This window comes from Scyliorhinus torazame, chromosome 13 (assembly GCF_047496885.1).
Source record: "Scyliorhinus torazame isolate Kashiwa2021f chromosome 13, sScyTor2.1, whole genome shotgun sequence".
NCBI classification, from domain to species: domain Eukaryota; kingdom Metazoa; phylum Chordata; class Chondrichthyes; order Carcharhiniformes; family Scyliorhinidae; genus Scyliorhinus; species Scyliorhinus torazame.
This window is the reverse complement of record NC_092719.1, coordinates 214,767,969-214,912,147: the sequence shown is the minus strand read 5'-3', so window position 1 is coordinate 214,912,147 and position 144,179 is coordinate 214,767,969. Positions and strand designations below refer to the sequence as shown.

Below are 144,179 nucleotides of genomic sequence, written 5' to 3'. Positions count from 1 at the left end.
TCTGACGGATAGAGCGCTGGTCACAGCAGATACCTGACTGGGAGAGCGCTGGTCACTGCAGATATATGACTGACAGAACGCTGGTGACAGCAGATATCTGACTGATAGAGCGCTGGTCACAGCAGATATCTGACTGATAGAGCGCTGGTCACAGAGATATTTGACTGGGAGAGCGCTGGTCACAGCAGATATCTGACTTAGAGAGCGTTGGACACAGCAGATATCTGACTGATCGAGCGCTGGTCACAGCAGATATCTGACTGATAGAGCACTGGTCACAGCAGATATCTGACTGACAGAGCGCTGCTCACAGCAGATATCTGACTGATAGAGCACTGGTCACTGCAGATATCTGACTGACAGAACGCTGGTGACAGCAGATATCTGACGGATAGAGTGCTGGTCACAGCAGATATCTGACTGACAGAGCGCTGGTCAGAGCAGATATCTGACTGATAGAGCGCTGCTCACAGCAGATCTCTGACTGATAGAGCGCTGGTCACAGCAGATATCTGACTGATAGAGCACTGGTCACTGCAGATATCTGACTGACAGAACGCTGGTGACAGCAGATATCTGACTGATAGAGCGCTGGTCACAGCAGATATCTGACTGATAGAGCGCTGGTCACAGAGATATTTGACTGGGAGAGCGCTGGTCACAGCAGATATCTGACTTAGAGAGCGTTGGACACAGCAGATATCTGACTGATCGAGCGCTGGTCACAGCAGATATCTGACTGATAGAGCACTGGTCACAGCAGATATCTGACTGACAGAGCGCTGCTCACAGCAGATATCTGACTGATAGAGCGTTGGACACAGCAGATATCTGACTGATCGAGCGCTGGTCACAGCAGATATCTGACTGATAGAGCACTGGTCACAGCAGATATCTGACTGACAGAGCGCTGCTCACAGCAGATATCTGACTGACAGAGCGCTGGTCGCAGTAGATATCTGACTTACAGAGCGCTGGTCACAGCAGATATCTGACTGGTAGAGCATTGGTCACAGCAGATATCTGACTGATAGAGTGCTGGTCACAGCAGATATCTGACTGACAGAGCGCTGTTCACAGCAGATATCTGACTGATAGAGCGCTGGTCGCAGCAGATATCTGACTGGGAGAGCACTGGTCACAGCAGATATCTGACTGATAGAGCGCTAGTCACAGCAGATATCTGACTGATCGAGCGCTGGTCACAGCAGATATCTGACTGATAGAGCACTGGTCACAGCAGATATCTGACTGACAGAGCGCTGCTCACAGCAGATATCTGACTGATAGAGCGCTGGTCACAGCATATATCTGACTGATAGAGCACTGGTCACTGCAGATATCTGACTGACAGAACGCTGGTGACAGCAGATATCTGACGGATAGAGCGCTGGTCACAGAAGATAGCTGACTGATCTGGTGCTGGTCACAGCAGATATCTGACTGACAGAGCGCTGGTCGCAGTAGATATCTGACTTACAGAGCGCTGGTCACAGCAGATATCTGACTGGTAGAGCATTGGTCACAGCAGATATCTGACTGATAGAGTGCTGGTCACAGCAGATATCTGACTGACAGAGCGCTGTTCACAGCAGATATCTGACTGATAGAGCGCTGGTCACAGCAGATATCTGACTGGGAGAGCACTGGTCACAGCAGATATCTGACTGATAGAGCGCTGGTCACGGCAGATATCTGACTGATAGAGCGCTGGTCACAGCAGATATCTGACTGATAGAGCGCTGGTCAAGGCAGATATCTGACTGATAGAGCCCTGGTCACAACAGATATCTGACTGATGGAGCTCTGGTCCCAGCAGATATCTGTCTGAGAGAACGCTGGTCACAGCAGATATCTAACTAAGAGAGCGCTGGTCACAGCAGATAAATGACTGATACAGCACTGGTCACAGCAGATCTCTGGCTGATAGAGCGCTGGTCACAGCAGATATCTGACTGACAGAGCGCTGGTCACAGCAGATATCTGACTCAGAGAGCGCTGGTCAAAGCAGATATCTGACTGACAGCGCACTGGTCACAGCAGATATCTGACTGACAGAGCGCTGGTCACAGCAGCTATCTGACTGACAGAGCGCTGGTCACAGCAGATATCTGACTCAGAGAGCGCTGGTAACAGCAGATATCTGACTGACAGAGCGCTGCTCACAACAGATATCTGACTGATAGAGCGCTGGTCACTGCTGATATCTGACTGACAGAACGCTGGTGACAGCAGATATCTGACTGATAGAGCGCTGGTCACAGCAGATAGCTGATTGATCTGGTGCTGGTCACAGCATATATCTGACTGATAGAGCGCTGGTCACAGCAGATATCTGACTGACAGAGCGCTGGTCACGGCAGATATCTGACTGATAGAGCGCTGGTCACAGTAGATATCTGACTGACAGAGCGCTGGTCACAGCATTATCTGACTGGTAGAGCATTGGTCACAGCAGATATCGGACTGATAGAGTGCTGGTCACAGCAGATATCTGACTGATAGAGCGCTGGTCACAGCAGATATCTGACTGATAGAGCGCTGGTCACAGCAGATATCTGACTGATAGAGCGCTGGTCACAGCAGATATCTGACTGATAGAGCGCTGGTCACAACAGATATCTGACTGATAGAGCGGTGGTCTCAGCAGACATCAGACTGATAGAGCGCTGGTCACAGCAGATATCTGACTGAGAGAGCGCTGGTCACAGCAGATATCTGACTGACGGAGCGCTGGTCACAGCAGATATCTGACTGATAGAGCGCTGGTCACAGCAGATATCTGACTGATAGAGCGCTGGTCACAGCAGATATCTGACTGATAGAGCGCTGGTCACAGCAGATATCTGACTGATAGAGCGCTGGTCACAACAGATATCTGACTGATAGAGCGTTGGTCTCAGCAGACATCAGACTGATAGAGCGCTGGTCACAGCAGATATCTGACTGAGAGAGCGCTGGTCACAGCAGATATCTGACTGACGGAGCGCTGGTCACAGCAGATATCTGACTGGTAGAGCATTGGTCACAGCAGATATCTGACTGATAGAGTGCTGGTCACAGCAGATATCTGACTGACAGAGCGCTGTTCACAGCAGATATCTGACTGATAGAGCGCTGGTCACAGCAGATATCTGACTGGGAGAGCACTGGTCACAGCAGATATCTGACTGATAGAGCGCTGGTCACGGCAGATATCTGACTGATAGAGCGCTGGTCACAGCAGATATCTGACTGATAGAGCGCTGGTCAAGGCAGATATCTGACTGATAGAGCCCTGGTCACAACAGATATCTGACTGATGGAGCTCTGGTCCCAGCAGATATCTGTCTGAGAGAACGCTGGTCACAGCAGATATCTAACTAAGAGAGCGCTGGTCACAGCAGATAAATGACTGATACAGCACTGGTCACAGCAGATCTCTGGCTGATAGAGCGCTGGTCACAGCAGATATCTGACTGACAGAGCGCTGGTCACAGCAGATATCTGACTCAGAGAGCGCTGGTCAAAGCAGATATCTGACTGACAGCGCACTGGTCACAGCAGATATCTGACTGACAGAGCGCTGGTCACAGCAGCTATCTGACTGACAGACCGCTGGTCACAGCAGATATCTGACTCAGAGAGCGCTGGTAACAGCAGATATCTGACTGACAGAGCGCTGCTCACAACAGATATCTGACTGACAGAGCACTGGTCACATCAGATATCTGACTGATAGAGCGCTGGTCACAGCAGTTATCTGACTGATAGAACGCTGGTCACAGCAGATATCTGACTGACAGAGCGCTGGTCACTGCAGATATCTGACTGACAAAACGCTGGTGACAGCAGATATCTGACAGATAGAGCGCTGGTCACAGCAGATAGCTGACTGATCTGGTGCTGGTCACTGCAGATATCTGACTGATAGAGCGCTGGTCACGGCAGATATCTGACTGATAGTGCGCTGGTGACGGCAGATATCTGACTGATAGAGCGCTGATCACAGCAGATATCTGACTGATAGAGCGCAGTTCACAGGAGATATCTGACTGATAGAGCGCTGGTCACAGGAGATATCTGAATGACAGAGTGCAGGTCACAGCAGATATCTGACTGACAGAACGCTGGTCACAGCAGATATCTGACTGACAGAGCGCTGGTCACAGCAGATATCTGATGATAGAGCGCTGGTCACAGCAGATGTCTGACTGGCAGAGCGGTGGTCATGGCAGATATCTGACTGATAGAGCGCTGGCCACAGCAGATATCTGACTGATAGAGCACTGGTCACAGCAGATATCTGACTGACAGATAGCTGGTCATAGCAGATATCTGACTGACAGAGCGCTGGTCACAGCAGATATCTGACTGAGAGAGCGCTGGTCAGAGCAGATATCTGACTGACCGAGCGCTGCTCACAGCAGCTATCTGACTGACAGAGCGCTGGTCACAGCAGATATCTGTCTGATAGAACGCTGGTCACAGCCGATATCTGACTGAAAGAGCGCTGGTCACAGCAGATATCTGACAGACAGAGCGCTGGTCACAGCAGATATCTGACTGATAGAGCGCTGGTCACAGCAGATATCTGACTGACAGAGCGCTGGTCACAGCAGATATCTGATGATAGAGCGCTGGTCACAGCAGATATCTGACTGACAGATAGCTGGTCACAGCAGATATCTGACTGATAGAGCACTGGTCACAGCAGATATCTGACTGACAGATAGCTGGTCACAGCAGATATCTGACTGACAGAGCGCTGGTCACAGCAGATATCTGACTGATAGAGCGCTGGTCAGAGCAGATATCTGACTGACCGAGCGCTGGTCACAGCAGCTATCTGACTGACAGAGCGCGGGTCACAGCAGATATCTGTCTGATAGAGCGCTGGTCACAGCAGATATCTGACTGACAGAGCGCTGGTCACAGCAGATATCTGACTGACAGAGCGCTCGTCACAGCAGATATCTGACTGATAGAGCGCTGGTCACAGCAGAGATCTGACTGACAGAGCGCTGGTCACAGCAGATATCTGATGATAGAGCGCTGGTCACAGCAGATATCTGACTGATAGGTCGGTGGTCACAGCAGACATCTGACTGATAGAGCGCTGGTCACAGCAGATATCTGACTGATAGAGCGCTGGTCACAGCAGATATCTGACTGATAGAGCGCTGGTCACAGCAGATATCTGACTGATAGAGCGCTGGTCACAACAGATATCTGACTGATAGAGCGGTGGTCTCAGCAGACATCAGACTGATAGAGCGCTGGTCACAGCAGATATCTGACTGAGAGAGCGCTGGTCACAGCAGATATCTGACTGACGGAGCGCTGGTCACAGCAGATATCTGACTGATAGAGCGCTGGTCACAGCAGATATCTGACTGATAGAGCGCTGGTCACAGCAGATATCTGACTGATAGAGCGCTGGTCACAGCAGATATCTGACTGATAGAGCGCTGGTCACAACAGATATCTGACTGATAGAGCGGTGGTCTCAGCAGACATCAGACTGATAGAGCGCTGGTCACAGCAGATATCTGACTGAGAGAGCGCTGGTCACAGCAGATATCTGACTGACGGAGCGCTGGTCACAGCAGATATCTGACTGATAGAGCGCTGGTCACAGCAGACATCTGACTGATAGAGCGCTGGTTAAAGCAGTTATCTGACTGATAGAGCGCTGGTCACAGCAGATATCTGACTGATAGTGCGCTGGTTAAAGCAGTTATCTGACTGATAGAGCGCTGGTCACAGCAGTTATCTGACTGATAGAGCGCTGGTCACAGCAGATATCTGACTGACAGAGCACTGGTCACATCAGATATCTGACTGATAGAGCGCTGGTCACAGCAGTTATCTGACTGATAGAACGCTGGTCACAGCAGATATCTGACTGACAGAGCGCTGGTCACTGCAGATATCTGACTGACAAAACGCTGGTGACAGCAGATATCTGACGGATAGAGCGCTGGTCACAGCAGATAGCTGACTGATCTGGTGCTGGTCACTGCAGATATCTGACTGATAGAGCGCTGGTCACGGCAGATATCTGACTGATAGTGCGCTGGTGACGGCAGATATCTGACTGATAGAGCGCTGGTCACAGCAGATATCTGACTGATAGAGCGCAGTTCACAGGAGATATCTGACTGATAGAGCGCTGGTCACAGGAGATATCTGACTGACAGAGTGCAGGTCACAGCAGATATCTGACTGACAGAACGCTGGTCACAGCAGATATCTGACTGACAGAGCGCTGGTCACAGCAGATATCTGACTGACAGAGCGCTGGTCACAGCAGATATCTGATGATAGAGCGCTGGTCACAGCAGATGTCTGACTGGCAGAGCGGTGGTCATGGCAGATATCTGACTGATAGAGCGCTGGCCACAGCAGATATCTGACTGATAGAGCACTGGTCACAGCAGATATCTGACTGACAGATAGCTGGTCATAGCAGATATCTGACTGACAGAGCGCTGGTCACAGCAGATATCTGACTGAGAGAGCGCTGGTCAGAGCAGATATCTGACTGACCGAGCGCTGCTCACAGCAGCTATCTGACTGACAGAGCGCTGGTCACAGCAGATATCTGACTGATAGAGCGCTGGTCACAGCCGATATCTGACTGAAAGAGCGCTGGTCACAGCAGATATCTGACAGACAGAGCGCTGGTCACAGCAGATATCTGACTGATAGAGCGCTGGTCACAGCAGATATCTGACTGACAGAGCGCTGGTCACAGCAGATATCTGATGATAGAGCGCTGGTCACAGCAGATGTCTGACTGGCAGAGCGCTGGTCACAGCAGATATCTGACTGATAGAGCACTGGTCACAGCAGATATCTGACTGACAGATAGCTGGTCACAGCAGATATCTGACTGATAGAGCGCTGGTCAGAGCAGATATCTGACTGACCGAGCGCTGGTCACAGTAGCTATCTGACTGACAGAGCGCGGGTCACAGCAGATATCTGTCTGATAGAGCGCTGGTCACAGCAGATATCTGACTGACAGAGCGCTGGTCACAGCAGATATCTGACTGACAGAGCGCTGGTCACAGCAGAGATCTGACTGACAGAGCGCTGGTCACAGCAGATATCTGATGATAGAGCGCTGGTCACAGCAGATATCTGACTGATAGGTCGGTGGTCACAGCAGACATCTGACTGATAGAGCGCTGGTCACATCAGATATCTGACTGATAGAGCGCTGGTCACAGCAGATATCTGACTGAAAGAGCGATGGTCACAGCAGATATTTGACTGATAGAGCGCTGGTCACGGCAGATACCTGACTAATAGAGCGCTGGTCACAGCAGATATCTGACTGGTAGAGCGCAGGTCACAGCAGATATCAGTCTGTTTGAGCGCTGGTCAAAGCAGATATCTGACTGACAGAGCGATGGTCACAGCAGATATCTGACTGACAGAGCGCTGGTCACTGCAGATATCTGACTGATAGAGCGCTGGTCACTGCAGATATCTGACTGATAGAGCACTGGTCAAGGCAGATATCTGACTGATAGAGCGCTGGTGACGGCAGATATCTGACTGATAGAGCGCTGGTCACAGCAGATATCTGACTGATAGAGCGCTGGTCAAGGCAGATATCTGACTGATAGAGCGCTGGTCACAGCAGATATCTGACTGATAGAGTGCTGGTCACAGCAGATATCTGACTGACAGAACGCTGGTCACAGCAGATATCTGACTGATAGAGCGCTGGTCACTGCAGATATCTGACAGATAGAGCTCTGGTCACAGCAGATATATGACTGACAGAGCGCTGGTCACAGCAAATATCTGACAGATAGAGCCCTGGTCACTGCAGATAACTGACAGATAGAGCACTGGTCACAGCAGATATTTGACTGACTGAGCGCTGGTCACAGCAGATAGCTGACTGATAGAGCGCTGGTCACGGCAGATATCTGACCGATAGAGCACTGTTTGCAGCAGATATCTGACTGATAGAGCACTGGTCACAGCAGATATCAGACTGATAGAGCGCTGATCACGGCAGATATCTGACTGATAGAGCGCTGGTCACAGCAGATATCTGACTGATAGAGCGCTGGTCACAGCAGATATCAGACTGATAGAGCGCTGGTCACTGCAGATATCTGACTGATTGAACTCTGGTCACAGCAGATATCTGACTGACAGAGCGCTGGTCACAGCAGATCACTGACTGACAGAGCGCTGGTCACTGCAGATATCTGACTGATAGAACACTGGTCAAGGCAGATATCTGACTGATAGAGCGCTGGTGACGGCAGATATCTGACTGATAGAGCGCTGGTCACAGCAGATATCTGACTGATAGAGCGCTGGTCACGGCAGATATCTGACTGATAGAGCGCTGGTCACAGCAGATATCTGACTGATAGAGTGCTGGTCACAGCAGATATCTGACTGACAGAACGCTGGTCACAGCAGATACCTGACTGATAGAGCGCTGGTCACTGCAGATATCTGACAGATAGAGCACTGGTCACAGCAATTATCTGACTGACAGAGCGCTGGTCACAGCAGATATCTGACAGATAGAGCGCTGGTCACTGCAGATATCTGACAGATAGACCACTGGTCACAGCAGATATTTGACTTTCAGAGCGCTGGTCACAGCAGATATCTGACTGACAGAACGCTGGTCACAGCAGATATCTGACTGACAGAGCGCTGGTCACAGCAGATATCTGACTGACAGAGCGCTGGTCACAGCAGATATCTGACTGACAGAGCGCTGGTCACAGCAGATATCTGATGATAGAGCGGTGGTCATGGCAGATATCTGACTGACAGAGCGCTGGTCACAGCAGATATCTGACTGACAGAGCGCTGGTCACAGCAGATATCTGATGATAGAGCGGTGGTCATGGCAGATATCTGACTGATAGAGCGCTGGCCACAGCAGATATCTGACTGATAGAGCACTGGTCACAGCAGATATCTGACTGACAGATAGCTGGTCATAGCAGATATCTGACTGACAGAGCGCTGGTCACAGCAGATATCTGACTGAGAGAGCGCTGGTCAGAGCAGATATCTGACTGACCGAGCGCTGCTCACAGCAGCTATCTGACTGACAGAGCGCTGGTCACAGCAGATATCTGACTGATAGAGCGCTGGTCACAGCCGATATCTGACTGAAAGAGCGCTGGTCACAGCAGATATCTGACAGACAGAGCGCTGGTCACAGCAGATATCTGACTGATAGAGCGCTGGTCACAGCAGATATCTGACTGACAGAGCGCTGGTCACAGCAGATATCTGATGATAGAGCGCTGGTCACAGCAGATGTCTGACTGGCAGAGCGCTGGTCACAGCAGATATCTGACTGATAGAGCACTGGTCACAGCAGATATCTGACTGACAGATAGCTGGTCACAGCAGATATCTGACTGATAGAGCGCGGGTCACAGCAGATATCTGTCTGATAGAGCGCTGGTCACAGCAGATATCTGACTGACAGAGCGCTGGTCACAGCAGATATCTGACTGACAGAGCGCTGGTCAGAGCAGATATCTGACTGACCGAGCGCTGGTCACAGTAGCTATCTGACTGACAGAGCGCGGGTCACAGCAGATATCTGTCTGATAGAGCGCTGGTCACAGCAGATATCTGACTGACAGAGCGCTGGTCACAGCAGATATCTGACTGACAGAGCGCTGGTCACAGCAGAGATCTGACTGACAGAGCGCTGGTCACAGCAGATATCTGATGATAGAGCGCTGGTCACAGCAGATATCTGACTGATAGGTCGGTGGTCACAGCAGACATCTGACTGATAGAGCGCTGGTCACATCAGATATCTGACTGATAGAGCGCTGGTCACAGCAGATATCTGACTGAAAGAGCGATGGTCACAGCAGATATTTGACTGATAGAGCGCTGGTCACGGCAGATACCTGACTAATAGAGCGCTGGTCACAGCAGATATCTGACTGGTAGAGCGCAGGTCACAGCAGATATCAGTCTGTTTGAGCGCTGGTCAAAGCAGATATCTGACTGACAGAGCGATGGTCACAGCAGATATCTGACTGACAGAGCGCTGGTCACTGCAGATATCTGACTGATAGAGCGCTGGTCACTGCAGATATCTGACTGATAGAGCACTGGTCAAGGCAGATATCTGACTGATAGAGCGCTGGTGACGGCAGATATCTGACTGATAGAGCGCTGGTCACAGCAGATATCTGACTGATAGAGCACTGGTCAAGGCAGATATCTGACTGATAGAGCGCTGGTCACAGCAGATATCTGACTGATAGAGTGCTGGTCACAGCAGATATCTGACTGACAGAACGCTGGTCACAGCAGATATCTGACTGATAGAGCGCTGGTCACTGCAGATATCTGACAGATAGAGCACTGGTCACAGCGGATATATGACTGACAGAGCGCTGGTCACAGCAAATATCTGACAGATAGAGCGCTGGTCACTGCAGATAACTGACAGATAGAGCACTGGTCACAGCAGATATTTGACTGACTGAGCGCTGGTCACAGCAGATAGCTGACTGATAGAGCGCTGGTCACGGCAGATATCTGACCGATAGAGCACTGTTCGCAGCAGATATCTGACTGATAGAGCACTGGTCACAGCAGATATCAGACTGATAGAGCGCTGATCACGGCAGATATCTGACTGATAGAGCGCTGGTCACAGCAGATATCTGACTGATAGAGCGCTGGTCACAGCAGATATCAGACTGATAGAGCGCTGGTCACTGCAGATATCTGACTGATTGAACTCTGGTCACAGCAGATATCTGACTGACAGAGCGCTGGTCACAGCAGATCACTGACTGACAGAGCGCTGGTCACTGCAGATATCTGACTGATAGAACACTGGTCAAGGCAGATATCTGACTGATAGAGCGCTGGTGACGGCAGATATCTGACTGATAGAGCGCTGGTCACAGCAGATATCTGACTGATAGAGCGCTGGTCACGGCAGATATCTGACTGATAGAGCGCTGGTCACAGCAGATATCTGACTGATAGAGTGCTGGTCACAGCAGATATCTGACTGACAGAACGCTGGTCACAGCAGATACCTGACTGATAGAGCGCTGGTCACTGCAGATATCTGACAGATAGAGCACTGGTCACAGCAATTATCTGACTGACAGAGCGCTGGTCACAGCAGATATCTGACTGATAGAGCGCTGGTCACTGCAGATATCTGACAGATAGACCACTGGTCACAGCAGATATTTGACTTTCAGAGCGCTGGTCACAGCAGATAGCTGACTGATAGAGCACTGGTCACGGCAGATATCTGACTGATAGAGCACTGTTCGCAGCAGATATCTGACTGATAGAGCACTGGTCACAGCAGATATCATACTGATAGAGCGCTGGTCACGGCAGATATCTGACTGATAGAGCGCTGGTCACAGCAGATATCTGACTGATGGAGCACTGGTCACAGCAGATACCTGACTAAGAGATCGCTGGTCACAGCAGATATCTGACTGATAGAGCGCTGGTCACAGCAGATATCAGACTGATTGAACTCTGGTCACAGCAGATATCTGACTGACAGAGCGCTGGTCACAGCAGATATCTGACAGATAGAGCGCTGGTCACTGCAGATATCTGAGAGAAAGAGCACTGGTCACAGCAGATATCTGACTGACAGAGCGCTGGTCACAGCAGATATCTGACAGATAGAGCACTGGTCACAGCAGATATCTGACTGACAGAGCGCTGGTCACAGCAGATATCTGACAGATAGAGCGCTGGTCACTGCAGATATCTGACTGATAGAGCACTGGTCACAGCAGATATCAGACTGATATAGCGCTGGTCATGGCAGATACCTGACTGATAGAGCGCTGGTCACAGCAGATATCTGACTGATGGAGCACTGGTCACAGCAGATACCTGACTAAGAGATCGCTGGTCACAGCAGATATCTGACTGATAGAGCGCTGGTCACAGCAGATATCAGACTGATTGAACTCTGGTCACAGCAGATATCTGACTGACAGAGCGCTGGTCACAGCAGATATCTGACAGAAAGAGCACTGGTCACAGCAGATATCTGACTGACAGAGCGCTGGTCACAGCAGATATCTGACAGATAGAGCACTGGTCACAGCAGATATCTGACTGACAGAGCGCTGGTCACAGCAGATATCTGACAGATAGAGCGCTGGTCACTGCAGATATCTGACAGATAGGGCACTGGTCACTGCAGATATCTGACTGACAGAGCGCTGGTCACAGCAGATATCTGACAGATAGAGTGCTGGTCACTGCAGATATCTGACAGATAGAGCACTGGTCACAGCAGATATTTGACTGGCATAGCGCTGGTCACAGCAGATAGCTGACTGATAGAGCACTGTTCGCAGCAGATATCTGACTGATAGAGCACTGGTCACAGCAGATATCTGACTGATAGAGCGCTTGTCACAGCAGATATCTGACTGATAGAGCGCTTGTCACAGCAGATATCTGACTGATAGAGCGCTTGTCACAGCAGATATCTGACTGATAGAGCGCTGGTCACGGCAGTTATCTGACTGATAGAGCACTGTTCGCAGCAGATATCTGACTGATAGAGCACTGGTCACAGCAGATATCTGACTGATAGAGCGCTTGTCACAGCAGATATCTGACTGATAGAGTGCTGGTCACGGCAGATATCTGACTGATAGAGCGCTGGTCACAGCAGATAACTGACTGATGGAGCACTGGTCACAGCAGCCATCTGACTGCCAGAGCGTTGGTCACGGCAGATATCTGACTGATGGAGCACTGGTCACAGCAGATACCTGACTGAGAGAGCGCTGGTCACAGCAGATATCTGACTGACAGATCGCGGGTCACAGCAGATATCTGACTGACCGATCGCGGGTCACAACAGATATCTGACTGATAGAGCGCTGGTCACAGCAGATATCTGACTGATAGAGCGCTGGTCACAGCAGATATCTGACTGATAGAGCGCTGGTCACAGCAGATATCTGATTGACAGAGCGCTGGTCACAGCAGATATCTGACTGATAGAGCGCTGGTCACAGCAGATATCTGACTGAGAGAACGCTGGTCACAGCAGATCTCTGACTGACAGAGCGTTGGTCACAGCAGATATCTGACTGAGAGAGCGCTGGGCACAGCAGATATCTGACGGACAGAACACTGGTCACAGCAGATATCTGACTGACAGATCGCTGCTCACAGCAGATATCTGACTGACAGATCGCTGGTCACAGCATATATCTGATGATAGAGCGCTGGTCACAGCAGATGTCTGACTGAAAGAGCGATGGTCACAGCAGGTATCTGACTGATAGAGCGCGTGTCACAACAGATATCTGACTGATGGAGCACTGGTCACAGCAGATATCTGACTGATAGAGCGCTGGTCACGGCAGATATCTGACTGATAGTGCTCAGGTCAGAGCAGATATCTGACTGAGAGAGCGCTGGTCACAGCAGATATCTGACTGATAGAGCGCAGGTCACAGCAGATATCTGACTGATAGTGCTCTGGTCAGAGCAGATATCTGACTGACAGAGCGCTGGTCACAGCAGATATCTGACTGAGAGAGCGCTGGTCACTGCAGATATCTGACTGACAGAGCGCTGGTCACAGCAGATCACTGACTGACAGAGCGTTGGTCACAGCAGGTATCTGACTGATAGAGCGCTGGTCACGGCAGATATCTGAATGATCGAGCGCTGGTCGCAGCAGATATCTGACTGGTCGAGCGCTGGTCACAGCAGATATCTGACTGATAGGGTGCTGGTCACGGCAGATATCTGACTGATGGAGCACTGGTCACAGCAGATATCTGTCTGAGAGAGCGCTGGTCACAGCAGATATCTGACCAAGAGAGCGCTGATCACAGCAGATAAATGACTGATAGAGCGCTGGTCACAGCAGATATCTGACTGAAAGAGCGCTGGTCACAGCAGATATCAGACTGAGAGTTCGCTGGTCACAGCAGATATCTGAGTGATAGAGCGCTGGTCACAGCAGATATCTGACTGACAGAGCGCTGGTCACAGCAGATATCTGACTGATAGAGCGCTGGTCACAGCAGATATCTGACTGATAGAGCGCTGGTCACAGCAGATATCTGACTGACAGAGCGCTGGGCACAGCAGATATCTGACTGACAGAACGCTGGTCACAGCAGATATCTGACTGACAGAGCGCTACTCACAGCAGATATCTGACTGATAGAGCGCTGGTCACAGCAGATATCTGACTGACAGATCGCTGGTCACAGCAGATATCTGATGATAGAGCGCTGGTCACAGCAGATATCTGACTGACAGATCGGTTATCACAGCAGCGGTCTGACTGACAGATCGGTGGTCACAGCAGATATCTGACTGATAGAGCGCTGGTCACAGCAGATGTCTGACTGACAGATCGGTGGTCACAGCAGATATCTGAATGACAGAGCGCTGGTCACAGCAGATGTCTGACTGACAGATCGGTGGTCACAGCAGATATCTGACTGAGAGAGCGCTGGTCACAGTAGATATCTGACTGATAGAGCGCTGGTCACGGCAGATATCTGACTGATAGAGCGCTGCTCGCAGCAGATATCTGACTGATAGAGCGCTGGTCACAGCAGATATCTGACTGATAGAGCGCTGGTCAAGGCAGATATCTGACTGATAGAGAGCTGGTCACAGCAGATATCTGACTGATGGAGCTCTGGTCCCAGCAGATATCTGTCTGAGAGAACGCTGGTCACAGCAGATATCTAACTAAGAGAGTGCTGGTCACAGCAGATAAATGACTGATACAGCGCTGGTCACAGCAGATCTCTGGCTGATAGAGCGCTGGTCACAGCAGATATCTGACTGACAGAGCGCTGGTCACAGCAGATATTTGACAGATAGAGCGCTGGTCACAGCATATATCTGACTGATAGAGCACTGTTCGCAGCAGATATCTGACTGACAGATCGGTTATCACAGCAGCGGTCTGACTGACAGATCGGTGGTCACAGCAGATATCTGACTGATAGAGCGCTGGTCACAGCAGATATCTGACAGTCAGAACGCTGTACACAGCAGATGTCTGACTGACAGAGCGCTGGTCACAGCAGATATCTGACTGACAGATCGCTGGTCACAGCAGATATCTGATGATAGAGCGCTGGTCACAGCAGATATCTGACTGACAGATCGGTTATCACAGCAGCGGTCTGACTGACAGATCGGTGGTCACAGCAGATATCTGACTGATAGAGCGCTGGTCACAGCAGATGTCTGACTGACAGATCGGTGGTCACAGCAGATATCTGAATGACAGAGCGCTGGTCACAGCAGATATTTGACAGATAGAGCGCTGGACACTGCATATATCTGACAGATAGAGCACTGGTCACAGCAGATATTTGACTGACAGAGCGCTGGTCACAGCAGATAGCTGACTGATAGAGCGCTGGTCACGGCAGATATCTGACTGATAGAGCACTGTTCGCAGCAGATATCTGACTGATAGAGCACTGGTCACAGCAGATATCTGACTGATAGAGCGCTGGTCACGGCAGATATCTGACTGATAGAGCGCTGGTCACAGCAGATATCTGACTGATGGAGCACTGGTCACAGCAGATACCTGACTAAGAGATCGCTGGTCACAGCAGATATCTGACTGACAGAGCGCTGGTCACAGCAGATATCTGACAGATAGAGCGCTGGTCACTGCAGATATCTGACAGATAGAGCGCTGGTCACAGCAGATATCTGACAGATAGAGCGCTGGTCACAGCAGATATCTGACTGACAGAGCGCTGGTCACAGCAGATATCTGACAGATAGAGCACTGGTCACAGCAGATATCTGACTGACAGAGCGCTGGTCACAGCAGATATCTGACAGATAGAGCACTGGTCACTGCAGATATCTGACAGATAGAGCGCTGGTCACTGCAGATATCTGACAGATAGGGCACTGGTCACTGCAGATATCTGACTGACAGAGCGCTGGTCACAGCAGATATCTGACAGATAGAGTGCTGGTCACTGCAGATATCTGACAGATAGAGCACTGGTCACAGCAGATATTTGACTGGCATAGCGCTGGTCACAGCAGATAGCTGACTGATAGAGCGCTGGTCACAGCAGATATCTGACTGATAGAGCACTGGTCACAGCAGATATTTGACTGGCATAGCGCTGGTCACAGCAGATAGCTGACTGATAGAGCGCTGGTCACGGCAGTTATCTGACTGATAGAGCACTGTTCGCAGCAGATATCTGACTGATAGAGCACTGGTCACAGCAGATATCTGACTGATAGAGCGCTTGTCACAGCAGATATCTGACTGATAGAGTGCTGGTCACGGCAGATATCTGACTGATAGAGCGCTGGTCACAGCAGATAACTGACTGATGGAGCACTGGTCACAGCAGCCATCTGACTGCCAGAGCGTTGGTCACGGCAGATATCTGACTGATGGAGCACTGGTCACAGCAGATACCTGACTGAGAGAGCGCTGGTCACAGCAGATATCTGACTGATAGAGCGCTGGTCACAGCAGATATCTGATTGATAGAGCGCTTGTCACAGCAGATATCGGACTGATAGAGTGCTGGTCACGGCAGATATCTGACTGATAGAGCGCTGGTCACAGCAGATATCTGACTGCTAGAGCACTGGTCACTGCAGATATCTGACTGATAGAGTGCTGGTCACAGCAGATATCTGACTGACAGATCGCGGGTCACAGCAGATATCTGACTGACCGATCGCAGGTCACAACAGATATCTGACTGATAGAGCGCTGGTCACAGCAGATATCTGACTGATAGAGCGCTGGTCACAGCAGATATCTGACTGATAGAGCGCTGGTCACAGCAGATATCTGATTGACAGAGCGCTGGTCACAGCAGATATCTGACTGATAGAGCGCTGGTCACAGCAGATATCTGACTGAGAGAACGCTGGTCACAGCAGATCTCTGACTGACAGAGCGTTGGTCACAGCAGATATCTGACTGAGAGAGCGCTGGGCACAGCAGATATCTGACGGACAGAACACTGGTCACAGCAGATATCTGACTGACAGATCGCTGCTCACAGCAGATATCTGACTGACAGATCGCTGGTCACAGCAGATATCTGATGATAGAGCGCTGGTCACAGCAGATGTCTGACTGAAAGAGCGATGGTCACAGCAGGTATCTGACTGATAGAGCGCGTGTCACAACAGATATCTGACTGATGGAGCACTGGTCACAGCATATATCTGACTGATAGAGCGCTGGTCACGGCAGATATCTGACTGATAGTGCTCTGGTCAGAGCAGATATCTGACTGAGAGAGCGCTGGTCACAGCAGATATCTGACTGATAGAGCGCAGGTCACGGCAGATATCTGACTGATAGTGCTCTGGTCAGAGCAGATATCTGACTGAGAGAGCGCTGGTCACAGCAGATATCTGACTGATAGAGCGCTGGTCACAGCAGATATCTGACTGATAGTGCTCTGGTCAGAGCAGATATCTGACTGAGAGAGCGCTGGTCACAGCAGATATCTGACTGATAGAGCGCAGGTCACAGCAGATATCTGACTGATAGTGCTCTGGTCAGAGCAGATATCTGACTGACAGAGCGCTGGTCACAGCAGATATCTGACTGAGAGAGCGCTGGTCACAGCAGATATCTGACTGACAGAGCGTTGGTCACAGCAGGTATCTGACTGATAGAGCGCTGGTCACGGCAGATATCTGAATGATCGAGCGCTGGTCGCAGCAGATATCTGACTGGTCGAGCGCTGGTCACAGCAGATATCTGACTGATAGGGTGCTGGTCACGGCAGATATCTGACTGATGGAGCACTGGTCACAGCAGATATCTGTCTGAGAGAGCGCTGGTCACAGCAGATATCTGACCAAGAGAGCGCTGATCACAGCAGATAAATGACTGATAGAGCGCTGGTCACAGCAGATATCTGACTGAAAGAGCGCTGGTCACAGCAGATATCAGACTGAGAGTTCGCTGGTCACAGCAGATATCTGAGTGATAGAGCGCTGGTCACAGCAGATATCTGACTGACAGAGCGCTGGTCACAGCAGATATCTGACTGATAGAGCGCTGGTCACAGCAGATATCTGACTGATAGAGCGCTGGTCACAGCAGATATCTGACTGACAGAGCGCTGGACACAGCAGATATCTGACTGACAGAACGCTGGTCACAGCAGATATCTGACTGACAGAGCGCTGCTCACAGCAGATATCTGACTGATAGAGCGCTGGTCACAGCAGATATCTGACTGACAGATCGGTGGTCACAGCAGATATCTGATGATAGAGCGCTGGTCACAGCAGATGTCTGACTGACAGATCGGTGGTCACAGCAGATATCTGACTGACAGATCGGTTATCACAGCAGCGGTCTGACTGACAGATCGGTGGTCACAGCAGATATCTGACTGATAGAGCGCTGGTCACAGCAGATGTCTGACTGACAGATCGGTGGTCACAGCAGATATCTGAATGACAGAGCGCTGGTCACAGCAGATGTCTGACTGAGAGAGCGCTGGTCACAGTAGATATCTGACTGATAGAGCGCTGGTCACGGCAGATATCTGACTGATAGAGCGCTGCTCGCAGCAGATATCTGACTGATAGAGCGCTGGTCACAGCAGATATCTGACTGATAGAGCGCTGGTCAAGGCAGATATCTGACTGATAGAGAGCTGGTCACAGCAGATATCTGACTGATGGAGATCTGGTCCCAGCAGATATCTGTCTGAGAGAACGCTGGTCACAGCAGATATCTAACTAAGAGAGTGCTGGTCACAGCAGATAAATGACTGATACAGCGCTGGTCACAGCAGATCTCTGGCTGATAGAGCGCTGGTCACAGCAGATATCTGACTGACAGAGCGCTGGTCACAGCAGATATTGGACAGATAGAGCGCTGGTCACAGCATATATCTGACTGATAGAGCACTGTTCGCAGCAGATATCTGACTGACAGATCGGTTATCACAGCAGCGGTCTGACTGACAGATCGGTGGTCACAGCAGATATCTGACTGATAGAGCGCTGGTCACAGCAGATATCTGACAGTCAGAACGCTGTACACAGCAGATGTCTGACTGACAGAGCGCTGGTCACAGCAGATATCTGACTGACAGATCGCTGGTCACAGCAGATATCTGATGATAGAGCGCTGGTCACAGCAGATATCTGACTGACAGATCGGTTATCACAGCAGCGGTCTGACTGACAGATCGGTGGTCACAGCAGATATCTGACTGATAGAGCGCTGGTCACAGCAGATGTCTGACTGACAGATCGGTGGTCACAGCAGATATCTGAATGACAGAGCGCTGGTCACAGCAGATATTTGACAGATAGAGCGCTGGACACTGCATATATCTGACAGATAGAGCACTGGTCACAGCAGATATCTGACTGACAGAGCGCTGGTCACAGCAGATATTTGACTGACAGAGCGCTGGTCACAGCAGATATCTGACTGATAGAGCACTGTTCGCAGCAGATATCTGACTGATAGAGCACTGGTCACAGCAGATATCTGACTGATAGAGCGCTGGTCACGGCAGATATCTGACTGATAGAGCGCTGGTCACAGCAGATATCTGACTGATGGAGCACCGGTCACAGCAGATACCTGACTAAGAGATCGCTGGTCACAGCAGATATCTGACTGACAGAGCGCTGGTCACAGCAGATATCTGACAGATAGAGCGCTGGTCACTGCAGATATCTGACAGATAGAGCGCTGGTCACAGCAGATATCTGACAGATAGAGCGCGGGTCACTGCAGATATCTGACAGATAGAGCGCTGGTCACAGCAGATATCTGACTGACAGAGCGCTGGTCACAGCAGATATCTGACAGATAGATCGCTGGTCACAGCAGATATCTGACTGACAGAGCGCTGGTCACAGCAGATATCTGACAGATAGAGCGCTGGTCACTGCAGATATCTGACAGATAGAGCGCTGGTCACAGCAGATATCTGACAGATAGAGCGCGGGTCACTGCAGATATCTGACAGATAGAGCGCTGGTCACAGCAGATATCTGACTGACAGAGCGCTGGTCACAGCAGATATCTGACAGATAGAGCACTGGTCACAGCAGATACCTGACTGACAGAGCGCTGGTCACAGCAGATATCTGACAGATAGAGCGCTGGTCACTGCAGATATCTGACAGATAGAGTACTGGTCACAGCAGATATCAGACTGACAGAGCGCTGGTCACAGCAGATATCTGACAGATAGAGCGCTGGTCACTGCAGATATCTGACAGATAGAGCACTGGTCACAGCAGATATTTGACTGACAGAGCGCTGGTCACAGCAGATATCTGACTGATTGAGCGCTGGTCACAGCATATATCTGACTGATAGAGCGCTGGTCACGGCAGATATCTGACTGATGGAGCACTGGTCACAGCAGATATCTGGCTGATGGAGCACTGGCCACAGCAGATACCTGACTGAGAGATCGCTGGTCACAGCAGATATCTGACTGATAGAGCGCTGGTCACAGCAAATATCTGACTGATGGAGCACTGGCCACAGCAGATACCTGACTGAGAGAGCGCTGGTCACAGCAGATATCTGACTAAGAGATCGCTGGTCACAGCAGATATCTGACTGATAGAGCACTGGTCACAGCAGATATCTGACTGATAGAGCGCTGGTCACGGCAGATATCTGACTGATAGAGCGCTGGTCACAGCAGATATCTGACTGATGGAGCACTGGCCACAGCAGATACCTGACTGAGAGAGCGCTGGTCACAGCAGGTATCTGACTAAGAGATCGCTGTTCACAGCAGATATCTGACTGATAGAGCACTGGTCACAGCAGATATCTGACTGATAGAGCGCTGGTCACGGCAGATATCTGACTGATAGAGCGCTGGTCACAGCAGATATCTGACTGATGGAGCACTGGTCACAGCAGATATCTGACTGACAGAGCCCTGGTCACAGCAGATCTCTGACTAAGAGATCGCTGGTCACAGCAGATATCTGACTGATAGAGCGCTGGTCACAGCAGATATCTGACTGATAGAGCGCTTGTCACAGCAGATATCTGACTGATAGAGTGCTGGTCACGGCAGATATCTGACTGATAGAGCGCTGGTCACAGCAGATATCTGACTGATGGAGCACTGGTCACAGCAGCCATCTGACTGTCAGAGCGCTGGTCACAGCAGATATCTGACTGCTAGAGCGCTGGTCACTGCAGATATCTGACTGATAGAGTGCTGGTCACAGCAGATATCTGACTGACAGATCGCGGGTCACAGCAGAGATCTGACTGACAGATCGCGGGTCAGAGCAGATATCTGACTGAGAGAGCGCTGGTCACAGCAGATATCTGACTGATAGAGCGCAGGTCACAGCAGATATCTGACTGATAGTGCTCTGGTCAGAGCAGATATCTGACTGACAGAGCGCTGGTCACAGCAGATATCTGACTGAGAGAGCGCTGGTCACAGCAGATATCTGACTGACAGAGCGCTGGTAACAGCAGATATCTGACTGATAGAGCGCTGGTCACAGCAGATATCTGACAGATGGAGCGCTGGTCACTGCAGATATCTGACTGGGAGAGCACTGGCCACAGCAGATATCTGACTGACAGAGCGCTGGTCACAGCAGATATCTGACTGACAGAGCGCTGGTCACAGCAGATATCTGACTGACAGCGCACTGGTCACAGCAGATCTCTGACTGATAGAGCGCTGGTCACAGCAGATATCTGACTAAGAGAGCACTGGTCACAGCAGATCTCTGACTGATAGAGCGCTGGTCACAGCAGATATCTGACTGGGAGAGCACTGGCCACAGCAGATATCTGACTGATAGAGCGCTGGTGACAGCAGATATCTGACGGATAGAGCGCTGGTCACAGCAGATAGCTGACTGATCTGGTGCTGGTCACAGCAGATATCTGACTGACAGAGCGCTGGTCACAGTAGATATCTGACTTACAGAGCGCTGGTCACAGCAGATATCTGACTGGTAGAGCATTGTTCACAGCAGATATCTGACTGATAGAGTGCTGGTCACAGCAGATATCTGACTGGGATAGCACTGGTCACAGCAGATATCTGACTGATAGAGCGCTGGTCACAGCAGATATTTGACTGGGAGAGCGCTGGTCACAGCAGATATCTGACTTAGAGAGCGTTGGTCACAGCAGATATCTGACTGATCGAGCACTGGTCACAGCAGATATCTGACTGACAGAGCGCTGCTCACAGCAGATATCTGACTGATAGAGCGCTGGTCACAACAGATATCTGACTGATAGAGCACTGGTCACTGCAGATATCTGACTGACAGAACGCTGGTCACAGCAGATATCTGACTGATAGAGCGCTGGTCACAGCAGATATCTGACTGACAGAGCGCTGGTCACAGCAGATATCTGACTGATAGAGCGCTGGTCACAGCAGATATCTGACTGATAGAGCGCTGGTCACAGCAGATATCTGACTGATAGAGCGCTGGTCACAGCAGATATCTGAAAGTCCTGTCAGTTGGATCTTTGGTGAAAACACTGGGCAGAATTCTCCGGCCTTTGGATTCCTTGGGTTGGATTCTGCATTTTAGCAGCTGAGTGCTGGCTCGAATGGAGAATGCTTTGACAATGAAAGAATTGACGCCGACCCCTCACCGATTCCGCGCCGGGAACGGCTGGTGAATGGCCGGGTCCGTGGCCGTGCATGCGCTCAGCGTCGACCTGCAGCGGTTGCACCGTACAACATGGCGCCGGACGTACGCGGACCCGACCTGCCATCCGCGACCACACAGGCCAACCCCTGGCCGACCTCGCACCACTCCCCCCAGCCTACGTGGAAGTCCCCCTGGCCAGCGGCACGGATCCCGGCCGAGTGTGGCGCCGCTGGACACAGTCCGCAGCCACCATACCGGGTTCGCGACCGCTGAGGCCACATTAAAAATGAAAATCGTTTATTATCGCGAGTAGGCCTCAATGAAGTTACTCTGAAAAGCCCCTAGTCGCCACATTCCGGCGCCTGTTCGGGGAGGCTGGTGCGGGAATTGAACCGTGCTGCTGGCCTGCCTTGGTCTGCTTTAAAAGCCAGCGATTTAGCCCAGTGAGCTAAACCAGCCCCTACATGTGGGCCGCGCCGTTGGGAACTCGGCCCATTGGGGGTGAAGCATCACGGGAGGGCCAGCCGATGACGCGCCAACACCGTTGCAACGGCGCGCACCACATGACGCGATGACGGAGGGGGTGGAGCTTGGCTGACTGGCGTCAAACCGGCGGCGGCCCCGATTTGGACGTCGGAGCCAATTCTCCGCCCAATCGCCGATTATGATATCGGCGTCGGGCAACAGTGTGTTTCCAAGGCCCAACACACGCAGAGTTCAAAACTAAATTGCCCAACGAGAACCATTCCTGACTCCCAACTGCACAGCCAGCCCACAGCACAAGTCGGGTAAAATATGTGGGATAGAAACAAGGGGTGAAATTCTCCGTTATCGGCGGAAAGTCCGCCGATCGGCGCAAAAAACGGCGCAAATCCGACTTGCGTCACGTCGGAAAAATGGGCCGATAGTCTCCGGCCCGAAATGGGCTAGCAGCGACGTAACGGGATTCGTGCTTGCGCAGTGGTTCACGCCGTGCAGCGTCATACGCGCCGCACGGCGTGACGGCTCATAAGGCCGCGCTGCTCCCCCCCACCCGACCGGAACACCTGACTGGATGGCTGGCCGTCGCTCAGCCCCGAGGTTCGAGTCACGCGATGTGGAGGCGCTCCTGGACGCGGTGGAGCAGAGGAGGGACGCCCTGTATCCCGGGCAAGGCCGCAGAGTTGCCCCACGCCACAGCCGGCGTCTGTGGAGGGAAGTGGCAGAGGCCGTCACCGCTGTGGCCCTGACACCACGGACAGGCACCCAGTGCCACAAGAAGGTGAACGACCTCGTCAGAGCAGGCAGGGTGAGCCTCCCCCATATCCCCCCTCCCCCATATCCCCCCCTCCCCCACATCCCCCCCTCCCCCACATCCCCCATATCCCCCCTCCCCCATATCCCCCCTCCCCCATATCCCCCCTCCCCATATCCCCATATCCCCCCTCCCCCATATCCCCCTCCCCCATATCCCCCATATCCCCCCCATATCCCCCCTCCCCCATATCCCCCCTCCCCCATATCCCCCTCCCCCATATCCCCTCCCCCATATCCCCCCTCCCCCATATCCCCCCTCCCCCATATCCCCCATATACCCCCTCCCCCATACCCCCCCTCCCCCATATCCCCCATATCCCCCTCCCCCATATCCCCCCTCCCCCATATCCCCCCTCCCCCATATCCCCCCTCCCCCATATCCCCCATATCCCCCCTCCCTAATATCCCCCCTCCCCCATATCCCCCCTCCCCCATATCCCCCATATCCCCCCTCCCACATATCCCCCTCCCCCATATCCCCCCTCCCCCATATCCCCCCTCCCCATACCCCCCATATCCCCCCTCCCCCATATCCCCCCTCCCCCTTATCCCCCCTCCCCATTTCCCCCATATCCCCCCTCCCCCATATCCCCCATATCCCCCCTCCCCATATCCTCCCTCCCCATATCCCTCATATCCCCCTCCCCATATCCCCCATATCCCCTCCCCATATCCCCCCTCCCCCATATCCCCCATATCCCCCCTCCCCATATCCCCCCTCCCCCATATCCCCCCTCCCCCATATCCCCCCTCCCCCATATCCCCCTCCCCCATATCCCCCCTCCCCCATATCCCCCCTCCCCATATCCCCCCTCCCCCATATCCCCTCTCCCCATATCCCCCCTCCCCAATATCCTCCATATCCCCAAGTGAATCCAGCCCTAACCTTAACCTCTGCAATGCACGCGCAACCGATGGCGTGCATTCATATACCTGCCTAACACTGTTGCCTTTTACCCCTGCCCCCCCCCCCAGGAGAAGCGCGCACACAACAATAGGGAGCATGTGAGGACTGGAGGAGGGCCCGCTGATGAGAGGCCACTGACCGTACACGAGGAAAGGGCCCTGGAACTGGCTGGCGGACCTGAGGACCGGGAGGTTGCTGATGCAGAGGTCGGGGGCGTACTAGCGAGTGAGCCACCGACAGCCCGTCCCCATATCCCCCCTCCCCTATATCCCCCTCCCCCGTATCACCTGATCACTGCCTGATGTCTAACCATGCATGCTTCATTGTGTATCGCAGGACCAAACGTCCAGGCACCCATCCCCGCAGATGCAGACCGCCCGCAGGATGCCCCTCACACACCACGGGAGACGGAGAGACCCGCACCCTCCAGCATGCGACGCCCGCAGGATGCCCCTCACACACCACGGGAGACGGAGAGACCCGCACCCTCCAGCATGCGACGCCCGCAGGATGCCCCTCGCACACCACGGGAGACGGAGAGACCCGGACCCTCCAGCATGCGACGCCCGCAGGATGCCCCTCGGAGACCACGGGAGACGGAGAGACCCGCACCCTCCAGCATGCGACGCCCGCAGGATGCCCCTCGCACACCACGGGAGACGGAGAGACCCGCACCCTCCAGCATGCGACGCCCGCAGTATGCCCCTCGGAGACCATGGTAGACGGAGAGACCCGCACCCTCCAGCATGCGACGCCCGCAGGATGCCCCTCGGAGACCACGGGAGACGGAGAGACCTGGAGCAACAGGGAGACGACACCCCCGTCACGTGCGGGAGCGACCACCCAGCGACGAGGGGGACAGCCACAGGCCCCCGTCACATCCGAGCCAGGACACCACTACCCAGGACACCACTACCCAGGACACCACTACCCAGGACACCCCTACCCAGGACACCCCTACCCGGGACACCCCTACCCGGGACAGCACTACCCAGGACACCCCTACCCGGGACAGCACTACCCAGGAAGACGAAATACCGGACAGTGACTCAGAGTGGATGGGTGGAGACGAACCCCCACCCCAAAGTGCCATGGACTCAGAGTGGGACGAAGAGCACGACACAACGCCACTGCTGTCACCAACACCCTCCACCATCGCAGAAACACTCACCTCGGTTGGGCACTTTAGTGATGAGGCATCTGGTACACTCACTGGTGCGCACAACACAGCCGTCCCGGTACAGCAGGTGGAGGTAGGAGCAGCAGAGGGACCGGGCGGTCGGAGGGCAGCCCAGCCCAAGCGAACATCTGCCGCCCAAAAGGATCCCGGGTTCCTGCAGTTACCACACCCACACATAGATCCGATGCAACCACCGACCCGGAGACGAGCGAAGAGGGTGACGGGCGGCTTGCGGCGGCTGCGGTCGCAGGTGGAGGAGTCCACCCACGTCCAGGAGCTGGGAGTGGTGCCGATCATGCGTGCCACCCAGGCTGACACCGCACGGGTGGTGTCCGCGGTGGAGGCAATGGGTGCGACGGTGTCAGACATGGGGAACGGTTTGCGAGGCCTGGGGCCTTCCGTGCAGGCGGCGTCTGTGGCCCAGGACATGGCTGCCCTCTCACAGGAGGCCATGAGCCAGTGCCAGCGCCAGATGGCAGAGGCGCTCAACGCCATAGCCCAGTCTCAGCAGGCCATGGCCCAGTCTCTGCAGGCCATCGCTGAGGGCATCGGCGCCAGTGGCCATGTGCGAGCCGGCGTCGCACTGTCACAGACAGGGTTTGCCAACCCCCTGGGCTCCATGGCTGCAAACCTGCAGACCCCTGTCGATACCAGCACAGGCCTCCAGGACTGGCAGCGCCAGATGTCGGGGGGGCGTCGGTTGGCCAGTCCGTTCGCATCCCCCACCCATGTAGAGGCCTGGGGGCCATCGGGCACCCCGAGGGAGGAGGAGGTGGTGTGGTCCGTCCCGGCTCCCTCTGTAGGGGAGGTCCCGGTACACCGCGACACCTCGGACTCCCCCCCTTCCGTCCCAGGTGCATCGAGTGGGCAACGGGCAGGACAGGCTGGCAGCTCGCCATCCCAGTCGCCCGGGCCGCAGCCTGGCCCATCTAGGCCAGGACGCCCCAGGAAACGGCCGCCAAAGGGATCCAGTGTCAGAGGGCAGGAATCACAGGAGTCCACCTCCAGTTCTGCTGTACCGTCTGGGGAACCACGTAGACGTACTCAAAGGGCCCATAAGGCCAAACAATTAGACACTGAGTAAGTTGGCACGGGTGCAGGGCACAGATGAGTTTTAGGGGCTAGGGCACGTGCATGAACTCCTTTGGTTATTAAAGTCAATGTTACACCTACCAAAGCTGCCTTTGTGCTCTGTCCAAAGTGTGCGGGGGTGTCATGTACGTTGAGCGCAAGTGTGTGTGTGAGGGGTGGTCTTACCTCAGCCCCAGGTGAGTCTGCCCCCTTCCCCCTGGGCCGCCATCAACATCCCCCGGGCAGAGGACGGGACCGTGCGCTGCAGTGTCACAGCCGCATGCAGGGATGGTCCGGGTGGATGGTGGTACTGTGGCCATGGGTCAGACATAGTCCAACGATGTAGAGCCAGGAGCTCATCGCAGGGCGGGTTGTCATCATCCTCCATGGCCTGCGATAGACACGCGTCCACCCGCAACTGTGTGAGCCCGGACCGTTGTGCCGCAGGTGGATCGGCAATGGGGGGGGGGGTGTTGTGCATGCGGGTGGGGTGGGTGGGGTTGGGGAGGGGGGTGGGGGTGTGGGTGGTCGGCTGTTGCCATGGTGTGCGGTCTGTTGCCATACTACCCGATTCCCACGCCCATCGAGTCAGTGAAGCGGGCGTCTATCAGTCTGTCCCGTGCCCGCTGGGCCAGCCGGTAACGGTGGACAGCCACCCGCCTGTGTCTACCCCGTCTGCCCTGACCATTGCCCCCATCCCCCTCATCTGGGGAGGACTGCGCCTCTTCCTGCTGCTCCTCCACTCCGCCCTCCTCTGCCTGCGGCACATCGCCCCTCTGCTGGGCTATGTTGTGCAGGACGCAGCACACCACTATGATGCGGCCGACCCTATCTGACCGATACTGGAGGGCGCCCCCAGAGAGGTCCAGGCACCTGAAACGCATCTTCAGCACGCCAAAGCACCTCTCGATCACTCCCCTTGTCGCTACATGGGCATCATTGTAGCGGTTCTCCGCCTCATTGCGTGGCCTCCGTATAGGCGTCATCAGCCACGATCGCAATGGGTAGCCCCTGTCGCCCAGCAACCAGCCCCTCAGCCGGGGATGGCGTCCCTCGTACATGCTGGGGATGGATGACCGCGACAACACGAATGAGTCGTGTACACTGCCTGGGTGACGGGCGCAGACGTGCAGGATCATCATGCGGTGGTCGCAGACCACCTGTACGTTCATCGAATAGGTCCCCTTCCTATTAGTGAACATGGCCCTGTTATCTGCAGGTGGCCGCACGGCGACGTGCATCCCATCGATTGCGCCCTGGACCATGGGGAACCCGGCCACGGCAGAGAAGCCCACGGCCCAGGCATCTTGGCTGGCCCGGTCCACAGGGAAGCGGATGTAGCGGTGCGCCATGGCATATAGGGCATCTGTCACTGCCCGGATGCACCGATGCACCGATGTCTGCGATATGCCGGACAGGTCCCCACTCGGTGCCTGGAATGACCCCGTTGCATAAAGGTTCAGGGCCACCGTAACGTTGACGGACACGGGGAGAGGGTGTCCCCCGCCAGTGCCACGCGGTGACAGGTGTGCCAGCAGGTGGCAGATGTGTGCCACGGTTTCCCGGCTCATCCGGAGTCTCCTCCTGCATTCCCGGTCCGTGAGGTCCTGGTATGACTGCCGGGGCCGGTACACACGGGGCGCCCTCGGGTGCCTCCGTTGCCGTGGGGCCGCGACGTTCTCCTCCCCCTCCTCGTCCTGTCGGTCAGGTGTCCCTCCAGCCTGGGCAGCTGCCGCCTGTCCCTCAGTGGCAGCCTGCGCAGAGCTCCTGGCACGCTCCTCCTCCTCCTCCTCCTCCTCCTCATCCAGGGCAACATGGACATTAGCGGCTGCCGCCACGGCGGCCAACATCGCTGGCTGATCTGAAAACATGACGGACTGGTGGGGGGGAGGGGAACGACGACATGTCATCATTGCCCATATCCCCTCCTCCCCCCAGCCAGGTGGCATGGACCGCATGGGTCCAACTGTTGGACGCTGGCACCTGGCCAGGTGGACCAACTCACTTGCCCTCCCATCCCCCTCCTCGGCACAGACCCCCCCCCCTAACCCCCAACCTCCACCCCGCACGGACCCCCCCCCAACCTCCACCCCAGCACGTACCCCCCCCCCCAACCTCCACCCCAGCACGGACCCCCCCCCCCCCCAACCTCCACCCCGGCACGGCACGGACCCCCCCCAACCTCCACCCCGGCACGGACCCTCCCCCAACCTCCACCCCGGCACGGACCACCCCCCCAACCTCCACCCCGGCACGGACCCCCCCCCCAACCTCCACCTCGGCACGGACCCCCCCCCCAACCTCCACCCCAGCACGGACCCCCCCAACCTCCACCCCGGCACGGCACGGACCCCCCCCCCCAACCTCCACCCCGGCACGGACACCCCCCCCAACCTCCACCCCGGCACGGAACCCCCCCCCCCAACCTCCACCCCGGCACGGACCCCCCTCCCAACCTCCACCCCAGCACGGACCCCCCCCCAACCTCCAACCCGGCACGGCACGGACCCCCCCAACCTCCACCCCGGCACGGACCCCCCCCCAACCTCCACCCCAGCACGGACCCCCCCCCCCAACCTCCACCCCAGCACGGAACCCCCCACAACCTCCACCCCGGCATGGACCCCCCCCCCCAACCTCCACCCCAGCACGGACCCCCCCCCCAACCTCCACCCCGGCACGGACCCCCCCCCAACCTCCACCCCGGCACGGACCCCCCCCAACCTCCACCCCGGCACGGACCCCCCCCCCAACCTCCACCCCAGCACGGACCCGCTCCCGGCACTCCCCCGGAGCCCAGCCTACTCTAACCACCCCCACCCGCTGCACACACACACACACAACCCGAGACACACCTCTCCTCACGCACTCAGACTGCGGCCACGCCATCGCCTGCCCAGAGCCAACCCCCCAGGCAGTCACTCACCTCCTCGCTGATCGGCGTGAACCTGGAGCACCGGGTCACTCCGATGAAAAGGAGGTTTGATTCACGTCGACGTGAACGGTCATCACGTCGACGGGACTTCAGCCCATCCGGAAGGGAGAATATCGGCAGGCCGAAAATCGGCTGCCTTGCGCAGACCCGTGACATTCTCCGCGGCAGCGGCGCCATTAACGTCCCGCCGACTTTTCTCCCTTCAGAGACTTCGGCAACCGACGGGGGCGGGATTCACGGCGGCCAGCGGCCATTCTCCGACCCTCTGGGGGGTCGGAGAATGACGCCCAAGATATTAACTTAAAAATTACTTTTTAGTAAAACTTACAGCAAGCTGTATTTTTCTCAGGGCAAAACTGACCAAGCACAACATCATCAACGCCCCTCACATCAATGGGACACTGCTGATAAAGATTACCCACGCCCAAAAACCACCTTGTAGTGTCAACTGGCATTAAAGTGCAACGTTCGTTCAAATAAGTAAAACACAATCTGATAAAGGAACACCAGGCCCCAAGTCTTATTATCTTACTGCACGCGATACATTTACCAAACAGGTTGACAAACATGACCTAATCTTAGTTTACCAAGAATAAATTTTTAAACCTTTTCTTGCAAAGTGAATGGACAACCTAATTACAATCAGTGGGTCATCTCACCTAATATGGGATAATGAATAGGGGTGGTCTATTATTGAGTGAATTACCGTCTTCTGCGCTACCTATTAATCATACAACACCGAATAATTCATTATAAATATCTGAACATAACTGTAATTGTTGGATTTGTTACGGAGAGTGCTTGGTAGCGGCCACATCCACTTCAGCTCCATTGTATTAATGTGTCTGGCACGCCCATACCCAAGGTCCCTTTTTAAAGCCTTGTATTTGTGATAAGTAAAGATCGAAGTTCGGATTCTCTCATAGAAATCAGCATTATTTAACTTTTCTGTTCGGGATGTTACGAAGTGTTGTCTTTGTATAACACCAAGTTGCTTTCTTATCGTTTTAAATTTGTGTTTACGTAAGACATGAATTGTCCCATCCCATCTTCTGTATCAAACTCTCCGAGAATCCAACTCCTTTTTCCTTTGGTGCGGGAATATTTTCCGAAGAGTTTCACTCTTACATTATCTGGGAAATTTGCAAACTAGCTAAAGAGTGATTGGTTTTGGACGATGGGGAAGAAGGTGACATTCCGGACTGACTTTCGTCCTTTGACAGATGTGGGCCGGGATTTTGGCCGAAATCCCGGCCAAATGTTGACGCCGGCGTCAAAAGCGGTGCGAACGCCGGCGTCGACGGGCCCCCAGGCCCGGGCATTCTCCCCTTCCAAGAGGGCTAGTACGGCGCTGGAGTGCTGTGCGCTCGAAAGCTGGCGCAACACGGCCGACGCGGGTCTGCGCATGTGTGCCACGGCCGGCGCGGGTCTGCGCATGTGTGCCACGGCCGGCGCGGGTCTGCGCATGTGTGCCACGGCCAGCGCGGGACCGTGCATGCTCATGGGTTGCCATCTCCGCGCCGGCCCCCGGGTAATATGGCGGTGCCCTACAGGGGCCTGGTGCAGAGGAACATAAACCCCCCCCCCCGGAATTAGCCCGCCCGCCGATCGGTAGGCCCCGATCGCGGCCTGTCCACCGTGGAGGGCCCCCCCCCCCCCCCCCGGAGTCGGATCCCCCCCCGCCCCCCTAACCAGGATGGTCCCGTAGCCAGATCCCCGAGGTCCCGCCGGCTAGGTCCATACGTAACCCATGCCAGCGGGACTCGGCGGGCACTTGGCCCGTCGAGCACGGAGAATCGCAGTGGGGGCCGCTTTCAACGGCCCCCGACCGGCGCGGCGGTGACCCCACGGGCGCGATTGCCGCCGATTCTCTGGTCGCCGGAGAGTTGGCGGCCCGGCTTCGGAGCGGCGTGGCACGCTTCTCGCGATCCTCTGACCCGGCGCGGGATCGGAGAATCCCGGCTGTGATCGCTGATCGCTTGCCCCAGCTAACCATGCACATATGTTTTGGTCCTCCCCAAACGTGCCAGTGTTTTTTTAGCTCTATCTTGGAGATAATCCAGGCGGATTTAACATCATGTCCACTGGCGGACATATTTGGGATCGCAGATTCACCGGCGTTTCACTCTGGGGTGGGGGTGAATGTTGTCGAATTTGCCTCACTGATGGCCCAGAGGGGAATATTGCTTAGTTGGAGCTGTCCCATTCCGCCCAGTGCCCCTGCCTGGTTGGCCGATTTAGAATCATTGCTACACTAGGAGAAAATGAAATTCACCATCAGGGGGTCAGTGGAGAGTTCTACCTGAGATGGAAACCATTTATTTCCTTTTTTAAGGATCTAGACACTGCCAACTGTTTAGGGATTTAGTTATGTTGAAGCTTAATTATGTGCTGTTGTTTTATCATAGAATTTACAGTGCAGAATTCCATTCGGCCCATCGAGTCTACACCGGCCACCAAAAGAACATCCTACCTAAGCCCACACCGCCACCTATCCCCGTAACCCACCAACCCCATTTAATTTATGAACACTATGGGACAATTTAGCGTGCCCAATCCACCTAATCCGCATATTTTTGGACTATGGGAGGAGACCCACGCAGACACGGGGAGAACGTGCAAGCTCCGCACAGACAGTGACCCAAGCCGGGAAACAAACTCGGGTCCCTGGTATTGTGAAGCAACAGTGCTAACCACTGTGTTACCTTACCACTTGTCATTTTTAAATTTGCCTGTAATTTATTTTTGCACTCTTGCCTTCTCATCGGTTGTTTGTTTGATATTGTGTTATTAACTTCAATAAACATACTTAAAACAAAATCCTTTGTCCTTTGAGTGGGGGACCAGTTGGTCAGCAGGCCCAAATGATGTGCCCTAGAGTCTAGCTCCCTCTGGCTGAAGTTGAGGGGAATGAGTTGAGGATAATCTTGATCCTGTTCCCTCCCGGTGAGGGGGATACATTTATAAAAACATCTTTGGGATCCGTGCAGGTTAGGTGGATTGGCCATGATAAATTGTCCTTAGTGTCCAAAATTGCCCTTAGTGTTGGGTGGGGTTACTGGGTTATGGGGATAGGGTGGAAGTGTTGACCTTGGGTAGGGTGCTCTTTCCAAGAGCCGGCGCAGACTCGATGGGCCGAATGGCCTCCTTCTGCACTGTAAATTCTATGATTAAAAAAAAATCCATCTATGATAATAAGAAGATAAGAACTAGGAGCAGGAGTAGGCCATCTGGCCCCTCGAGCCTGCTCCGCCATTCAATGAGATCATGGCTGATCTTTTGTGGACTCAGCTCCGGCTCGAACACCATAACCCTTAATCCCTTTATTCTTCAAAAACTATCTATCTTTATCTTAAAAACATTTAATGAAGGAGCCTCTACTGCTTCACTGGGCAAGGAATTCCATAGATGCACAACCCTTTGGGTGAAGATGTTCCTCCTAAACTCAGTCCTAAATCTACTTCCCCTTATTTTGAGGCTATGCCCCCTAGTTCTGCTTTCACCCGCCAGTGGAAACAACCTGCCCGCATCTATCCTATCTATTCCCTTCATAATTTTATATGTTTCTATAAGATCCCCCCTCATCCTTCTAAATTCCAACGAGTACAGTCCCAGTCTACTCAACCTCTCCTCGTAAGCCAACCCCTTCAGCTTTGGGATTAATCTAGTGAATCTTCTCTGCACACTCTCCAGTGCCAGTACGTCCTTTCTCAAGTAAGGAGACCAAAACTGAACACAATACTCCAGGTGTGGCCTCACTAACACCTTATACAATTGGAGCATAACCTCCCTAGTCTTAAACTCCATCCCTCTAGCAATGAGGGACAAAATTCCATTTGCCTTCTTAATCACCTGTTGCACCTGTAAACCAACTTTTTGCGACTCATGCACTAGCACACCCAGGTCTCTCTGCACAGCAGCATGTTTTAATATTTCATCATTTAAATAATAATCCCTTTTGCTGTTATGCCTACCAAAATGGATAACCTCACATTTGTCAACATTGTATTCCATCTGCCAGACCCTAGCCCATTCACTTAGCCTATCCAAATCCCTCTGCAGACTTCCAGTATCCTCTGCGCTTTTTGCTTTACCACTCATCTTAGTGTCATCTGCAAACTTGGACACATTGCCCTTGGTCCCCAACTCCAAATCATCTATGTAAATTGTGAACAATTGTGGGCCCAACACTGATCCCTGAGGGACACCACTAGCTACTGATTGCCAACCAGAGAAACACCCATTAATCCCCACTCTTTGCTTTCTATTAATTAACCAATCCTCTATCCATGCTACTACTTTCCCCTATTGCCATGCATCTTTATCTTATGCAGCAACCTTTTGTGGGGCACCTTGTCAAAGGCTTTCTGGAAATCCAGATATACCACATCCATTGGCTCCCCGTTAACTACCGCACTGGTAATGTCCTCAAAAAATTCCACTAAATTAGTTAGGCACGACCTGCCCTTTATGAACCCATGCTGCGTCTGCCCAATGGGACAATTTCCATCCAGATGCCTCGCTATTTCTTCCTTGATGATAGATTCCAGCATCTTCCCTAATACTGAAGTTAAGCTCACTGGCCTATAATTACCCACTTTCTGCCTACCTCCTTTTTTAAACAGTGGTGTCACGTTTGCTAATTTCCAATCCGCCATCTCTCTGAGCCATACAGGAGGATAGGTAGCATTGCTGCTCTGTAGACTATGAGCTTGATGTCGAGTCTGAGGTCCTGGTCTTCAAACACTCTCTTCCTTAGACAACCGATGGCTGTGCTGACACACTGAAGACGGTGTTGAACCTCGTTGTAGATTTCTTGCCTTGTTTTTAACGTGGCGGTGGGGAGTTTTAGATATTTAGGGATTCAAGTGGCTAAAGAGTGGGAGCAGCTCCACAAGTTAAATCTGGGCAAAGCGGTCGACCAAATGAAAAAGGATTTCCACAGATGGGACATGCGCCAGCTGGCGTTAGCGGGAAGGGTCCAGGCGGTGAAGATGACAGTCCTCCCAAGACTGCTTTTCTTTTTCAATGCCTTCCGATTTTTGTCCCAAAGGCTTTTTTTGCGAAAAATAAACGTGGCGATTACAGGTTGTGTGTGGGCGGGTAAACCCCGAGTGTAAAGAGTGCACTCCTGGAGTGGGGTCGCGGAGAGGGGGGCCTGGCCCTCCCGAGCTTTATTAATTATTACTGGGCGGCCAACATATCGATGTTCAGGAAGTGGGTAGTGGGGGGGGTGGGGGGGGGGGGGGGGGGGTCGGCCTGGGAGCGAGTGGAAGCGGCATCCTGCAAGGGTACGAGTTTGGAGGCTTTACTAATGGCGCCCTTGCCGTTTTCGCCGGCTCGGTACTCTACAAGCCCTGTGGTGGTGGCAGCCCTAAGGGTGTGGGGGCAATGGGGGCAGAACATGGAATTGGAGGGGCGTCAGTGTGGTCTACGATTTGTAACAATCACCAGTTTGTCCTGGGGAGGCTGGATGGGGGCTTCAGGAGGTGGCAGCAGACAGGGATCGAGAGATTTGGGGGTTTATTTATCCAGGAGGGCTTTCCGACCTTGAAGGCACTAGAGGAGGAGTTTGAGCTACCGGGCGGGAATGGGTTTCGATATCTTCAGGTCCGGGACTTCGTACGAAGACAGGCTCCTAGTTTTCCTCGCCTCCCCCTGAGGGGACTACAGGATAAGGTGATGTCAAAAACAGGGGTTGGAGAGGGGAGGATTCTGGAGATATACAAGGAGTTGATGGAGTGGGAGGGGGACCCTGATCAGGGAGGTGAAGCGGAAGTGGGAAGAGGAACTGGGAAGAGAGCTGGAAATGGAAAAGTGGGAAAAAGCTTTGAAGAGAGTCGATTCATCCTCGTCCTGTGCCAAACCTAGCCTGATCCAGCTCAAAGTGGTCCACAGGGCCTGTCGTGTTGAGCAGTTGAGATAACACGGGCTCAACTGGATGCAGCTATAACTCAAGTAGACTCCAGACCTTGAGTTTAATTCAACTTGATTTATTGAACCTGTCACACAGTTAGCACAGTTCTATGTGAGTTCGACATTCTGCTATCCTAGCTGTGATTTCTCTATCTAGACTGAACCAGACTAGCTCTTCTCCACGTGTCGTATGCGATACGTGACATGTACACTGGACTCACTCTGTAGATGTCCCTAGTGGAAAGAGGCGGAGTGTGAGTCCCTCGTGCCTTTTATAGTGGGAAACCACCTCCCAAGTGTTCTGCCTGCTGATTGGTTATCTCCTGTTCCCTGTGCTCATTAGCTGTCTCTCTGTATCTCAGTAAGTGCCTGTCAGCATATCATGACAGGGCCCACATGATGGTAGCCCGGATGAACAGATTCTTTGAGGAGGTGGAGGATAGATGTGGGCGGTGTGGGGGTAGCCCGGCTAACCATGTTTTGGGCATGTCGGAAGTTGAGGGGACTCTGGCAGGGATTTGCGGACGTTATGTCAGAAGTCCTGGAAGGGAGGATAACTCCGAGTCCAGAACGGGCAATATTTGGGGTTCCGGATGATCCGGGGGCCAAGCGGGGAAGGGAGGTCGATGTCCTGGCCTTCCCCTCCCTGGTGGCCCGGAAACAGATTTTGCTGGTATGAGAAATGAGCATTTTATGTTGTTTTTACATGTATAACTCTGGTTCACAATTAAAATGTCAACAATAGGGCCTGATGGGAAAATAAGATGTCAAGTGGAGTTCTGTGTAAGCTACAGTGAGCAAGTTGTTGTAACTATGTACAGGACTGACCTTCGGGAAGGAACGGGATGTACAATAACAGGACGCAGGTGCAAGCAGGGGGCCTCATTCTTATCTTTTAATTGACGGTCCAAGGATATACCAGGAGCTAACAGAAACCACTAAGCAAGGGGGAAGACAAAATGAACATAACAAGTCCAAATAAGGAATCACTGATAAGGAAACTGCCCTTTCGGCAGTTTGTGGGATGTGTTTCTCACAGATTGTATATAACAAGTGATGCTGTATGAATTCTTTGTGTCTGCCAATGTTGATGGGCTGCACCCGCTCTTGCAAGATCGATTGAATAAAATACTTCTTCAGAGTTTGGCTAAGTGTAAATTATTATTAAGTGAGCGGTGTTTCTCACAATTGGGGGCTCGTCCGGGATCATCTTCATTAATCAAGGGGGGCGGCTCAAGAGGAACCGAGAAGACGCGTCCCGTCATTTAAACGGTCTCGTACTTCCTCTTGAGTAGTTACCCACGGTCAACTGAACACGTTCCTAGGGTAGTCATTCTGAAGAAGGAAATAACGGATTATAGTGGCAGGCACGACGTGAAAGTCAGGCAACTCTGTGCACGGAGCAAGGTAAGAAAACGACTTTTAAGTATTACCTTGTTGACTTGAGTTCGTATCTAGACATCCGTAAGGGCGGATTGATGATATAAGGACTCTGGAGTTTATATCTAGACATCCGTATAAGTGAATGAGCGGATTGATGATATAAGTACTTTCAAGATTGTGATTGTTTTGACGGACCAGTCATAACTCGACACTTTACTTAGAAATAAGTGAAAGTTGATTACATTACAATGGGAAGTAAAAACTCGAAACAAGGAGACGGCGCCGATAAGAAAATCCCTAAGGATATCCCACCAGAAAGTCCAGTGGGTCGGATGTTAGTGAATTGGGATTTTGAGAGTTGTACAAAAAAATAAGGACAGGAAAACAATGATAAAATGTTGTTGCTTCAAATGGATAAAAGAAGCAATCCGTAAACCCTCAGTCTTTTGGCCAAAATACGGTTCGGACGAAGATTGGGTGTGCCAAATTTTGAATATATATGTCAAGGTTAAAAGACCCTGTTCCGATAAAGAAGTTACGCGAGCTGTTAGCTTCCCAGCAGGAACGCCACCCGAATATATCCATTAATCCCACAGGTCGAAGACGTTCCCACAGTCCCTCTTAAACAATGGGACGTCCTAGATAATTTGCCACCCCCTTATAAGAATAAGTCAAACGACGATAACTCGCCAAATGACCAACAAGTGAATAAAGGCAAATCAGAGGAAGTCCCTGAAAAAGAAGGAGAGAATAAAATGCAATTAAGATCCGCGAAAGGGCAGGGAGAGGAACCAGAAATAACAAAAATGAACCCCCTTCGGAAAGTCCCGATTGGAGAGGGAGAAGTAGGATTTGTAAATTCTCCTTTAAATTCAGGAGAAGTCAGAGCATTCAAAAAAAAAATTTTTTTTAAAAGAGATGACGACGTTAATGGAAGACCCCTTAGGACTGGCGGAACAATTCGATCAGTTCTTAGGTCCTAATATATACACATGGACCGAATTAATGTCCATTATGAGTATCCTATTCACGGGGGAAGAAAGGGGTATGATTAGAAGAGCAGGCATGCGAAAGTGGGAGAATAGTCACCCGCCAGGGGTAAACGGACCACCAGCAGAAGAAAAGTACCCCAATCAAGACCCACAATGGAACCATCAGGAAGAGAGCCATAGAGATCATATGAAAGATCTGAGAAATATTATCGTTGAAGGTATAAGAGAAGCGGTGCCCAAGGCACATAATCTAAATAAAGCATTCGAAATTAGACAGGAAGGGACGGAAACCCCCTCAGCGTTCTTGGAGCGACTTTGGGAATCAGTAAGGAAGAATTCTGGACTAGACCCTAACGACCCAGTCGGACAGGGACCACTGAAGGTCCACTTTGTGACCAAATCCTGGCCTGACATACATAAAAAGTTACAGAAAATAGAGGAATGGAATGAGAAATCTCTAGATGACTTACTGAGGGAAGCACAGAAGGTATTTGTAAGACGGGAGGATGTGAAGGAAAAACAGAAACCGAAAATGATGGTTGCAACTGTAAATGAGGTAGTGAGCAAACAGGGACAGGCGGGTACAGGAGAACCAAGAAGAGGGTATCAGGATGTAGGATTCGGAGGAAGAGAAAGAGGACGTGGCAGAGGGAGTCAGAGAAGTCGAGGAGGATATAAAAATAGTCAACAGGCGGTCTTTTAACTGCAGGAGAATGGGTCACTTCAAACGGGACTGCCCAGATAGAGAGAGAGAGAGAGAGAAAGAGACAGAGAGAGACAGAGAGAGAGATACAGAGAGAGAGACAGGCAGAGAGAGAGAGATACAGAGAGAGACAGAGACTGAGAGAGATACAGACAGAGAGAGACAGAGAGAGAGAGACAGAGAGATACAGAGAGAGAGAGACAGGCAGAGAGAGAGAGAGACAGAGACTGAGAGAGATACAGACAGAGAGAGACAGCGAGAGAGAGACAGAGAGAGACAGAGAGAGAGAGAGACAGACAGAGAGAGAGACAGAGAGAGAGAGACAGAGACTGAGAGAGATACAGACAGAGAGATACAGACAGAGAGAGAGAGACAGAGAGAGACAGAGAGAGAGATACAGACAGAGAGAGATACAGAGAGAGACAGAGACTGAGAGAGATACAGACAGAGAGAGACAGAGAGATACAGAGAGAGAGACAGAGAGGGATAGAGAGAGAGAGACAGGCAGAGAGAGAGAGATACAGAGAGAGAGACAGAGACTGAGAGAGATACAGACAGAGAGAGACAGAGAGAGAGAGAGATACAGAGACAGAGAGACAGGCAGAGAGAGAGAGATACAGAGAGAGAGAGAGAGACAGAGACTGAGAGAGATACAGACAGAGAGAGACACAGAGAGAGAGACAGAGAGAGAGATACCGACAGAGAGAGATACAGAGAGAGACAGAGACTGAGAGAGATACAGACAGAGAGAGACAGAGAGATACAGAGAGAGAGACAGAGAGGGACAGAGAGAGAGATACAGACAGAGAGAGAGACATGAGAGAGAGACAGAGAGAGAAAGAGACAGAGAGAGACAGAGAAAGAGATACAGAGAGAGAGTGAGACAGAGACTGAGAGAGATACAGACAGAGAAAGACAGAGAGAGAGACAGAGAGATACAGACAGAGAGAGATACAGAGAGAGACAGAGACTGAGAGAGATACAGACAGAGAGAGACAGAAAGAGAGAGACAGAGAGAGACAGAGAGAGAGATACAGACAGAGAGACAGAGACTGAGAGAGATACAGACAGAGAGAGACAGAGAGAGAGAGACAGAGAGATACAGAGAGAGAGAGACAGAGAGAGACAGACAGAGAGATACAGAGAGAGAGAGACAGAGAGAGACAGAGAGAGAGATACAGACAGAGAGAGAGACAGAGAGACAGAGAACAGAGACAGAGAGAGACAGAGAGATACAGACAGAGAGAGATACAGAGAGAGACAGAGACAGAGTGAGAGAGAGAAAGAGACAGAGAGAGACAGAGAGAGAGATACAGAGAGAGAGAGAGACAGGCAGAGAGCGAGAGATAGAGAGAGAGAGAGACAGAGACTGAGAGAGATACAAACAGAGAGAGACAGAAAGAGAGAGACAGAGAGAGAGATACAGACAGAGAGAGAGACAGAGAGAGACAGAGACTGAGAGAGATACAGACAGAGAGAGACAGAGAGAGAGAGACAGAGAGATACACAGAGAGAGAGACAGAGAGAGACAGAGAGAGAGATACAGGCAGAGAGAGAGACAGAGAGAGACAGAGAACAGAGAGAGATACAGACAGAGAGAAAGAGACAGAGAGAGTGATACAGAGAGAGAGAGACAGGCAGAGAGAGATACAGAGAGAGAGAGAGACAGAGACTGAGAGAGATACAGACAGAGAGAGACAGAAAGAGAGAGACAGAGAGAGAGATACAGACAGAGAGAGATACAGAGAGAGACAGAGACAGAGAGAGAGAGACAGAGAGAGAGAGAGAAAGAGACAGAGAGAGACAGAGAGAGAGATACAGAGAGAGAGAGAGACAGGCAGAGAAAGAGAGGTACAGAGAGAGAGAGACAGAGACTGAGAGAGATACAGACAGAGACAGAAAGAGAGAGATACAGACAGAGAGAGACAGAGAGAGAGAGACAGAGAGATACACAGAGAGAGAGACAGAGAGAGACAGAGAGAGAGATACAGACAGAGAGAGAGACAGAGAGAGACAGAGACTGAGAGAGATACAGACAGAGAGAGACAGAATGAGAGAGACAGAGAGAGAGATACAGACAGAGAGAGACAGCGAGAGAGAGACAGAGAGAGACAGAGAGAGAGAGAGACAGACAGAGAGAGAGACAGAGAGAGAGAGACAGAGACTGAGAGAGATACAGACAGAGAGATACAGACAGAGAGAGAGAGACAGAGAGAGACAGAGAGAGAGATACAGACAGAGAGAGATACAGAGAGAGACAGAGACTGAGAGAGATACAGACAGAGAGAGACAGAGAGATACAGAGAGAGAGACAGAGAGGGATAGAGAGAGAGAGACAGGCAGAGAGAGAGAGATACAGAGAGAGAGACAGAGACTGAGAGAGATACAGACAGAGAGAGACAGAGAGAGAGAGAGATACAGAGACAGAGAGACAGGCAGAGAGAGAGAGATACAGAGAGAGAGAGAGAGACAGAGACTGAGAGAGATACAGACAGAGAGAGACACAGAGAGAGAGACAGAGAGAGAGATACCGACAGAGAGAGATACAGAGAGAGACAGAGACTGAGAGAGATACAGACAGAGAGAGACAGAGAGATACAGAGAGAGAGACAGAGAGGGACAGAGAGAGAGATACAGACAGAGAGAGAGACATGAGAGAGAGACAGAGAGAGAGAGAGAAAGAGACAGAGAGAGACAGAGAAAGAGATACAGAGAGAGAGTGAGACAGAGACTGAGAGAGATACAGACAGAGAAAGACAGAGAGAGAGACAGAGAGATACAGAGACTGAGAGAGATACAGACAGAGAGAGACAGAAAGAGAGAGACAGAGAGAGACAGAGAGAGAGATACAGACAGAGAGACAGAGACTGAGAGAGATACAGACAGAGAGAGACAGAGAGAGAGAGACAGAGAGATACAGAGAGAGAGAGACAGAGAGAGACAGACAGAGAGATACAGAGAGAGAGAGACAGAGAGAGACAGAGAGAGAGATACAGACAGAGAGAGAGACAGAGAGACAGAGAACAGAGACAGAGAGAGACAGAGAGATACAGACAGAGAGAGATACAGAGAGAGACAGAGACAGAGTGAGAGAGAGAAAGAGACAGAGAGAGACAGAGAGAGAGATACAGAGAGAGAGAGAGACAGGCAGAGAGCGAGAGATAGAGAGAGAGAGAGACAGAGACTGAGAGAGATACAAACAGAGAGAGACAGAAAGAGAGAGACAGAGAGAGAGATACAGACAGAGAGAGAGACAGAGAGAGACAGAGACTGAGAGAGATACAGACAGAGAGAGACAGAGAGAGAGAGACAGAGAGATACACAGAGAGAGAGACAGAGAGAGACAGAGAGAGAGATACAGGCAGAGAGAGAGACAGAGAGAGACAGAGAACAGAGAGAGATACAGACAGAGAGAAAGAGACAGAGAGAGTGATACAGAGAGAGAGAGACAGGCAGAGAGAGATACAGAGAGAGAGAGAGACAGAGACTGAGAGAGATACAGACAGAGAGAGACAGAAAGAGAGAGACAGAGAGAGATACAGACAGAGAGAGATACAGAGAGAGACAGAGACAGAGAGAGAGAGACAGAGAGAGAGAGAGAAAGAGACAGAGAGAGACAGAGAGAGAGATACAGAGAGAGAGAGAGACAGGCAGAGAAAGAGAGGTACAGAGAGAGAGAGACAGAGACTGAGAGAGATACAGACAGAGACAGAAAGAGAGAGATACAGACAGAGAGAGACAGAGAGAGAGAGACAGAGAGATACACAGAGAGAGAGACAGAGAGAGACAGAGAGAGAGATACAGACAGAGAGAGAGACAGAGAGAGACAGAGACTGAGAGAGATACAGACAGAGAGAGACAGAATGAGAGAGACAGAGAGAGAGATACAGACAGAGAGAGAGACAGAGAGAGACAGAGACTGAGAGAGATACAGACAGAGAGAGATACAGAGAGAGAGACAGAGAGAGAGAGACAGTTTGTTACAGAGAAGGCTGCAACATGCCTGGAGTCAGTGTTTCAATACAGAGAGAGAGAGAGAGAGACAGTTTGTTACAGAGAAGGCTGCAACATGCCTGGAGTCAGTGTTTCAATGCAGAGAGAGAGAGAGAGAGAGAGAGACAGTTTGTTACAGAGAAGACTGCAAATACTGAACTATCACCCGTGGGAAGGCTGAAATAAGCTACAGCCCTACAACCACCGCCACCGCAGGCGGAGTCTCTAAAATCATTCGGGAGCAAATAGTTCCCCGATACGGGTTGGTAGAAAATATAGACTCGGACAGGGGAAGTCACTTTACCTCTAAGGTCTTATCAACCGCAGTGTCAGTTCCCCGTCTGGCAAGTTCCCAATATAGCATACAACCCTGCCAACCGCAGGGGCCCAACAACCAGGCATTTCAAAATAATTATTATCATTAATAAATTAATCAAATTCGATACTACTGATTCAGTATTAATAAATTATACAATATAATACAGTCAAACAGTTGATTGATCAGTAACATTTCAATAATAGTATTTCAGCTCAAATTCATAGATTGTAAAAGTTGGAATGCTGCCAAATTCCCGTTATCAAATGTCCTTGAACGATCTGTTCTTTTTAATCAAAGTTATTTTGGGTTTTTTTTTAAGACCAGCTTCCACATGGTTTGAAGTTTTAATTTCCAGGCTAATTCTAAACATTTATTTTAAAATATCAAACACAATAACTTATTAAACATACAGGTTTTCTGTAGATGAATTCGTCGATTCTATTAAAGAAGGCACTACTAGAGGTTTGGAGGTAAATTGGGACTTCCACACTCCTTGGCACTCCCCCTCATCGGGACGGGTGGAAAGGATGAATTAAACCCTTAAAAATCATTTGTCAAACATAATACTAGAAACTAGGCTCCCCTGGACAAAATGCTTACCGATAGCCCTTCTAAGAATCCGAACGGCTCCAAGAAAAGATTTGGGGTTGTCCCCATACGAAATGTTGTTCGGATTGCCATACCTTGGAACAATGGGAGAATTGCCCATTGCAGAATGTAAAGATATCTATGTAAAGAAATATATACTACACTGTTCCTCATTATCATTCCTCAGGAGACAAGGACTGCTAGCGCAGACACCTCTCCCCTTGAATTCGCAGTCCACAAATTGAAACCAGGAGATTGGGTACTGGTGAAATCGTGAAAGGAAACCAAGCTTCAACCCACTTGGGACGGACCGTTCCTGGTTTTGTTAACCACAGAGACTGCCATTTCGAACCGCGGAAAAAGGTTGGACTCATACAGCAGAACGAAGGGGCCGGTGAAATGACCACCTGAACAGGAACAATGGCATGTGGAGGCCACTGAGGAACCATTAAAGATAAGATTGAAAAGACACTGAATCCTGAACTAAAATAATATGAAGAGACGACAGCAAAAATGGACTAAACAATGTATAATAATATTAATAATGTGGATCTTAAAGGAGGCTAAGGGGATGGTGACGGGGGGACCAGAGGCAGTCCAGAGATGGAGGGAGGAGAAAGGAAACGGTCATATGCTTAAATTAACAATCCCAGAAAGTCGGTACCCTCAGGTAATACGGACTGATCTATGCACCCTCATAGACTGCGAGTCAGCGGGGAATGGAAAGGAATTTAGGGTGGAGTCTCTTGATTATTACTGGGGGGGGGGGTGATTACCTAAGGGGGGGTTGGCAGGAAAGGTTGTGCCATTTGCCCAATCGCAGAGGGGCACCACTGGTCGTATCCATTCACCAGATTAGTGGAAATTCCCCCTCAACGTGTAAAGCTGGAACTTGTAACCTCGTATAACATCACCGTAAAACACACGGCCTGGATCGAGACAGGCAATAAGCATTGTTCACTAAGAAATGAGATGTTCGGGGTAAAAATGAGAAATGGCGAGACTGAATGCTGCTTCCGTATCTCAATAGACCAGGGGGCAACTCCCACTAATGGAACTAGGGACGACAAGGAGGAGGAAGGACAGGGAGTCAAAATAATCGAAGTAAAAGATTTAGAGCAAGCCTTTGAGATAGAGACCGGCTATGAGGAACAGAATGCGTGGATTGAGTGGGTGAGGTATTCGGCCCAGTCGCTGGAGAAAGACAATTGTTATGCTTGCCCATCAGGTAGACCACAGGCCCATCTGGAGCCCTTTCCAATGGGGTGGAAAGAAAATAGAGGGAGCATGGAATGCATGATGGCCTTGTACCAAGATGCGACAGCCTGGGGCAACAAGACCTGCACTGCCCTATCTCTGATGTTTCCTCCTGTTAATAAGAAACAATCAGCAAACCCTCCCTCCTTCTTGGTTGCCGTGACGCATCATAAATCGTGTATAAGTCGTTCTGATACGGGGCTAAGTAAAGATATGGGAGACCTCAAGACTTGTATTGAGACTAAGAACGTGACCACCCAGGGCAATTACTCATCACTAAAAATACCATATGCAGATATATGGTGGTATTGCGGAGGAAAAATCCTAAGACCCACTCTGCCCCCCCCCAATGGAAAGGGACATGCGCATTAGTTCAGCTAGCCATACCGTTCAGTATAGCCTATGAAAGACAAAAGGAGAAGGGGAGTGTAAAAGGGGAACGATCTAAACGAAGCATACCCACCTCATTTGATGAATGTTTGGGAAATGGAAAGGGTTAATTGTATCCACCATCGTAGTAATAGGAGCAGAGGCGCATCGAAACAGCCTTGACCAAGCAGATGCCGAGGCCAGGAAACAATTTGCCTACTAGAAAGAGGGGAGACTGAAGGAGAGGACGACCCCATAGAAAGAGAGGTTGAGAGGATGTTAGACAATTTTGGGGTAGGCTAAAGGGGCGACATAGTGTAAAAAGCAACAAGAGTAAAAAGAAAAAAAAGGGGGAATTATGAGAAATGAGCATTTTATGTTGTTTTTACATGTATAACTCTGGTTCACAATTAAGATGTCAACAATAGGGCCTGATGGGAAATAAGATGTCAAGTGGAGTTCTGTGTAAGCTACAGTGAGCAAGTTGTTGTAACTATGTACAGGACTGACCTTCGGGAAGGAACGGGATGTACAATAACAGGACGCAGGTGCAAGCAGGGGGCCTCATTCTTATCTTTTAATTGACGGTCCAAGGATATACCAGAAGCTAACAGAAACCACTAAGCAAGGGGGAAGACAAAATGAACATAACAAGTCCAAATAAGGAATCACTGATAAGGAAACTGCCCTTTCGGCAGTTTGTGGGATGTGTTTCTCACAGATTGTATATAACAAGTGATGCCTCGGAGCCCTCGAAGTCAGGTGTGTGGGTCAGTGATATGCCAGGGTTTCTCAGCCTGGAGAAAAATCAAGATCGCCCTGAGAGGATCAACTCAGGGGTTCGCCCGGAGATGGCAATCGTTCATCGATTTCTTCAAAGAAAATTGAACGTCAGCAGGGGGAAAAGAGAGGGGGGGGGGGAGAAAATAGGAGACATGGCAGTGTTAGATAAGGACAGGGAACTCAGTATCGGGGTAATTAGGGAATAGGGCGTGGGCAGTAGGGGACATTGTTTTTTAGGTTTTTTGCGTGTGTCGGCTCACGCGATTGTTTAAAAAATGTTAATGTGTTAAACTGAAAATTACAAATGCTTCAATAAAATATTTTCTAAAGAAAAGATTTCTTGCCTTGTTGACAGTGGGCGCCAAGGTATGGAAAGTGGGCCACGTTGTCCAAGGTGGGTCAGTGCTGTGTGGCAGGGGCAGGTTGGTAGAGGACCTCTGACTTATAGATGTTTAGTGTAAGGTCCATGCTCTTGTACGCCTCGTTGAACATGTTGACGGTGGCTTGGAGCTCGGCCTTCGAATGTGCCCATACACAAGCATCATCTGCATATGATAGTTCAATGACAGAGGATGGGACAACCTTGGATCTGGCCTGCAGGCAGTGGAGGTTGAACAGATTCCCATTTGTTCTGTAGTTTAGCTCCACTCCCGCGGGGAGCTTGCTGAGGGTGAGATGGTGCATTGCAACAAGGAAGCTCGAGAAGTGAGTTGGTGCAATGACATAGCCTTGCCTGACCCCGGGCCAAACTTGAATTGGGTCTGAGCAGGATCCATTGGTCAGGATCACAGCTTGTATGTCAATAATAATTCAGAACACTCCTGCAAAATAATAAGAAATTATGGCAATTAAGGGTAGCACAAGTGGATAGCACTGTGGCTTCACAGCGCCAGGGTCCCAGGTTCGATTCCCCGCTGGGTCACTGTCTGTGCAGAGTCTGCACGTTCTCCCTGTGTCTACGTGGGTTTCCTCCGGGTGCTCCGGTTTCCTCCCACAGTCCAAAGACGTGCGGGTTAGGTGGATTGGCCACGATAGGCCATAGGGGCTGTTTAGCACAGGGCTAAATCGCTGGCTTTGAAAGCAGACCAAGGCAGGCCAGCAGCACAGTTCAATTCCCGTAACAGCCTCCCCGAACAGGCGCCGGAATGTGGCGACTAGGGGCTTTTCACAGTAACTTAATTTGAAGCCTACTTGTGACAATAAGCGATTTTCATTTCATTTTTTTTTCATTTCATAAATTGCCCTTAGTGACCAAAAAGGTTAGGAGGGGTTATTGGGTTACGGGGTAGGGTGGAAGTGAGGGTTTAAGTGGGTCGATGCAGACTCGATGGGCCGAATGGCCTCCTTCTGCACTGTATGCTCAATGTTCTATGTTAAACTTTAAAATAACTACAGAATATCATTGAGTGAGGTGATCTGTCAACGTAGAGTGACAATCCAAGGTTATATTGATCTCATAATTCTAGTAGCATTAGCATGTTACCTACGATATGTAATCAAGAAATGGGGGAGATAATTTGTGTTTTAGAGATAATTATGGTAACTAAAAATTACTTGTGAGAAGTCAGTAAGGAAAATTCCTTCTCAAAGGAGGGGGGAGGGGACTGTAAGAAATCGGGATCTTTAAGGGATGGTATTTTTTAGAATTGTCTAGAACTCGAATGAGAGTAGCTGACACAACATTTAATTCTCTATCTAAATGATTCTAAGGACTCATGGACAAAGATAAGACACAGATGAAGGTCACAAAGATTGTGCTCCCTGCTTCGAGGCCACGATAACGTTCCTCAACCGACAGCAGGAAGCCTTCGGGCGTCCTGCACGCCAAGAAAACGGCCAACCGTCTGAGGTAAATCAGAAAAAGTGACCTCGGGCCTAAGGACAGGGGAGGAGGGGTGACCACACTGACATCTTAGGCGCTCATTGGTCAGAAGAATTTGAATGGGTGATTGACATAGTGAGGTACCCTCAATAACGAAGCTTAGAGATTAAACTGTAAAGAAGGCTTTATTAGACTAAGAACTATGTTAGAGCTGAGACAAGTGCTGACTGCTACACAGCCCATGAGGCAGCCCTTTATATATGGCTCACAGATGGGCGGAGCCAGAGGCGGAGTCCCCAGGGTTCCAAGCCCGGTCTTAAAGGGGACATCACCTTACATGATGATAAGGCAGTAACCGTTCATCACACATAGTGTTACCAGTCCCTAGAAATATAGTATATTAACGGATACTTGCAGACACGGGGCAGTCCTCATCAGCCAGCCGCCATCTTCAGATGGAAGACGGACCAGGGAAGATGGAGTAAGGCCGGGGAAGAACTCCATAACACTTCGACTAAGAGAATGCTGCCATCACACATTACTGAGTTCAACACACTCTTGCGCCAACTGTCTATTCATCCTCTGGAATCAGTGAACTGTTCTCCAGTGTTGTGAGTCATGTACTTCCCTATTATAGTTAACTTATGCGTTATAATTAAACTATATCTGCATGACAAGTAGGGCTGTGATAATTGGGGATTTCAATTACTCCAAGGTAGACTGGGAATAGGGTAGAGTGTGGGGCACAAAAGGGGAGAAATTCCTGCAGTGTGTGCTTGAGAACTTTCTGGAACAGTACATTTCCAGTCCTACCAGGGAGTAGGCTGTGCTGGAACTGGTGCTAGGAAATGAGGCAGGCCAGATGGAGAACATCGGAGTGGGGGAGCAGTTGGGAAATAGCGATCACAATATATTACGATTCAATATTAAGTTGGAAAAGGATTGAAAAACCAATCACGGATTAAGATCCCAGATTGGAAAAGGGCAAATTTTAGGGGTCTAAAAGTTGAACTGAAGAAGGTGGACTGGAAACATATTTTGGTGGATAAAACAGTGAATGGAAAATGGGAGCCTTTCAATGGAGAGATGAATAGGGTGCAAGCTGGGTACGTACCCATGAGAAATAAAAACAGGATATCCAAAGCTAAAGTATCCTGGATGACCAAGGTTATTGAGGAGAAAATAAGGAAGAAAAAGAGGCATATAATACATACTGGAATAATAATCGCAATAGAAATCAGGAAGAGTATCTCAATTGCAGGAGACAGGCTAAGGCTGGAATAAAGAAGGATAAGACAAAGCAGGAAGAAAGGCCAGGCTGCGCTAAAACAAATAATAAAATATTCTTAAAACATATTAATGGTAAAAGATTAGTGAAGAATAGAGGGGGACCCATAAGAGATAAGCAGGGTAAGCTGCTCACTGAAGCAGAGGGTATGGCAGAGATACTAAATGAGTACTTTGCTTCTGTCTTTACCAAAGTAGAAGATGGTGACAATGGCCCAGTCGAAAATGTGGGTGTTGAGCAATTGAGCAGTATAGTGATAGATAAAGAAAAGTTGCTAAAAGTGCTGGCAGCACTCCAGGTAGAGAAGTCGCCAGGCCTGGATGGGATGAATCTTGGATTGCTGAGAGAGGTAAGGGAGCAACTTTCACACCCATTGACAGAATTTTTGCAGGCCTCTCTGAACACAGGATTAGTCCCGGGGAATTGGAAGATTGCCAATGTGATGCCGTTGTTTAAGAGAAGGGCAAAGGATAACCCAGGAAACTACAGACGTGTCAGCTTGACATCAATAGTGGGAAAACTGATGGAGGCCAGAATACAGGATAAGATAAATGTACACTGAGAGAAAAATAAGTTTTTTTTTAAATATGTTTATTGAGAGTTTTTTAACAAAATTTTCAACCATACGAACAACCCCCCCCCCCATAACAAAAAGAAAGAAAGCTCGCATAGCAAGACATGAACATGGCAAGTCAATATGATACAGAACTTTGTACATTGGATTCCTCCCGTACATGTCAGTTTTCCGGATCATTCATGTGTTTTCTTGCTCAAATGCCCCCCAGAAAAAAAAACCTTCCCCCTCCTTCCCTCCTCCCACCCCCCCCCCCCACCCCCGCCCCACAAAAGATATCACCCCCTCCCCCCCTGGGTTGCTGTTGCTGCTGTCCGACCTTCATCTAACGCTCCGCGAGATAGTCTAGGAACAGTTGCCACCGCCTGTAGAACCCCTGCGCAGAGCCTCTCAAGGCAAACTTTATCCTCTCCAACTTGATAAACCCTGCCATATCATTTATCCAGGCCTCCACGCTGGGGGCTTCGCCTCTTTCCACATTAACAAGATCCTTCGCCGGGCTACTAGGGACGCAAAGGCCAGAATGCCGGCCTCTTTCGCCTCCTGCACTCCCGGCTCGTCCACTACTCCAAATAGTGCTAGCCCCCAGCTTGGCTTGACCCGGACTTTCACCACCTTAGATACTATTCCCGCAATTCCCCTCCAGAACCCCTCCAGTGCCGGGAATGACCAAAACATATGGACATGGTTCGCCGGACTTCCTGAGCACCTCCCACATCTGTCCTCCACCCCAAAGAATCTACTCAGCCTCGCCCCCGTCATATGCGCTCTGTGCACTACCTTAAATTGTATCAGGCTAAGCCTGGCACACGAGGAAGAGGAATTAACCCTACTTAGGGCATCAGCCCACAGCCCCTCCTCAATCTCCTCCCCCAGCTCCTCTTCCCATTTACCTTTCAGCTCCTCTGCCAAAGCCTCCCCCTCTTCTTTCATCTCCTGGTATATCGCCGACACCTTGCCCTCCCCGACCCATACACCCGAGATCACCCTGTCTTGAATCCCCTGTGCCGAGAGCAGCGGGAATTCCCTCACCTGCCGCCTCACAAACGCCCTCACTTGCATGTACCTGAAGGCATTTCCCGGGGGTAGTCCGAATTTCTCCTCCAGCGCCCCTAAGCTCGCAAACGTCAATGAACAGGTCCCCCATTCTTCTAATCCCTGCCCGATGCCAGCTCTGAAATCCCCCGTCCATCCTTCCTGGGACAAACCGATGGTTATCCCTAATCGGGGACCACACCGAGGCTCCCAACGCTCCCCTGTGTCGTCTCCACTGCCCCCAGATCTTTAGCGTTGCCGCCACCACCGGGCTCATGGTGTACCTTGTCGGCGAGAGCGTGTAGAAGCCAAGTATTTCAAATACAACTAGTATAGGTAAAAGATAGCTGTTTAAGCATAAATGTTGAGCCCCACTTTTAATACCCATTTATACAGCATAATTCACTTATACTGAAGTCCGTTGTTCTGGCAAATGCATATTTTCAAAGACAGTGTGACATTAAAAAAAAAGCACAGTTGCAAGATAATTTGACACTGTCTTGTGCTAATTGTCAAGGCCAAGGGATTGAATACACAGCAACATGAAGGCACCATTGTTCACAATGCAGATAACAGCTAGGTCAGAAAAGCTGATGTTGCACATTGAAGATGGACGGCTTGCCATCAAATCAAATGTGTTTGAGTCTAACCCAAACCAATTAGGATTATATTGGGGTGTAATTAGATGACTTAAGACAGATATGAAAGTGTATAACTGAAAAGTTTCTCCCGGCCATTTTAGGTTAGGTTGGGTTTTGTTGTCTTTGTGAGTATTGTCTTTGTAGGTTAGGTTTGGTTTTAGTGTTTAGTTTAGTCAGTTTTGTCCTTTATAGTCTCCATTTTAGAGATGTCTTTTGGGGGTTGTCAGTCTAACAGTCTGTGTCAGTGATGTTAGTCCACTTTTGACTTTGAGTTTGAGTTTAGCTGAAGATTAGCTTTCTCTCTCTCTTCATGTTTCATTGCCAGACTTTGACCTTTTAAAAGTTACTTTCGAGCTGTCTGCCTAAGCAAAGAAAGATAATGTCTGTAATTCTCTGAAAGCTTCGAATTGTCTACGAATTGCCTTTTAAATGACTTTCAAATTGTAATCAAGCGACTACAAATAAAACAATTCTTTTTGGCACCTGAGGAGTTTATACTGCAAATTTCTGCTGAGTTCCAGTATTCGCAAAGTGCTACTGATAACCGAATAGCAGAGACGATATAAATTCCTTCAACTATACACAGTCGAATAATACAAGGAATCGAACTACTTAACACAGTCTACAAATAGTACAAATCTTACAACTTGTCGTATTGCGCCAGGACTTGATTCATTAACTAAGCTTCCCCCAAACTTGGTGTAGTTCAACAGGTTAAGATTCCCTTAAATTATAGTTTCCTTTAGAGCGGCAGCGGTGCCGTCACCAGCGCCCCAGGCTCATTCCTTTGCAGGACGCCATCTCCAACTTCTTCCACGCTGCCCCCTCTCCCTCCATCACCCACTTACGGATCATCGCTACGTTGGCTGCCCAGTAGTAGCCACCCAAATTCGCCAACGCCAAACCTCCTCTATCCCTGCTATGCTCCAGGAACCCCTCCTTACCCTCGGGACCTTGCTCCCCCACACAAAACTCATAATGCTCCTGCCTACCCTCTTAAAAAAGGCCTTGGTGATCACGATTGGAAGGCACTGGAACACAAAAAGAAACCTTGGGAGGACCACAATTTTAATCGACTGTACCCTGCCCACCAGCGAGAGTGGCAACATGTCCCACCTTTTAAAATCCTCCTCCATCTGTTCCACCAGCCGCGTCAAATTAAGTTTGTGCAGTGCCCCCCAGCTCCTAGCTACCTGAATCCCCAAGTATCGAAAGCTCCTTTCCGCCCTCCTCAACGGTAGGTCGTCTATCCCTCTTCCCTGGTCCCCCGGGTGGATCACAAAGAGCTCACTCTTTCCCACGTTGAGCTTATAGCCCGAAAAGTCTCCAAACTCCTGTAGGATCTGCATAACCTCAACCATCCCCTCCACTGGATCCGCCACATACAGCAACAGGTCGTCTGCGTACAGCGACACTCGATGTTCCTCTCCCCCTCGAACCACCCCCTTCCATTTCCCCGACTCCCTTAATGCCATGGCCAAAGGTTCAATTGCCAATGCAAACAGCAGAGGGGACAGGGGGCACCCCTGCCTCGTCCCTCGATACAGCCGGAAATACTCCGACCTCCGCCGGTTCGTGACCACACTCGCCACCGGGGCTTTATACAGGAGCTTAGCCCAACTGATAAACCCTCCCCCGAACCCAAACCTCCTCAACACTTCCCAGAGATACTCCCACTCTACTCGGTCAAAGGCTTTCTCCGCGTCCATGGCTGCCACTATCTCCACCTCTCCCTCCACCGATGGCATCATTATCACATTTAGGAGCCTTCGCACATTTAACTGTCGACCCTTTACGAATCCCGTCTGGTCCTCGTGAATCACCCCCGGGACACAGTCCTCAATCCTCGTGGCCAACATTTTTGCCAGCAACTTAGCATCTACGTTGAGGAGCGAGATCGGTCTATACGGCCCACATTGCAGTGGGTCCTTATCCCGCTTCAAGATCAAAGAGATCGTCGCCTCCGACATTGTCGGGGGCAGGGTCCCCCCTCCCTTGCTTCATTGAAGGTCGTTACCAGCAACGGGACTAACAGGTCTACATACTTCCTATAAAACTCCACCCGGAACCCATCCGGCCCCGGGGCCTTCCCTGCCTGCATGCTCCCCAGTCCTTTAACCAGCTCCTCCACCTCAATTGGCGCCCCCAAGCCAGCCACCTCCTGCTCCTCCACCCTCGGGAACCTCAGTTGGTCCAAGAATCGTCACATCCCCTCTTTTCCCCCTGGGGACTGGGACCTATACAGCTCCTTGTAAAAGGCCTTGAATGCCTCATTCACTTTCACCGCACTCCGCACCGTAGTTCCCCTGCCATCCTTAATTCCACCTATTTCCCTCGCTGCCATCCTCTTACGGAGCTGAGATGCCAGCATACGACTCTCCTTCTCCCCATATTCATATATCGCCCCCTGTGCCTTCCTCCACTGTGCCTCTGCCTTCCCTGTGGTCAACAGGTCGAACTCCGTCTGGAGACTTCGCCTCTCCCTGAGTAGTCCCTCATCAGGAGCCTCTGCATATCTCCTGTCCACCCGTAAAATCTCCCCCACTAACCTCTCCCTTTCCCTGCCCTCTCTCTTCACCCTATGAACCCTGATGGAGATTAACTCTCCCCTGACCACCGCCTTCAGCACCTCCCATACTACTCCCACCTGCACCTCCCCGTTGTCGTTGGCCTCCAGATACCTTTCGATGCACCCCCGCACCCTCCCACACACTTCCTCGTCTGCCAGCAGTCCCACATCCAACCGCTACAATGGGCGTTGATCCCTCTCCTCCCCCAGCTCCAGCTCCACCCAGTGCGGGGCGTGGTCTGAAATGGCTATGGCTGAATACTCCGTTCCCTCCACTTTCGGGATCAATGCCCTGCCCAGAACAAAAAAATCTATCCGGGAGTAGGCCTTATGTACGTGGGAGAAAAAGGAAAATTCTCTGGCCAAAGGCCTGGCAAATCTCCACGGATCTACTCCCCCCATCTGATACATAAACCCCCTAAGCACCTTGGCCGCAGCCGGCCTCTTTCCCGTCCTAGATCTGGAACGATCTAATGCTGGGTCCAGCACCGTGTTAAAATCCCCACCCATTATCAAGCTCCCTACCTCCAAGTCTGGAATACACCACAACATCCGTTTCATGAATCCAGCATCGTCCCAGTTCGGGGCATATACATTCACCAGTACCACCTCCGTCCCCTGCAACCTACCGCTCACCATCACGTATCGGCCTCCATTGTCCGCTACTATGCTCTTGGCCTCAAACGACACCCGCTTCCCCACCAATATTGCCACCCCTCTATTCTTCGCATCCAGCCCTGAATGGAGCACCTGTCCTACCCACCCCTTCCTTAACCTGACCTGATCTGCCAGCTTCAGATGTGTCTCCTGAAGTATGGCCACGTCTGCCTTCAGTCCCTTTAGGTACTCGAACACTCGGGCCCTCTTAACCGGCCCATTTAGGCCTCTCACATTCCACGTGATCAGCCGGATTGGGGGGCTACCCACCTGCCCCCCCCCCTCCCCCCGACTAGCCATCTCCTATCTTAGGCCAGTCCCGTGCCCGCGCCTCCCCGCACCCTCCAGTCCCCCAGACGGGGAACCCCCACCCCGACCACCTCTTCCATGTTCAGTTCCCCCTCGGACAGTGCAGCAGCAACCCTAATGTCCCCCCCTCCCCCCCTCCTAACCTCCCCGCTAGATCCGCAACTAGCACTTTTGCTCCCCCCATATTACTTCCGTGAGTCAGCTGACTTCTGCTGACCCCGGCTTCCCCCGCCTTCCCGTTGATCTTCCCGTGTGGGAGTCTCTCTTCCTCCTTACCTTCCTCCACCCCCCTCCCCTCCCCCCCCCCCCCCCCCCCCCAGCGTGGGAAAAAGCCTGCGCTTTCCTGAGCCAGCCGCGCCCCCTGTGGCGCAGCTCCTGTTGCGGCCATTGTCCCAGCTCCCCCATCCCCGAGTCTCACCTCCCTCCAGCACCGATGCCCACATTCCCCACCATCTCGTCTACAGAAAAAAAAAGAATTTTAACCAGAACTCTACCCACATCCTCATCCATCATCCCACCCATGGAATATTCTTTACCCATATTTACAACCCCGTATACAACCAACATCCCCCCCCAACCACAGCCCCTCAGTTCGAATCCAATTTTTCCGTTTGGATAAAGGTCCAAACCTCTTCTGGCGTTTCAAAATAATGGTGTCGGTCCTGATAAGTGACCCACAGTCGCGCAGGCTGCAGCATTCCAAACCTGACTCTTTTTTTGTGCAGCACCGCCTTGGCCCGGTTGAAGCCAGCTCTCCTCCTTGCCACCTCCGCGCTCCAATCCTGGTAGACTCGGATCACCGCATTCTCCCATCTACTGCTCCGCACCTTCTTGGCCCAACTCAGCACACTTTCCTTGTCCGCGAAGTGATGGAACCTTGCCACTATCGCCCTTGGCGGCTCATCAGCCTTGGGTCTCCTCGCCATTAACCGGTGAGCCCCTTCCAGCTCCAGGAGGCTCGGAGAGGCCTCCGCACCCATCAGCGAATGGAGCATCGTACTCACGTACGCCCCGGCATCAGCTCCCTCCACTCCTTCGGGGAGACCCAGAATCGGGAGATTCTTCCTCCTCGACCTGTTCTCCAGGACCTCGAGTCTCTCGGCCCACCTCCTGTGCATCGCCTCGTGCGCCTCCATTTTTACCGCCAGGCCCAGGATCTCGTCCTCGTTCTCATTCGTTTTATCTCTCACCTCGCGAAGCTCCACCGCCTGGGCCTTCTGGGTCTCCTTCAGCCCCTCGATCGCCAACAGCATTGGCGCCAGCACCTCCTTTTTAAGCTCCTCCACACAGAGCTTAAGGAACTCCTGCTGGTCCAGCCCCCATGCTGCTCAATCTCCGCCCTCCGCCATCTTGTTTTTTCCCCCTCGTTTTTGCCGCTGCTCCAGAGCCTCTTTCTCCGACGCTCCACCACTAATTTCCACCATACAACGTAAGGGGGGACCTTACTTCACCTTCCCACACGGGATTAAATCAAAAGATTTCTGTTGGGGCTCCTCTGGAGAGCCCAAAAGTCCATTATAGCGGGAGCTGCCGAAATGTACGGCTTAACTCCGCATCACTGCAACCAGAAGTCGAGAAAAATAAGTTAATACTAGCCAGTCAACATGGCTTTGTAAAGGGCAGGTCATGTCTGAAAGATTTAATTGAGTTCTTTGACAAGGTGACGCAGGCAGTAGATGAGGGTAGTGTTGTGGATGTTGTTTATTTGGACTTTCAGAAAGCATTTGATATAGTGCCACATGGCAGGTTGGTTAGCAAATTAGAAATGGTTGGGATTGATGTGTCCTTGGCAGCATGGATTATAAGTTGACTAAGAGATAGGAAACAGAGGGTTAGTATAGATGGGCATTTCTCAGACTGGAGATGAGTTGAAAGTGGTGTTCCCCAGGGCTCAGTGTTGGAACCTTTACTTTTTCTGATTTCTATAAACGATTTAGAGGTGGGTGTTGAGGGCAAAATCTCTAAATTTGTAGATGATTCTAAACTAGGGAGAATAGTGAATTGTGAGGGTGACGCTGAGCAACATCAGAGGGACATTGACAAGTTGGCCAAATGGGCGGACAATGGCAGACGAATTTCAATGCAGAGAATTGTGAGGCAATGCATTTTGGGAGAAGAAACATGGGGCGGCAACACAGGCTCAATGGGACAACCTTGAGGGGAGCAGAGGGACCTCAGGGTTCAACTCCATAATTCTCTGAAGGTTGCCAGGCAAGTTGCAACAGATGTTAAGAAGGTTCAGAACAGTGTCTTTCAAACTCTTTTTCCAGGGACCCATTTTTACCTAATGGGCGACCTTTGGGACCATGCCAGTCGACCTTCGCGACCCATGCCCTCGCGACCCACGCCGGCTGTAGCAGCGTTTTCAGAGACTAAGTGTTAAGTATTATTTCACGTGAGTGATTTCCCTTCTTAATTACGGCTCAGCTAACACAAAGACTCATGGAGGCAGAAACTCTGGTTAAAGACGGACTTTATTTTCCAAGCTTGGCCAATGTACGTGGGAGAGCAGGTCCAGATTAACTCTGAATTTCCATTGTTCTTAATTCAGTCTTTATACAATTTTCAAAAGGCTGGCAGCCACTTAGGCTGGACATGATCCAATCATTACTGTTATAGATTACATACATTGATCCAATCATTACTGTTATAGATTACATACATTGATCAATGGACTTCGGCCAGTAGGCAGCTTGGGGCTGCGTGATCAGCTGGCGGACTTTAGGGTCTTACTCATAACCGCCTGATGTTTTTTGGACCCCTTTTCGCTGTTCTTGGTTCTTTGTATATTCAATCTTCCAGTCTTAACCTGGCTCCTCTCTGGAGATATCGTCTACACCCCCAAGGGCTGCCTGGAGCTGCTAGTAAGAAATATTTCCTGCTGAACAGGCTGCATTCTGTGTGAATCCTCTTTTCTGAAGACTGTGGCTAAGTTTAGTTAGTTACGTCCCATTATGCCTTGCGAGCATTTTACTATTAACAAAAATGTATATATTTCATTATTACATTACAAATGCTTTAAGAATACGCATTTAATTGTTCCAAGTGCCTATGCGTAGGGAATACATTTTCTACTGTTTGTTTTCATTGTCTTTGTTTAATAAACTAACCTATGTGCCACATTGTTGAATGCTGTCATCTGTGTCTTACTCGTTGTCCCAGCTACTTTGATCTAATGGTCTTTTGCCCTGAGCCCCCCTTCATTGACCGGCTTTCGAGACCCATGCCAGCTGACCTTCATGATCCACGCCGCTCAAACTTCATGACCCACCATTTTTGCTTACCTTTAATGTGACAGGTGAGCCTGCTTGGTCCTCACGATCCTACTTGCTTTGTCATTCAATGCTACATTTCTGTATGGGTTGTTCATCAGAGGTCTTGGAGCTCACACCAGCACTGCTTTGTCCTGCCGTGGACTCTCCTGTGAAGCTCTCTCCAGCTCTGCTTTGTCCTGCCGTGCACTCTCCTGGGAAGCTCTCTCCAGCTCTGCTTTGTCCTGCTGTGGACTCTCCTGTGAAACTCTCTCCAGCTCTGCTTTGTCCTGCCGTGGACTCTCCTGGGAAGCTCTCTCCAGCTCTGCTTTGTCCTGCCATGGACTCTCCTGTGAAGCTCTCTCCAGCTCTGCTTTGTCCTGCTGTGGACTCTCCTGTGAAGCTCTCTCCAGCACTGCTTTGTCCTGCCGTGGACTCTCCTGGGAAGCTCTCTCCAGCTCTGCTTTGTCCTGCTGTGGACTCTCCTGTGAAGCTCTCTCCAGCTCTGCTTTGTCCTGCCGTGGACTCTCCTGGGAAGCTCTCTCCAGCTCTGCTTTGTCCTGCCGTGGACTCTCCTGGGAAGCTCTCTCCAGCTCTGCTTTGTCCTGCTGTGGACTCTCCTGTGAAACTCTCTCCAGCACTGCTTTGTCCTGCCGTGCACTCTCCTGTGAAGCTCTCTCCAGCACTGCTTTGTCCTGCCGTGCACTCTCCTGTGAAGCTCTCTCCAGCTCTGCTTTGTCCTGCTGTGGACTCTCCTGGGAAGCTCTCTCCAGCTCTGCTTTGTCCTGCCGTGGACTCTCCTGGGAAGCTCTCTCCAGCTCTGCTTTGTCCTGCCGTGGACTCTCCTGGGAAGCTCTCTCCAGCTCTGCTTTGTCCTGCTGTGGACTCTCCTGTGAAGCTCTCTCCAGCACTGCTTTGTCCTGCTGTGGACTCTCCTGTGAAACTCTCTCCAGCTCTGCTTTGTCCTGCCGTGGACTCTCCTGGGAAGCTCTCTCCAGCTCTGCTTTGTCCTGCCGTGGACTCTCCTGGGAAGCTCTCTCCAGCTCTGCTTTGTCCTGCTGTGGACTCTCCTGTGAAGCTCTCTCCAGCTCTGCTTTGTCCTGCCGTGGACTCTCCTGGGAAGCTCTCTCCAGCTCTGCTGTGTCCTGCTGTGGACTCTCCTGGGAAGCTCTCTCCAGCTCTGCTTTGTCCTGCTGTGGACTCTCCTGAGAAGCTCTCTCCAGCAGATTCAGTTGTGAGATTCTGGCCTGTTTGTGTCTTTGGCTCTCTCTTCTTTAGACCAAAAAGATCCATCTTCAGTTCTTCACACAGTCCTGTTGCTTGCTTGCTGGCAGCTACAAAACAGAGGAAGCTCTGCTCAGTAATGTTGCGCCCAGAGTACGTGATGTCAGTGTACCGGGCACATGAGCTGCTCTCTGCTACCGCCTCTGGTGGGAAGACAAATTGATTGTTTAAAAAGCTGCTTCTGGAATAGCACACTGCCGTACTGAGGAGGCGTTCTGCCCTGCTGGGTTCTGTGACTGCACACTGCTACATTCGGCTGAGGGAGCACATATGCGTGGGACAGCTGGCATTGTTGTCAGCCAGTCACGGCTGGCATTTTTAAAAGCTAGAAGCAGCCAGTGGGCATTTATTTTCGCGATCAGGAACACCGATTGCTCCACGACCCTCCCAACCCACCCGTGGGTCGCGAACTTGAGTTTGAAAATGACTGGCCTATAGGACCCGTGGTTTATAAATAGAGGCATAGAGTATAAAAGCAAGGAAATTATGCCACACCTCTACAATCATTGGTCAGACCACATTTGGAATATGTGTTCCATTCTGGGCACCTTATTTAAGGAAGGATGTTAAAGCCCTGGAGAGAGTGCAGAGGAGATTTATTAAAATGATACCAGGAATGAGGACTTTGAGATACAAGGAAAGATTGGAGAAATTGGGCTTGTTCTCCTTGGAGCAGAGAAGATTAAGAGGCGACCTTATTGAGGTGTTCAAAATTCTGAACAATTTTGACAGGGTAAAGAAGGATATTCTGTTTCCACTGGTTGGTAAGTCAGTGACTAGGGGGGGTCTCAATTTCAAGAAGGTCAGCAAGAGAGCTGGGAGTGAGATGAGGAGAAATGTCTTTACCCAGAGAGCTGTTGGAGTTTGGAATGTGCTGCCTGGGAGAGTGCTGGAGGTGGATTCCATCGGAGGTTTCAAAAGAGAGCTGGGTATATATTTGAAAGTGATGAATTTAGAGGGTTACGGAGATAGGGGGCTGGATTCTCAGTTTTTAGGGCTATCTCCCCATGCTGTTGTGAAAATTGTGGTCTTTTATGCCCCCCGCGCTTCCGGGTCAGAGGCCGCTCATGTGCACGGCGGCCTCCAGGGGCCACACTGTGCTCCATGGCACCTGGACCACGGAAATAGTGCCCCCAATTGGCTGTTCGCCCGAGCCGGACCGCCCGCACAAAAAAACCCCAGACCCAAATGAGGTTCCCCCCCCCCCCCCCCACTTGCCGCCACGCGGATATCACGGGCGGTGGGACCATGAGTGGTCCACGCCGTCGGGAATTCGGCCGGTCGGGGGCGGAGCATCGCCGGGCGGGCCTCAGGCAATGGCCTGAGACGGTGGATAATCGGCGAGGCATATTCCCCGAGTACGCCGCTTTTAGGGGTCGGGGGGGGAGAATCGCGGAACCGGCGGCGGTCCCGATTTCATGCGGGAAACTGGATTCTCCAGCCGTCGCTGAACCCGATTTCGGCGTCGGGGTGCGGAGAATCCAGCCCGGGGCTGGAAAATGGGACTAGCTGGGTAGCTCTTTCGGGGGCCGGTGCAGGGACGATGGGCTGAATGGCCTCCTTCTGAGCTGTAAAGTTCTATGATTCAAGAGAATTGTCTCTCAGAGGGTGTTGAGTCTCAGTTTGTCTCTCAGAGGGTGTTGAGTCTCAGTTTGCCTCTCAGAGGGTGTTGAGTTTTTGTTTGGATCTCTGGGTGTGGCCTGTATTTGGTTGCCCTTGAATTGAGTGGTCACATTGCTGGAACAATAGAATCGACCTGGGGTTTAAACTCTGCAAAAGTGCAAAGAAAGGACCCTGAAAACAGCCCCTTTGGAGAATTGTGGACAGGAGCGAGCGTTGCAGCGCCCGGGCAGCGTCCTGCCGCCGAATTGAGAGTTCCCCGTGCGTTCCGCTGATTGTGTCGCTGTCCCTTACGTGTGTCACTGAAGGTCAGCCAGCGCCGGGAGCTTCTGTTGCTCTTTCACACCTTCCTCTGCGGGGGACAGGTGCACAGATGGACTGAAGGGATGGGTGGCTGCAGCAGAGGGTGGCACCCCGCACAGAGGCACGCTCATGGCTCACTAGCCCAAGGAAAGCACTTGGTCCCCCTGTTCCCCTCTCGCGTCTGAAATGGGGTGTCGCTGCGCCAAACGCCCCGAGCTGTTGGAAAGCCGCAAGACACCCCAAGGTCTGCCCTACAGCGACTTGCCACACTTCATCAACGCGGATGGGAAATATCTGTTTTGCAGATACTGGCCACCGCCAAACAAAACATCCAGGTTAGAGTCTACCTCAGTCTACATCAGTGTAACAGCACAAGGCGTTGGCTCCGGGTTTAGCTTGCTGACTCTCGCTGTGGAGTGGGGTTTCTCAGCCCCTGTATTGTGGGGGTGCATAAGGACTCTTGTGGATTGCAGTATCCCCCCCAGTCCAGTTCAAAGGACACCATTCGGCCCATCAAGTCTGCACCGGCCCCCAGAAAGAGCACCCTGCCCAAGCCCACGCCTCCACCCCGTCCCCACAACCCAGTATCCCCGCCCAACCTAAGGAGCAAGTTAGCACGGTCAACCCGCCTAACCTCACGTAGAATCATAGAATTCACAGTGCAGAAGGAGGCCATTCGGCCCATCTAGTCTGCACCAGCCCTTGGAAAGAGCACCCCCACTTAAACCCATGCCTCCACCGTAACGCAGTAACCCCGCCTAACCTTTTTTGGACACACTAAGGGCAATCTATCTTTCCGGGCTTGTGGGAGGAAACCGGAGCACCCAGAGGAAACCCACGCAGACACGGGGAGAACGTGCAGACTCCACACAGACAGTGGCCCAAGCCGGGAATCGAACCTGCGACCCTTGAGCTGTGAAGCAATTGTGCTAACCACTGTGCTACTGTGCCGCCCCAGCAGCATGCAAACCCCACACTGCCTGCTCCTCAGTAGGGATTTGCAGCCCAGTGCACAATGCGCTAGGGATTGGCCACAAGCTCAGTATCAGGTCCAGCAGCGTTCATGGCTGGCCAGCACTTAAGATCAAGCACATTAGGAGCAGGAGAAGGCCACTCAGCCCCTCAAGCCTACCCCGCCATTCAATAAGATCATGGCTGATCAGATTGTAACCTCAACCCCGCATTCCCCCAGTAACCTTTCACCCCCTTCGTTATTCAAGAATCTATCGAGCTCTGTCTTAAAAATATCCAAAGACTCTGCTTCCACTGGCTTTTAAGGAAGAGAGTTCCAGAGACTATAGCTGGCCAGCACTGATTATCAGCAGCCTCTCCTGCTGAAAGGGGAGGTGTGTTCAGGTTACTGCAGATACCTCTGTGACCTCAGAGAGGGTTGTTTGGAAGGAAGGGGTTCAGTGAATGAGAAACAGCAGAGCGAGGACGTCAAGGCTCTCAAACGTAGCCTCGGAGGCCTGAGTGATGGAGGTGAAAAGGAGGCAAGAGGGATATGTTTCCCACGGGAGTTACAGTCTTTTGAGCCAGGGTTCAATCCTGGAATCTTCCCGTCCAGGTCTAACATACACTGGGATTGTAACACGGAAAAATAACCGACTAAGGGATCCTCGTAAAGTGTGAAGGCCCTTCAACAGGTTTTCCGTTTTGTTGATAATGACTTCATCATGTGGACAGCAGGTAGCACAGTGGTTAGCACAGTTGCTTCCCAGCTCCAGGGTCCCAGGTTCGATTCCAAGGCTCGGGTCACTGTCGGTGCGGAGTCTGCACGTTCTCCCCGTGTCTGCGTTGGTTTCCTCCGGGTGCTCCGGTTTCCTCCCACAGTCCAAAGATGTGCAGGTTAGGTGGATTGGCCATGATAAATTGCCCTTAGTGTCCAAAAAAGGTTGGGTTGGGTGGGGTTATTGGGTTACGGGGATAGGGTTGGAGGTGTGGGCTTAGGTAGGGTGCTCTTTCCAAGGGCCGGTGCAGGACCAAATGGCCTCCTTCTGCACTGTAAATTCTATGATTCTATGATTATTACAATCCCGGATCTGGCCCCAACAGTGTCTAGGATAGTGGACAGAAACCCCAATATTTTATTTTAATTTTGTAAGACTGTGAGGAAAGGATACCTCGGCCCAGGAATGACTTCAAGAAAAATAGGGATATGGAATATTAAAACAAACTTTATTACTAATACGGTATTAAAATATCTTTAACATCACACAGGAAAAATAGCTTACCCCTTAAACAATGCTAATCAATACAGTAACACAATAACCCTTAACTGCTATCTTTATTCCCACTCAGACAACAAAACAATCTCAGTTCTCAATCCACTTTCAAATACTGTTAGCGCTCAGGAACACCTGCTGCACAGACATATCTGGATACTCTACTTTGAGACTGCTGTAAGAGCTAGTCCTGAATCCTGTCAGAACCATGCAGAAACTCAGGCTGTATTTCTTTCGAAGCTACTTCTCAGCTTGTTTTAGTTCACCTTCCAGCCACACAATTCTGAACTGCTTGGAAAGAAACTGCTAATCTGTCTACAGACATATCTTTAACTGAACTGCAGTGAGAGCAGATGCTTGACTTCTGATCGCACCCCAATCTAAAACTCAACTAAACTGCTTTTCTGCAAAACACCTGGTACCTGTTCCTCCCAGTAATTACATCATCTTACCAAGCTGAAACACAAATGTACCTAATTAACTCCACAGGGTACCCCCTAATCCAATCAAAATTCCATTAGCGTTTCCGATTCCTTAATTGCACCTCTGGCTCCCAAAACCTTTCAAATCAGGATTCTTTAAAAACATAACTGCAGCGGTTATACGCACTAACCCAGGCTTTTAACCCTTACTGCACCCAATTCATATAATACAATGGGCGGGTTTCTCTGTCCCCGCCGCACCAGATTTCTGGTTCAGCATGCCGGTGGGATGCTCCGTTTCGCCGGCTGGTCAATGGGGTTTCCCATTGTGGGGCAGCCCCACACCATCGGAAAACTCACGGGCTGCTAGCAAAATGGAGCATCTCGACGGCGGAGAATCCAGCCCAATATATCTGAAATTCCTAAATTCATCACATCATGGGCTTTCTTATAAGTGAATAGACTTATTGCATTTGCTCTGACATTCTGCTGCTCAAGGTAGTGTCTCTATTCCATCATGTTGCTGAATGTACTGTTTTTGAATTTGATCCTGAAGGACAATAGACTCAACTGTTTATTGTCTTGCTCAGCTCTTGTCTTCTCATTCTGCACCTCATTGTATTGCTTTGTTACAACTGATGGCTCCAATGCAGTTCTTTCTGACGTTTTGCAAAATGTCTCTCTGCATTTCTTGGCTCCACCGAGCAATGACCTCATCTGCTCAAGCTGAAAAACAAATTATCTCCGCAGTGTGCAAAGCACATTGAGAGCAGGTGATACTGGTTGAAGCTTGTATTCAAGAGCTGTTCTTTCCCCCAGTGGGACAGGGAAAGGATCCAGGAGGGAAGAGTGGAAACTAGTTATTATATTACTTTGTTTGCTGCAAAGAGAAAAGGTATGGAGGTGCCCACACTCTGGATTCTTTCAAATTGATGAGAGCTTTATTAGGAGATGTTGCTCCTACAATCAAAGGTGGAGATCTGGAAAGCTCACGCAAACACTCTGCTGACGTCACTACACATCACATGACGCAGGGATGGATTCTCTGGTACATAACACCTCTCCCTCTTACTTCATTGTTGCAATGACAACAATTAACATTTCTACAAGATTCACTGATTCGAAGATCTGTCAAAGAGAAATGACGTCGGTTAAGGTAATAGTGGAGTTTTTTTACCCCAAAAATTATTCTTTTTCGAGCTGAATGTAATTAGTTTCTGCGCTAGTAAGAGTGCGTGAAACAAATTCTATTGCCGTTCCTCTCCTGAAGGTGCAATGCTTGAGACGACTGCACATACCCCAGAGGGTGAGGCTGCTTCACGCATCTCCCCAGATGTAATGGCGGAGTGTTCCTTAGTTTTGTTGAGTGGATTGACATTGCTCTACTTTCTCTTCGATTTGAGATCTAATCCTGACCACCAAAAATAACAATGTGCCAGTTCCTCACCACACCAGGATGTCCCTCCTGCAGTTGGTCAAGGCAAGCATGTTGCAACTTCAGCTTATGATTACGATCAACCAACAGCTCCGACTTCTGGATGGAGTCTTTTATCTCATTCTGTACAATTTTGCATTCTTCTGACCAGTGCCATGCCTATTTGGCACAAAGAAAAATGTGTAAAGGCTGCAATCGTGTTGCTAAATTCAACATGAATTTACCATAATAATTGACCAATCCTAAAAATCGACCTTACTTGTGTCACATTTTGAGGACGTGGTGATTCAAAGATTGCTGACATTTCTTCGGCTCCTTGTGTAAACTAGCTTTGCCGGTGATATGACCCAGGTAATTTCTGGATGTTTGAAAATGTCGCACTTTTTAACTCTCAGATTGTAGCTCTGTAACTGCTTCAGTGTCCCTATTAACTTGAACCGGTGATGAGTATGTCATCAAGATAGAGGGGCTGGTTTAGCACAATGGGCTAAACAGCTGGCTTGTAATGCAGAATAATGCTAGCAGCGCGGGTTCAATTCCCGTACCGGCCACCCCGAACAGGTGCAGGAATGTGGCGACTAGGGGCTTTTCACAATAACTTCTTCGAAGCCTGTGACAATAAGCGATTATTATTATAACAATGCACGCCATTCAGCCCACTTTGAATTTGACACAGGGATCTTTGAAAAAGAGCAGGATCTGACGTTATTCCAAAAGAAGTTTTCTGTAATGAATTAGAAATCACGATGATGAGTAGTGGCTGTGATTCCGAAGCCACATTTATCTGCAGATATGGCTGTGAAAGATCAATTTTACTGAATTTCTGCCCTCCGGAAAGTCCAGCAAACAAGTCTCCAATCAGAGGCAGTGGATAATTATCTGCGCACAGTACTGGGTTAATAGCTTTTAAATCTCCACAAATTCTCACTGAGCCATCAGGTTTCAATACAGGAACTATTGGTGTTGCCCAATCACTTGCAGCATCAGGTTCAATGACTCCTGTTTGTACTAGTCTTTCTAGTTCTTCTTCAACTTTTGGCTTGAAGGTGAATGGGAGGGTTCTAGCTTTGAGACATTTGGGCGTGCTGTCAGGCTGGATTTTTAGGTGCACCTCAACTCCACCCATAGAGCATACCTTATTCATAAAATTTATAAGAGTACATTACAAAACATTTCAAATTGAATGTTACAGATTCAACTTTGTATGTTCCACTCTGAGCTGCCCCAATACAACTTCAATACTCTTGGATCCATAACATCTTGGTTCTCCAGTACATTTAGGGAGGATCCCGATGATGTATTGGGGAGCCCCTCTCGGATGTCCCCATGTAAGGTTTTACCCAGAAATTGCCCAGGAGTGCTAATTTCCTCTGGACAGTTGCGCTGGGCTGAGAACCACCTGACAGAAGTGATTTAAATCACTAACTTTGGGCGGTCCTACCCGTTTTACCTTGATAGTTATGCTGAAAGAGTTAGAGGAAAGAAATTACTCCTAACTCCAAAGTAACTATTTAAAAAACTCAGACTCAGCCTTGCACAGGACACCGCCCCCCCCCCCTCCCCCCCGAGGAGACCCAACACACACGCCCTCCCTCACCACCCCCCGCGCCATCGACCTGAACCAGCCCAACCCACTGTAACGCAGTCTGACCCCCCTCCCGATGAAGCCCGGTCCAGCCCGGCATCACAGACACTGTCAGGGGATTTCCAGCATTTTCTGTTTTTGTTGCAGTTTTAGATGGTATTTGTCATCACAATTCATCCAATCTGCATGTTTCCAGTGTCCACACAGCACGCCACTGTAACAACCTGCGGGCTAGCACCCTTCCAATTACGATGCAGGAAACTGCTGAAAGGAGTCCCTCCAACATTTTTCACCATTTTGGGCTTCAGTAGTTACAGAGAAAAATATTCCAGTGTTTTTTTCAGACCATCTGCTTCTAATTATTAACAGGTTAGGTGGACACCTGCTACGCCATTCATGGATGTAAGTCTTAAATTCATGTTCATTCAGAAATTTCCTGGAATGATTTGAAAGCATCGTTTGTACGTTTTGCAGATTAATGGAACGACCTTACTCTTTTTCCCCCGTCTGTGTAAACTGAGAATTCCTGACAGGCAAATCCTGTTCATCTGATTAAAAATATGAGGGATTGGACACAAGTCTCATCACAGTCCAAGTGAAACATGGTGAGACAGCCACTGAGAGGATAGCTACACAGTCAGCTATTTAAAAAGAAAGACTTGCATTTATGTAGCACCGTTTGTGATCACTGGTCGTCCCAAAGTGCTTTGCAGCCAACAAAATTCTTGGATTGGATTGGATTTGTTTATTGTCACGTGTACTGAGGTACAGTGAAAAGTATTTTTCTGCGAGCAGCTCAACAGATCATTAAGTACATGAAAAGAAGTCCCACCCTATGCCAATCAACGTTCATTGGAGCACAAAATAGCACCAGAACTGTCAGAGTCGGCGGGGATGTGTTCTCTGCTAACTCTTGGGATGGAAAATTTGACTAGAGTGGAAACGTAGATCCATAGAATCCCTATAGTGCATTGCTGCCTCACGGCGCCAAGGTCCCAGGTTTGGTCCCTGCTCTGGGTCACTGTCCGTTTGGAGTTTGCACATTCTCCCCGTGTTTGCGTGGGTTTCGCCCCCACAACCTAAAAAAAAGATGTGCAGGGAAGGTGGATTGGCCACGCTAAATTGCCCCTTAATTGGAAAAAATAAATTAGGTACTCTAAATTTTAATTTAAAAAAAGAACTGCATCTGAGGATCAAATGGATAGTCTGGACAGTCTTGTTGAACCTCAGGCCATGAGGAGGGATGGTCAGTTTTTCAGGGATGGAGTGTGTGGTCTGCGAGCACAGGACTGATTGATGAAATGATCATAAGATGATAAGGAATAGGAGCAAAGACTTCCGGTTGCGGTGATGCACTGCTGAGCCGCACGTTTCGGCAGCTCCCTTGTGGACTCTTATCGGGAGCCCCAACGGAATTTTTTTTTGACCTAACCCAGTGTGGGGTGACGAAGGAAGGAGTCTCCCCGGGTGTATATGGAAAGGAGCGACGGTAGTGGCCAGATTGTGAAGGATCCTTTGGAGCAGCGGCAGAGAAGAGAAGGGAGAAGCAAGATGGCGGCGGATGGAGCCCAGATGGTATGGGGCCCGGACCAGCAGGAGTTTCTCCGACGATGTGTGGAGGAGCTCAAGAAAGAGGTGCTGGCGCCGATGCTACTGGCAATCGAGGGACTGAAGGAAACACAAAAGGTCCAGGCGATGGAGCTCCGTGGAGTGAAGGGAAAGGCAGCCGGGAATGAACATGAGACACAGGGCTTGGTGGTAAAAACGGAGACACACAAGGCACTACACAAGAGGTGTATAGAAAGGCTGGAAGCCCTGGAGAACAGCTCAAGGAGGAAAAACCTACGGATTCTAGGTCTCCCCGAAGGAGCAGAGGGAGCTGATGTTGGGGCTTATGTGAGCACGATGCTCCACACGCTAATGGGAGCTGAGGCCCCAACAGGCCCCCTGGAAGTGGAGGGAGCGTACCGGGTCCTCGTGAGAAGACCAAAGGCAGGGGAAACACCAAGAGCAATAGTGGTGAAGTTCCATCGCTACAGGGACAGAGAGATGGTCCTGAGCTGGGCCAAGAAGGCACGGAGTAGCAAATGGGAGAATGCGGTGATACGTGTGTATCAAGATTGGAGTGCGGAGGTGGCGAGAAGGGGGGCGAGTTTCAACCGGGCCAAGGCGGTGTTCCATAGGAAGAAAATAAAATTTGGGATGCTGCAGCCGGCGCGATTGTGGGTCACGCATCAGGGCAAGCACCACTACTTCGAGATGGCGGATGAGGCATGGACATTCATCCAAGAAGAGAAACTGGACTAGATTTGAGAATTTGATGTTTGGAGAGAAGCAGCGAGGTGGTGGTACAGGAATGTAAAGTGGGGAAAGGGGAGGGCTATTGTACAGCAATGTTGGAGGGGGAATTTCTCTCCCCCCCGATGGGGGGGACACGAAGAAATGTGGGCGCCGGTGGAAAAAGGGACAGGGAAGGGGAATGAGGGAACTGCGCCATAGGGGGCGGGGCCGAGAGGAAAGCGTGGGTATTTTCTCGCGCTATGGAAATTATAGCGGGAAAACGGGCGCAGGAAGGAAGGGAGCCCCACACGTTGGGAGGTCAAAGAGTGAACGGGGGAAGCCGAGGTCAGCCAGAGTTAGCTGACTTCCGGAAGCAATATGGGGGGGGTAACCAAGCTAGAGGGGGATCTAGCGGGGGGGGGGGGATTAACTGGGTTGCCGCTGCTGAGTGCAAGGGGGAGCTGGTAAGAGATGAGGTCATCGGAGCGGGAAGGCGCTGCCTGGGGGACAGACGGGTGCGCGGGACCTGGATGAGGAGATGACCTAAAAAAGGGGATGGCTAGTCGACGAGGGGGGAGGGTGAATGGCCCCCCAATACGGCTGATCATGTGGAATGTGAGAGGCTTAAACGGGCCGATTAAGAGGGCACGGGTGTTTGCGCACTTAAAGAGACTGAAGGCGGACGTAGTCATGCTCCAGGAGACGCACCTGAAGGTGGCGGATCAGGTTAGACTAAGAAAAGGATGGGTGGGACAGGTATTCCACTCAGGGTTGGACGCGAAAAACAGAGGTGTGGCAATACTGGTGGGGAAACATGTATCATTCGAGGCTAAGAATATAGTGGTGGACAGTGGGGGCAGATATGTGATGGCGAGTGGCAGACTGCAGGGAGAGGCGGGTGTGCTGGTGAATGCCTATGCCCCGAACTGGGATGACGCGGGATTCATGAAGCGAATGCTGGGACGTATCCCGGACCTGGAGGTGGGAAATTTGGTAATGGGGGGGGGATTTTAACACAGTGCTGGATCCAGGGCTAGACCGGTCCAGATCCAGGACCGGGAGAAGGCCGGCAGCGGCCAAAGTGCTTAAGGGATTTATGGAACAAATGGGGGGAGTGGACCCGTGGAGATTCGCCAGGCCGATGGCTAAAGAGTTCTCTTTCTTCTCCCACGTCCATAAGGTATATTCCCGGATAGACTTTTTCGTTTTGGGAAGGGCACTGATCCCGAAAGTGGCAGGAACGGAGTACTCGGCCATAGCCGTTTCAGACCACGCCCCGCACTGGGTGGATGTGGAACTAGGAGAGGAAAGGGAGCAGCGCCCACTCTGGTGACTAGATGTGGGACTACTGGCGGACGAGGGGGTCTGCGGAAGGGTGAGAGGGTGTATTGAGCGATACCTGGAGGTCAACGACGATGGGGAGGTCCAGGTGGGGGTAGTATGGGAAGCGCTGAAGGCGGTGGTTAGAGGAGAGCTGATCTCCATCAGAGCCCACAAGGGGAAACAAGAGGGCAAAGAAAGAGAGAGATTAGTGGGGGAAATTTTGAGGGTGGATAGAAAATATGCGGAGGCCCCAGACGAAGGGCTATACAGAGAAAGACGAAGACTACAGACGGAGTTTGTCCTGCTGACCACGGGAAAGGCAGAGGCACAGTGGAGGAAGGCACAGGGGATGCAATACGAGTATGGGGAAAAGGCGAGCCGGCAGTTGGCCCACCAACTTCGGAAGAGGATGGCAGCGAGAGAGATCGGGGGGGGTTAGGGACGAAACGGGAAATATGGAGCAGAGAGCAGGGAAAGTGAACGAGGTGTTCAAGACCTTTTATGAGAGGCTATATAAGTCCCAACCCCCGGGGGAAAAGAAGGAATGTTACACTTTCTGGACCAGCTAAGGTTCCCGAAGGTGAAGGGGCAGGAGGTGGCAGCTCTGGGGGCGCCAATCGAGGTGGATGAGGTGATTAAAGGACTGGGGAACATGCAGGCAGGGAAGGCCACAGGACCAGACGGGATTCCGGTGGAATTCTACAGGAAGTATATGGATCTGTTGGCCCTGCTCTTGGCGAGAACCTTTAATGAGGCTAAGGAAAGGGGGATGCTACCCCCGACAATGTCGGAGGCGACGATATCGCTCATCCTGAAACGAGATAAAGACCCGCTGCAATGCGGGTCATACAGGCCTATCTCACTCCTAAATGTAGATGCCAAACTGCTGGCAAAAGTGATGGCGACAAGGATAGAGGATTGCGTCCCAGGGGTGGTGCATGATGATCAGACAGGGTTTGTAAAGGGGAGACAACTGAATGTTAATGTAAGAAGGTTGCTGGGGGTGATGAGGAGCACGAGTGTCGCTCTACGCGGATGATCTACTGCTATACGTTGCGGACCCGGTAGAGGGGATGCCAGAAGTAATGCAGATACTGAGGGAGTTTGGAGAGTTCTCGGGATACAAACTAAATATGGGGAAGAGCGAGCTTTTTGTAATGCACCCCAGGGAACAGGGAAGGGGGATAGATGCTCTGCCGCTGAGAAGAGTGGAAAGGAACTTCCGATACCTGGGGATCCAGGTGGCCAGGAACTGGGGAACCCTGCATAGACTTAATTTGACGCGACTGGTGGAGCAGATGGAGGAGGACTTTAAGAGGTGGGATATGGTGCCGCTGTCGCTGCCGGGCAGAGTGCAGGCAGTTAAAATGGTGGTTCTCCCGAGGTTTCTTTTCGTGTTTCAGTGCCTCCCCATTCTGATCACAAAGGCCTTTTTAAAAAAAATAGGAGCATTACGAGCTTTGTGTGGGCAGGAAAGACCCCGAGAGTAAAGAGGGGGTTCCTGCAGCGCAGTAGGGACAGAGGGGGACTGGTGCTGCCGAGTTTGAGCGACTACTGTAGGGCCGCCAATGTGTCAATGGTCTGTAAGTGGATGAGGGAGGAAGAGGGAGCAGCGTGGAAGAAGCTGGAGATGGCGTCCTGTAAAGGAACGAGCCTAAAAGCGCTGGTGACGGCGCCGCTGCCGTTCTCCCCAAAAAGGTACACAACAAACCCAGTGGTGGTGGCGACCTTGAGGATCTGGGGGCAGTGGAGGCGACACAGGGGAGTGACGGGTGCCTCGATGTGGTCCCCGATAAGGAATAACCACAGGTTTGTCCCAGGGAGGATGGATGGGGGGTTCCAGTGTTGGCAACGAGCAGGAATTAGGAAGCTGAGGGACCTGTTTATAGACGGGACGTTTGCAAGTCTGGGAGCGCTAGAAGAAAAATATAAGTTGCCCCCGGGGAACGCCTTCCGGTATATGCAAGTGAGGGCATTTGCGAGGCAACAGGTGAGGGAATTTCCGCAGCTCCCGACGCAGGGGATCCAAGATAGAGTGATTTCGGGGGCATGGGTTGGAGAGGGCAAAGTGTCCGAAATATACCGGGAGATGAGGGACGAGGGGGAGGCGATGATAGAGGAGCTGAAGGGAAAATGGGAAGGAGAGCTGGGGGAAGAGATCGAGGAGGGGCTATGGGCGGATGCCCTAAGTAGGGTAAATTCCTCGTCCTCATGTGCCAGGTTTAGCCTGATTCAATTTAAGGTCCTACATAGAGCACATATGACGGGAGCAAGACTGAGCAGGTTTTTCGGGGTGGAGGACAGGTGTGGGAGGTGCTCGGGAAGCTCGGCGAACCACACACACATGTTCTGGTCGTGTCCAGCGCTGCATCGGTTCTGGGGGGGCGTGGCAAGGGTAATCTCAAAGGTGGTAAAGGTCCGGGTCAAGCCAGGCTGGAGGTTAGCTATATTTGGGGTTGCAGAAGAGCCGGGAGTGCAGGAGGCGGAAGAGGCTGATATTTTGGCCTTTGCGCCCCTAGTAGCCCGGCGTAGGATTCTACTCATGTGGAAGGAAGCGAAACCCCCAGGCGTGGAGGCCTGGATAAACGACATGGCAGGGTTCATAAGATTGGAACGAATAAAATTTGCGTTGAGAGGATCGGCTCAGGGGTTCTCCAGGCGGTGGCAACCGTTCTTTGACTATCTCGCGGAGCGATAAGGAAAAGATAGAAATGACAGCCGCAGCAACCCAGGGGGTAGGGGGGGGAGCACTATTCTGTGTTTTTGCTATTTGTTTTTCTTGTTAGTTCACTATATTATTTAAATAATGTTATTTACCGGTTAATATATAATCCCTTGTTGAGTTGTAAAAACGGAAAAATGTTTGTTTGAAAAATTTTAAAAAAGAAATAGGAGCAAAAGCAGTCCGTTAGAAGCCAGCTCTGTCAATCAATAAGATCATGAATAATCTGATGGCCTTAACTCCACCTTCCTACCTGTCTCACATAACCCTCGACTCTCTAGTTGCTCAGAGCCAAAGAAGAACCAGGCAAACTGCCTCAATGACTACCGTCCGGTGGCCTTGACATCGATCATCATGAAGCGCTTCAAGAGGTTGGTCATGAGACACATCAACTCCATACTCCCAGAATGCCTTGATCCACTGCAATTCTCATACCGCCACAACCGGTCCACAGCATACGCCATCTCCCTGGCCCTACACTCATCCCTGGAGCACCTCGACAACAAGGACTCCTACATCAGACTCCTATTTATTGACTACAGCTCTGCCTTCAACACCATAATCCCAGCCAAGCTCATATCAAAGCTCCAAAACCTAGGACTTGGCTCCCCACTCTGCAACTGGATCCTCGACTTTCTGACCCACAGACCACAATCAGTAAGAATGAATAACAACACCTCCTCCACAATAGTCCTCAACACCGGCGCCCCGCAAGGTTGCGTACTTAGCCCCCTACTATACTCCCTATACACACAGAACCGCATAGCAAAATTTGGTTCCGACTCCATCTATAAGTTTGCTGATGACACAGTGGGTCGGATCTCAAACAACAACGAATCAGAATACAGGAGGGAGATCGTGAACCTAGTGGAGTGGTGCAGCGACAACAATCTATCCCTCAATGCCAGCAAAACTGAAGAGCTGGTCATTGACTTCAGGAAGCAAAGTACCGTACACACCCCTGTCAGCATCAACGGGGCCGAGGTGGAGATGGTTGACAGCTTCAAATTTCTAGGTGCGCACATCACTAAAAATCTGTCCTGGTCGTACGCACGTCGTCGCTACCACCAAGAAAGCACAACAGCACCTATATTTCATCAGGAAACTAAGGAAATTCAGCATGTCCACATTGACTCTTACCAACTTTTACAGATGCACCATAGAAAGCATCCTATCGGGCTGCATCACAGCCTGGTATGGCAACTGCTCGGCCCAGGACCGCAAGAAACTTCAGAGAGTCGTGAACACCGCCCAGTCCGTCACACGAACCCGTCTCCCATCCATTGATTCTGTCTACACCTCCCGCTGCCTGGGGAAAGTGGGCAACATAATCAAAGACCCCTCCCACCCGGCTTACTCACTCTTCCAACTTCTTCCATCGGGCAGGAGATACAAAAGTCTGAGAACACGCACGAACAGACTCAAAAACAGCTTCTTCCCCACTGTCACCAGACTCCTAAACGACCCTCTTATGGGCTGACCTGATACTACACTCCTGCATGCTCCCCGGTGTCTATGTATTTACAATGTGTACCCTGTGTTGCCCTATTATGTATTTTCTTTTCTTTTCATGTACTACATGATCTGTTTGAGCTGCTCGCAGAAAAATACTTTTCACTGTACCTCGGTACACATGGCAATAAACAATCCAACCCAATCCAAATTGTCTAACTTGGCCTTGGATGGATTCAATGACCCAGAGTCCACTGCTGTCTGGGCAAGAGAATTCCTCAGACTTACGAGTCTCTGAGAGATTACATTCATTATCATCGTCATCTATCACGCCAGGACCCATCCGGATGCAAATATGCCCCCCTCCCAGAAACCCCTCTACCTCAACCAGCGCCCGGGACCCTGCCAGACGCGACCGGAAATGTAACCAGCGCCCTGGTCCCCGCCAGCACCCTGGACCCCTCCAGACGCAACCACCAACCTTCCACAAGGTCAGACTTCTCCCATCGGATTCCAGGATCATCCAGCCGCAGCCACCGACCGAGGAAGCAAGGGAAATGCGGCGGTCTGCAGGTTAGACTGAAGCAACGCGGCTTCAAGACCCCTCTCCCCAGCATACTCCTGGCAAACGTCCAAGCGATCAAAAACAAGATGGATGAACTTAACGCTAGACTTACCTCTAAGAGGGAAGTAAGAGACTGCTGTGTGCTCTGTTTCACAGAGACCTGGCTCACCCCACCTCACCGGACTGTGCCGTACAACCTGAAGGCTTCTCAATTCACCGGGCGGACCGCACGGCGTCATCAGGCAAAGCGAAGGGTGGAGGGGTTTGCCTCCTCATCAACTCCTCCTGGTGCTTGGATGTGGCGACCCTGGTGACCTACTGCTCCCCGGCCCTGGAATACCCGACCGTGAAGTGCCGCCCATATTATCTTCCACGTGAGTTCACTTCAGCCATTATCACGGCGGTCTACATCCCACCCCAGGCAGAAGTGAGGAAGGCGCTGGATAAACTGTACACAATTATAAACAACAACAAAACAGAACACCCAGAGGCCTTCTTCATCGTGGCCGGAGACTTCAACAAGGTCAGCCTCAAGAGTGTACTGCCAAAATTCCACCAGCACATCTCCTGTCCCACCAGGGGCGACAACACTCTTGACCACTGCTACTCAAAAATCAAGGGCGCCTACCGTTCCATCCCCCGACCGCACTTTGGGAAATCAGACCATAAGACGGTGCTCCTTCTCCCGGCATACAAGCAGAAACTCAAGCGGGAGAATCCAGCTATGAAGTTCGTGCAGTGCTGGTCCGAGGAAATAGAAGAGCTCTTACATGACTGCTTAGAGACAGTGGATTGGTCCATATTTAAGAACTCAGCGACCAACTTAAATGAGTATGCCACCACCGTCACAGACTTCATCAGCAAGTGTGTGGATGACTGCTTGCCAAAGAATGCAGTACGGACGGTCCTCAACCGGAAACCATGGCTCAATCGCGAGATTGACTCCCTACTGAAGGACAGATCTGAGGCGTTCAAGTCAGACGGCCCTGACCTATACAAGAAATCCAGGTACGACCTCCGCAAAGCCATCCGAGATGCCAAGAGAGAATACCAAACCAAGCTAGAGTCACAGGCAGACTCTCGGCGGTTGTGGCAAGGTCTAAACAACATAACGGGAGTATAAAGTCTTCTCCACCGTGGACCTCAAGTCCGCCTACCATCAGCTCCCCATCCGCCCAAGTGACCGCAAGTACACAGCCTTCGAGGCAGACGGGCGGTTATACCATTTCCTACGGGTCCCTTTTGGCGTCACAAACGGCGTCTCGGTCTTCCAACGGGAAATGGACCGAATGGTTGATCAACATGGGTTACGGGCCACGTTCCCGTACCTCGACAATGTAACCATCTGCGGCCACGATCAGCAGGACCACGACGCCAACCTCCAAAAATTCCTCCAGACTGCCAAAGCCTTGAACCTCACGTACAACGAGGACAAGTGCGTTTTTAGCACCGTTCGGCTAGCCATTCTGGGCTACATAGTGCGCAATGGGATAATAGGCCCCGACCCCGAACATATGCGCGCACTCATGGAATTTCCCCTCCCGCACTGCCCAAAAGCCCTGAAACGCTGCCTGGGGTTCTTTTCATACTACGCCCAGTGGGTCCCCCAGTACGCAGACAAGGCCCGCCCCCTAGTACAGACCACGACTTTCCCGCTGTCGACAGAGGCTTGCCAGGCTTTCAGCCGCATCAAAGCGGACATCGCAAAGGCCACGATGCGCGCCATCGACGAGTCCCTCCCCTTCCAGGTCGAGAGCGACGCCTCTGACGTAGCTCTAGCGGCTACCCTTAACCAAGCGGGCAGACCCGTGGCCTTTTTCTCCCGAACCCTCCACGCCTCAGAAATCCGCCACTCCTCAGTGGAAAAGGAAGCCCAAGCCATAGTGGAAGCTGTGCGACATTGGAGGCATTACCTAGCCGGCAGGAGATTCACTCTCCTCACTGACCAACGGTCGGTAGCCTTCATGTTCGATAATGCACAGCGGGGCAAGATCAAGAACGACAAGATCTTGCGGTGGAGGATCGAACTCTCCACCTTCAACTATGAGATCTTGTACCGGCCCGGAAAGCTGAACGAGCCGTCTGATGCCCTATCCCGCGGGACATGTGCCAACGCACAAATTGACCGCCTCCAAGCCCTCCACGAGGACCTCTGCCACCCGGGGGTCACTCGGTTTTACCACTTCATCAAGTCCCGCAATCTCCCATACTCCTTAGAGGAGGTCCGTACAGTCACAAGAGACTGCCACATCTGCGCAGAATGCAAACCGCATTTTTTCAGGCCAGATGGAGCGCACCTGATTAAGGCTTCCCGTCCCTTTGAACGCCTCAGTCTCGATTTCAAAGGGCCCCTCCCCTCCACCGACCGCAACGCGTATTTCCTTAATGTAGTGGACGAATACTCCTGCTTCCCTTTTGCCATTCCCTGCTCGGACATGACCGCGGCCACAGTCAGTAAAGCCCTGAACAGCATCTTCACGCTGTTCGGTTACCCCGCATACGTCCACAGCGACAGGGGGTCCTCTTTCATGAGTGACGAGCTGCGCCAGTTCCTGCTCAGCAAGGGCATAGCTTCAAGCAGGACGACCAGCTACAACCCCCGGGGGAACGGGCAAGTAGAAAGGGAGAACAGCACGGTCTGGAAGGCCGTCCTACTGGCCCTACGGTCCAGGGATCTCCCAGTTTCATGGTGGCAGGAGGTCCTCCCGGACGCTCTCCATTCCATCCGGTCGTTATTATGTACGAGCACTAATCAAACGCCTCACGAGCGTCTCCTTGTCTTCCCTAGGAGGTCCTCCTCTGGAACGTCGCTGCCGACCTGGCTGGCGGCCCCAGGACCCATCCTGCTCCGAAAGCACGTGCGGGCACATAAGGCGGACCCGTTGGTCGAAAGGGTTCACCTCCTCCACGCAAACCCCCAGTATGCCTACGTGGAGTACCCCGACGGCCGACAGGACACGGTCTCCCTGCGGGATCTGGCGCCCGCCGGCACCACGCACACCCCCCCGGCACCATCAACCCAACCGCCCCCCTTCCTGCCACCGCCGCACCCCGCGACCGCCCCCTTCCCAGGAGGATCAGTCCCCCTCCCCTTTGCACCGACAGCTGAAACCGCGCGGCTCCCGGAGGCGACAACGCTGGTACAAGCACCACTACCACCGCCGGGGACGAGGCGATCGACACGGACGACCAGACCGCCCGACCGACTCGTGGCGTCGATGTAAAACAAAGATGGACTGTCCAATGAACATTTTGTTTTTCCTATATCCTCTGTAAATAGTTGTAACAGGACGATACTGTCCAATACGGCACTACCATGTAACTGTTCTATCCTCCCAGGACCAGTACTGTAAACCCTTACCACCATACGAAGCATCACCCCGCCGGGTTCATCTTGACAAGGGGTGAATGTGGTAGTATGTATTGGGGGTCATGTGGGACTGGAAGCCCTAATGTCATTGGCTGACAGATCCCGGGTCCTGGTTGGCCGTTGACCTCATACTCCGCCCTGAAGGCGAAGTATAAGAAGCCAGTGCCTTCCCCCGCAGGCCAGTTTACTATCGGGCTGCTGGGGAACAGACACGCTTAATAAAGCCTCATCGACTTCACTCTATTCGTCTCACGGAGTCTTTGTGCGCCACAGGGCTACAAAGCGAAGCCGAGCAGTATCTCTGGCAGCAGCGCACCCCTCCCCGATGAACTCAATGCATTCTATGCTTGGTTCGAGCAGGAAACCAACAATCCGTTGTCGAGTGCCCCAGCAGCCCATAACTCACCCATACCCACCGTCACAGCTTCCAAAGTCAGATCGGCCTCCTGAAAGTGAACCCTCGGAAGGCGACGGGCCCGGACGGGATCCCTGGTCACACACTCAGAGCCTGCGCGGACCAGCTGGCAGAGGTGTTCGCGGACATCTTTAACCTGTCCCTTCTCTGCTCCGAGGTCCCCACCTGCTTCAAGAAGACCATCACCATACCAGTGCCAAAGAAAAACCAGGCAACGTGCCTCAATGACTACCGCCCGGTGGCCCTGACTTCAGTCGTAATGAAGTGCTTCGAGAGGTTGGTCATGAAGCGCATCAGCTCCATACTCATAGACCGCCTTGACCCACTGCAATCCGCATACCGCTGCAACCGGTCCACAGCAGACGCCATTTCCCTGGCCCTACACTCATCTCTGAGCATCTCGACAACAAGGACTCCTACATCAGACTCCTATTTATTGACTACAGCTCCGCCTTCAACACCATAATCCCAGTCAAACTCATATCAAAGCGCCAAGGGGCTGTTTAGCACAGGGCTAAATCGCTGGCTTTGAAAGCAGACCAAGGCAGGCCAGAGCATGGTTCGATTCCCGTACCAGCCTCCCCGAACAGGCGCTGGAATGTGGCGACTAGGGGCTTTTCACAGTAACTTCATTTGAAGCCTACTTGTGACAATAAGCGATTTTCATTTCATTTCAAAACCTAGGACCTGGCTCCCCACTCTGCAACTGGATCCTCGACTTTCTGACCCACAGACCACAATCAGTAAGAATGAACACCTCCTCCACAATATTCCTCAATACCGGGGCCCCACAAGGCTGCATACTTAGCCCCCTACTCTACTCCCTGAACACACATGACTGCGTGGCAAAATTTGGTTCCAACTCCATCTATAAGTTTTCTGACGATACGACCATAGTGGGTCGGATCTCGAATAAGGACGAGTACAGAATACAGGAGGGAGATAGAGAACCTAGTGGAGTGGTGCAGCGACAACAATCTCTCCCTCAATGCCAGCAAAACTAAAGAGCTGGTCATTGACTTCAGGAAGCAAAGTACTGTACACGCCCCTGTCAGCATCAATGGGGCCAAGGTGGAGATGGTTGACAGCTTCAAATTTCTAGGTGCGCACATCACTAAAAATCTGTCCTGGTCGTACGCACGTCGTCGCTACCACCAAGAAAGCACAACAGCACCTATATTTCATCAGGAAACTAAGGAAATTCCAGCATGTCCACATTGACTCTTACCAACTTTTACAGATGCACCATAGAAAGCATCCTATCTGGCTGCATCACAGCCTGGTATGGCAACTGCTCGGCCCAGGAGCGCAAGAAACCTCAGAGAGTCGTGAACACCGCCCAGTCCATCACACGAACCTGCCTCCCATTCATTGACTCCATCTACACCTCCCGTTGCCTGGGGAAAGCGGGCAGCATAATCAAAGAACCCTCCCACCCGGCTTACTTACTCTTCCAACTTCTTCCATCGGGCAGGAGATACAGAAGTCTGGGAACACGCACGAACAGACTCAAAAACAGCTTCTTCCCCGCTGTCACCAGACTCCTAAATGACCCTCTTATGGACTGACCTCATTACACTCCACCCTGTATGCTTCACCCGATGCCGGTGTTATGTAGTTACATTGTATACCTTGTGTTGCCCTATTATGTATTTTCGTTTATTCCCTTTTCTTTCCATGTACTTAATGATCTGTAGAACTGCTCGCAGAAAAACACTTTTCACTGTAGCTCGGTACGCGTGACAATAAACAAATCCAATCCAATCCAATCCAGTCTTAAATGGAAGATCTCTTATTTGAAAACTGTGCTCCCCCGAGTTCTAAACTTCCCGGCAAGGGGAAACATCCTCTCTGTCTGCACCCCGTCAAGCCCCCTCAGAATCTTAAATAAGAGCGTTTTTCTAAACTCCAAGGAGCAGAGACCTAACCTGTTCAACTGGGCTTGTGTACGGGTTACCATGAGGGCAGCAGGGATTGGGATGTGCTCACAGTGGATAGAGGGCAAGGGCCAGACAAGGAGGTCAGCTGAAAAGTCGCATTGGGGGGTACAGTAAACGTTGCCGAGGGTTTCAGTGGCGTGCGGCTGAATAACAGCCGGAGACTGGGCGGGCGCGGTGGCACAGTGTTAGCACCGCTGCCTCACAGCTCCAGGGACCCGGGTGCGATTCTGACCTCAGGAGACTGTCTGGGTGGAGTTTACACTTTCTCCCCGTGTCTGCGTGGGTTTCCTCCGGGTGCTCCGGTTTCCTCCCACAGTCCAAAGATGTGCAGATTAGGTGGATTGGCCGCGCTAAATAGCCCCTTCGTATCCAAAGGTTAGGTGGGGGATAGAGGAATAGGGCAGAGCGTTGGGCCGTGGTAGGCTGCTCTTTCAGAGAGTCGGTGCAGATTCGATGGGCCAAATGGCCTCCTTCTGCACTGGAGGGATTCTATGTTTCTCTGAGTGGTGCATTCCGGAGCTGAAGTCAGGGTTGAATTGCAGGGATTTCATGTCAGTTGCTTTACTTTGAAGTTGATGTTTGCTATTCTGCTGCTTAATTCTTCCAGGGCCCTCCTGATGCTCATACATAATGCCGGTGAACACTCTGGCCGTTACATGGAAATTGTTTCACTGTTTAACAAGCATTCCCTGTTCGTATTTTCACACGATCACAGTAAGTACCAGCTCTGAACTCTAAACCCCAGCACATCAGCACAATCAGGAGATGCAGAGATCCTACAGCATGATCGGGACAGGTTGGGCGACTGGGCAAATCAATGGCAGATGCAGTATAACTTGGATAAGTGTGAGGTTATTCACTTTGGAAGCAAAAACAGGAAGGCAGATGGTTGTAAATTAGGAGAGGGGAGTGTGCAGCGGGACCTGGGTGTCCTTGTGCACCAGTCGCTGAAGGTAAACATGCAGGTGCAGCAGGCGGTAAAGAAGGCTAATGGTATGTTGGCCTTCATTGCGAGAGGTTTCGAGTACAGGAGCAGGGATGTGTTGCTGAAATTATACAGGGCTTTGGTGAGGCCACACCTCGAATATTGTGTGCAGTTCTGGTCTCCTTTTCTGAGGAAGAATGTTGTTGCTCTTGAGGGAGTACAGCGGAGGTTTACCCGACTGATCCCAGGGATGACAAGACTGTCATATGAAATGAAATGAAAATCGCTTATTGTCACAAGTAGGCTTCAAATGAAGTTACTGTGAAAAGCCCCTAGTCGCCACATTCCGGCGCCTGTTCGGGGAGGCTGTTACGGGAATCGAACCGTGCTGCTGGCCTGGTTTGGTCTGCTTTCAAAGCCAGCGATTTAGCCCTGTGCTAAACAGCCCCTGTTTGGGTGGAGGAGAGATTGACTAGGTTAGGACTGTCCTCGCGGGAGTTAGAAGAATGAGGGGGGGGTGGATCTCATAGAGATTTATAAAATTCTAACAGGACTAGACAGGGTAGAGTCACGGAAGATGTTCCCAATGGTGGGTGTGTCCAGAACCAGAGGTCACAGTCTGAGGATTCAGGATAAACCATTTCGGACACAGATGAGGAGACATTTCTTCCCACACAGAGCGGTGAGCCTTTGGAATTCATTACCACAGGAAGTAGTTGATGCTAAAACTTTGCATATATTCAAGAGGCAGCTAGATATAGATATACAGCCTCCTCCTGCTCCTATCTTCTATGTATCTATTAAATGCAGCACCAGATGGTTATCCTCTGGATCCCGGTATCGGGCACTCCCCCGGGATCCAGGATAAGTTGCTTCTGTTCCAGTGTGATGGGTTCTGAGATGGCTGATCTGCCAGTAATAATAATAATAATCACTTATTGGCACAAGTCGGCTTCAACGACGCAATTTGAAGAGCAGGTGGTGCTTGAAGGATTGGGCAGTTGGGTAGTTGGCTTGCGCTCTCCCTCCGACATCTCAGCTTCACCTCCGCCTTCCTGATGAACCCTCCCTACGGGTTTGGTGCCGAATGAGCCTTCTCCATTTCAATTGGTCGCAAGCCAGGATCTCCCATGAATCAGTGGGAGGTGTGACCTCTTCAGAGGTGCTTTGAGGACATTCCGAGAGTACGTTTTTATTCATTCTTGGGATGTGGGTGTCACTGGCGGGGCCAACATTTGTTGCCCATCCCTAATTGCCCTTGAACTGAGTGGCTTACTCGGCCATTTCGGTGGGGGGGCAGTTAAGAGTCAACTGCACCGCTGTGTAGGTCTGGAGTCACATGTAGGCCAGACTGGGTAAGAACGGCAGATTTCCAACCCTGAAGATCATTAGTGAACCAGATGGGTTTTTACGACAATCTGCAATGGTTTCATATGTTCATAAATTCAGAAGATATAGAAGCAGAATTAGGCCATTCGGCCCATTGAGTCTGCTCCGCCATTCTATCATGACTGATATGTTCCTCATCTGCTCCCTACAATGTTACAGACAAAGAGCTAGATTGCAAAAACAACCAGAGCATCTCCTCCCTAGAACACATGACCTAGGAGGGGGAGTCGTCAATTTAGCCTCCCGAGCCTAACACCCTCAGTGTGATCAAGGCCAATCCCATCCTGGCCTCAACTCCACCGTCCTGCTTGTTCTCCATAGCCCTTCAACCCATTACCAATTAAAAACCTGTCTAACTCCTCCTTAAATTTACCCCCTGTCCCAGCATGCACCGCACTCTGGGGTAGCGAATTCCACAGATTCACAACCCTTTGGGAGAAGTAGCTTTTCCTCAAATCTGTTTGAAATTTGCTGCCTCTTATTCTAAGATTATGACCTCTCGTTCTCGAATGCCCCACAAGAGGAAGCACCAGCTCCACGTCTACTTTATCCAGACCTTTTAGCATCTTGTACACCTCAATTAGATCTCCCCTCATTCTTCTCAACTCCAGAGAGTGTAGGCCTAAACTGTTCAAGCTCTCCTCATACGACAAGCCCCTCTCTCTGGAAATGACCTGTGAACCTCCTCTGAACTGCCTCCAATGCCACTACATCTTTCCTCAAAAAAGGGGACCAAAACTGTGCGCAATACTCCAGGTGCGGTCTCACCACTGCCTCGTATCATTGCAGCAACACTTCCTTCCCTTTACACTCAATTCCTTTTGCTGTAAATGCCAACATTCCATTTGCTGCCTTCATTACCTGCTGCACCTGCATGCTCGTTTTCTGTGACCCATGCACGAGGACACCCAGATCCCTCTGCATCGGAGCTCCCCGAAGCCTCTCCCCATTTAGATAATAAGTTGCCTTCCCATTTCTTCGACCAAAATGCATGACCTCACACTTATCCACGTTAAACTCCATCTGCCACATTTTGGCCCACTCTCCTAACCTATCTGTATCCATTTGTAATGTTCTTATTTCCTCATTGTAACTTACTGTCCCGCCTATTTTAGTGTCATCTGTAAATTTGGCTCTAGAACCTTCTATCCCTGTGTCCAAGTCGTTAATATAGATTGTAAATAGTTGGGGCCCAAGGACTGAACCCTGTGGCACGCCACTAGTTACATCTTGCCAACCAGAAAAAGACCCATTTATTCCGACTCTCTGTCTCCTGTCCATCAGCCAGTCTTCTATCCAAGCTGATAAATTACTCCTAATCCCTTGTGATGTCACTTTGTGAATCAACCTTCTGTGTGGCACCTTATCAAACACCTTCCATGAGTCCAGATATACTACATCTACCGCATCCCCATTATCCACTTTGCTTGTTACATCTTCGAAGAACTCAAGCAAATTAGTCAAACATGATTTGCCTTCATAAAACCATGTTGACTCTGAGGGATAGCGCTTTGGCTTAACAAATGTCCTGATATTCCGTCCTTGATAATTGATTCTAAACATTTTCCAACAACAAATGTTAAACTAACTGGCCTGTAATTTCTCACATTCTGCCTCCCTCCCTTTTTGAATAAGGGCGTTACGTTAGCATTTTTCCAATCCACTGGAACCTTTCCCGTGTCCAGGGAATTTTGGAATATTATAACCAATGGGTCCACTATCTCTGCTGCCACTTCCTTTAACACCCTAGGATGTAGGCCATCAGGCCCTGGGCACTTGTCTGCCCTCAATCCCAAGAGTTTGTTGAGTACCGTTTCCATATTGATGCTGATTGTTCCAAGTTCCACCTTTTCTATTACCTCTGAATTACCCGTTCCGATAGGAATGGTACTCGTGTCCTCCACCATGAAAACTGAGGCAAAGTATTGATTTAGCATCTCTGCCTTATCTATGTTTCCCACTATTAACTCACCGGTTTCATCTTCCGAGGGGCCAACATTCACCTTCGCAACTCTCGACCCTTTTAATAATCGCTTATTGTCACAAGTAGGCTTCAATGAAGTTCCTGTGAAAAGCCCCTAGTCACCACATTCCGGCGCCTGTTCGGGGAGGCTGGTACGGGAATTGAACCCGCGCTGCTGGCCTTGTTCTGCATTACAAGCCAGCTGTTTAGCCCACTGTGCTAAACCAGCCCCAATGTACCTGTAGAAGCTTTTGCTATCCTTTTTGATATTCTGCGCTAGTTTTTTTTCGTAATTTACCTTAGATTTTTTAATTACTTTTTTAGTATCCTTTGTTTATGTGTGAAAGTTTCCCAATATTCCAGTCTGCCACTGGCCTTTGCAATATGATATAACTTAGTTTTTGTCTTTATAATGTCCTTGATCTCCATGATTAGCCATGGATGTTTTTTTCCCCACTTCCCATCTTTCTTCCTCACTCGGATATATTTTATTTGTGACGGGTTGAGTATCTCCTTAAACAACTGAAAACAACAACAGTTAATCAGTTGTCCTACCTTTCAGCCTTCCTGCCCAGTCTACAGGGGCCTAATCTGACCTCAAGCCTGTGTAATTTCCTTTGTTTAATTCCAGATCACTAGTGTGGGACTCCAGTTTCTCGCCCCCAAATTGAATCTTGTATTCTACCATACAATGGTCACTACTCCCGAGTGGGATCCTTAACTATGAGGTCATTAATGACTCTCTCCTCATTGCAACATACCAAATTGAGAGTAGCCTCCTCCCTGATTGGTTCCCCAACATACTGTTCCAGGAAACAATGCCTAATGCATTCAATGCTACCTGTGTCAATTTGTTTCCTCCAGTCTCTGTGCATATTAAAATCACCCATTATTATTGCCGTACATTTCTTGGAAGCCCCCAGTATTTCCTGGTTTATACTGTGCCCCACTGTGGAACAACTGTTTGGGAACCTGTAACCAACGACTTCTTCCTTTTGTTTTTTCTTCCAGACTGACTTGACATCTCGATCTCCAGTGCTCATGTCATTTCTCATTCCAGCACTGATCCCTTTCCTCACCAACAGGGCTACGCCACCTCCTTCTCCTTTCAGACCCTTTGTCTGAAATACTGCGTACCCTTGGATATTCAATTCCCAGACCTGGGGCGGGATTCTCCGACCCTCCGCCGGGTCGGAGGATCGCCGGGGGCGGCGTGAATCCCGCCCCGCCGCTCCGGCGCCGTTTTTGGGCGGGGGAGGGGGATCACGCCGCGCCGGTCAGGGGCCATTGGCAGTGTGTGTGTGTGTGTGTGTGTCCCGGCAATTCTCCGGGCCCCAATGGGCTGAGCGGCCACCCGTTTCCGGCCAGTCCCGCCGGCGTGAAATGGACAAGGTCCATACCAGCGAGACCTGGCTTTGAGGGCGGTCTGCGGACTCCTCGGGAGGGCGCGGGGGAATCCGGCCCTGGGGGGGGGGGGGGGGGGCCACGGTGGCCTGGCCCGCGATCGGGGCCCACCAATCTGTGGGCGGGCCTGTGCCGTGGGGGCACTCTTTCCCTCCGCGCCGGCCTGTGTAAGGCTCCGCGATGGCCGATGCGGAGAAGAAACATCCTGCGCATGCGCAGGAATCACGGCAGCAGTTCTGCGCATGCGCCAGAACACGCTGGCGCTCCTCGCATGCGCTAATTTGCGCCGGCCGGCAGAGGCCCTTTGGCGCCGGTTGGCGCTGCGCCAACCAGCCCAGCGCCGGCCTAGCCCCCGGATGTGCGGAGGATACCGCAGTTTCTGGCCGGCCCAACGCCGGAGTGGTTCACGCCACTCTTTGGTGCCAGTATGGCCCGCCCGCCGGTTGCGGGACAATCCCTGCCCTGGTCTCCCTGTAACCACGTTGCAGTAATCCCCACCAAGTCATATCCTTTTTTTTCTATTTGCGGCGTTAGCTCATTAAGTTTGTTACGACTGCTTCTTGCATTTTAATACAAAGCTTTCAAATTTGTTTTAATGTTGGATTTCCCTACTCTCCTATATGGCGGGATTCCCTGATCACGGGCCGGGTTGTAGCATTGCCGGGGGAGGGGGCGCGATTCACGCAATGCCGGTCTGCCGATTCTCCGGCCATTGGCGCCGGGGCGGTCGGCGTGGCGCCAGTCGGGGGCTGCTACACGGTATCGGCATCTGGAGCCGTGCCATTCGCTCCAGTGCCGTGCTGGCTTTTATTTTCTGGTAACCATCCGCCACATTGCTAACTGCACTCTTACCTCCCCCTTCAAATTGGGTTTTCTACTTTTCCCTACAACTGAACCCTGCCCTCCTATTTGGTTTAAAGCCCTATCTGCAGCCCTAGTTACCCGATTCACCAGGACTCTAGTCCCAGTGTGATTCAGGTGAAGACAAACCCTTCAGAACAGGTTCCCTCTTCCCCAGTACTGGTGCCAATGCCCCATGAATTCAAACCCATTCCTCCCACACCAATCTTTGAGCCACGCATTTGCCTCCTTAATCTTATTGATCCAATGTCAATTGGCTCGTGGCTCAGGTAGTAATCCAGAGATTATTACCTTTTTGGGTCTGCTTTTTAATTTAGCTCCTGAACTCCATGGAGGAGATGGTTTTCAGCAATATGGGTCCGGCTTCAACTGAGCCCATAGCACCCAGCATCACTGAGGACAATGAGGATGATGGTGTGTTCCCAAAAGTCAGTGATGTATGACGTTAGGGTTACAGATACTCTATTCATTGTTCAGCCTCCGAGGTGGTGGCAAATCTGAGCTTCTTGGGAAAATGGTGGTTTCTGTGTTTGTCGACGTTTGTTAGGACAGGGGAGTGTAGACTCGCTGACAAGCCAGCAGATGTTGCTCACCCTCATCCCCCCTCAGAGGCTTTTCTCTCAGCAGCGTTTGCAGCTGAGGCACTCTGTATTTTGCAGATGAACATGTAACGTTCTTAGCCAGGCTTTGGCAGGATTGGGATGTGTGTGACTGAGTCATTTGGGACCTTCTTCCAAGTCAAGCTTCGACGGGCCCATGCATATCAGGTTGACCATGCCAAGATCCTGAGACCTTATCCCTTGGCAGTGCGAGAGATTGTGGATAGTAGGTTAGTCTGGAGGGAGTTTGTTGTATCTGGTGGCATTTCCGTGGCAGAAATCAAGAGACCTTCCAGGTGCTTCATTCTGGCAATGAAGGACCCCCGGACCCATCCGGCACATTGCCCCATTATCCTGGCACCTACTTTGGAGACCCTTCTTCATGCCTCTTTTCAGGGTCTTCTGATTCTTCATCTGAGGATGAATCTGGCACCGATTTTGGCGTGGAAGTGGACTTTCCGCCCCCGCACTGAAGCGATTTCGGCGCGGGGCTGCAGAGAATGCAGCCCCTGACCTTATGTTGGAAAGAAGGTCATTGATGAAGCAGCTGAAGATGGTTGGTCCTCGGACCCGACCCTGAGCAACTCCTGCAGTGATGTTCTGGAACATTGTTGACTGACCTCCAACAATCCCAACCATTTTCCTTTGACTCCCGTTGACTCCAGTTTTCTTAAGGCTCTTTGATGCCAAACAATCAAATGCTGTCTTTATGCCCAGGAAAGTCATTCTCACCTCACTTCTGGAGCTCAACTCCTTGGTTCCTGTTTGAACCAAGGCTGTAATAATGTCAGGAGCTGAGTGACCTTGCCGGAACCCAAACTGAGCAGGTAATTGCTGGGTAAGTGTCCCTTGATGGACTGTTAGTGACTCCCTCCATCACTTTCCTGATGATTGACTGGACAGTGTTCCTCACTGACGAGTAGGTGCCAATGTTCTAGCTGTACTGGATCAGCTTGACCACCTCCACCCCACTGTGACCACCTCCACGACCTGCATTGATTGGCCATATTCCTGTCTCATCACATGACCTCCAGCTGCCCTCCCCCACATTGTCCCACCATTGGTTGCCCAACATGTTCATCTTTGTGCTGTATTGCCTTCCCACACCAATCACACCAGACTCTACATTGGATGATTCCTGACCATCAGTCAACAGCCATTTTTCTCAAGACGGATGTTTTGACAATTCATTGACAAAAACACAAATTAAAAGCAAGCATGTTTTTAAATTATCCCTATTTCTGTTAGCAGATGTTCCTGGAGATTAGGGGAGCGATTCTCCCAGCCCCGCACCGGGCCAGAGAATCGCCGCAACCGCGCCACGCTGCCCCGACGCCGGCGGGCGATTCTCCGAGGTGCAGAGAATCGGTGCAATTTGCGCTGGCGCGGTGCCGGCCGCGGGCCGCTGGAATCGGCGGGGCCACCAATTCTCCAGCCCGGATGGGCCGAGCGGCCGCGGGGATACGACAGAGTCCCGCCGGCGCCGTTCACCCCTGGTCGCTGCCGGCAGGAACTCTGCGCGGTCAGGGGACGGCCTGTGGGGGGGTGGGGGGGGGACTCCGTCCCCGGGGGGGGGGGGGGCTCCGTCCCCGGGGGGGGGGCCTCCGGTGGGGTCTGGCCCGCGATCGGGGCCCACCAATCGGCGGGCTAGCCTCTCCCTCCCCCCACTCCTGGGCCTACTTTCCGGCTCGGCCGGCCCCTGAACACCGACGCCAAGCTGAGTCGGGGCCGGCACGCGAAAGTAGTCCCCCCGCGCATGCGCGGGTTGGCGCGGCGCCCGTTTGGCGCCGGGAAAGTAGGCAGGAGCGGCGTGAATCGCTCCAGCGCCGCTCTGACCCCCTGTGGGGGCCAGAATCGGTCGTACCCGGGCCCGGTTCATGCCGTCGTGAAACGCGACGGCGTTCACGACGGCGCGAACACTTGGGCTCCATTTTGGAGAATCGCCCCCTAGATGTTTACTCCTGGAACTCCAGGACAATCCAGGAGAGTTGGCAACTCAACCTCTGGAGTGAGCTCCATTCACCCATCAGCCTCTGTGCTCACTGACCTGTACAGGCTCCTGGTACCTGGTCTGACAATTCATCAACTTTAAAATTCTCACCTTTTTTTCAAACCCTTCTTGAACTGCAAACCTTCCTTCTATCTCTGTAACCCCCTCCTCTAGCCCTATGACTGTCCAAGACCTCTGCACTCATTATTGCATTGTTTATTGTGGGCGCTTGCTGTGCACAAATTACATGCCACATTTCACAGCAGTCACTACACTTCAAAATCTACTTCATTGATTGCAAACGCTTTGAGACTTGCGAACTGATCATCTCTGCCTGAACACAGGAGTACAATGGTTCATCAATTCACTCCTCTCCCCATCCCTGTGTTTCATTTTATTATTTCCAAGGACATGGGTGTTGCAGGTTAGGCCAGCATTCATTGCCCATCCCTAGTTGCCCTTGAGAAGGTGGTGACGTGCTGCCTTCTTGAACAGCTGCAGTCCATCTGTTGTAGGTACACCTACAGTGCTGTTAGGGAGGGAGTTCCAGTATTTTGACCCAGCGACAGTGAAGGAACGGCGACATATTTCCAAGACAGGGTGGTGAGTGACTTGGAGGGGAACCTCCAGGGTGGTGGGGTTCCCAGGTATCTGCTGCCCTTGTCCTTCTAGGTGGTAGAGTTTGCGGGTTTGGAAGGTGCTGTCGAAGAATCCTTAGTGAGTTTCTGAAGTGCGTCTTATAGGTAGCATACTCTGCTGTCACTGTGCAGTGGTGGTGGAGAGAGTGAATGGTGAAGTAGGTGGATGGGGTGTCAATCAAGCGATCTGCTTTGTCCTGAATGGTGTTGAAATTCTTGGCTGGTGTTGGAGCTGCACTCAATCCAGGAACACCGATTCCTTTCCTGTTAAAACAGGTGTCAAGCAGGGGTGTGTCATTGCACCAACACTATTCCTGTGGTGAGGGTGTAGATGCTGGAGGTGACGGATAGGGTGCCAGTCAAGCGGGCGGCTTTGTCCTGGATGTAACACTGGGTGTGCAATTAGTCATTGCCCCCAGAGAAGTGTGGGCATCGCTTGGCACTACAGAGAGATAGACAATTGGTTACATGCCACTCCAAATCAAGCATGAGACAAGGTGAGGAAGCAGACTTCCATGAATTGCCCAAACAGCATGGGAATTGAACCCTAGCCGCTGGTGTTATCCTGCATCACTGACTAGCCATCTATCCACCTGAGCAGACTGGCCCCCCCATCCCCCCCAACACTACCCCAGTTGAAAAGGGGACCTAACCAGCGTCCCACTCCGTACTCACCACTGAGTCTTTGAGGGAGCTCCTGACTCACTTCTCCAATGTATCTAAGTCATTCTTTCTCCTCTGTGTAGTTGGCCATGGACAAAGTGAAGGGGAACGCCTGTGTATAGCTGATTTCAGAATATATGTCCGGGACTGCGTTCAGCACCTTGACATGTTGAAGAGAAAGTTCCCACTGCTAAAGATTTACTTATTTGCAGTTTCCATGGTAAGTGATCCATTGGAAGGAATTTTTTTTTCTTTATTCTTTCATGTCCTGTCATGTGGGTTGTCACTGGCAGGGCCAATATTTATTGCTCATTATAAAAAAATGAGATAACAGAACATTTGGGAAGTATTAACGGGATTGGACCAAGCCAGCATGGGTTTATGAAATGCAAATCATGCTTAACAAACTTAACTGTGTGCAGTTTAGGTCTCCTTATCTGAGGAAGGGTGCAATAAGAAGTCTTACAACACCAGGTTAAAGTCCAACAGGTTTATTTGGAATCATGAGCTTTCGGAGCTCAGCTCCTTCATCAGGTGAGTGAAGAGGTAGGTTACACAAACACATGTATAGACAAAGTCAATGATGCAAGGCGACACTTTGAATGTGAGCCTTTGCAGGTAATTAAGTCTTTACAGGTCCAGACGGGGTGATTTAGCCCCACCATCTGGCCTGGGCTTGCTAAATTCTACCAACTGTCCTGGCTTGAGACAATTCACACCTCTTTAACCTGTGATTATCCCTCTCTCCAGTCGCTCCGTCTGGACCTGTGAAGACTTAATTACCTGCAAAGACTTGCATTCAAAGTATTATCTTGCATCATTGGCTTTGTCTATATATGCTGTGTTTTTGTAACCCACCTCTTCACTCACCTGATTAAGGAGCTACGCTCCGAAAGCTAGTGATTCCAAATAACCCTGTTGGACTTTAACCTGGCGTTGTAAGACTTCTTACTGTGCCCACCCCAGCCCAACGCTGGCATCTCCACATCTAAGGAAGGATTTTCTTGCTATAGCGGGGGGATGGGTAACGGTTTACCAGTCTGATTCCTGGGATGGCGGGACTGACGTATGAGGAGAGATTGAGTGGGTTAGGATCATATTTGCTGTGGTTCAGAAGTTTGAGGGGGGATCTCATAGAAACCTATAAAATTCTAACAGGACTGGACAGGGTAGATACAGGACGGATGTTCCCAATGGTGGGGGTGTCCAGAACCAGGGGTCACAGTCTGAGGGTACGGGGTAGACCATTTAGGACAGAGATGAGGAGAAATGTCTTCACACAGAGAGTGGTGAGCCTGTGGAATTCGCACCACAGAAAGTAGTTGACATCAGGGTGCACCAGATGTGCTGTATTTAGACTTTCAGAAGGCATTTGATAAGGTCGCTCATAAGAGGTTAGTGGGCAAAATTGAATCGCATGGGATAGGGAGTAATACATTGGAGAATTGTGGGCACGATAGCACAGTAGTTAGCACTATCGCTTCACAGATCCAGGGTCCCAGGTTCGATTCCCTGCTTCGGTCACTCTGTGCGGTGTCTTCACGTTCTCCCCGTGTCTGCGTGGGTTTCCTCAGGGAGGTTGGGAGTCCATCGGGTCTGCTCCCACCCTCTGAAGGAGCACCCCACCCAGGCCACGCCCTATCCCTATAACCCCACCTAACCTTTTTTTTTTGGACACTAAAGGGCAATTTACCTAAACCACCTAACCTGCACATTTTTGGACTGTGGGAGGAAACCGGAGCACCCGGAGGAAACCCACACAGACACGGGGAGAAAGTGCAGACTCTGCACAGACAGTCACCCAAAGTCGGAATCGAACCTGTGTCCCTGGCGCTGTGAGACAGCGAAGCTAACCACTGTGCTGATGTGTTGGGTGTTCTGGATCACATACAGATCACCAACACTTGAAATAGTGCAACACTATTTTATTGAACCATTAACTGTTTAAACATATTTAGACTGTGGGTTAATACGATACCAGCTTTAACTAAAGACCTTTGCCTTGTCCTAACCAGTCGATGCACTCAGCACATGGTGAACGTCTGTGTTGCTGGCTATGAACTCCGTCCTCCTAGCTAGCTGCTACTCGAATGAGTGGGAACTCTCCTGTCCCCTGTCTTTATAGTGCGTGTGCTCTCACTGGTGATTGGCTGCGGTGTTGTGTATGTTGATTGGTCCAACTGTGTGTCCATCAGTGTGTGTCTGCACCATGATATACTGGTGTATATTATGACATCCCCCTTTTATAAAAAAATGTACCTGCGTGACAATAAATAGTGTGTGGTGAATGTTCCTGACTACGTGTGTGCGAAATATTTACAGGACTATGTACATAAAAACTAAGCTATTTACATGGGAAGGTGCCTGGTGCAGAAAAACAGTGTGTCACAAGAATAACGAGATGCACACTATATACAAACCACTTGAACGATTAAACGGATGAACAGAACAGATCATAAAGTCCATAAGTCCACAAAGTTCACAAATGAAGTCTCTGAGGTGGGCGACGAATTCTGGTTGACCGTCACGGTGGCACACCACTCATCGTCTGGATCGATGCTGTATACCGACAGCGGCTGGTGTCTTTGCTCCGGGCACAGCCTGTTTTTCGTTACGACACCGACTCGAAAAGGTGCCTTCGGGTCCTCGGTGTCACTGCTGTGTGGGAGGTCCGCATCGGACTCGGTGACCGTGGGTTGAATTGCCCGAACATTCCTGCGAGGCTGGCTGAAGCGATATGAGTTGGAAGGCTGAGCTGGTCGACAGCAGGCAGCATAGTGGCCAAGTCTTCCACATCGTAGGAATTGTCGAGATTTTGCGGGACATTGCCGCTTCAAATCGGCGGAGCCACAGTTGCCGCACGTCGTGATGTCAGCACGTTCGCTGCGCCACCGCGCGGTGCGGTCGTGCTTGGTGTGCGCCTGCGCATTACGTTCCTCAACGTCGCCGTCCCCTCGTTTGCTGCGTACAAGCACAGGAGTCCGTGAAAAGTGTGCAAAATGGCCGCCCTCATCCAGGCTGAGGCCCTGGAGGTGCTCAATCACTTGGACCCGTTCCGCCTCGTGGAGACCTTGCCGTGCATTTTCAGCCGCTTGTATATGGGAATACCGACTTGTGGCGTTTTCATGTAAGACACAGGTCTCGATGGCGGTCGCTAGGGTGAGTTGCTTTACTTTGAGGAGCTGCTGACGTAGGGGGTCCGACTGAACACCGAAAACGATCTGGTCGCGTATCATGGAACAAAGAACAAAGAACAAAGCGTTCAAAACTTTCATTCACCTCTACACTGCAGTGAGTGTCAAACTTGAGGAGGACCGTCTTGAACTTCGTCTTATCTTCGTCATCTGCAAAGGTGAGAGAGTTGAAAATGTGGATGGCATGGTCCCCGGCCATGGAGAGGATAAGAGCAATCTTCCTGGTGTTCGAGGCGCCCTCTCTGTCTGTGGCTTCGAGGAAGAGCTGGAAGCGCTGTTTGAAAATCTTCCAGTTGGCCCCGAGGTTGCCGGCGATGTTGCAGGATGACGGAATGCTGGCGGAAGGCAGATCACTTGCAGGTAGGTCTAAGAAGTGCTAGTATCCCACCACTCCTGGTATCATGATGTGTTGGGTGTTCTGGATCACATACAGGTCACCAACACTTGAAATAGTGCAACACTATTTTATTGAGCACAGTACGAAGTCTTACAACACCAGGTTAAAGTCCAACAGGTTTGTTTCGATGTCACTAGCTTTCGGAGCGCTGCTCCTTCCTCAGGTGAATGAAGAGGTCTGTTCCAGAAACATATATACAGACAAATTCAAAGATGCCAAACAATGCTAGGAATGCGAGCATTAGCAGGTGATTAAATCTTTACAGATCCAGAGATGGGATAACCCCAGGTTAAAGAGGTGTGAATTGTCTCAAGCCAGGACAGTTGGTAGGATTTCGCAGGCCAGATGGTGGGGGATGAATGTAATGTGACATGAATCCCAGGTCCCGGTTGAGGCCGCACTCATGTGTGCGGAACTTGGCTATAAGTTTCTGCTCGGCGATTCTGCGTTGTCGCGGGTCCTGAAGGCCGCCTTGGAGAACGCTTACCCGGAGATCAGAGGCTGAATGCCCTTGACTGTTGAAGTGTTCCCCGACTGGAAGGGAACGTTCCTGCCTGGTGATTGTTGCGCGATGTCCGTTCATTCGTTGTCGCAGCGTCTGCATGGTCTCGCCAATGTACCACGCTTCGGGACATCCTTTCCTGCAGCGTATGAGGTAGACAACGTTGGCCGAGTCGCACGAGTATGTACCGCGTACCTGGTGGGTGGTGTTCTCACGTGTAATAGTGGTATCCATGTCGATGATCTGGCACGTCTTGCAGAGATTGCCATGACAGGGTTGTGTGGTGTCGTGGTCACTGTTCTGAAGACTGGGTAGTTTGCTGCACACAATGGTTCGTTTGAGGTTGCGCGGTTGTTTGAAGGCAAGTAGTGGGGGTGTGGGGATGACCTTGGCAAGATGTTCATCGTCATCAATGACGTGTTGAAGGCTGTGAAGAAGATGACGTCGTTTCTCCGCTCCGGGGAAGTACTGGACGACGAAGAGTATTCTGTCGGTTGTGTCCCATGTTTGTCTTCTGAGGAGGTCGGTCCGGTTTTTCGCTGTGGCGCGTTGGAACTGTCGATCGATGAGTCGAGTGCCATATCCCGTTCGTACAAGGGCATCTTTCAACGTCTGTAGATGTCTGTTACGCTCCTCCTCGTCTGAGCAGATCCTGTGTATACGGAGCGCTTGTCCATAGGGGATGGCTTCTTTAATGTGTTTAGGGTGGAAGCTGGAGAAGTGGAGCATCATGAGGTTATCCGTGGGTTTGCGGTAAAGCGAAGTGCTGAGGTGACCGTCCTTGATGGAGACGAGTGTGTCCAAGAATGCAACTGATTTTGGAGAGTAGTCCATGGTGAGTCTGATGGTTGGATGGAACTTATTAATGTCATCGTGTAGTCGTTTCAGTGATTCTTCGCCGTGGGTCCAAAGGAAAAAAATGTCATCGATGTATCTGGTGTATAACATCGGTTGAAGGTCCTGTGCGGTGAGTAGGTCCTGTTCAAACTTGTGCATGAAGATGTTGGCGTATTGGGGTGTGAATTTGGTCCCCATGGCTGTTCCATGCGTCTGGATGAAGAGCTTGTTGTTGAAGGTGAAGACGTTGTGATCCAGAATGAAGCGGATGAGTTGCAGAATTGCGTCTGGAGATTGGCAGTTGTCGGTGTTGAGTACTGAGGCTGTTGCAGCAATGCCGTCGTCATGGGGGATGCTGGTGTAGAGTGCCGAGACGTCCATTGTGACGAGGAATGTTCCTGGTTCAACTGGTCCATGGGTGCTGAGTTTCTGTAGGAAGTCCGTCGTGTCGCGACAGAAGCTGGGTGTACCTTGTACGATGGGTTTCAAGATGCCCTCGATGTAGCCAGAGAGGTTCTCACACAGGGTCCCATTGCCTGAAACAATAGGGCGGCCTGGTGTGATGGCCTTATGTATTTTTGGGAGGCAGTAGAGATCTCCAATGCGGGGAGTACGTGGGATGAGAGTACGTAGGGTGCTCTGAAGATCTGGATCCAAGGTCTTGATCAGTCTGTTAAGTTGGCTGATGTGTTCCTTGGTCGGATCTGCGGGTAACTGTCTGTAGTGTTCTTGGTTGTTCAGTTGTCGGTATACTTCTTTGCAGTAGTCCGTTCTGTTCAGTACGACAGTGGCCCCCCCACTGAGGGGGGGCCCCCCACTCAGAGCACCCTACGTGCTCTCATCCCACGGGGGGGGGGGGGGGGGGGGGGGGAGTTCAATACCAGCGGTGGATGTTGGGTGGGGGTGGGGGGAGACAGGGAAGGGAGCGTAATTCGGGTGAGGATTATTGGGTGAGGGGAGTTCCAACACAGATCGGGGTGCCCTTTAAAGATGGCACCCCAACCTCTTGCCGGCTCTATGTCACCCAACAACACCAGAGTGACTGGAGAGAAAGACGCCAGCTTTCTGTCCGAGACAGACACTTGGCCAAATTCCGTCCACGATTTTATGTGAGTCCAGAATGAAAAGTCCAATGGGGTATTCGTTCAGAGCGTACGTGACTGACTGTTGCAAATTGATCTGCCTTTCCAGAAGTGAGGACTTCCATGATGGGGGAAGACATGGAGCGTTCAATTAGTCTTGAAGACACGAGTTTCAATGTTCCAGGAGGTCACAGTGTCGATGAGGGATAGATTTCTTTCTGCTGCTACCTGCTCAATGGTAAAATGTCAGACAGCGATAGGCTGCTGGCCTGGAGTACTGTTTCTCTTTGGAGGTCAAACAGTGACTGAAGATGAGACACAAAAGCTGTGTAATTCAGCGGCCGTGGAGGTCCCTCAAAATCAAGGATGACGTCCGTCAGGCTTGATAAATCTTCAGATCGCCAAGGAGTCCAATTCTGGATCCACAACTTCTACCGCAGTAAGGACATGTTGTTGCCCAGGGGAGTGGAATTTGCAGCCCCAGGTTGGCATTCCTCTCCTTCCCTTACCACCACTGTTCTGCGTTGCTGTCAAGTCGCTGAGCCTCAAAATGGCTTGCACCTTGATGGACCAGGTGGAGCGATGCCAGGCAGTCTGCAGCCTTCTCCTCACAGTCGGTGGTGTTAATGCCTCCCTGCTATAGGACGACCTTGAGCACATGTCTTTTCCAAGGCTGCCCATAAAACATTGGCCTCGGAAAGCTGGGAGAAGAGAACCTGCTGAGGGAAGTTCTGTATACAAACAAACAACAAAGAACAAAGAAATGTACAGCACAGGAACAGGCCCTTCGGCCCTCCAAGCCCGTGCCGACTATGCTGCCCGACTAAACTACAATCCTCTACACTTCCTGGGTCCGTATCCCTCTATTCCCATCCTATCCATGTATTTGTCAAGATGCTCCTTAAATGTCACTATCATCCCTGCTTCCACCACCTCCTCCGGTAGCGAGTTCCAGGCACCCACTATCCTCTGCGTAAAAAACTTGCCTCGTACATCTACTCTAAACCTTGCCCCTCTCACCTTAAACCTATGCCCCCTAGTAATTGACCCCTCTACCCTGGGGAAAAGCCTCTGACTATCCACTCTGTCTATGCCCCTCATAATTTTGTAGACCTCTATCAGGTCTCCCCTCAACCTCCTTCGTTCCAGTGAGAACAAACCGAGTTTATTCAACCGCTCCTCATAGCTAATGCCCTCCATACCAGGCAACATTCTGGTAAATCTCTTCTGCACCCTCTCTAAAGCCTCCACAGCCTTCTGGTAGTGTGGTGACCAGAATTGAACACTATACTCCAAGTGTGGCCTAACTAAGGTTCTACACAGTTGCAACATGACTTGCCAATTCTTATACTCAATGCCCCGGCCAATGAAGGCAAGCATGCCGTATGCCTTCTTGACTACCTTCTCCACCTGTGTTGCCCCTTTCAATGACCTGTGGACCTGTACTCCTAGATCTCTTTGACTTTCAATACTCTTGAGGGTTCTGCCATTCACTGTATATTCCCTACCTGCATTAGACCTTCCAAAATGCATTACCTCACATTTGTCCGGATTAAACTCCATCTGCCATCTCTCCGCCCAAGTCTCCAAACAATCTAAATCCTGCTGTATCCTCTGACAGTCCTCATCGCTATCCGCAATTCCACCAACCTTTGTGTCGTCTGCAAACTTACTAATCAGACCAGTTACATTTTCCTCCAAATCATTTATATATACTACAAAGAGCAAAGGTCCCAGCACTGATCCCTGTGGAACACCACTGGTCACAGCCCTCCAATTAGAAAAGCATCCTTCCATTGCTACTCTCTGCCTTCTATGACCTAGCCAGTTCTGTATCCACCTTGCCAGCTCACCCCTGATCCTGTGTGACTTCACCTTTTGTACTAGTCTACCGTGAGGGACCTTGTCAAAGGCCTTACTGAAGTCCATATAGACAACATCCACTGCCCTACCTGCATCAATCATCTTAGTGACCTCCTCGAAAAACTCTATCAAGTTAGTGAGACACGACCTTCACAAAACCATGCTGCCTCTCATTAATACGTCCATTTGCTTCCAAATGGGAGTAGATCCTGTCTCGAAGAATTCTCTCCAGTAATTTCCCTACCACTGAAGTAAGGCTCACCGGCCTGTAGTTCCCTGGATTATCCTTGCTACCCTTCTTAAACAGAGGAACAACATTGGCTATTCTCCAGTCCTCCGGGACATCCCCTGAAGACAGTGAGGATCCAAAGATTTCTGTCAAGGCCTCAGCAATTTCCTCTCCAGCCTCCTTCAGTATTCTGGGGTAGATCCCATCAGGCCCTGGGGACTTATCTACCTTAATATTTTTTAAGACACCCAACACCTCGTCTTTTTGGATCTCAATGTGACCCAGGCTATCTACACACCCTTCTCAGACTCAACATCTACCAATTTCTTCTCTTTGGTGAATACTGATGCAAAGTATTCATTTAGTACCTCACCCATTTCCTCTGACTCCACACATAGATTCCCTTGCCTATCCTTCAGTGGGCCAACCCTTTCCCTGGCTACCCTCTTGCCTTTTATGTACGTGTAAAAAGCCTTGGGATTTTCCTTAACCCTATTTGCCAATGACTTTTCGTGACCCCTTCTAGCCCTCCTGACTCCTTGCTTAAGTTCCTTCCTACTTTCCTTATATTCCACGCAGGCTTCGTCTGTTCCCAGCCTTTTAGCCCTGACAAATGCCTCCTTTTTCTTTTTGACGAGGCCTACAATATCTCTCGTTATCCAAGGTTCCCGAAAATTGCCGTATTTATCCTTATTCCTCACAGGAACATGCCGGTCCTGAATTCCTTTCAACTGACACTTGAAAGCCTCCCACATGTCAGATGTTGATTTGCCCTCAAACATCCGCCCCCAATCTATGTTCTTCAGTTCCCGCCTAATATTGTTATAATTAGCCTTCCCCCAATTTAGCACATTCATCCTAGGACCACTCTTATCCTTGTCCACCAGTACTTTAAAACTTACTGAATTGTGGTCACTGTTACCGAAATGCTCCCCTACTGAAACATCTACCACCTGGCCGGGTTCATTCCCCAATACCAGGTCCAGTACCGCCCCTTCCCTAGTTGGACTGTCTACATATTGTTTTAAGAAGCCCTCCTGGATGCTCCTTACAAACTCCGCCCCGTCTAAGCCCCTGGCACTAAGTGAGTCCCAGTCAATATTGGGGAAGTTGAAGTCTCCCATCACTACAACTCTGTTGTTTTCACTCTTTTCCAAAATCTGTCTGCCTATCTGCTCCTCTATCTCCCGCTGGCTGTTGGGAGGCCTGTAGTAAACCCCCAACATTGTGACCGCACCCTTCTTATTCCTGATCTCTACCCATATAGCCTCACTGCCCTCTGAGGTGTCCTCCCGCAGTACAGCTGTGATATTCTCCCGAACCAGTAGCGCAACTCCGCCTCCCCTTTTACATCCCCCTCTATCCCGCCTGAAACATCTAAATCCTGGAACGTTTAGCTGCCAATCCTGCCCTTCCCTCAACCAGGCCTCTCTAATGGCAACAACATCATAGTTCCAAGTACTAATCCAAGCTCGAAGTTCATCTGCCTTACCCGTAATACTTCTTGCATTAAAACATATGCACTTCAGGCCACCAGACCCGCTGTGTTCAGCAACTTCTCCCTGTCTGCTCTGCCTCAGAGCCCCACTGTCCCTATTCCCTAGTTCTCCCTCAATGCTCTCACCTTCTGACCTATTGCTCCCATGCCCACCCCCCTGCCATACTGGTTTAAACCCTCCCGTGTGACACTAGCAAACCTCGCGGCCAGGATATTTATGCCTCTCCGGTTTAGATGCAACCCGTCCTTCTGATATAGGTCACACCTGCCCCGGAAGAGCTCCCAGTGGTCCAGATAACAGAAACCCTCCCTCCTACACCAGCTGTTTAGCCACGTGTTTAGCTGCTCTATCTTCCTATTTCTAGCCTCACTGGCACGTGGCACAGGGAGTAATCCCGAGATTACAACCCTCGAGGTCCTGTCTTTTAACTTTCTGCCTAGCTCCCTGAACTCCTGCTGCAGGACCTCATGCCCCTTCCTGCCTATGTCGTTAGTACCAATATGTACAACGACCTCTGCCTGTTTGCCCTCCCCCTTCAGGATGCCCTCTGCCTGTTCAGAGACATCCTGGACCCTGGCACCAGGGAGGCAACATACCATCCTGGAGTCTCTTTCACGTCCACAGAAGCGCCTACTTGTGCCCCTGACTATAGAGTTCCCTATTACTATTGCTCTTCTGCGCTTTGACCCTCCCTTCTGAACATCAGAGCCAGCCGTGGTGCCACTGCTCTGGCTGCTGCTGTTTTCCCCTGATAGGCTATCCCCCCCGACAGTATCCAAAGGGGTATACCTGTTCGAGAGGGGGACAACCACAGGGGATTCCTGCACTGACTGCCTGCCCTTTCTGGTGGTCACCCATTTCTCTGCCTGCACCTTGGGTGTGACCACATTTACATAACTGCGATCTATGACGCTTTCCGCCACCTGCATGCTCCTAAGTGCATCCAATTGCTGCTCCAACCGAACCATGCGGTCTGTGAGGAGCTCCAGTTGGGTGCACTTTCTGCAGGTGAAGCCATCCGGGACGCTGGAAGCCTCCCGGACCTGCCACATCTCACAGTCAGAGCACAGCACCCCTCTAACTGACATTGCGTCAATTAATTTAAATTTTTTTTTAAAATTTAAAAAAAAAAAATTTAATATATATTTTTTTTAATTTCAAAGTTTCTGTTAACTATCTGTTTCCTAGCACTAGATTTCTAATAGAAATGTGAAAGCTAAATACAGTACTCTCCGATCTCTGGCTTAGATACCCCTCTAAATTATAATTAAGTAATTATGTTTAATTAGTTACCAATGCTTAATTTTTTTAATTTAGTGTAGATTCCCAACCAGCCACTCAGGTCACAGCTTTTCTGTGATGTCACTTCAGTTTCCCCCGACACACACAATTTGAAAAAGGTATAAAAGTAAAAATGAGTAAAAATCACTCACTTACCTTCTTACCTCAATTAAAGGAATTCAGATAGCTCAAGTCTCAGTCATGTGACAGGATGGTTCCAAGTTGAGTTATTGAGCTGATAAAACCCCTGGTTGAAACCCAGGACCTGGGTTTGATCCCGGCCTCAGGTCACTGTCCACGTGGAGTTTTCACATTCGTGCCGCTGGCAGCGGCCCCACCGCCGATACTCCGGCCCGCGATGGCCCAAGTGGCCGCCCGTTTTCAGCCGGTGCCAGCCGGCGTGAATTACAACAGGTACTTACCGGCGGGAACTGTCTCCGCGGGCGGCCTCCATGGTCCTCGGGGGGGGCGCGGGGCAGTCTGGCCCCGGGAGGTATCCCCATGGTGGCCTGGCCCGCGATCGGGGCCCACCGATCCATGGGCGGGCCTGTGCCGTGGGGTCACTCTATTCCTCCGCGTCGGCCGCTGTAACAGTCCGCGATGGCCGACACGGAGATGAACCCGCCCCGCGAATGTGCTGGGATGACGACAGCACACGCTGGCGCTCCCGCGCATGCGCCAACTCGCACCTGCCGGCGGAGGCCCTTCGGCGCCGGTTGGCATGGCGCCAAGCCCCTGCTGCGCCGGCTGGCGCGGCGCAATCTACTCCGGCGCCGGCCTAGCCCCTGAAGGTGCGGAATCCCTCCGCACCTTCAGGGCGGCCCAACGCCGGAGTGGTGCACGCTACGCCTTCGCGCCGGAATTTCCCGCCCCGCCGGTTCGCGGAGAATCCCGCCCTGTTCCCCCGAGGGTGTTGGAGGGCCAGCCGCTGCATCACCAATGCCGCCTGGGAGGCAGTGGGAGTGACTGTCATTTCGGGCAGCGTGAGCAGGACGACCGCCAGTGCAGGAAGAAGACCAACGACCTCCACTGAGCTGCGAAGGTATACGTTACCACATGGCATCAGTTCCACCTGCCACCCTTCCAGGGCTCCAGCTCCAGGTCCTCCAGAGGATGTCCGTCAAGGTGATCAAAGGCCATAGGGGGCGGAAAGTGGCAGGCTGCCTCCACCTCTGATGTGCATCGCATCCTACGGACACACCTAGACGTAGCACTAGACCACAGAAGATCAAGAGAGAGGATCACTGAGTGGATACTGCGGGGGTGGGACGGGGGAGGGCACTATCTGTAGCTAGGGGAAATGGAAATGTCAAATGGTCACAATTACAACATGTTACACCTGCCCCTTCACAGCGGGCCTGCCTGCACCCCCAAACCCTGTTGCCCTCTGCTCCCCCACCTGATTCACGGGCCCCCCCCCCCCCCACACACACCGCCCACACCTATCCTCTGCCCCCTCAAACTAACTGCCCATTCTGACCACCGCCATATGCGTCCTGTGGACTACCTTAAATTAACTGAAACTAGGGCAGCACGGTGGCCCAGTGGGTTAGCACTGTTGCCTCACGGCGCCGAGGTCCCAGGTTCGATCCCGGCTCTGGGTCACTGTCCGTGTGGAGTTTGCACATTCTCCCCGTGTTTGCGTGGGTTTCGCCCCCACAACCCAAAGACGTGCAGGGCAGGTGGATTGGCCACGCTAAATTGCCCCTTAATTGGAAAAAATTGATTGGGTACTCTAAAATTTAAAAAAACGTTAACTGAGACTTAGCCTGGCACATGAGGAGGACCCATTCACCCCCATTTACCCTCCTCAAAGCTTCCCCCACAACACAGCCCTCTAGCTCTCCCCCGAGCCCCTCCGCCCACTTTTCCTTAACTACTCCTATCGGGGCTCCCTCCCAATCCATCAATTCCTTATATATCTCTGACACCCTGCCCGCTCCAACCCCTCTTTGCAACAGCACCTTGTCCTGCAACCCCGGGTGCGGCAGATCAGTAAAGGACATCGCCTGCTTCCTCACGTAGTTCCACACCTGCAAATATCTGAACCCATTGCCGCAGGGCAACTCACTCTCCTCCTCGAACAAATCTCCAAACCCCTCAATCGCCGCCCACTGCCAACCCTGAAACCCCCCCGTCCAATCCCCCCGGAGCGAACCTGTGATTCCCACAGATCGGGCCCCAGATCAAGGCCCCCTCAAGCCTCAAGTGCTGTCGCCACTGTCCCCACACTCTCAGGGCTGCAACTACCACCCTACCACCGGGCTTCTGGAGTACCTGGCCAGCGAGAATGGCAGTGGCGCCGTCAACAGCGTTCCCAAACTAATCCCCTAACCAGAGGCTGCCTCCATCTGCTCCCAAACTGACCCCTCCCCCACTACCCACTTCCTTACCATGGTTATATTTGCCACCCAATAATAATTCATTAAATTTGGCAAGCCCCCCCCCCCCCCCCATACGTCTCCCCCCCCCCACACCCTCATCCCTCACCCTCCCTCCAACAACGCCTTCTTTACTCAAGGGACAAATTGGAGAATTATGAGGTTATCCACTTTGGTGGAAGATCAGAACATATGAACATAGGAAATAGGAGCAGAAACAGGCCACTCGGCCGATCAAGCCTGTTCCGCCATTCAACAAGATCATGGGTGAGCTATTGTGTTTTTATTTAATAAACATTTTATTGAGGTATTTTTGGTATTGTAACAACAACAAAATAAACAATGTACATGAAACTATAAACTTATTGCAAAAGCCGTCTCCCTTCCTTACAGGCCCTAATTGTTCCACAAACTCTTCACAATTGTTTTAATTATTGATTCCCAGACTGTAGTAAGATGGCACCAAACCTTTGATTTACTTCTGAAGTCTGCTTTCCCACTTTAAATCTGGCTACCACAGTTGTCTCTTTAACTCAGAACACTTTATCAGCGTTTCCCTTGAATTTTCCCAAACAATACCTTGTTCAATTTTTTGGTCTCTGTTCCCTTAACTTCAGGCTCTCTAAGACATTCTTTCTGTCCCAATCCCTTGAATGCCTGGGGCGAAATTCTCCGGAAACGGCGCGATGTCCGCCGACTGGCGCCCAAAACGGCGCCAATCAGACGGGCATCGCGCCGCCCCAAAGGTGCGGAATGCTCCGCATCTTTGGGGGCCGAGCCCCAACATTGAGGGACTAGGCCGGCGCCGGAGGAATTTCCGCCCCGCCAGTTGGCGGAAAAGGCCTTTGGTGCCCCGCCAGCGGGCGCGGAAATTACATCTCCGGGCGGCGCATGCGCGAGAGCGTCAGCGGCCGCTGACAGTTTCCCACGCATGCGCAGTGGAGGGAGTCTCTTCCACCTCCGCCATGGTCTCCACCATGGCGGAGGCGGAAGGGAATGAGTGCCCCCACGGCACAGGCCCACCCGCGGATCGGTGGGCCCCGATCGCGGGCCAGGCCACCGTGGGGGCACCCCCCGGGGCCAGATCGCCCCGCGCCCCCCCCAGGACCCCGGAGCCCGCCCGCGCCGCCTTGTCCCTCCGGTAAGGTAGGTGATTTAATTTACGCCGGTGGGACAGGCAATTTATCGGCGGGACTTCGGCCCATCCAGGCCGGAGAATCTAGCGGGGGGGCCCGCCAACCGGCGCGGCGCGATTCCCGCCCCCGCCAAATACCCGGTGCCGGAGACTTCGGCAACCGGCGGGGGCGGGATTCACGCCAGCCCCCGGCGATTCTCCGACCCGGCGGGGGGTCGGAGAATGTCGCCCCTGGACTTTATATGGGTTATTTAGGGAGTCTGTTTTTTTCTAGCCCCCTTGGTCCTGTACAGCTTTTGTTCTGGCAGAGCTGAGTGATCTTCACTCTCTGGGTTCCTATTGTTAACTGCAATATATCCAGCTTCAAAATAAATTCAAAAAGCCTTCCTGACCTAAAGGCGCCCCCATTACTAAGCAACGACTTCTGCTTCTCCACAGCTTTGCATGCTGTAGCTCTCTCTAAGCACAATAGAAGCATAGTTTTATCTGGGAAAAAAAATACCCAAATGCAAACACCTTTGTCAAACATGAATATAACTATCAATTAACCCTTCCTTACACAGCAACACTAAATTAAACTTACTTAAAACTATACCTTTTTCTAATATTTAACAGATATAAATTCATTAAAACTACATTTGTTTTCCTAATAGTCCCTCAGATTCTCACTCACACCCGATCCTGGATGTGCGTCTCAGTGAAGGCCAGTCCTGGTTCACCTGAAATCCACCTGCAGGAGTCTCTGCCAACCTGACTCTCACCTGCGTCAGTGTGAGTGAAATGCGCCAATCGAATGGCAGCACATTGATTTTTCCATCGAAGCCAATGGAGCCTCTCTCTCTGTGACTTTCTCCAGCCCTATAATCCTCTGAGAACTCTGCGTTCCGCCAGTCTCTTGTCCATCCCCCCACTTCCTTCACCACACCATTGGCGGCCTTGCTTTCAGCTGCCTGGGCCCCATGTTCTCGAATGACCACCTTTAGTCTCTCTGACTCTCAAACACTCTCTCATCTTAAAACCTTTCTCGGACCAGCTTTTACCTCCGGAAGAAACTTAGTGTCAAGTTTTCTTCGATTACGCTCAAATTTACTATGTTAGCGGTTGGGTAGGTAAGGGAGAGGGGCAAGGGGGATGGGGGAGGGGGCAAGTGGTGGGTTTAAGGGACAGAGTGGGCAGGAATGAAAGGGAGGGCTAGTTCAACTTAAGAGTGATCAAAAAAGGGCAGGCCCCACTTCCTTCCCACCCTATAAAAGCACTTGCAGTTAAAATGGCAGCACGGGGACTTCCGGGTGCGTGATGACCAGCTAAGTCGCACGTTTCGGCAGCTCCCGGTGGAACGGACTTTTGGGCTCTTAATAAGAGCCCCAACGGCAATTTTAACGGCTAAAAGCACTGTGCGGTAAACCAGAAGGGAATCCCCCCTGGATACGGATGGAAAAAGGAGAGGAAAGTGGCCGGATTGCGGTGGATCCTTTAGAGCAGCGGCAAGGAAGGCAAGCAAAAACCAAGATGGCGTCGGAAGGTGGCAGTTTAATATGGGGCCCTGAGCAACACGAGTTTTTGAAACGCTGCGTGGAAGAGCTTAAAAAGGAGATGAAGAAGGAGCTGTTGGCCCCGATATTACAGGCGATTGAAGGGCTAAAAGATGAGCAAAAGACCCAGGAACGGGAGCTTCGGGTCGTGAAGGCAAAGGCTGCCGGGAACGAGGACGATATACAGGACCTGGTGGTGAAGACGGAGATGCACGAGGCACACCATAAACGATGTGTGGAAAGGCTGGAGGTGCTGGAGAATAATGCGAGGAGGAAGAATTTAAGGATTCTTGGTCTTCCTGAAGGTGCAGAAGGGGCGGACGTCAGGGCATATGTGAGCACGATGCTGCACTCGTTAATGGGAGCGGAGGCCCCGACGGGTCCGCTGGAGGTGGAGGGAGCATACCGAGTGATGGCGCGAGGACCGAGAGCAGGAGAAATTCCCAGAGCCAAAGTGGTGAGATTCCTCCGTTTTAAGGACAGAGAGATGGTCCTCAGATGGGAAAAGAAAACTCGGAGCAGTAGGTGGGAGAACGCGGTGATCCGCGTATATCAAGACTGGAGTGCGGAGGTGGCGAGAAGGAGGGCGAGCTTTAATCGGGCCAAGGCGGTGCTTCATAAAAAGAAGATTAAATTTGGAATGCTGCAGCCGGCAAGACTGTGGGTCACATATCAAGGGAAGCACCACTACTTTGAAACGGCGGATGAGGCGTGGACATTTATTGTTGAAGAGAAATTGGAATAAGCGGGTTATTAAAAAAGAACGTTTGAGACAAAGTGGCGGGGCGAATATGGGGGGCGAAGAGGGGGGATAAAGGGGGGAGAGATGATTTTTATGTTGTTAATCCTGCGACCCGGTAACTTTTCTCTCTTCCACAGGTTGTGGGGGAGGGAGGAAGGGAGATGGAGGAGCTGGGGGCGTTGGCCATTGGGGGCGGGGCCAAAAGGGAAGCGCGGGCTTTGTTCCCGCGCTATGATAATTATGGCGGGAATAGGGAAGCAGGAAGGAGGGGGCGTCGCACGGTGCGAGCCGAGGTCACGGGGGGAAGCCGAGGTCGGCCAGAGTTTGCTGACTTCTGGGAGCAACATGGGGGGTGTAACTACGCTAGTGGGGGATCTAGCGGGGGGGTGGGGGGGGGTGGGAGGGGGGATTTACTGGGTTGCTGCTGCTGGGGAGGAGGGGGAGCTGGTATGGGGTGGGGTGGGCGGGGCGGGAGGGCACCGCCTGGGGGTGACACAGCTGCATGGGAACCGGGTGAGGAGCTGGATAAAAGGGGATGGCTAATCGACAAGGGGGGGGGTAAAGAGCCCCCCAACCCGGCTGATCACGTGGAATGTGAAAGGGCTGAACGGGCCGATAAAGAGGGCACGGGTACTCGCACACCTTAAGAAACTTAAGGCAGATGTGGTTATGTTACAGGAGACGCATTTGAAACTGATAGACCAGGTTAGACTACGCAAAGGATGGGTGGGGCAGGTGTTTCATTCGGGGCTAGATGCGAAAAACAGGGGGGTGGCTATACTAGTGGGGAAGCGGGTAATGTTTGAGGCAAAGACCATAGTGGCGGATAGTGGGGGCAGATACGTGATGGTGAGTGGCAAATTACAGGGGGAGGCGGTGGTCTTAGTGAACGTATATGCCCCGAACTGGGATGATGCCAACTTTATGAGGCGCATGTTAGGACGTATCCCGGACCTAGAGGTGGGGAAGTTGGTAATGGGTGGAGATTTTAACACGGTGCTGGAACCAGGGCTGGACAGATCGAGGTCCAGGACTGGAAGGAGGCCGGCAGCAGCCAAGGTGCTTAAAGACTTTATGGAGCAGATGGGAGGAGTAGACCCATGGAGATTTAGCAGACCTAGGAGTAAGGAGCTTTCGTTTTTCTCCTATGTCCACAAAGTTTATTCGCGATTAGACTTTTTTGTTTTGGGAAGGGCGTTGATCCCGAAGGTGAGGGGGACGGAGTATACGGCTATAGCTATTTTGGATCACGCTCCACACTGGGTGGACTTGGAGATAGGGGAGGAAAAAGAACGGCGTCCACCCTGGAGAATGGACATGGGACTAATGTCGGATGAGGGTGTGTGTCTAAGGGTGAGGGGGTGTATTGAAAAGTACTTGGAACTCAATGATAATGGGGAGGTCCAGGTGGGAGTGCTGGGAGGCGCTGAAGGCAGTGGTTAGAGGGGAGCTGATATCAATCAGGGCACATAAAGGAAAGCAGGAGAGTAGGGAACGGGAGCGGTTGCTGCAAGAACTTCTGAGGGTGGACAGGCAATATGCGGAGGCACCGGAGGAGGGACTGCACAGGGAAAGGCAAAGGCTACGCGTAGAATTTGATTTGCTGACAACGGGTACTGCAGAGGCACAGTGGAGGAAGGCACAGGGTGTACAGTACGAATATGGGGAGAAGGCGAGCAGGTTGCTGGCCCACCAATTGAGGAAAAGGGGAGCAGCGAGGGAAATAGGGGGAGTGAGGGATGAGGAGGGAGAGATGGAGCGGAGAGAGTGAATGGAGTGTTCAAGGCATTCTATGAAAGATTATATGAAGCTCAGCCCCCGGATGGGAAGGAGAGAATGATGTGTTTTCTGGACCAGCTGGAATTTCCAAAGGTGGAGGAGCAGGAGAGGGTGGGACTGGGAGCACAGATCGAAATGGAGGAAGCAGTGAAAGGAATTAGGAGCATGCAGGCGGGGAAGGCCCTGGGACCGGATGGATTCCCAGTTGAATTTTACAGGAAATATGTGGACTTGCTCTCCCCGCTACTGATGAGAACCTTTAATGAGGCGAGGGAAAGGGGACAGCTGCCCCCGACTATGTCAGAGGCAACGATATCGCTTCTCCTAAAGAAGGAAAAAGACCCGCTGCAATGCGGGTCCTATAGGCCTATTTCCCTCCTGAACGTAGACGCTAAGATTCTGGCCAAGGTAATGGCAATGAGGATAGAGGATTGTGTCACGGGGGTGGTCCATGAGGACCAAACTGGGTTTGTGAAGGGGAGACAGCTGAATACGAATATACGGAGGCTGCTAGGGGTAATGATGATGCCCCCACCAGAGGGGGAAGCGGAGATAGTGGTGGCGATGGATGCCGAGAAAGCATTTGATAGAGTGGAGTGGGATTATTTGTGGGAGGTGTTGAGGAGATTTGGCTTTGGAGATGAGTATATTAGATGGGTACAGCTGCTGTATAGGGCCCCGATGGCGAGCGTGGTCACGAATGGACGGGGGTCTGCATATTTTCGGCTCCATAGAGGGACGAGGCAGGGATGTCCTCTGTCCCCATTATTGTTTGCACTGGCGATTGAGCCCCTGGCAATAGCATTGAGGGGTTCCAGGAAGTGGAGGGGAGTACTCAGGGGAGGAGAAGAACACCGGGTGTCTATTTATGCGGACGATTTGTTGTTGTATGTGGCGGACCCGGCGGAGGGGATGCCAGAGATAATGCGGATACTTGGGGAGTTTGGAGAATTTTCAGGATATAAACTGAACATGGGGAAAAGTGAGTTGTTTGTGGTGCATCCAGGGGAGCAGAGCAGAGAAATAGAGGACTTACCGCTGAGGAAGGTAACAAGGGACTTTCGCTACTTGGGGATCCAGATAGCCAAGAATTGGGGTACATTGCATCGGTTAAATTTAACGCGGTTGGTGGAACAGATGGAGGAGGACTTCAAGAGATGGGACATGGTATCCCTGTCACTGGCAGGGAGGGTGCAGGCGGTTAAAATGGTGGTCCTCCCGAGATTCCTCTTTGTGTTTCAGTACCGGTGGTGATCACGAAGGCTTTTTTCAAAAGGATTGAGAAGAGTATCATGAGTTTTGAGTGGGCCGGGAAGACCCCGAGAGTGAGGAAGGGATTTTTGCAGCGTAGTAGGGATAGGGGGGTGCTGGCACTACCGAGCCTAAGTGAGTACTACTGGGCCGCCAATATCTCAATGGTATGTAAGTGGATGGGAGAAGAGGAGGGAGCGGCGTGGAAGAGATTGGAGAGGGCGTCCTGCAGGGGGACTAGCCTACAAGCTATGGTGACGGCGCCGTTGCCGTTCTCACCGAAGAAATACACCACAAGCCCGGTGGTGGTGGCTACTCTGAAAATTTGGGGGCAGTGGAGACGGCATAGGGGAAAGACGGGAGCCTCGGTGTGGTCCCCGATAAGAAATAACCATAGGTTTGCTCCGGGGAGAATGGATGGGGGATTTGGAACATGGCAAAGAGCAGGAGTAACACAATTGAGAGATCTGTTTGTAGATGGGACGTTTGCAAGTCTGGGAGCGCTGACCGAAAAACATGGGTTGCCCCAAGGGAATGCATTCCGGTATATGCAACTGAGGGCTTTTGCGAGGCAACAGGTGAGGGAATTCCCGCAGCTCCCGACGCAGGAGGTGCAGGACAGAGTGATCTCAAAGACATGGGTGGGGGACAGTAAGGTATCAGACATATATAGGGAAATGAGGGACGAGGGGGAGATTATGGTAGATGAGCTGAAAGGGAAATGGGAAGAAGAGCTAGGGGAGGAGATTGAGGAGGGGCTGTGGGCTGATGCCCTAAGTAGGGTAAACTCATCGTCCTCGTGTGCCAGGCTAAGCCTGATACAATTTAAGGTGTTACACAGGGCGCATATGACTGGAGCATGGCTCAGTAACTTTTTTGGAGTAGAGGCTAGGTGTGCGAGATGCTCGAGAAGCCCAGCGAATCACACCCACATGTTCTGGTCATGTCCGGCACTACAGGGGTTTTGGGTGGGGATGACAAATGTGCTTTCGAAGGTGGTGGGGGTCCAGGTCGAACCAAGCTGGGGGTTGGCTATATTCGGGGTTGCAGAAGAGCCGGGAGTGCAGGAGGCGAAAGAGGCTGATGTTTTGGCCTTTGCGTCCCTAGTCGCCCGGCGCAGGATACTGTTGATGTGGAAGGAAGCCAAGCCCCCGGGTGTGGAGACCTGGATAAATGACATGGCAGGGTTTATAAAGCTGGAACGGATTAAGTTCGTCCTAAGGGGATCGGCTCAAGGGTTCACCAGGCGGTGGCAACCGTTCGTCGAATACCTCACAGAAAGATAGAGGGAATGGAAAAGAAGAAGACAGCAGCAGCGGCCCGGGGGGGGCGGGGGGGGGGGGGGGGAGGAACCAGACGGACTCTCAGGGATGTTAGTGTATAAGTATAATATGTAAAGGTTGTTGTTATAGGTAATTGTATATTGGACTGCTGAATTGTATTTTTGGAGAGTATTTATTTGGGACAAGGCAGTTGCCATTTAGTTTTGTTTTTTAATTTTGATGTTGTTTATATATTATTTATTTCTTGTTTAAAAAACTGGCCATTGTTATTTATATTGTTATATTACTGTGTAAAAGATACACAATGTACTGTTATGGTTGGCCAAAAATTTTGAATAAAATATATATATTTTTTTTAAAAGGGCAGCACGGTAGCACAAGTGGATAGCACTGTGGCTTCACAGCGCCAGGGTCCCAGGTTCAATTCCCCACTGGGTCACTGTCTGTGTGGAGTCTGCACGTTCTCCCCGTGTGTGCGTGGGTTTCCTCCGGGTGCTCCGGTTTCCTCCCACAGTCCAAAGATGTGCAGGTTAGGTGGATTGGCCATGCTAAATTTCCCTTAGTGGCCAAAAGGTTAGGAGGGGTTATTGGGTTACGGGGATAGGGTGGAAATGAGGGCTTAAATGGGTCGGTGCCGACTCGATGGGCCGAATGGCCTCCTTGTGCATTGTATGTTCTGTGTTCTAAAAGCCAGGATTGCCCTTCCTTGCAGCCCACACCAAATGTTTTATGACATGGACAGTGTATTATGTGGGTCAATTGGCTTGATAACCAATGTAACTAACTGAGAATTATTCATTTAAATGCGGTGTGCGCTGCCAAAATTGGCAGCCCGTCGCACGCACCCCCCCCCCCACCCCACCCCCATCCCCCCATTATCGGAGTAAACCCGGGGGTGGGCAGGCAAGCAGTGCAATGGGTTTACGCGCTTCACACTATTTTATGTGCCCCCGCCCCATCCCCGCAGGTAACACACCCACCAGGGCGTACATCAAATTCAGCCCCAGGAATCATACCTGGACCTCCGCCCCCCCCACCCCCCACCCCCCACCCCCACCCCCCACACTCATCCACCCCACCTGTGGTCTCACACTGCATTGAGTAGCACCTACACCCACTGAGCTATCAGTTACGCCCCTGAGAACGCCAAGGGCTTTGCCTGATGGGGTTGCTGTTGTAACTCTGTCTCCTCTTGCATTTCAGGGAGCGTTGATTGCAACCTATGTTGTGTCTGAGAGACAAGCTGACATTGCTGGTTTGATTTTTATTGCGCCTCTGGTGTTAATGAATCCTGAGTCAGCGACACCTATGAAGGTAAAAACACCCTAAACACTGCATTAAAAGAATTCCACCTGCCTCGGATAATTTTTGGCAATTCTCGACATCTCTTCTTGAGGTAAGTGCCCCCTTACCTGAGGGAGGGAGTTCCAGGACTTTGATGCGGTGATGACGAAGGAGCATCCAGGAAATGGGATTGTTGTCAGAATGCTAAACTAGATGGTTGCTGGTTTGTTGAGGTGAATAGCACAGATGCATTTGGGGGGAAGCTAGATAAACTCACGAGGGAAAGGGGAATGGAAGGATATGTTGACGGGCTGAGGTGAAGGAGGGCAGGAAGAGCGCAAACAGCAGCATCAACCGTCTTCCGGGATGACGTGACTGTATTCCAGAAACGCTTCGTTGGTTGTAAAAACACTTTGGGGACATCCTGGAATCATGAACGGTGCTATCAGAATGCAACTCTCTTTCTAAATCAAGATTTTTATCAACTGAATTCAAGCTTTCAGGTTGTCACAGTGAGAACTGAAATTGTTTTCCCTGGGTCATTACTCCAGGGCAGTGCAGTCACTGTTCTCCCAAACGGCAACGGAATGTGTAACCAGTTAATTTAATATTTATTTAGGTGGGGTAATGATGGTTGAGGCAGGAATGTTGGTCAGGACACTGGTTGAAAACGCTTCTTGCTCCAATTTAGGGGCTGGTTTAGCACAGTGGGCTAAACAGCTGGCTTGTAATGCTGAACAGGGCCAGCAGCGCGGGTTCAATTCCCGTACCGACCTCCCCGAACAGGCGCCGGAATGTGGCGACTAGGAGCTTTTCACAGTAACTTCATTGAAGCCGACTTGCGACAATAAGCGATTATTATTATTATTTGCAGTTTCAACATCCACTGGGTGGACCGTGTCTCAGTTTTGTGCCTCAACCACTTGCTCAGTATGAGAAGTATGTCAGAGTTTTAAAGTGAGGTTTGAATCTACAATTACTGTGCTCGCAGTGTTGGCTTGGCCACTAACCAAGCTTATTGTGGTTTGCGTCTCCTCGGATATTGAACCAACCTGCCCGTGTGCAGTAAGACCTGGACAACATCCAGCCTTGGGCTGATAAGTGGCAGGTAACAGTCATACCGCTCATGTGCGAGGTAATGACCATCTCCAATAAGAGAGAATTTAATCATCTCCCTTGGACATTCAACTGCATTAACTCATAGAGTCATAGAATTTACAGTGCAGAAGGAGGCCATTCGGCCCATCGAGTCTGCACCGGCTCTTGGAAAGAGCACCCTATCCAAGCCCACACCTCCACCCTATCCCCATAACCCAGTAACCCCACTCAACCAACCCTAAGGGCAATTTTTTGGACACTATGGGCAACTTAGCATGGCCAATCCACCTAACCTGCACATCTTTGGACTGTGGGAGGAAACCGGAGCACCCGGAGGAAACCCACGCACACACGGGGAGAACGTGCAGACTCCGCACAGACAGTGACCCAGCCGGGAATCGAACCTGGGACCCTGGAGCTGTGAAGCAATTGTGCTAACCACTATGCTACCGTGCTGCCCAACTGTGCTGAACCTCCCACCATCAACATTCTGCTCGTTACCATTGAACAGAAATTGAGCTGGCCCAGCCATATAAATACTGCTGCTACAATACTGCTGCTGGGTGGCACGTTGGCACAGTGGTTAGCACGGTGGCTTCACAGTGCCAGGGTCCCAGGTTCGATTCCCGGGAATTTGGTGTTGAGTAACTCACTTCCTGACTCCCCAGAGCCTGTCCAACTCCAAGGTATAAGTCATGAGTGTGATGGAATATTCACCATGTGTCCAACAACACTCAAGAAGCTCAACACCACCCAGGACAAAGCAGCCCCGCTTGATTGGCACCCATTCACCGTCTTAAACAGTCACTCCCTCCACCACTAGGTCCCCATATGTGGAGGCTTTGGAGAAGGTGCAGCGGAAGTTTACCAGGATATTGCCTGGCCTGGCGCGTGTTAGCTATGTGGAGAGCCTGAATAGACTTGGCCTGTTTTCATTAGAACAACAGAAGTTGAGGGGTGACCTGATAGATGTTTACAAGATTATGAGGGGCATGGACAGAGTGGATGGGCAGGCACTCTTTCCCAGGGTGGAGGGGTCAGTCACCAGGGAGCATAGGTTTAAGGTCCATGGGGCAATGTTTAGAGGAGGTGTGAAAGGTAGTTTTTTTACGCAGAGAGTGGTGAGTGCCTGGAACGCGCTACCAGGAGAGGTTGTGGAAGCAGATACATTAACGGTGATCAAAAGGCATCTTGACAAATACATGGATAGGATGGGTATAGAGGGATACAGCACTAGGAAGTGCTGAGGGTTTTGGCCAAGGGTGGTAACATGACTAGTACAGGCTTGGAGGGCCAAAGGGCCTGTTCCTGTGCTGTATTGTTCTTTGTTCTTTGTTCATAGCAACAATGTGTACTATCTACAAGATGGACTGAAGCCACTTGCCAAGGCTCCTTCAACAACACCTTTTAAACCACCTAGGACAGGGCCAGCAATTGTATGGCGGCACCACCATCTGCAGATATCTCTCCAAGCCACACACCATCCTGACTTGGATATATATCGCCGTTCCTTCGCTGCCGCTGGGTCAAAATTCTGGAATTCACTCCCTAACAGCACTGTGGGTGTACCTACACCATACAGACTGCAGCGGTTCAAGAAGGCAGCTCACCATCACTACCTTCTCAAGGGACGTGAAAGAATAAAAAAAGGTTACCGCATTGACCGACCTAAAGTGAGGTTTGAATTGATAATCTTAGTGTGCTGTTAGCGTTGCCATGGCCACTAACTGAACCTAGTTACCACATTGACCCACCCTGCCATCGATGGGTGACACTTTGCGAAAACTGGATTTAACAATCCCATCGAAGTGATTGGACGTTTGTTGGCCGGTTGCATTTGATGCCCCCTGCCTCGACATGTCTGTAAAATTCTGCCCAATAGCCCTTTGAAATGAAATGAAATGAAAATTGCTTATTGTCACAAGTAGACTTCAAGTGAAGTTACTATGAAAAGCCCCTAGTCGCCACATTCCGGCACCTGTTCGGGGAGGCTGGTACGGGGAAACTGTGCCTGGCGCCCACACTGAACAACCTCATTTTGAATACATCAATCCTGGTAATTGAATCCATCTGCCCATGCTGGCCTCGCCAGTTGCCCTTGTCAGCGCAACCACTCCTCGCTGCAAAAGAGAAAGTCCCACCTTTGTTAACTTTTCCTCAGAAGTCAAACTCCTGACTCGGTATAAGAAATGGTATAAGAAGCAGCAATGTCAGGAATAGGCTAATCCAGTCTCTGAACTCGTTTTTATTCCCCAGCAATAATTTCGCCCCCCCCCCCCCCCCCAGGTCACAGTTTGGGTGGAGGTGTAGACCCTGAAAGGAATGGTCATGAGAGAGTCTCCTTCAGAGTCTCACCTAGGTTTGGAGCCGTACTCTGGAAAGAAAGATAACTATATTGAAAGGAGAAAGATGTGTAGGAAGCCATATTTTTGTTTAAACACAAACAATAACCCCAATTTGGTCTGTTCCAGATCAGCTCCCCAAACCTGGAACATATGTAATAATAATAATCTTTATTAGTGTCACAAGTAGGCTTACATTAACACTGCAATGAAGTTACTGTGAAAAGCCCCTAGTCGCCACACTCCGGCGCCTGTTTGGGTACACAGAGGGAGAATTCAGAATGTCTAATTCACCTAACAGCACGTCTTTCGGGACTTGTGGGAGGAAACCGGAGCACCCGGAGGAAACCTGCGCAGACACGGGGAGAACGTGCAGACTCCGCAGACAGTGACCCAAGACCGGGAATTGAACCTGGGACCCTGGCGCTGTGAAGCAACAGTGCTAACCACCCTGCTACCACGCACATTACTAAGTCACCGAGTAAGCTTTCGGCAGGTGGGCAATACGGCCAGTCACTCGTCTATGGCCCTTCTCCCCCCACCCCGGTCTTCAGTGGTGACTATTCCACTGCGGCATCGGGCCCTCGATGCAAAGTCCCTCTTAAGCCAAATTTCTGGCTCCAGTCCAGTCTTTCTAGGCCTGGCTCGCCAAATAAATCTCAATCGCTATCAATCCTTCTCACAAGCACTACAAGGCCGTGCATACTTCCCAATATCCAAGTCGTTTATGCATCTTTTGATGGTGTCTCCTCATCTGCCATCAACCAGATGTTATGTTCATCAATCGAACCCTATCTCCCGATGCTTCAGGTGACCACTGCATTGTCTCAGTCTGTGGTCCAAGGGTCACTTAATTCAGTAAAAAAAGGACTTCTGATGAATTAAAGGCAACATTTGCTTAGTATTCCAGTTTGCAAAAGAAATCTGTGCGTTGCCAGTATGAAAAATAGGTTAATATAACTTGATCAATTAATCAACAGTGCAATCATGGCTGGGCTAAGATTAATGTCTACCAAGTAAGATTTACTTGGGGAGGGGGTGGCGTAGTGGGATTGTCACTGGACAAGTGACCCAGGGTAATGCTCTGCGGAGCCAGGTTCAAATCCCACACTGCAGATGGTGAAATTTGAATTCAATAAAAATCTGGAATTAAAAATGTCTAATGAAGACCATGGAACCATTGTTGATTGTTGTAAAAACCCACCTGGCTCACGAATGTCCTTTAGGGAGGGAAATCTGCCGTCCTTACCCAGTCTGGCCTACATCTCACTCCAGGCCCACAGCAATGTGGTTGACTCTTCACTGCCCCCTCAATTAGGGATGGGGCAGTTAAGGGATGGGTCCATGCACTCCCCACCATGGGCAGTAAATGCTGGTGCAACACCCACATCCCATGAACAAACTTTAAAAGTTAACTTAAGGCTTAAAATTAAGGCTCTAAAATGCAAAATTCAAAATTTACAAACATTAGTGACAGTCTACAATCCCAATGAATATGGAATCATTTGTGGGTCAATAACGTTCTTGACACCCGCACTGAACCAAGGTAGACATCAGTTCGCCTGCCATTTTAATTCTTGAGTCTCCGCCCTGACAAGGAACAGAGTACCCAATTGAAGAATTTGATTTACCCACACTTGCTTTGCTTTCCCCATTCTAGATCATGTTTTCCAAAGCAGTGAATCACCTGCTGCCAAATGTACCCCTGGGATACATTAACCCCCGCTTGACATCAAGAGATGAAATGCAGGTAGGTTTACAATGATTTATTTTTCTTCTTGCATTTGTATAAAGAATATATTGGATCTTACTTTCAGACTCAGTTGAGTTTATCAGCTCTTTACCAGAACTGCATGAAGCAGCAGCAATCACCTAGGGCACACCCCTCGGTCAATCCATGACATTAGGCCCATTAAACAGAGATGCATTTTCACCTCAACATAATAAAATCTCCCACAGTGCATGAAAAACAAATACAGGAACAGCTGTTAGAGCTTCGGCCCATCAAACTGTGCCATCATTTTCTTGGCCGTGGATGGCTCTTAGCCTTTGCGGTTCCAGTTTGCCGCCTTGTCTCCTCACGCCCTGGTATCCTTACTGTAGACCAAGTAGTCACGTGATCACATGATTGCGCGGCTAGGTACAGGGTCACGTGACGGCAGGTTAGGAGTTCTCCCCGGAGCGCGGGCAGAGTGGAGGCGTGCAAGAGCTGCTCAGAGTACTGAATAAACCATTGTTCTAAGTCCCTGGTCGCCAATCTTTGGGAATGCAGGACTTCTGCATAGTGTCAGGAGATGACAGTGTGGCACAGGGACTTTGCAGCATCAACCCGCTCATGTTCAGTGAAAACATTGTGGACAACTGGGCCAGGTTTGTAAAGGAGCGGTGCAACTGCCGCACTGCCAGAATATCGGATAAATCAAAAAAGGTACAAGCTTGCACCTTACTAAATCTAGCAGGCCCCAAGGCTATCAAGAAGTTTGAATTGTTTGCCTTTCAAATGCAGGAGAAGAAAGAGGAAATAATTCTAAACATGTTTGAGAACAGTGACGAACATAATTCTCAACAGCGACATGTAACTCTACAAACCAAAGATCTGATGAAGCGATACAGTCATCTACAGCAACCTTAAAAATCTTAGCAAGAAAATGTGTGCTTGGCACCCTTATCGATGAGTTAGTCAGGGATCGCTTAGTCTATAATAACAACCTTTATTTTCACAAGTAGGCTTGCATTAACACTGCAATGAAGTTACTGTGAAAATCCCCTAGTCGCCACATTCTGGCGCCTGTTCGGGTACACAGAGGGAGAATTCAAAATGTCCAAATCACCTAACAGCATGTCTTTCGGGACTTGAAGGAGGAAACCGGAGCACCCGGAGGAAGCCCACGCAGACACGGGGAGGACGTGCAGATTCTGCACAGACCGTGACCCAAGCCGGGAATCGAACCCTGGCGCTGTGAAGCGACAGTGCGAACCACTGTGCTACCATGCCGCCCATGGACCCACACCTATCTTGTCCACAAACAGCTACTACAAGAGAAAGATTTAACATATAAACCAGCCATCAGCAGCTGCAGGTTACACGAACAGGCTGAAAAAAGCAGCAAGGAGTTTAATCAGGAAACAAAAGGTTTTGTGGCGCAGGGCACACCCTCCCCCAACTGTGGTGGCCATCACCCTAAGAACACAACAGTATGTTTGGCATTTGATAAACGCGGCAATAAATGTGGCAAGTGGAATCATTTTGCAAAATTGCTGCAGATCAGAACCACAGCAGCCAGTCTGAGGTTAGGAGGGTGAGCAACGTGAGCGGGCTGGGGTTTAACCAGAGCAACCGAGCCACTGCATCGGGCGGTGACACTGGGTGTTATACCTTCCATAGACAAGGTCACAAAATGGTTGGTGGCTGCAGCAAAGACAGGTGGCATGGTCGAGATTTGCATTGACCCAGTTCACTTAAACAAGATGCTGCTCAGACCTCATTCGTCTGTGGAGACAGTGGAACAGGTGACATCACACGTGCCAAATGCAGTATCCTGGATGTGAAAGGGAGGTTCAGGCAGAACCCCGCTACATAAAGAATCCTCGATACTTACCACGTTCCCGTCTATGGGATGTCCGCTGGCAGCAGGATTTTCCAGCAATGCTTGGGCATTTCTTTGCAGGCCAAACCGACAGCATCATTGCTGATGACATCCTGGTCTGCAGTCGTACTCGGCAAGAACACAATGCACGTCTTTGTCACGCCTTCGGCAGAATCAGAGTCGGACAACTAGTGGTGTATATTTCCATTCTTTCCATTTGATGTTACCCACCATGTGGACTCGGCTTTTAGCATAAAAGTGCCAATTCCCTTATCTCTCCATTTTGAAGTTACCTTTCCTACACCCCATTGTCTCATAGGTAAACATTTTCTTTTCTTATTGGTTTGCTATTTTTGCATGTCAAAACCCCAGTCAGTAGATAGCTACCCTTATTAATTCCGTGGTCATTCACTGCAGCTGTCGTTTTCGAATGGAATGGTAAACAACATTTAGGGCGTGACTTACCGGCCTTATCGCGCCCGGCTTGGTGGATCTCAGAAGAGGCCTCTCACGTGATTCACGATACTGGCCGAGATCCACATCAGCATATATAAGGGCTCATTTAAATATGTCTGCGCAGATTCTCCTAGCGCCTGGGACCTAATGGCCTCTACCCACCACCATTTAGTGCTGGCCCACACAAACGTGGACCAAGCGTTACGGCATGTGGGGGGTCTTCCAGGTCAATGGAGACCCCTGGGTGGCCTGGGACAGGGCAGGGTGGCCCCCCAGCTCTCCCTCTGGCACATGGGCACTTTGGCACTGCCGCACTGGCACTGTTAGGATACCATGCGTGGCACTGCCAGGCTGTCGGGCAATGCCAGATGTACCAGGGTGGCACTGCCAAAGACCTGGGCCTGTGGGGGCGGCCATGCCCATGAAAGGGGAGATTTTGGGGGCTATGAAGGTTTTGGGGATGAAGGGCGGGTGTGAAGGGGTCTCATAAACGTTGGGGGAACAATACCGAAAGGGGGGCTCAATTGGGGTGGTGGGGAGGCCTGAAAAAGGGGGGGGCCCTAGCAACCCTATAGAGGGGTATCCTCAATTAGGGGGTATGGGGTAATGCTCATGTGTGCGGCAAGTGACATTGCACATGGGTGGGGGGTGTGGGGGACCACTTTGAGATCTGGGCACCCTTTCAAAATGGCGGCCTGATCTCTCAGGAGCCGGTCTCGCCGGTGAGTTCAACTCCCTATTGCTGAAAAAAATATGGGCTGAACTGGGGAGAAATGCCACAAGGCCCAAAAAAGTGACGAAGTTTGGTTGACTAGCTGTGTGGACCTCATCCAAAAAGCCATCTGAAAACACCCCACCAAGCACGCCCAAAATCACACTTAGAAATTCTTTGGTTGAATTCCGCCTTATTCTTCATCAACTTACATTCCGGGTGATTTGCACTCGCCTATCTGCCAACCAAAGAATAAAGAACAAAGAAAAGTACAGCACAGGAACAGGCCCTTCGGCCCTCCAAGCCCGTGCCGACCATGCTGCCCGACTAAACTACAATCTTCTACACTTCCGTGGTCCGTATCTCTCTATTCCCATCCTATTCATGTGTTTGTCAAGATGCCCCTTAAATGTCCCTATCGTCCCTGCTTCCACCACCTCCTCCGGCAGCGAGTTCCAGGCACCCACTACCCTCTGTGTAAAAAACTCGCCTCGTACATCTCCTCTAAACCTTGCCCCTCGCACCTTTAAACCTATGCCCCCTAGTAATTGATTCCTCTACCCTGGGAAAAAGCCTCTGACTATCCACTCTGTGCCCCTCATAATTTTGTCAACCTCTGTCAGGTCGCCCCTCAACCTCCGTCGTTCCAGTGAGAACAAATCGAGTTTATTCAACCTCTCCTCATAGCTAATGCCCTTCACACCAGGCAACATCCTGGTAAACCTCTTCTGCACCCTCTCCAAAGCCTCCACATCCTTCTGGTAGTGTGGCGACCACAATTGAACACTATACTCTAAGTGTGGCCTAACTAAGGTTCTATACAGCTGCAACATAACTTGCCAATTTTTATACTCAATGCCCCGGCCAATGAAGACAAGCATGCCGTCTGCCTTCTTGACTACCTTCTCGACCTGTGTTGCCACTTTCAGAGACCTGTGGACCTGTACAACGAGATCTCTCTGACAAACGCGATGAGTAACACAGTCATCATCAAGCTGAAGAGTCACTTTGCCACAGAGCCTCCCTCAGAGACTCAGGCCAGGCAACGCTCACCAATTACTCCACCAAATTTAGAAACTTTGCGCACACATGGGACTTTGAGCACATCACGAGCAGACCCCTTACGTCCACAGTCCCAACAGCTTGGGGAACTAAGCATCTTCTCGAGAAATGTGTCCGGGAACACGGAGTACTCTGCTGCATTCCTTAGCCTGTGAAACATGCCAAGATAGGCGGGTCTGTCCTTGTCAGCACACCGACTGTTCCCCAAGTGCAGCAGGTGCCTTTCTGTCAACAAGTGGTTCTGATGCTAAAATTAATGGAAGTCAAAGAAAATAGTGGACCCTCATTTAAAGTGGTTAAAGTTATCTTATTATCACTTTCTATGTGTTGTTCTCCATTGTGACACCACTGTGCTGCAGAACATTTTGCAAAAAGGCCAAGCAATAAATGTATTAATATCCGTTTGTCATCACATGCCTGTAGAAGAAGGGACTGCGAATGTTCCATCGGCTTCATTCCTGAAGCCCTGCCAATTTGAACTCCTGGTCAAGATGACTCTTTTGGTCACAATCAAATCCCAAACATGGCTGCCTAGTGCATCTGTGTTTACATGAAACTATATAGATCACACTGGACATTTACCTTGCCTCCTACTCTTGGTCTTCTGCCAAGGCTCCTCAATTTCAAAATGAAAACTGCAAACAGTTCCTCTCTGTAATAACTCCCACGGGGCCCACGGGGATACTCAAATTCATCTCCCCGTGGGACTCCCATGTGCGTCCTTGCTACTGGGCAGAGGGCCACCCAATTGGGGCTCATAATAACGGTCAGCCCTGACAGGGACTGACATGTTGGCAGTCGACCAGGAAAGCACAACAGCGCCTATACTTCCTCAGGAGACTAAGGATATTCGGCATGTCCACATTCATTTTTACCAATGTTCACAGATGCACCATAGGCAGCATCCTATCGGGCTGCATCACAGCCTGGTATGGCAACTGCTCGGCCCAGGACCGCAAGAAACTTCAGAGAGTCGTGAACACAGCCCAGTCCATCACGTAAATCCGCCTCCCATCCATTGACTCTGTCTACACCTCCCGCTGCCTTGGGAAAGCGGGCAGCATAATCAAAGACTCCTCCCACCCAGGTTAGTCTCTCTTGCAACTTCTTCCATCGGGCAGGAGATACAAAAAGCTGAGAACACGCACGAACGGGTTCAAAAGCAGCTTCTTCCCCGCTGTTACCAAACTCCTGAATGACCCTCTTATGGACAGAACTGATCACTCAACGCATCTTCTCAACTTAGTGGCACTACACTCTGTATCCTTTTTCATGTGGCGACTGGGGGCTTTTCACAGTAATCTCATACTTGTGACAATGAAGGATTATTATTATTACATCACCCACCCCCCCACCCCCCTGCAACGAACACCTCCTCAAACACTGTCACAAACATCCCCCACCTTTTCTCAAACTCCCCTGCTGAGCCCCTTAACTCATACTTTACCTTCTCTAACCGCAGGAAGTCATACAGGTCACCCACCCACGCTGCTGCCCCCGGTGGCGATGCCGACCGCCACTCCAGCAAAATTCGTCGCCGTGCAATCAGAGAGGCGAAGGCCAAGACATCGGCCTTCCTCCTCTCCATGAGCTCCGGCTTCTCTGAAACTCCAAATATCGCCACCAAAGGGTCCGGGTCCACTCCCTCCTCCACTATCCTGGCTAAGACTGCGAACACTCCCGCCCAGAATCTTCCCAATTTTTCACAACCCCAAAACATGTGCGCATGATTCGGTGGCCCCCGCCCACATCTCTCACACTCATCTGCTACCCCCTGAAAGAACCCACTCATTCTCGCCTGAGTCATATGCACCCTGTGCACCACCTTAAACTGTATCAGGCTCATCCTTGCACAAGAGGAGGTCCCGTTTACCCTTCGCAGTGCCTCACTCCATACTCCCCAATTGATCTCCATTCCCAACTCCACTTCCCATTTCTCCTTCATCTTCACCATCCGCTCGCCTCCCTGCTCCCCCAGCCACTTATATATATCCCCAATTCTTCCCTCCCCTTCCACATCCGGAAGCAGCAGTTGCTCCAGCAGGTTGTATCCCGGTAACCTAGAGAACCCCTCCAGACCTTTCGTGCAAAGTCCCTAACCTGTAGATACCTGAACTCACTACCCCTCGGCAGCTCTACCCTCTCCCTTAGCTCCTCCTGACTGGCGAACCCTTCCTCCAAATACAAATCTCTCACCTTGACCAGCCTCACTTCCCTCCACCTCCTGTATACACTATCCCCCCCCCCCCCCCCCCCCCCCCCCCCCCGGCTCAAACCCATGATTCTCGCACTGCGGCGTTAGCACCGACATCCCTTCCACCCTAAAATGCCTCCTCAGCTGATTCCATATCTTCACTGTGGACAGCACCACTGGGCTCCCTGAATACCTACTCGGAGCCATTGGCAATGCTGCCATCAGCATAGCTCTCAAACCCCTTACAAGATTCCTCCTCCATCCTAACCCACTCTACCCCTTCTCCTTCCCGCCACCGCCGCACCTTGTCCACATTCGCCGCCCAATAATAATGAAGCAAGTTTGGCAACGCCAACCCCCCCTGCTGCCTCTGCCTCTGTAGCAGGGTCCTCACCACCCTCGGCACCTTCCCCGCCCATACAAAGTCAGAGATGATTGTGTCCACTTTCCGAAAAAAGGCCTTTGGTATAAAGTTCGGGAGAGCCTGAAAGATAAACAAGAACCTCGGCAGAATATTCATTTGCACCATTTGGACCCTCCCCACCAATATTAAGTGCAGTGTATCTCACCTCTTAAGATCCTCCCTGGCCTCCTCCACCAGCTTCGTTAAGTTCCACTTATGGAGCCCCGTCCATTCACTCGCTACCTGAATCCCCAAGTACCTAAACCTATCCCTCGCTACCGTAAATGGCATCGCCCCTAAATTAGCCCGCTGTGCCAGCTCATTCACCGGGAATACCCCGCTTTTCCCTACATTCAGCTTGTATCCCGAGAACCCTCCAAACCGCCCCAACAGGCCCATAATCCTTCCCATACTCTCCAACGGATCCGAAACATTCAGCAAGAGGTCATCGGCATCGAGCGACACCCGATGCTCCCTCTGTCCCCTCATTATCCCCTGCCACTCTGCTGACCCTCTGAGAGCCATCGCCAATGGCTCTATGGCCAGCGCAAGCAGCAGCGACGACAGCGGGCACCCCTGCCTCGTACCCCTGTGTAAGTCAAAGCTTTGTGAGCTCAGATCACTCGTCCTCACCGTCGCTCTTGGCGCCACATACAGCAATCGCACCCATGCCACAAATCTCTGCCCAACCCCAAACCTTCCTAATACTTCGAACAAATACAGCCACTCCACCCGATCAAATGCTTTCTCCACGTCCATGGACACCACCACCTCCGGTACCAGAGCTCTCGACGGATTCATCACCACATTCAACAGCCGTCTTATATTACTCACGAGCTGCCTGCCCTTCACGAAGCCTGTTTGATCTTCTGCAACCACCCCCGGGACACAATCCTCCATCCTCCCCGCCAACAACTTAGCCAATACTTTCACATCCGTGTTCAATAGTGATATGAGTCTATACGACCCACATTCCACCGGATCCTTCCCTTTTTTGGGGATTAGTGCGATTGCAGCCTGCTTCATCGTCTCCGGCAACTCCCCCTTCTCCAGTGCTTCATTAAACGCCCCCAACAGATGTGGTGCCAGGTCCGCCGCAAATTCCTTATAAAATTCTGCCGGGTACCCATCCGGCCCAGGGGCCTTCCCCGACTTCATACCCCTGATACTATCCAGCGCCTCCCTCAGCCCCAGGGGCTCCTCCAACACCTGCCTCTTTGCTTCCTCCACCCAGGAAATTTCCAGCTCGTCCAGAAACCGACCCATGTCCCCCTCTCCTCCTGGGTCTGCCTCATAAATTCCCTGGTAATACTCTCTAAATGCCTCATTTATCTTCCCTGGCTCTGACACCACATCCCCAGCCCCAGTCCGGATCTTCAATATTCCCCTGGACGCAGCCTGCCTCCGCAGCTGGTGCGCCAGCATGCGGCTCGCCTTCTCCCCATACTCGTATTGCACCCCTCTTGCCCTACGCAGTTGCCCTACCGCCCTCCCCGTTGTCCGCCTGTCAAATTGCCCCTGCAACTTTTTCCTCCTCGCCAATCCCTCCACGGTGGGCACCCTCGAATATTCCCTGTCCACCTCCAGTATCTCGCTCACTGGACGGTCATGTTCCGCCCTCCTTTCCTTATTCGCACGGACCGTAAATGAGATAATTTCTCCCCGGACCACTGCCTTCAGTGCTTCCCAAAAAATGCCCGTCAACACCTCCCCATTCTGATTCAACTCCACATAATCCCTAATCACCAACTGCACCTTATCACAAAAACCTCCATCCGCCAACAACCCCGAGTCAAACCTCCACCCCGGCCTCTGCTCTCGTCCCGTACTGAACCGAATATCCAGCCAGTGGGGTGCATGGTCCGAGATAACTATCCCCGCATACTCTGCCCTCTCCACCCCAACCAAAATCTCCCGACTCACTACAAAGTAATCAATCCTCGAATACACCTTATAGACGTGTGAAAAGAAGGAATACTCCCTTCCCCCGGGTTCTGAAAGCGCCATGGATCCACCATACCCATCCTCTCCATAAACCCCCCCAGCTCCCTTGCCATTCGTACCCTACCCATTGACCTGGGGCTTGATCTATCCACCCTCGGCTCCAGGACACAGTTAAAATCTCCTCCCATGATCAACTGGTACGTGGCCAAATCCGGGATTGCTGCCAGCATCCCCCTCATAAAACCCACATCGTCCCAATTTGGGGCATACACATTTACCAACACTACCGGTGCCCCTTCCAATACCCTACTCACAATCACATATCTCCCACCTGGATCCCTCACCTCCTTCGCACTCACAAATCCCATTTTTTTGCTCATTAAAATCGCCACACCCCTCGATTTCAAATCAAATCCCGAGTGAAAAACCTGCCCGACCCACCCCTTCCTTAACCTAACCTGGTCCTTCACACGGAGGTGTGTCTCCTGCAAAAAGACCACCTCCACTTTCAAGTTCCTAAGGTGCGCAAACACCTGCAACCTTTTAACCGGCCCATTCAGTCCCCGGATGTTCCATGTTACCAACCTTACCGGAGGCTTGCGCCTCCAATCCACTCTACCGTCCGTCATCTTCCCCACTTAACTCCTGTCCCTTTAATTCCACTCTGTACCTAGCCCATCCCAGATGGCCCCTTTCTTCGCCCTTGACCATGTAATCTTTCACCCCCTGCCCCGTCGCAGAAACCACCCCCCCGCTTTTCCCCTTCCCCTTCTTCCCCCCATTTCCCCTTTCCCCCCTCCCCCGGCCACCCCTCTTGGCCTTCTCCCCCACCACCTCACTTCCGTTCACCAGCATAACCTGCCAGCGCGGCTGCCCCTGCCCAAAGGCACATCCTAATGACATCTCCCCCCCCCCCCCCCCCCAATTCCTCAGCTCAAAGAAGAAGGCCTCCTGCTGGCCTTACCCTCCCCCACCCAAACAAGGACTTCTCCTGAATTCCAGGTAGCCTTCCCAAAAGCAAACAAACCGATGTTAAACACAAACAGTCCCATAAAACAGGAGGGGGGATGGGAACATCCATCACCACATAAACCTTTCACCCCGACAACTCCTTACAATCTCAACATTGAACAGAACCCCCCCCCCCCACACACAAAAAAAGGCGCGGATCCCCCAATCCCTACACCCACTTCAAACATGCTCCCGACCATTACATAGTGCCAGCACCCCGGTTCCCAAGCATTGTCCACTCAGTTCTCCCTCAGGTTATGCTCCTTAATGAAGTGTTCGGCCGCTTCTAGGGTCTCGAAATAAAACTCCCGGCCTCCGAACGTCACCCATAATTTCGCCAGGTAGAGCACCCCAAACCTGATCTGCCGCCGGTACAGCACCGCCTTGGCCTTGTCGAAACCTGCCCGCAGTTTTGCCAACTCGGCTCCAATGTCCTGATAAATCCAGACGTTATTTCCCTCCCAGTTGCAGCTACGCTCCACCATAGAATTTTCTCTTTCTCCACTAATTTATGGAGTCTCGCGATCACCGCCCGCGGCGGCTCCCCAGCTCTAGGCTTTTGCCTCAGAGACCTATGCACTCGATCCACTTCAGGGGCCTTATCTAGCACCCCTTCTGCCATCAGCCCTTCCAGCATCCTCGAGACGGACCTCATGGCACTCACACTTTCCACTGCTTCAGGCAGGCCCACTATTCGCAGGTTCTGCCTTCTCGAGGCATTCTCCTGCTCCTCCATCTTTGCCCTCAATGTTTTAAAAAGGTCTCCGAGGAGCCCCACCTCCGCCTCCAGAGCCACCACACGATCGCTGTGGTCCGAGATCACTCCTTCAATCTCCCGAATCTGTGACCCCTGCACCTCCAAACACCTCTCCATCCACTCCAAAGTACTCTTCAGGGGTGCCACAGCTTCTGCAATGGCCTTTGCATGACCCTCATGCATTTCTTTCCTCTGTTTATGGAATTCCTCCTTGATAAAAGTCAGCAGTTCCTGTATCTGGGGCCTTACAGCTTGCCCCTCCCCCACCTGCATGCTGGTCGAGATTGTCTGTGAAGCACAAGACTGTTTCAACTTTCCAGCCAAACCTCTCACTGTTTTCTGCCGGGTACGGTGATCAGAAGACATACCACTCCATGGGTAAACTACTCCTCTAACATTCACCTACGCCTTTTCATCAAAATTCCACCTGGATCTGGGTAAAAAGAGCCCTTTTTTGTGACTTTGAACAGGAACAGCCCTTTATGCGACCAATCACTCCATGGTCACAAGCGGAGGTCCGTCCTATGTTTTATCATGTACGGAACGATCTACCTGGACTTTACGCAATACTTTTAATTTTTTTTTAGAGTATTCAATTCTTTTGTTCCAATTAAGGGACAATTTAACGTGGCCAATGCACCTAGCCTGCACATAGTTTTTGGGTTGTGGGGGCGAAACCCACACAAACACGGGGAGAATGTGCAAACTCCACACAGACAGCGACCCGGGACCGGGATCGAACCCGGGTCCTCAGCGCCGTGAGGCAGCAGTGCTAACCACTGTGCCACCCAGAACAATAATTTTCACTGTACCTCAGTACACGTGACAATAAATCTAGTCGCGAATGGGAGTAATATTGTTGTGTATTTATTTACTCTTCAGGGCTGATTCTTACCACCGTGAATAAACCAACGTTCACCCTACTGTTCAGCTTCCTGACTCTTGATACACTCTACACTTTAGTTTCAAATGTTTGGATTAGATACTGAGTTTTATTGATACTCTGTTGCAGTCACAACATCAGGTTTCCATTACTTTGGTTCTTGCAGGTGAATGACTACATCAGGGACCCTCTCAACTGCCACGTTCCTGTCAGGGTGAGATTCGCTTTTGAAGTGTTGCATGCGTTGAACAACATTGAGAGAATTTTTCCCAACATCACGGTACCAATGCTGATTTTACACGGTGAGCTGGACAAATTCTCCGACATCCGGGGGTCCTACATCATGTTCGGGAAGGTGGCCAGCACAGACAAGACATTTAAGGTGATTCATATTTCCCTGAGGTGATATCCAGGTTTATCACATCATAGAATTTACAGTGCAGAAGGAGGACATTCGGCCCACCGAGTCTGCACCGGCTCTTGGAAAGAGCACCCCATCCAAGATCCACACCTCTACCCAATCCCCATAACCCAGTAACCCCACCCAACACTAAGGGCAATTTTGGACACTAAGGGCAATTTAGCGTGGCTAATCCACCTAACCTGCACATCTTTGGACTGTGGGAGGAAACTGGAGCAACCGGAGGAAACCCACGCACACACGGGGAGAACGTGCAGACTCCGCACAGACAGTGACCCAAGCCGGGAATCGAACCCGGGACCCTGGAGCTGTGAAGCAATTGTGCTAAACACAATGCTACCGTGCTGCCCTGTTAAACTGGTGCAATATATTGTGATCAAATGTGAGATCAACGAAGCCTTTTAAAGTTTGCTAACGAATGGCTTCATTAGCATTAAGTCTGTACAGATTTACTGATAGAGCTGTATACAACCTCTGAATTCAGTAATTCAATACGGAACTTAGTATGGCCAACTTTCGCACTTTGTGAATACTGGGAGGTTAATAATCCACAAACACTTCTTGCTGAAAAAGTATCCAACTTTCCTCTTTCCCGTGATTATAGAATCTCTACCGTGCAGAAGGAGGCCATTCGGCCCATCAAGTCTGCACTGATCGAAGAACAAAGAAAAGTACAGCACAGGAACAGGCCCTTCGGCCCTCCAAGCCCGTGCCGACCATGCTGTCCGACTAAACTACAATCTTCTACACTTCCTGGGTCCGTATCCTTCTATTCCCATCCTATTCATGTATTTGTCAAGATGCCCCTTAAATGTCACTATCGTCCCTGCTTCCACCACCTCCTCCGGTAGCGAGTTCCAGGCACCCACTACCCTCTATGTAAAAAACTTGCCTCGTACATCTACTCTAAACCCTGCCCCTCGCACCTTAAACCTATGCCCCCTAGTAATTGACCCCTCTACCCTGGGGAAAAGCCTCTGACTATCCACTCTGTCAATGCCCCTCATAATTTTGTAGACCTCTATCAGGTCACCCCTCAACCTCCGTCGTTCCAGTGAGAACAAACCGAGTTTATTCAACCGCTCCCCATAGCTAATGCCCTCCATACCAGGCAACATTCTGGTAAATCTCTTCTGCACCCTCTCTAAAGCCTCCACATCCTTCTGTAGTGTGGCGACCAGAATTGAACACTATACTCCAAGTGTGGCCTAACTAAGGTTCTATACAGCTGCAACATGACTTGCCAATTCTTATACTCAATGCCCTGGCCAATGAAGGCAAGCATGCCGTATGCCTTCTTGACTACCTTCTCCACCTGTGTTGCCCCTTTCAGTGACCTGTGGACCTGTACACCTAGATCTCTCTGATTTTCAATACTCTTGAGGGTTCTACCATTCACTGTATATTCCCTACCTGCATTAGACCTTCCAAAATGCATTACCTCACATTTGTCCGGATTAAACTCCATCTGCCATCTCTCCGCCCAAGTCTCCAAACAATCTAAATCCTGCTGTATCCTCTGACAGTCCTCATCGCTATCCGCAATTCCACCAACCTTTGTGTCGTCTGCAAACTTACTAATCAGACCAGTTACATTTTCCTCCAAATCATTTATATATACTACAAACAGCAACGGTCCCAGCACTGATCCCTGCGGAACACCACTAGTCACAGCCCTCCAATTAGAAAAGCATCCTTCCATTGCTACTCTCTGCCTTCTATGACCTAGCCAGTTCTGTATCCACCTTGCCAGCTCAACCCTGATCCCATGTGACTTCACCTTTTGTACTAGTCTACCATGAGGGACCTTGTCAAAGGCCTTACTGAAGTCCATATAGACAACATCCACTGCCCTACCTGCATCACTCATCTTTGTGACCTCCTCGAAAAACTCTATCAAGTTAGTGAGACACAACCTCCCCTTCACAAAACCATGCTGCCTCTCACTAATACGTCCATTTGCTTCCAAATGGGAGTAGATCCTGTCTCGAAGAATTCTCTCTAGTAATTTCCCTACCACTGACGTAAGGCTCACCGGCCTGTAGTTCCCTGGATTATCCGTGCTACCCTTCTTAAAGAGCACCCTACCTAGGCCCATGCCCCGACCCTATCCCCGTATCCCCACTTAACCTTTTGGACACTAAGGGGCAATTTAGCATGGCCAATCCACCTAACCTGCACATCTTTGGACTGTGGGAGGAAACCGGAGCACCCGGAGGAAACCCACGCAGACACGGGGAGAACGTGCAGACTCCGCATAGACAGAGCCCCAAGGCCGGAATTGAACCCAGGTCCCTGGTGTTGGGAGGCAGCAGTGCTAACCACTGTGCCACCATGCCACTGATGATGGTACCAACAGTACAGGTACATCTGGTTTGATGGTATCGCCCAGTCTCTCAAGGCCCCATTATCCATAGCTTGCCAGAAAACCGCAGGTCACTCTTTGAAACTTTGCCAACAACAATAACCTGCATTTAAATTGCACCTAAACATAGAAAAATGTGCCAAGGCGCTTCACAGGAACGATTATCGAAAAAGATTATCGAAAAAGAATTGACATTGAGCCACACAGTGAGACATTCAGACAGATAATCGAAAGCTTGTTGAAAAACGGATAGGTTTTAATGAGGAGCTGGGGGTAGAGAGCCTGTGATGTTTACGGAGGGAATTTCAGAGCTTAGCGGCAAGGTAGCTGAAGACTCGGAACATAGAACATACAGTGCAGAATGAGGCCATTCGGCCCATCGAGTCTGTACCAACCCACTTAAGTCCTCACTTCCACCCTATCCCCATAACCCAATAACCCCTCCTAACCTTTTTGGTCACTAAGGGCAATTTATCGTGGCCAATCCACCTAACCTGCACGTCTTTGGACTTGTGGGAGGCAACCGGAGCACCCGGAGGAAACCCACGCAGACAAGGGGAGAACGTGCAGACTCTGCACAGACAGTGACCCAGTGGGGAATCGAACCTGGGACCCTGGTGCTGTGAAGCCACAGTGCTATCCACGTGTGCTACCGTGCTGCCCCCCTGCGGGGGAGCGATTAAAATCGGCAATGTGCGGGAAGCTGAAATTGGCAGAGGGCAGAGATCTCAGAAGGCTGCAGAAGCTCACAGGGATAGGAAACAGAGAGGCCATGGAGGGATTTGAGGATTCTAAAATTGAGGCATTGCTTAACTGGGGACCAATGTAGGTTAGCGATGGATGAACAGGACTTGGTGCCGACCAGGACATGGGCAGAAGAGCTTTGGATGAGCTCAAGCTAATGGAGGATAAAATGTGGGACATCAGCCTAGGAGTGCGTTGGGAAAGCCAAACCCAGAGGTAGGAGAGGCCTGGGTGAAGGTTTCAGTAAAGCAGAGACAGTGGCAGGGTTTGGCTAACATTACAGAGAAGGAAGTTGATGCGACCATCAATTCACACGAGACAGAGAGTTGAAGTGAACAGTGGTTTTAATCAGCTAGAACTGTGCCTGCCTGCGACTGCTCTGCACTGAGTGCTGCCTACAGGCTGTAGATCTATATACCTCCCCCGAGGGGGCGGAGCCATAGGCAGAGCCCACAAGGGCATCAACATAATACAATACAATGTAATGTAATACAATGGTGAATGGTAGCAGTAATACATTCACCACAGAAGTAAGCGATCTTTCACAGCATGTACTCTGAAACAGTCAGTTTGACAGTTCTTTTCCTTAAAAGTATTTTTATTAAGAGAAATTTTTCAATATAAGAGCAAATAATCCAAATTACACAACAATTACAACTCTGCACTCAGCCAATACCCCCCCCCCACCTCACAGAGAAAAGCAACCATGACAAATAACCAAAACCAAAGCCCAAGGACCCCCACCCCCTGCAACATCCGACAGCGACCAGTTGCCTGAAATAGGAAATGAATGGTTGCCACCTCAAATAAAACCCTTCTGCCCAACCCCTCTCGATATACTTGACTTTTCCTAAGTGCAAAACTCCATAAGGTCACTTAACCACAACGAAGCACGGGGCGGAACTTGCCAACGGGAAGTCAGCGGGGTAAAGGCCAGGGCATTTGCCTTCGTCCCTGCCACCGGCAAGTCCGAGAGCCTAAAGGTAGCCATCAAAGGACAACGTTCCAAGTCGATCGCGAGAATCCCTGACATGGTGCTGAAGAAGGAGACCCAAAAGCTCACAGCTTTTATTTTACATACAACAGGGAAGGACAGAAGCCAGGCAATCCCCGCAGCTTTCACTGTGTGAGCTGGTGTCAGACTGCAAATGGATGATTGGAGGCACATAACCACAAGATCAGAAGCCCCCCCCCCCCCCCCCCCCCCTTAACTCTCTAACCCTCTTGTTATAACCTGCCTACTGACGATTGGCTGGGGACTAATGATTATCCCACAATCCTATGGGAGTATGAACTTCCCCAATGAGGGGGGCGGAGAAACTCCTAGTATAAATAAGCTGGCCAGTCCAGGAACCAGGAGGAAGGAGAAGGTAGCAAGGGAAGTTACTGCTACTACTATGTATATATTGTTATAGTAAATAAACTTTATTACTTTGTATCCTTAAAACTCGTGCTGGATTCTTCGGGGCCTTTACAAAACCTCTCCAACCCACCCTCCCCACATCCTCACTGGGGATCTCCCAGCAAGGTTCATCCAAAATCCTGAACGTCCCTCTTGCTTCGGGCTCCATGAGTCTTCTATCGTCTGCAGTCCTGGCAGTGGCCACTGTTCAGCTGTGGGGGAATTGGTCAACAGCTCCCTCGGGCGAGACTTCCTCCTAAATGGGTGTGGAAGTCACATTATGGGAAGCACGGGAGCACAGTGGTTAGACACTGTTGCCTCACAGCACCAGGGTCCCAGGTTCGATTCCCGGCTTGGGTCACTGTCTGTGCGGAGTCTGCACTTTCTCCCCGTGTCTGCGTGGGTTTCCTCCGGGAGCTCCGGTTTCCTCCCATAGTCCAAAGATGTGCAGGTTGGTGAATTGGAAAATCTGAATTCTCCCGCAGCGTACCCGAGCGGGCGCCGGAGTGTGGCGACTGGGGGATTTTCACAGTAACTTCATTGCAGTGTTAATGTAAGCCTAACTTGTGACAATAATAAAGATGATTATTCTGAAACAAATAAGGCTGCTCCAAGCACATTGTAGCTACAGGACAAATGGCTGCTGAGCTGCCAGGCTCAAGATCAACTTTTCTGTTGATTAATAAAGGGATCAGGGGTTATGGGGAGAAGGCAGGAGAATGACGATGAGAACAATATCAGCCATGATTGAATGGCGGAGCAGACCCGATGGGCCGAGTGACCTAATTCTGCTCCTATGTCTTATGGTCTTATGGAGTGGAAAATATGTCTCCCCTTAAAATCGAGCCCTATAAATTAACAGACAAGCTGCAGGTGATTATAAACTATACATTATACATCAAATGGCAGATACAACTAAGACAGATCTGAAGAGTTGGCTCAGTGGGTCACACAGACTATATGTCATTGATCTCAATCACAACGTTCTTCTAAGTTCTGTATTCCTCAGGGCGAATCTCAGCTCCTCCTCTTCTCCGATTTAGCCTGATCCTCAGCCAACATCAGCGCACAACCAACCCAGGTACCACAAGCACAGTCTTCACCAAAACTGGCATACATCTGCAGAACCTCCATAACTCTGCTTCTATTAGTGTGGACGGTCCAGATCGACCAACGTTATCTTCAAGTAACAGAAACAGCCACGCACAATATATTTGCCTTTTCACAGTTTCTGGATCTAGCGTCCATCTTCCTCAGCCTGCCTGTACTGCATCACTGGAATCACCACCTGAACTCCGATAGCTCTGCGTCCTTTTATATGTTTCAGCAAGTTTCAGTCTCCCAGAAGCTTCCAATCTTAGTTTCAGTTTTAGCCTCCTTAGAAACTAGAAGATTCTGTTTCCTTTTATCAGTTTCCTTTTTCAATTTCCTTTTTCATTTAGGGTATATCTCAAAAAATACAAGGTTTGAAACCATGGATTCCATCACAACCATTCCAGATGAAGTCCTTCACTGGGATCTTTCTTACAATCAGTTCCCCTGCTCCAAACATATAGCTTGTTATATGCAGTGGCTGGTTTTAGTGATGCAGTGCAGCCTGGCTTTGGGGCCTGATGCTGATAGCAAGCATCAGACAGGAAGTCAGCATGTCACCCTCACCCCATCGGATCTGGATTTGGATTTGCTTATTGTCACGTGTACCGAGGTACAGTGAAAAGTATTTTTCTGCGAGCAGCTCAACAGATCATTAAGTACATGGGAAGAAAAGGGAATAAAAGAAAATACATAATAGGGCAACACAACATATACAATGTAACTACATAAGCACTGGCATCGGGTGAAGCATAATGGGTGCAGTGTTAATGAGGTCAGCCCATAAGAGGGTCATTTAGGAGTCTGGTGACAGTGGGGAAGAAGCTGTTTTTGAGCCTGTTTGTGTGTGTTCTCAGACTTCTGTATCTCCTGCCCGATGGAAGAAGTTGGACGAGTGAGTAAGCCGGGTGGGAGGGATCTTTGATTATGCTGCCCGCTTTCCCCAGGCAGCAGGAGGTGTAGATGGAGTCAATGGATGGGAGGCAGGTTCGTGTGATGGACTGGGCGGTGTTCACGATTCTCTGAAGTTTCTCACGGTCCTGGGCCGAGCAGTTGCCATACCAGGCTGTGATGCAGCCAGATAGGATGCTTTCTATGGTGCATCTGTAAAAGTTGGTAAGGGTTAATGTGGACATGCCGAATTTCCTTAGCTTCCTGAGGAAGTATAGGCGCTGTTGTGCTTTCTTGGTGGTAGCGTCGACGTGGGTGGACCAGGACAGATGTTTGGAGATGTGCACCCCATCCCCCCTCACTCAACATTCAGAGCCACACCCTCTCCACCAGCACTGTTCACACACAGTGTCTGCATGATCCATCCCAATGAATTCTTTACTCCAATGAAATTGCTTGAGTTTATCATTAATCTAACAGATGCAGCAAATCAAAACCATTTGAGATTGAACATGGTCACAATGAAGCTTGGATCAGTTAATAACACTAGTGCCTGTAAAGCACAAAAGAGGGATTGAAACACATAATCTGATGCATAGAATGAGGAACCAGAGGTGTATGGAGTGAAGAGTACCTGAGTGAGGGGTGACCTGATAGAGGTCCACACGATTATGAGGGGCATGGATAGAGTGGATGGGCAGGCACTCTTTCCCAGGGTGGAGGGGTCATTCACCAAAGGGCATAGGTTTAAGGTCTGGGGGCAAAGTTTAGAGGAGATGTGCGAGGCAGAGAGTGATGAGTGCCTGGAACGCGTTGCCAGGGGAGGTTGTGGAAGCAGATACATTAACGGTGTTCAAAAGGCATCTTGACAATTACATGGATAGGATGGGTATAGAGGGATACAACATGGTAGCACGGTGGGTAACACTGTTGCTTCAGAGCTCCAGGGTCCCAGGTTCGATTCCCGGCTTGGGCCACTGTCTCTGCGGAGTCTGCATGTTCTCCCCGTGTCTGCGTGGGTTTCCTCCAGGTGCTCCGGTTTCCTCCCACAGTCCAAAGATGTGCAGGCTAAGTGGATTGACCATGATAATCATAGAATCATAGAATCATAGAATTTACAGTGCAGAAGGAGGCCATTCGGCCCATCGAGTCTGCAGCGGCTCTTGGAAAGAGCACCCTACCCAAGGTCCACACCTCCACCCTGTCCCCATAACCCAGTAACCCCACCCAACACTAAGGGCAATTTTGGACACTATGGGCAATTTAGCATGGCCAATCCACCTAACCCGCACATCTTTGGACTGTGGGAGGAAACCGGAGCACCCGGAGGAAACCCACGCACACACGGAGAGGATGTGCAGACTCCGCACAGACAGTGACCCAAGCCGGAATCGAACCTGGGACCCTGGAGCTGTGAAGCATTTGTGCTATCCACAATGCTACCGTGCTGCCCTTGAGTGTCCAAAAGGTGGGGTGGGGTTACTGGGTTACGGGAATAGGGTGGAGGTGTGGGCTTGGGTGGGGTGCTCTTTCCAGGGGCCGGTGCAGACTCAATGGGCCAAAAGGCCTCCTTCTGCACTGTAAATTCTATGAAATTAAGGAAGTGCTGAGGGTTTTGGCCAAGGTAAGTATCATGACCAGGACAAGCTTGGAGGGACGAAGTGCCTGTTCCTGTGCTGTATTGTTCTTTGCACGGGGTGCATTACTGAATGGTTTTCAAAGTATAATAATGCATTTTTAATGCAAACCTTTGTGTTGCTATTTAGTCACTGCCATCTCTTTTTTCTTCCAGGTCTTCAGTAATTGCTATCATGAGCTCCAAAATGAATTACCAGAGGTTATTGCTGAACTTTTGTACTTGGTTGATGAGTGGCTGGAACAACGGCTACCACTATTGGAAGCAACCGAGAGAATATGAAACCAGAACGTTTAGGAAGGAACCCATTTTGTTTCCTTCGGAGTTGAATGTGCTGGGAGTTAGAAGGATGAGGGGAGTAAAATCAATTTCAAGCCATCTAACCAACAAAATAAAAGCTTTTTTTTTTTTAAAAACCCATGGAAAAATAAATGTCTGTCCAGCCACTTTCCACACAGCAAAGAATCGAGAGTAAATTCGACATGCGCCTCTTGTTTATGTGTGTGGAGACATACTCCTGGTCTGATTTGACTTTCCCCAATTCCAGTCTGCTGCTTGTCATCTTTTCTTACTCTGAGCCAAAGACAAACACCATAGCTGCGGAGTCCCTCACGATTAGCTTTACAGGCAGCAATGCACAGATTGGGGCTGGAAGGACAGGAGCAGGTTCAATTCTGAGCAATGGACACTTCTTAAACTCACAATACATACATGGTGAGTGGTGCTGGTGGAGAAGAATGTGGAGAAAGAAAACCCTCTCGTTTAAATATTGGCATTAGTCCTGAACGTTCTCAATGACATTGGCGGACCACAGGTCCCGAGGGGACCAGGAGCAGGTTTCAAGAAGTCTGCCAGATCCTCAGATTGCTTTTAAGTGGTTTCATATTGACTGTTTATTGCTGTGTGTGTGTAATCACCGTGGATATTTGTAAAGATGAACTTTCACAGACTTCATCTGTTAAGAGCAGCTCTCTGCCTGGTACAGGAATGACTGTGTTCTCTCTCCCCAGAGTATGATGCCATCCTCACAACTCAATTCATTCCTGTGGGTAAATTTTCTGGCCCATTTCCCCATCCTGTCAGTAGTTTGTCTCTCACTTTGGACAGAAGTGAATCTCAATTGGTCCAGTACCTAATGTGCTTTGCCAAACTGACAATGTGTCTAAAAAATGTAATGTCGTGATGATTTCTTGTGGTCCTGGAGTATTTTCTTGCAACGGGTAGGCAGCTAAGAGCATCCACATTCACTGTGCGTGTCCCAGGTCAGTGTTTGTCAGTATGTTCAGAGGCAGACAGAGTTAATGCCCGTCGTTGAATTCTTACTGAGTCGATTGGCGGGATAGACCTGTGCTCCTTGAAGAGATCCAAGAGCAGTTTGTGGTCAGAAATGAGGGTGAAAGGGGCGGCATGTGGCGCAGTGGTTAGCACTGGGACTGTGGCGCTGAGGACCCGGGTTCGAATCCCGGCCCAGGGTCACTGTCCGTCTGGAGTTTGCACATTCTCCCCATGTCTTCGTGGGTTTCACCACCACAACCCAAAGATGTGCAAGTTAGGTGGATTGGCCACGCTAAATTGCCCCTGAATTGGACAAATAAGTAAATAAATAATTGGGTATTCTAAATTTAAAAAAAAAGAAATGATGGCGAAGTGTCTACCATGTAAGTACAGGTGGAATTTCTTCATGCCAAAGACAATTGACAGTCCTTCTCGATTTGTGAGTAGCCTTTTTCGGCCTCTGAGCGGGTTCTTGACACAAACCTCATTTCAGAGCCAGCGTCCACGTCATGGGACAGCATGGAGAGGCGTCGCAGGTCAATATCCGCTCTTTAGATGGGTTGAAATGTACTAACAGGTTTGAGGCATGTAGCAGTTGCCTTTTCCATTGAAAACTACCTCCTGCGGAGCCTTCCAAAAACAACGCTGGTGTTTAGAAGAATATGCAAGGGAGCCAGTACCGTTGATAAGTTTAATGCCTAGTTCTTCCAACCTGTTTAACTAAGTGTCCACTTTCTCGTAAGACATATGGTACAGGTCTTGCCCTAAAGAATTGGGAAGTAACCTCTGGATCATATAAATCTTAGCTTGCAGACCTTTGAGTTTTTCTAATTCATCATGGAAGAAGCTCTTGTATTTTATTATCAATTCGGGCAGTCCCCCTGTTCCGCACTTGAAAAATCTGAGTCCAATTCAACTTGACTTGAAGCCAATCCTGGACAAAAAGGCTTGGTCCTTCACCCGCCACTATTATCACTGGCAGCTGGGTAGACTGCTATCCATGGTTTACAGGCACTATTGTGGAGTCTTTTATTTCTATTGCTCCTCCCGTATAAGTCTTCAACTTGGCAGAAGTGTTCTTCAGGCTCAATGGTTGGACTCCCTCTCTTAGGTACTGAAATGTATGCTCGCCCATCACAGTGGCTGATGCCCCTGTGTTACTTCCATCTTTTTTTTATTTTTTAAATATATTTTATTCAAAATTTTTGGCCAACCATGCCAGTACATTGTGTATCCTTTACACAGTAATATAACAATATAAATAACAATGGCCAGTTTTAAACAAGAAATAAATAATATATAAACAACACCAAAATTAAAAAACAAAACTAAATGGCAACTGCCTTGTCCCAAATAAATACTCTCCAAAAATACAATTTAGCAGTCCAATATACAATTACCTATAACAACAACCTATACATATTATACATATACACTAAAATCCCTGAGAGTCTTTCTGGTTCCTCCCCCCCTCCCTCCCCCCCCCCCCCCCCCCCATCACCTCCCCCCCTCCCTCCCCTCCCGGGTTGCTGCTGCTGTCTTCTTCTTTTCCATTCCCTCTATCTTTCTGTGAGGTATTCGACGAACGGTTGCCACCGCCTGGTGAACCCTTGAGCCGATCCCCTTAGGACGAACTTAATCCGTTCCAACTTTATAAACCCTGCCATGTCATTTATCCAGGTCTGCACACCCGGGGGCTTGGCTTCCTTCCACATCAACAGTATCCTGCGCCGGGCTACTAGGGACGCAAAGGCCAAAACATCAGCCTCTTTCACCTCCTGCACTCCCGGCTCCTCTGCAGCCCCGAATATAGCCAACCCCCAGCTTGGTTCGACCTGGACCCCCACCACCTTCGAAAGCACATTTGTCATCCCCACCCAAAACCCCTCTAGTGCCGGACATGACCAGAAATTGTGGGTGTGATTCGCTGGGCTTCTCGAGCATCTCGCACACCTATCCTCTACTCCAAAAAATTTACTGAGCCGTGCTCCAGTCATATGCGCCCTGTGTAACACCTTAAATTGTATCAGGCTTAGCCTGGCACACGAGGACGATGAGTTTACCCTACTTAGGGCATCAGCCCACAGCCCCTCCTCAATCTCCTCCCCCAGCTCCTCTTCCCATTTCCCTTTCAGCTCATCTACCATAATCTCCCCCTCGTCCCTCATTTCCCTATATATGTCTGATACCTTACCGTCCCCCACCCATGTCTTTGAGATCACTCTGTCCTGCACCTCCTGCGTCGCGAGCTGCGGGAATTCCCTCACCTGTTGCCTCGCAAAAGCCCTCAGTTGCATATACCGGAATGCATTCCCTTGGGGCAACCCATATTTTTCGGTCAGCGCTCCCAGACTTGCAAACGTCCCATCTACAAACAGATCTCTCAATTGTGTTACTCCTGCTCTTTGCCATGTTCCAAATCCCCCATCCATTCTCCCCGGAGCAAACCTATGGTTATTTCTTATCGGGGACCACACCGAGGCTCCCGTCGTACTCCTATGCCGTCTCCACTGCCCCCAGATTTTCAGAGTAGCCACCACCACCGGACGTGTGGTGTATTTCTTCGGTGAGAACGGCAATGGCGCCATCACCATAGCTTGTAGGCTAGTCCCCCTGCAGGACGCCCTCTCCAATCTCTTCCACGCTGCTCCCTCCTCTTCTCCCATCCACTTACATACCATTGAGATATTGGCGGCCCAGTAGTACTCACTTAGGCTCGGTAGTGCCAGCCCCCCCTATCCCTACTACGCTGCAAAAATCCCCTCCTCACTCTCGGGGTCTTCCCGGCCCACACAAAACTCATGATATTCTTCTCAATCCTTTTGAAAAAAGCCTTCGTGATCACCACCGGGAGGCACTGAAACACAAAGAGGAATCTCGGGAGGACTACCATTTTAACCGCCTGCACCCTCCCTGCCAGTGACAGGGATACCATGTCCCATCTCTTGAAGTCCTCCTCCATCTGTTCCACCAACCGCGTTAAATTTTTTTTATTTTTTTTTTTTTTTTTTTTTATTAAATATTTTATTGAAAATTTTTGGTCAACCAACACAGTACATTGTGCACCCTTTACACAATATTATAACAACACAAATAACAATGACCTATTTTATAAACAAAAAATGAATAAATAATAAATAACAAAAATGAAAACTAGCCCTAATTGGCAACTGCCTTGTCACAAGTAACACTCTCCAAAAATATAATTTAACAGTCCAATATATAATTATCTGTAGCAACGACCTATACATACTATACAGTATATATTAACAACACTGAGAGTCCTTCTGGTTCCTCCTCCCCCCCCCCCTCCCCCCCCCCCCCCCCCCCCGATCCTGGGCTGCTGCTGCTGCCTTCTTTTTCCCATTCCGTCTATCTTTCTGCGAGGTATTCGACGAACGGTTGCCACCGCCTGGTGAACCCTTGAGCCGACCCCCTCAGGACGAACTTAATCCGCTCTAGCTTTATAAACCCTGCCATGTCATTTATCCAGGTCTCCACCCCCGGGGGCTTGGCTTCTTTCCACATTAGCAATATCCTGCGCCGGGCTACTAGGGACGCAAAGGCCAAAACATCGGCCTCTCTCGCCTCCTGCACTCCCGGCTCTTGTGCAACCCCAAATATAGCCAACCCCCAGCTTGGTTCGACCCGGACTCCTACTACTTTTGAAAGCACCTTTGTCACCCCCATCCAAAACCCCTGTAGTGCCGGGCATGACCAAAACATATGGGTATGATTCGCTGGGCTTCTCGAGCACCTC

General features: G+C 50.8%; 1 protein-coding gene across 2 annotated transcripts; it reads left to right on the top strand.

The window, feature by feature from the left end:
- The first annotated feature begins 61,644 nt into the window (after positions 1-61,644).
- On the top strand, positions 61,645-140,332 carry LOC140388610 (monoglyceride lipase-like). 2 transcript variants are annotated; one of them, XM_072473046.1, is made up of 7 exons: positions 61,645-62,042; positions 82,049-82,155; positions 91,957-92,093; positions 114,064-114,174; positions 119,245-119,334; positions 130,760-130,975; positions 139,301-140,332. In XM_072473046.1, the coding sequence occupies exons 1-7, from the start codon at positions 61,894-61,896 to the stop codon at positions 139,424-139,426; spliced, it is 936 nt and encodes a 311-aa protein (XP_072329147.1). In that variant the 5' UTR covers positions 61,645-61,893; the 3' UTR covers positions 139,427-140,332. The 2 variants fall into 2 exon arrangements, with proteins under 2 accessions (XP_072329147.1, XP_072329148.1); XM_072473047.1 differs by lacking the exon at positions 114,064-114,174.
- The last annotated feature ends 3,847 nt before the right edge of the window (positions 140,333-144,179 follow it).

What these genes read in the sequence shown, in the direction of transcription:
- LOC140388610 (XM_072473046.1), top strand. Translation starts at nt 61,894, where the DNA reads ATGGGGTGTCGCTGCGCCAAACGCCCCGAGCTGTTGGAAAGCCGCAAG. An exon ending in AGTCAGCGACACCTATGAAG is followed by an intron (nt 114,175 to 119,244) that starts GTAAAAACACCC and finishes TCCCCATTCTAG; the next exon opens with ATCATGTTTTCCAAAGCAGT. An exon ending in CATCAAGAGATGAAATGCAG is followed by an intron (nt 119,335 to 130,759) that starts GTAGGTTTACAA and finishes TGGTTCTTGCAG; the next exon opens with GTGAATGACTACATCAGGGA.